This window comes from Trichosurus vulpecula, chromosome 2 (genome assembly GCF_011100635.1).
Source record: "Trichosurus vulpecula isolate mTriVul1 chromosome 2, mTriVul1.pri, whole genome shotgun sequence".
NCBI classification, from domain to species: domain Eukaryota; kingdom Metazoa; phylum Chordata; class Mammalia; order Diprotodontia; family Phalangeridae; genus Trichosurus; species Trichosurus vulpecula.
In genome coordinates, this window is record NC_050574.1 from 32,832,453 (window position 1) to 32,973,270 (window position 140,818).

At 45.1% G+C, this 140,818-nt stretch overlaps 6 protein-coding genes and 2 pseudogenes across 10 annotated transcripts in view; 7 read left to right on the plus strand and 1 right to left on the minus strand.

Moving 5' to 3' along the window:
- Nucleotides 1-1,003: 1,003 nt before the first annotated feature.
- Nucleotides 1,004-8,272, plus strand: MRPL20 (mitochondrial ribosomal protein L20). Its single transcript, XM_036745551.1, has 4 exons — nucleotides 1,004-1,160; nucleotides 4,215-4,325; nucleotides 4,919-4,996; nucleotides 7,771-8,272. Exons 1-4 carry the CDS (start codon nucleotides 1,074-1,076, stop codon nucleotides 7,942-7,944), a joined length of 450 nt encoding a protein of 149 aa, XP_036601446.1. The 5' UTR covers nucleotides 1,004-1,073; the 3' UTR covers nucleotides 7,945-8,272.
- A 4,934-nt stretch (nucleotides 8,273-13,206) lies between these two features.
- Nucleotides 13,207-24,092, plus strand: CCNL2 (cyclin L2). Of its 3 annotated transcripts, XM_036743399.1 has the most exons (11): nucleotides 13,207-13,564; nucleotides 15,247-15,321; nucleotides 15,634-15,743; nucleotides 16,494-16,614; nucleotides 17,530-17,594; nucleotides 20,294-20,393; nucleotides 20,740-20,844; nucleotides 20,953-21,094; nucleotides 22,244-22,361; nucleotides 22,447-22,539; nucleotides 22,694-24,092. In XM_036743399.1, exons 1-11 carry the CDS (start codon nucleotides 13,226-13,228, stop codon nucleotides 23,046-23,048), a joined length of 1,623 nt encoding a protein of 540 aa, XP_036599294.1. In that variant the 5' UTR covers nucleotides 13,207-13,225; the 3' UTR covers nucleotides 23,049-24,092. The 3 variants fall into 3 exon arrangements, with proteins under 3 accessions (XP_036599294.1, XP_036599296.1, XP_036599295.1); XM_036743400.1 differs by lacking the exons at nucleotides 13,207-13,564; nucleotides 15,247-15,321; nucleotides 15,634-15,743; nucleotides 16,494-16,614; nucleotides 17,530-17,594 and adding an exon at nucleotides 18,314-18,414 and having other exon boundaries at nucleotides 19,581-20,393; XM_036743401.1 differs by lacking the exons at nucleotides 20,740-20,844; nucleotides 20,953-21,094; nucleotides 22,244-22,361; nucleotides 22,447-22,539; nucleotides 22,694-24,092 and having other exon boundaries at nucleotides 18,292-20,352.
- A 17,755-nt stretch (nucleotides 24,093-41,847) lies between these two features.
- On the plus strand, nucleotides 41,848-42,503 carry LOC118836314 (annotated as a pseudogene).
- An 8,188-nt stretch (nucleotides 42,504-50,691) lies between these two features.
- Nucleotides 50,692-52,526, plus strand: LOC118836315 (serine-aspartate repeat-containing protein F-like). Its single transcript, XM_036743643.1, has 2 exons — nucleotides 50,692-50,727; nucleotides 50,835-52,526. The coding sequence occupies exons 1-2, from the start codon at nucleotides 50,692-50,694 to the stop codon at nucleotides 52,524-52,526; spliced, it is 1,728 nt and encodes a 575-aa protein (XP_036599538.1).
- A 33,579-nt stretch (nucleotides 52,527-86,105) lies between these two features.
- Nucleotides 86,106-109,702, plus strand: LOC118835387 (C-factor-like). The gene is made up of 6 exons (XM_036742577.1): nucleotides 86,106-86,246; nucleotides 95,767-95,818; nucleotides 96,170-96,357; nucleotides 98,434-98,589; nucleotides 105,687-105,797; nucleotides 109,589-109,702. Exons 1-6 carry the CDS (start codon nucleotides 86,106-86,108, stop codon nucleotides 109,700-109,702), a joined length of 762 nt encoding a protein of 253 aa, XP_036598472.1.
- On the minus strand, nucleotides 86,466-86,813 carry LOC118835388 (annotated as a pseudogene).
- Nucleotides 109,703-111,913: 2,211 nt separating the features above from the next.
- Nucleotides 111,914-115,020, plus strand: AURKAIP1 (aurora kinase A interacting protein 1). 2 transcript variants are annotated; one of them, XM_036745937.1, is made up of 4 exons: nucleotides 111,914-111,975; nucleotides 113,332-113,423; nucleotides 113,972-114,435; nucleotides 114,865-115,020. In XM_036745937.1, exons 2-4 carry the CDS (start codon nucleotides 113,372-113,374, stop codon nucleotides 114,964-114,966), a joined length of 618 nt encoding a protein of 205 aa, XP_036601832.1. In that variant the 5' UTR covers nucleotides 111,914-111,975; nucleotides 113,332-113,371; the 3' UTR covers nucleotides 114,967-115,020. The 2 variants fall into 2 exon arrangements, with proteins under 2 accessions (XP_036601832.1, XP_036601833.1); XM_036745938.1 differs by having other exon boundaries at nucleotides 111,960-112,000.
- Nucleotides 115,021-136,778: 21,758 nt separating this feature from the next.
- Nucleotides 136,779-140,818, plus strand: part of MXRA8 (matrix remodeling associated 8) — a 10,711-nt gene continuing 6,671 nt past the window's right edge. For both annotated transcript variants that reach the window (XM_036742691.1, XM_036742692.1), the window contains exons 1-5: nucleotides 136,779-137,007; nucleotides 138,434-138,457; nucleotides 139,404-139,703; nucleotides 139,900-140,001; nucleotides 140,675-140,818. The exon at nucleotides 140,675-140,818 is cut by the window's right edge and continues 345 nt beyond it. In XM_036742691.1, the coding sequence (XP_036598586.1) occupies nucleotides 136,956-137,007; nucleotides 138,434-138,457; nucleotides 139,404-139,703; nucleotides 139,900-140,001; nucleotides 140,675-140,818 (622 nt within the window). In that variant the 5' untranslated portion in view covers nucleotides 136,779-136,955. The remainder of the gene's footprint in view (nucleotides 137,008-138,433; nucleotides 138,458-139,403; nucleotides 139,704-139,899; nucleotides 140,002-140,674) is intronic.

The window sequence follows — 140,818 nt, forward strand, 5'->3', positions numbered from 1 at the left end:
CCAAAGAATGGATGGATCCCTCGGACCAAAGAGCTGAGTACATTCTAGTAAAGGGCCAACTAAGAGAGGGCTGAAGAAAGGCTTTGTTTGGGGAGGTGGTGCGTGAACCAGGCCTCCAAGGGAGCAAGGGATTCAGAGACAGGCTGTCCAGAGAGACAGAAAGGAAGGGGCATGAATGGGAAGTGTGTAAAGGGGATCATCTGAAGGGTGTCTGGAGTGGGGGTTTTCAATGCCAGCTGAAGGGCTTGTATTTTATCCTTAAAGGCCTCAGGGAGGCATTGAAGGGAATCTGGAACTCTGAGGAGCCCAGTTTAAATCTCAGCCTTGTCATTTGCTGTGGCCATGGGGAAGCCTCTCTCAGTCTTGGCCTCTTAGTGTGTCAAAGGTAAAAGGGTCTAAGGTTCATCCAGCTTGAAAGCTAAGATCCTCTTTACACAGACAGACTTGTGCCTTAGCAAGATGATTTTGGCAGCTGCGCTGTTGAGGTTTAGGGGTACCATATGTTGAGGTTTGGGGTTTAGGGGTGCTCAGATCCCCAAAATACCAACACACCAGGTACTGCTTGAGCTCTGGAGCTTCCTGGGCAGCGGGATGACCGGTCCGAGCCCGGCTGTGGCTCTCCTTGGGAGGGTGGGCCGGAGAGGCCAAGAGTTTCGAGCACAAGGGTGTCCAGGGGGTTAAGAGAAGGAGGTCCAGGCGGCCTCCCTATCCTGGACAAGGGCACGGCGGCTGGTTCACATTTCCGCAGCGCCCACGGGGCAGTGTGCCCATTTTACAGATGTGGCCGCCCAGGTCCCGGGCTCGTTCCCACTGAGGACGCTTGGAGTTCCTCTCATTGCTTCATTACACAGACAGGGAGACAAGCAACCCCAGGGTTCCTTCCCCAGCTCGGAGGGGGAAGGGAGGGAAACGTGGGAGGAGGAGCCGAGCTGCCGGCTCCGCCCCGCGCCCCGGAAGTACCCGCGGCCGAGGCGGAGCCTCCCCCGGAAGTGCTCGAGGCACAGCCGCTTCCGGCGTCCTGCATATGGCTGCCGCCACCTGGGGCTCGCGCCGCCCAGAATAGCCAGGGAGCCATGGTGCTGCTCACGGCGCCGCTGAGGGTGCGCGCCCGCCTCACCGACCGCTACTGGCGGGTCCAGGACGTGCTGAAATACGCCCGGGTGAGCGTCCCGGGCCCCGGGGTCCCCTCCTGCCTCCCCGCCTCCCCTCCCCCACCCCAGCCCCCAAGGCCCCTCCCCTCTTCCCCCAGCTCCTCCCTCTCCGTCTCCTCAGGCCCCTCCCTCTCCTCGTCTCCATGGCTCCTCCCCCTCCGACCCCCGAGCTTCTTCCCCTCCCCCTCTCCCTCTTTCTCCTCCTTGGCTCTTCTCTCTCCTCTGGAGACCCCTCCCCTTCTCCTTGGTTCCTCCCCTCCCCCTTCACCCTCTGAGGCCCCTTCCCCTCCTTCTCCAGAGCTCCTTCCGTCCCCTTCCCATTCTCCATGGCCCCTCCCCCCTCAGCTCCTTCCTCTCCATCCCCTGAGGCAAGGCTTGGTGTTCAGACTCCCCCTGCCCCCGTTGGGGGTTTTCTTGGCAGAGACACTGGAGCGGTTTGCCATTTCCTTCTCCTCCAGCTCGTTTTACAGATGAAGAAACTGAGGCAAACAGGGTGAAGTGGCTTGTCCAGGGTCACCCAGCTAGTGGTTTGCCATTTCCTTTTCCAGACCATTTTACAGGTGAGGAAACTGAGACAAACAGGGTGAAGTGGCTTGCTCAGGGTCACTCAGCTAGGAGGCGTCTGAGGCTGGATTTGAACTCAGGAAGAGACTTCCTCATTTGAAGCCTAGTACTCTTAGTGGCTCCTGAACACATCGCTGAAACAACAAAAAGCCCCACTGTTTGCCTCAGTTTCCCCAGCTGTAAAAGGGGGATCATTAGAGCTCTCTCAGCTTTGTCGTGAGGATTAAATGCGATAATATTGGTAAAAACAAAAAAAAGCACTTAGCATGGTGCCTGGCACGTAGTAGGTGCTCAATAAATGCTTGTACCCATTTATTTGAGCTTCTTAATCTTTTCTGGGTCGTGGATTCAGTTGGCAGTTCGATGAAGTCTGTGGAGATAGATAATGATGGTTTTAAGTCGTAAATTAAAATGATTACAAAGGAAACTGAATCTGTTTAAATACAGTTATAAAAATATTTTTTTAAAAAGTTAAGATACTCCAGGTTAAGAACTCATGTACTAACAGTACTAGCTGTATGACCCTGGGCAAGTCACTTCACCTGCCTGCCTCAGTTTCCCTATCTGTAAAATGGGGGTAATAATAGTCCCTCCCTCCTAGGGTTATTGTGAGGACCCAATGAGAAAATAATTGTAGAGTACTTACTTAGAACATTGCTTGGCACATAGTAAGAGCTCTGTACGTGTTAGCTGTTATTATTAGGTTTGGGGCACTGAGTGAAGCCTGAGGATGCAAAGAAAGAAACAGATAGTCCCCTTCTAGAGCTTCCATTCTGATGGGGTGGACAGTACCTAACTAAATGCAAAATATGGAGTGCAGGCAAGGTTCCACCCCTACCCCAGAGAAGGACTCCTGTAACCAAGCCCATATGATGAAGGCACTTACATCTAATATTATCAGTGCAGAGTAGATGGGGGGTCATCTGAGAGGCGAGCCCCAGGAGGCCATGGGGTGGGGCCTGGCTGGGGAAGGGTCTTGAAAGGTAAATAGAGCATTTTATATTTGGTCCTGGAAATAAAGGGAGCCCCTGGAGCTTCCATGCCCCAGGCCCAGTTAATAAGCTCATCTGATAATCACGGCAGCCTTGGGGTTTTTAATCCCCGTTTTTATAATTGAAGAAACTGAGTCAGACAGGGGTGAAGTGACTTGGCCAGGGTCACACAGCATCTGAACGGCAGGATTTGAACTCAGATCTTCCTTACTCCAGCGCCACCTCACTCCCATGGGTGACATGGTCAGTCCTACCCCTTTAGAAAAATACTTTGGCAGCTCTTTCAGGAGGATGGACCAGAGTGGGGAGAAACTGAGGAAGAGAAACCCTTTAGCAGGCTAAGAAGAGGTCTGGATGGAGGGGGGGGAGGGGAGAGGAGGAGCCCCTGGCAAGATGTGCTCCAAGGGTAAAAAGGGTGAGATCTGGCTCCTTCTTCCAGTCCTCTTTCCATTCCTGCTCCCCTCTTTCCCTCTAAGGGCCTTCTCTGGGCCCCTTTCCCATCCCCCTTTCCCTGTTCTTGCCCCCCCCCCCCATCTCCCTTGATTCCACCCCTCTGTCCCCACCTTCTGGATCAGATCTGCTAGCCTTTCCCTCCCCCTTTATCTCTTCAGCTCCTATCATCTGCTTGGCTCGTCCACTACCACTACCCTTCTCTGTCATGTGTCCCCGTCTTTCAGCCCCAGCTTGGTTCTCCTCTATTCCGTGGTCGGACTCTCTGCTCCCTGCGAGCCTTGCTTCAGCTTTGTAATTCTGCTCCCTCCCCCATGTCACCCTGCTCAGCCACATGATTCTCCTCCCCATCCTCCTGCTCATGCTGAGAGCCCCTCTCTCCACTGGGCATTTGGGGTGGGGTGTGTTCCAGAGTCCCTTTGAACTCTCTCAAAGACTGGCTCTGGTAAAGGCCCCCACCCAAGATGATGGTTCAGAATGATAATAAAATCCCTCCCCCTCCCCCCCCATTCCTCCTCCCCCCCTCTTCTTCTCCCCCCCTAGAAGAGAGGCTGGGTGCTACCAGGCCTGACTGCTCTGCCCAGACTGCCCAAATCTTTATTTTTGTGTTGTGGGTGGGTATAGTTTGCTGACAGGGGATGGAGAAAAGGAAAGGGTGTATCTAGAAATGACTATTATGTGAAAACAAAAGGTGTCAGTAGTAACTTCTTTTAAATCAATGTCAGTACATAGTTACAGACAGGCTCCTGACTGAGTCTGAAAGTGTGGGAACAATGTGGCTAGACCTTCCCAGTCTCCTGGGCTTGTGTACCCATCCCCCCACCCCCACCCCTGCAGCTGTTGCATCATCGCTCTCATCATCAGTGTCTGAGCCACCTACAGCAGAGAGGGCAGCGTCCTCCCAGCCTGACTGCAGGGTCCTTCGAGCACTGGGTTTTCTGTGCCCATGGGGCTCCCTTCCAGCCCCTGCTCAGCAGCTGGGAAGGTTGCTGCCTCTTGAATGTGGGCATCGCCGGTCTTTGCCAGCCATGATCGATGTGTCCTCTTTGTAACTTAGCACTTTCGGGGAAGGAAGAATCGGTGTTACAGTTTGGCTGTCAGGGCTGTGCATAGAGCCTTTGTGAAATGTACCAATGCCAGGAGACTGAAGAAGAGGAACATGAGAACGGTGAGTGCATCTGGGGGGATGTCAAGGGAGCAGAGATGGGCCCACCCCCTCTTTTATCCTCTTCACATTTTGTCTGGACTAGACCTGGTGACAAACCTCCTCAGTTGTCTGGGCAGGGCTAAAGGGACTTGCCCTGAGATCCCGAAGTTTTCTCTCTTCTGTCCTAGGTGGGACTTGAACTAAGGTCTTCATGATTCCTAGACCCTGTTAGTCTGATGCTTCTCAGTGCCGGTACTGACTGTAGTGAGATGGTTAGGTGGCATTTGTTTTTGTTTAGACTGTTTAAACCTCCCCTACACCTTTTGCTTGAGACAGACCTTGGGATTCAGAAATGCTCAGATGGATACAGCTGCACAGATAAGATAACCCTGTGGAAACGACAGCTGAACGAGAGGGGATGAGCCGACTCTGTTCTGTCCGAGGCCTTTGGCCCAGTGAAGCCAGGGATTCTTATCTCCTCAAGTGTTTTTGGAGACAGATGATGTTGGTTGAGGAGAAGACAGGAGCCAAAGCAGCCCATCCACCAGGACCAGAGTGATCATCTCTTTCTATTCAATCTGGAGTGAACTCATTTCTGTGTGTTCTGATTTCAGCTTTGGATTAATCGAATTACAGCTGCTTCCCAAGAACATGGCCTGAAGTATCCATCATTTATTAGCAATTTGATCAAGGTATGTTTCAGTGCTTGCCGTGATAAGGTAGAAGCATTACCGTACAGAGCTGCCAGCGTCTCTAGGGCACTCACCGTTCACAGTAATTCCACATCAGCAGCTCACATGCCACCATTGCAATCCATTTTCTGTTTCTGAATGTTAGAATTCATTTGGCTGTGGTGGGGGTTTGAGGGACAGAGACATCTTTGTTCCTTTCTCCAAAATCCCCAAAGGAGCATCTCAGAAATGGAAAACGTGGTACATGGTGTGGTGGGGTGGGCCCTGCCTAGTCCGCTATTAAGAGGAAAGGTCAGATTGTCATTATTCTTGGCTTTAAAAAATAGTAGTTTCAGGAGGAAACGGTTTAATTGGGGGAGTGGGGGAGGAATTCAGTAAGATGTGTACATTGAAAGAGCTAAGATTGTTCCCTCCCAGGCTTGTGCCTCCAAGAATGAGGTCAATGCTCAGCTCAGTTGGCCTCCCCCAGAAAGGACCTCTTGGGTACTTGGAGGCGCTTTCTGAAAAATACAGCAGGTCTGGGTGAGATCAAACTTCATGGTTTTCCTTGGCAGGAAGCTGAAGCCTCGGTCTCCCAGCTGCTAGACTGGGGGAATAGGCACACATGGGTTTTGTTCCTGGCTTTTCCATCAGCGGGGGCGCTGGGCACCTCGTGTCCCTTCTCTGCCTCATGGTCTATATAAAAATCTGACCTGTGCACCCGGCAGCCCCCTAAGTATTATTTGAGTGCTCATATTTTCCCAGAGTGCTCTCTATGGACTCTCCTTCACTGCCCCACGTGGTGCTTTGTGTCAGTCACATCCATCCACATGGGGCTGGGTCCCCTGGTGGGAGACAGTCAGCTGGTCCGTGGAAGGACTCAGTGTTCAGTTCAGAGCTTCAGGCTGCCAAAGGGGCAGTGATGCATAAATGGGACACAGTTCTGTTGAACAAGGCCAAGCATTCACGAGGTGCCTTGGGCCTGGGTGCTCCATGTACATTGAGCTCAGCCGATGGGGTGGCTTAAGGACTGGACTGAAAGACCTGAGGTTCAAATCCTGCTTCTGACCCTGGAGCAGCTCTGTGCGTATAGGCAAGCCAGCCAGCTCCCCCTTCAGTAAGTAAGGCTACTACTAACCATTGTACCAACTCCCAGGATAGTTGTGAGGGTCAAACGAGGTCAATGTGTATACAGTGCTCTGCAGACCTTAAAGCTGTGTATACGCGCTCTCGACTGTCAATAAAAATACTAATGATCAAGCCCTCCACAGGCTTCAGGGAGCCATCTGAATGTCAGTTATTAATCCTCATCACACTGCCTGCAGCCAGAGGAGCTAGGAAGATGAGGCACGATGCCGGCTGCGCCTTCCTGAGGGCGTTCTTGGTAGAGAAGTCCCTGGGACAAAGCTTGGGGTGGGGGTGGGGGGGTCCCTTTCTTTTTTCTTTTTTAATTTTAAGATTTTTTGTTTTTAGTTTACCACACTAAGTGCCACAGGTTTCTGAGTTCCAAATTTTCTTCCCCTCCCTCCCCTCCCCCTTGCCCCAAGACAGCATGGAATCTGATATATGTTCTACATATACCTTCACATTAAACTTATTTATACAATAGTCAAGTTGTAAAGAAGAATTATGACCAATGGAATGAATCGTGAGAAAGACGAAACAAAGCCAAAAAAAGAGAGAAAAAGAGAGAGCAAATAGTTTGCCTCCATCTGCATTCAGACTCCGTAGTTCTTTCTCTGGATGTAGCCAGCTCTTTCCATCATGATTCCTTTGGAGCTATCTTTGAGCCTTGTAGTGCTGAGAAGAGCCAAGTCTATCAAAGTTAGTCATCACAGAAGCAATATGTCTGTGGTTGTGTACAGTGTTCTCCTGGCTCTGTTCCTTTCACTCAGCATCATGTCATGTAGGTCTTTCCAGGTTATTATGAAGTCTGTATCTTCCCCATTTCATATAGCACACTAATATTCCAATATACCACGACTTGTTCAGCCATTCCCCAATTGATGGGCATCCCCTTGATTTCCAATCCTTTGCTACCACAAAAAGTGCTGCTATAAATATTTTTGTACGTAGGGGCTTGGGGGTCTTTCTTAAAGAGGCCTTTCCTTGCAGTGCCTCTGGGAGGGATCTCCCAACTAAAACCTGGAGCTCCCCATGGGAATTCCAGCAAAGAGGCCCCTTGCACCTTACACGTGGACCCTTGCTGAATGGGTGTGAGTCACCTCCGGTCAAAGTGTGTCAGCTTGTGTAGGCCTTCAGCTCCGTGTGTTCCTTGTGGCCCAGCTCAAACAGAATAAAGACAAGGGAGATGTGCTAGTCCTTCTGGGCCCTGCTGGCATAGTGTTCCCTTCAGGAAGGGCATTGACCACCAGGACTGGATCCGGCACAAGATGGTGGGGGCGGTCAGGGAATTGGAGACCATGGACTGTGGGGATTTGAGGATTGCTTGAAGCAACTTGGGACGTTTTGGATCTGGAGGGAAAAGACATTTAATCGGAAAAGGGAAAATGTTGATTTGTTTCTCTTGGCACCAGAAACTAGAATAATAGGTACCGTCAATCAATGTTTATTAAGCACCCTCTATGTTCCACTGAGCTGGAAAAGCTCCAGAGAGCCGCCTTGTGTTTAGTACTCACAAGTGGAGTGGTCCAGGAGTGAAAGGGGCCTCCCCGTGAGGTGGCAGTGCGTATCCCCTTCACTTGTGGCCTTCCACCGAGTGCTGCAAGCTGTTCAGCTCTGAGAGCCTCTGCTTTCGTGGGGTCATTGTGTGACGTCACTTCTTTTTTCCCCAGTGTCAGGTGGAGCTCAACAGGAAAGTCCTTGCTGACTTGGCTATTTATGAACCCAAGACTTTTAAGTCTTTGGCTGCTTTGGCCAAGAGGAGGAGAGAAGAAGGCCTCGTAGCCGCTCTGGGGGACGAGAAGGAGCCGGCGGGGATCTTTTCCAGGGTGGTGCATTATCAATGAAGGTGATGGAGCCGTGGCTACCACTGCCACCGCTGTGGCGCTTTGCCCAAAGAAGGACTGGGGGTAACTCAGCTACACCAATAACAAAGATAGGCAGTGTATGAACTTCCCCAGGCTGTTCACCTTCTTTGGTAATCATGTCTTTTCACATTTCAGGAGCGAGACAAGAGGAGGGGTAGCTGGGCTTTTACCAGGTGGGAGGCTGGGGGAGCCCTTTTCACACTGGAAACCCTGAAGGATTCATTCAGCATATGTTCTTTTAAACCAGGGGCAGACTTCAAAATGTATTCAGAAAGAGATTGTAAAATAAAGCTTTTGTAACCAAGAATCAGTCATCATTGTGGATTGCTTCCCTGGCATTCCAGTCATTTATTTGGTATTAAGGTATTTTAGGGCAGGTCCAAATATAAGGAATCGACAACCATCAGTAATCAACAGGAAAGTGGATGTCAGAAGGCTGGTTTCTAGGCCCTGCTCTGCCCTCAGTGTATCACCTGGAGCGAGCCCCAGATTCCTCATCTATACAGCAAGGGGTTAGACTGGGGGATGTCTGAAGGTCCTTCCAGCTCTAACCTACATTTCTGGGGTGTTAAAAAGCCAGGCAAGAAGCTTTTATTATGTGCTTAAGATGAGTCAGGCAGGTGTGGTAAACTGCTAGAGATAAAGGCCAAAAAAAAAATGGAGACAACATAAAAAACCAGGTACATAAAAGAGAGAGAGATGGAGGTAACAGAGAGGAACATCCTGGGGGGGTGGGGCAGGGAGCAGGGGACACCTCACAAGTTGGGATTTGAGCTCTGGGGTCATTTCGTTCACTACTCATTTTACAAATGGGGAAACCAAGGCCCACATAGAGAAGTGAGTTGCCCAATATTACATATCAGGTGAGTAGCTGGGATTTGAACCCTGTTCCTCTTGATTCTAGATTCAGTGCCATCTTTTTACACTGACTGCCTCAGCGCCTCACCAAGGAGCTTGTACACAGAATTACATAATTGGAAAGGAATTTCAGTACATTGTTTGGGACGTATCAGGGTCAGATAGAAAAGCACCCATAAGCTTGGGCTTTGAGGGGGCCTTGATCTGGGACGTTAGGAAAGGTCTGAGCTCAAAGTAAAGGAAACTGTGAGGTGGGAGTGCTCCTTACACAATCTGTTTGGGGTGGGGGGTGTTTTCTGTGCTATTTCTTTGTCTCTAGGGGCCTAGGACAACATGCTATAGTCTAGAAGACTTCATCCATCTTTGTGGTCCCAGGTTCTTGAGCATAGGCTGGTTGGAGCCTGAGCTCTTTCTGGTCCTCCCTAACCAGGAAGGTTGGAGTCTCATAGGCTGAGGGATGGACTTCACATATGTGTCTCTTAGCTGACATACCACATCAGCCTGGCTGAGTTCAAGAGCCTGTTACTGGCAGTACATTCTGGGGGTGCTTAAAAACCACAAATCATGAAGGCCCCCTCCCAACCCCTTCTTACAGGAATCCAAATTGCAAGCACCTGGAAGGGCACCCTGCCTGTGACCATATTTTAAAATATAAAAATAAAAACAAAACTTGGCAAGCAGGGAGATGAAAAAAAGAGCTGAAAGGAATTCAAGAATAAAATTATTCAATTATTCAATTCACATATATTCAGTGCCAACTCTATGGCAGCCACTGTATGCACACAACCCAAGAAATAAGACAAAACTCCCTGCCCTCAGAGTACTTACCTTCTTGAGCCATTGAAGTATCTGATAGACTATTTTTTCCTCTTAGATTCTAAGTAAGTTGGAGTTTATAGATGTAATGTATGATTGTATTCCCTACAGAGTCATTGCCTCTTAAGAGGGATGGACTCCAACAGACCTCTGGACCCAGCAGAACTCTGGGTTCGAATCCTGACTTGACTTACCGTGTGATCATGGAAAAGTCACGACCTCTGGGTTTCAGTTTCCTCATCTGTAAAATGAGGAAGATGATGAGTTATCACTTGTTAGTCCCTATCAGGGGTGTTGTGAGGCTCAGATCTAAGTCACCTCACCATCCTTACAATGCTGTAGAAATGCTGCTGACACCTATTGGACATTGGGTTTTCTGTTTCTAAATGTAGTTCATGGTAATTTTCCAAATAGGCGGATCACCTTAGGCAAATCACTTCTATCCAAGCCTCGGTTTCCTCATTTGTAAAGTAAGGGGTTTAGCCTTAGATGGCCTCTGAGATCCAGCTGTGGATGTCAGCTCCCCCAGCTTCATGTATTCGATTCAGCAGGTATTTATTGAGTGTTTACTGTGTGCAGTCAAGACAAGCATTAATTATTCATTTGTAACATATTTTATTTTTATTTAAAAACACGATTTTGAGAAGGAGGGATCCGCAGACATCCCCAGACGAGGTCCATGACAAACAAAAGTTAAGATGGGACAGGCCCTTAGGTTTCAAATTGATAAATTTCATTTAGACTAAATTCATTTAGAATAAATTCACTATTAGAGCCCATCTCCCCCACTCCCAGCCAAGAAAAAGCAAACCAGACAACCCACTCAGACAGTGAAACAACCTAGAGGTGTCTGTCTACATCCCTGCAATCTCATACTGGTGGCTTGCACTTTGTCAAAGGAAAAGAACAATGTGTTTTCCCTCTAAATGATCATTTAGTACCAGCACACTCCATGATCAGTGACTGAAGCACTGTTGCCCTCGATGGAGCTGTAGGCAAGGCATGTGTGACCCTTTTAGCTCCGTCTGTCCATGAGCCTCCATTCAAGTCCGCTCATCTACCCATTTCTTAAAGATTCTTGGAGATGTAGATGCAGATTCCAAACCTTTTCTGTTTCTCTAAAAATAAGAAGATTTCTCTGGTCTGTATACTCTTTCCAGACTTGTTTCTAGGATGTACTGGACTTTCTTTAACCTTGATGAGCCTCTGTCCCCATCTGCAAAAGAGAGAGAATAATAGTGCCAGCACCTCCCCCCCCTGCCCCACACACAGTGGTTGTGAGGTTCAAATGTAAAGCTTGTCTATATAAAGGTGAATATTTTTAAAAAATTTTTAAATGTTTTTAAAAATTTCCCCCAGTTACATGTAAAAACAACTTTTAACATTCTTTTTTAGAACTTTTGAGTTCCAAATTCTCTTCCTTTCTCCCTCTCCACCCCGAGTCATTGAGAAGGCAAGCAGATTGATATCGGTTATCCATGAGTAGTCATGCAGAACAGGGAAGGTGAATCTTTAAGGTAATGTATGTTCACCCTGGAAGCTTGCTCCACCCCGACAGAAATGACCCTCTGCTCCTTTGGCCTCTCCCTCTGACTGGCTGCTTCCCCAAAGCCTCTATGTATCTCATGAATAGAACCAAGGGAACATTTTTCTTTTTTGCTTCAATGTTTTCAAATCCAGCCCTGGACACTTTTAATCTGTGTGGCTCTGGGCAAGTCACTTAACCTCAGTTCCCTCATCTATAAGATGGGGATAATAATAGCACCTACCTTCTAGAGTTATTGTGAGGATCGAATGAGATATTTGGAAAGCGCTTAACACAGTGCCTGGCTTTTAAATAAGTTTGTAACTTTATATATAAATAAATGTACACAAATCCCTACAAAGGAGGAGGTGAGGTCCTTCCAGTATGATTGTGATATAAAAACAAAAGGCATTAATTAGCATATTTTTAAAAGTGCAGCGCTGATCATTTTTGTCTGTATCCCCGTAATTTCTAGTCCTAACGGTGGGATAAGGGCTATGAGCAATTTAGGGACTTGTTCATTTCCTGATGTTTCTCACAGCGGAGCGGAGGGAGCACCTCGTACATCCCCGCACCCATTTACTCACATCCCCTGGGGAAATGAGTTTTCCCATCTTTGGCAATTACACTTAGTTTTGGGCAGGGCATGGAGTCACTACCCCTTTGCGGATTTTTCGCTGTAGATACCAATATCTCACATTTACATATAGTATCTCCTCGGAATTTCACGCACAGAGCACTGACAGGGCTTTGGAAATAGGGCTTTAAGGCAGCTGTGTGGAGGACAGACCGGAGAGGGGAGGGACTGGAAGCGGGGAGACAGTGCCCAGAGGGGAACCCACAGGAGACTGGCCAACTGTGGGGCGATAGCGGGGACAGAGCCCAGGAAGAGCCTGGGTGACTGGAAGGGTCGAACTGGAAGAAGTCTGAAGCTCTGGACGCTTTTGGTGGTCTGGCCATGTCTGCGGATCCCCCCTTCTCAGAATTGTGTTTTTAAATTAAAACAAAACAAAACATAGAGGTTACAAAGGAAGCCAATTATATTGAAACAGTTACCAAAATGTAAAAAAAGCAACCCACAGACCTCAGGGTTAAGAACTCCTGATCTAGCTCCACCCCTTCATTGCGGATGGTGGCACCCTCGAGTGCCAGGTACTTTCTTGTAGGTGAAGCCCTGGATCCAGAGTCGGGAAGGTCTGAGTTCAAATCACCACTCTGCTAGCTGTGTGAGTCTGAGCAACTCACTCAACCCCTTTCTGCTTCAGTGTTCTCAACTGTACAATGGGGCTGATAGGAGCACCGCCCTCCTAGGGTCGCGGTGGGGATGTTCTGGTCTGTGCTTAGTTTTCTTTGGACTGTGGGCTCCCTGAGGGGGGTGGGGGGACTGCCATTCTTTGTACTTCTAGCCTTAGCATGGCGATTGGCGCAGGGTGGGTGTTTAACGAGTGCTTCAGATTGGCTAAAGTGGTTTGCAAACCCCAAAGCGCTATATAAATGCTGTCGTTAGGCAGTGCGTGTCGATTTTCATAAGCCCGCGGAGGCAGGGGCTATTGTCACGCCCAGTTTGCAGGTGAGGAAATTGAGGCTCAGAGGGTGTGATCAGCACTGGGTGCCAAGGCTGCCTTCAGAGCAGCACTTGTAAATCCGGCACTCCAGGCGGTGTGACCGGTCATGCCTCTGATCTCATCCCTGCCGGGGAGAGGACGAAGACGTCGATACGAGGATTTCTCCAGCTCTGGGAGCGCCGTGAGAATGAAGCACGGGGACCTTGATAGACAAGCTACCGTAGGGAAGCATTCTGGGAGACGGGAGGGGGAGGAAGGAGAGCCGTAGGCGGAGGCGTCGCAATGCGCGCTGGGTAACGTGCCCCCCCTTGCCCCGCCCGCGCCGAATTCCCGGCCCGTGAGTCAGAGAGAGCGGTCCGAGTGACGCGCGCCGCAGCCAATCGCGGCGCATAGCGGCGGCGGGGGCCGAGCCGCGGCGGCCAATGGAGTCCTCGGAGGCGGGCGGGCGCAGGGAGGCTCCGCCGGGCGGGGGCCAGAAGCACGAAGAAGACTCAAGATGGCGGCGGCGGCGGGAGCTGCGGGAGCCCCGGCTGTGGCGGCGGCCGCGGCAGGTTCGGGGACCGGCGGAGCGGCGTCGGCGGCCGGCTCGGGCTCGGGCGGCGGGGCCGGCGGAGCGGCGGCGGCGGGCTCGGGCGGCTCGGGCCCAGGAGTGCTGATCGGGGACCGGCTGTACTCTGGCGTGCTCATCACGCTGGAGAACTGCCTGCTGCCCGACGACAAGCTGCGCTTTACGCCGTCCATGTCGAGCGGTCTGGACCCCGACACCGAGACTGGCCTGCGCGTCGTGGGCTGCGAGCTCATCCAGGCGGCCGGCATCCTGCTGCGACTGCCGCAGGTCCGTACGGGGCCAGGCCGGCCCGGGGTGGGGGGAGGGGAAGGGGGCGAGAGAGCGGGAGGGGAGGAGACGGGAGGGGGGAGGCCGCGAGGCTGAGGTAACCGCCGCCGCGCCCAGCCGCTAGTGCGCAGGCGCGAGCCCAGCGCTGGTGGGGGAGGGGAGGGAGGCGGCCCGGCCGGTTCCTTTGTTCCCGGAGCCGCTCGGGACAAAGCCGGGCGTGGGGCTGGGGAGGCAGCTTCCCCCGAGCGCCCTGCTGGGGCTTATTCGGGAAAGTCCCGGCCTAGTTCCAAACGACCGTTCCAAGCAGGGCGGTGGCTTCTTTATGCGAGGATGGGGGCGTACAGAGGGCCCTGATCTCCCGGGCCTCAGTTTCCCCCTTTGCGAAATTAGTATTTGGCTCCAGACTGGGTTTAGGTGGCCTAACCCTTTTTGAGACTCAGTTTCATATTGTATAAAGCGAATGGTTGGGCTTCGATGGATTTGGAGGCCCCTTTTTATGTTCCTTCATCCTGTATGATCTAAAAATTACCTGCCTCAGTTTCCCCTTGTGTAAAAATGGAAGCTCGCTTTCCATGGTTTCGTCGGAGGTCCCTTCCAGGACAGAAGTCTATGTTCTTATGACCTAAGTCATCTAATATTTCCGAGCTTGTTTCCTCGAGCCTAGAATCCCAGAAACAGCTCCCCTCCCCCCACTGTAGAGGGACCCACTTAATGAAGGCAACAAGGAACTGGACAGCAGACCCTAAGAAAAAAGGAGTTGAAAGGGAGGGTTTTTTCAGCAGGGTTCCAAAAAAAAACCCCCAAAACAAAAGACAGCTAATGAGGGGAAACTGGGGGCTGGCTGTGATTTCTCCTAAGCAGAGAGAGGCTTTTTAAATAAAGGCTTCTCCGTGATACTGACTAAAGGGTCTGGTAGTCTACTGGCTGGTTTTTTTTAAGACCTGGAGAAAATCTTTCCATTAGAAAGCAATCACAACAAACACACCGTCTTACTGTGGTTAGATTGGGATTCTGAGAACTCTTGGTAGAGGGAGGGCTCTTTTCTGAGAAGGATGTTGCCTGTTTAGATGGCTTCCCCGGGCAGTATGGGGCTTGCCAGGCCACATACTCTGGAGATAGGAAAGCAAAACTAAAAACAGTCCCTGTTCGAGAATAATGATGGGTTTTCCCCAGCTATCCTCTGCTGCCGGGTATTGTGCAAGGACCCAGTGAGGATTGCTCAAGTGTCTTCCTCCTTTGCCACCTCCCCCCTCCCAACTTGTTGCTCTCTTTTCCTTACTCACCCCAGCTCCTATGTTGCTGGATTTAATTGGCAGGGCCTGTTACTCTTGGGCCCTTGGAAATATGGCTTAGCATGTAGGAAGTACGTGAGGCATCTCCAGCCAATTCTACTTAACGTCTAAGAAGTATGTCCGTGGCGGAGTGGAGGATTGTTTCTTTGTCTATATGTTTTGAGAGGAACGGATTTTTCTTAGGTTTTAAGGGAGCTGTTTTCTGATGTTGGGAAATATAGGTGGATCACTAACCATGGGTGGGAAAAGCTTTAGGTATTGTTTGTTTTTTGACCTCTTGAATACAATGAGACCCAGTGTCATTTTTTAAAAAAACTAACTGAGATTAATTTTGGCAAATCCTGAGCAGTAATTTTAAAAACATAATGTTGAATTCTTTTCCCTTTCTAGGTGGCCATGGCTACAGGGCAGGTGTTGTTTCAGCGATTCTTTTATACCAAATCCTTTGTGAAGCATTCCATGGAGGTTAGTAGGACTTTTTCCCCTTTCTTCATTTTTTTTTCAAGCTAAATACGTAAGATTTTAACATGAAGCTTAACCAGCAAATTTGCTTTTTGTCCTAATTACAAAAACAAGGTATCCTCAGTATATTAAATATTTTTGCTTCATTATGTTTGATAAGCCATGTAAGTTGTAAAGCGCTGCTTATCTTACAGGTTGTTCTGTTACTTGTATTTACCTGCCATTTTCTCTTATTAGCCCTCCTTAAGCTGATGGAGGCGATCACAGTTCCAGATTTGAACAAAACATCAGTATGTTGCAATACTTATATTTCAGCATGTATCAATGGCCTGTGTTCATCTGGCCTCCAAAATAGAAGAGGCTCCAAGACGAATAAGGGACGTAATTAATGTGTTTCATCGACTTCGGCATTTGAGGGAGAAAAAGTAAGTATTGGTATTTTTTGAATATACTCCAAAAAACCCTGGTTTTATTAGGATCATAGGAACTTTGAGAGGTCTTCTGTCCCAATGTGCTTATTTTTTACTGATGCAGAAATGCAGGCCCATGGAGATTAAGAGCTTGTACAAGGTCACACTAGTCATGCATGATAGTGCAGAGATTTGAAACCATATAGGACACATTGACTCTGCTGAGCAACAGGTAGTGAGTCGGGTTGTTATTGTTAAACTAAACTATACCTCTTGGTTATCATTTCCGATGGCTTTCAGTGAACTATCTCTTTTGACTAGTTGAGAATATAATCTGATGTCCTTAGCTAAGTACTTTGTAATGTCTAGGTGGATGAATGCCCTTTTCAGAATGTAATAATTTCATTTATTTGATGTAGATTACTGGGCTTCCTTTCACTGCACATTTCAGAAGTTCTTATGCCATTAAGTTATTAGTGACAGAAGTTAAATCAGCTGGCATTTCTCAGTGCCCGTGTGCCCAAACTATTGAAATTAGAACCTGAGTTGTTGGTATATGAGAGGAAGAGGAAAAACCAATGAGAATCAGTTAGTGGTTAGGTTAAAGATAAGAGATAAGGAGAGTTGTTCATGTTCTTGGGGGAAAGAGGTTAATTTGATGTGTCCTAGGTATGACATTTGCAATGTACATATGAAATGCCATCTATTAAAGATATATACAATGGTGGTTTTAATCTTTCCATCTGACTGGGGAATTTATTGTAGGAAACCTGTACCTTTACTCTTGGATCAGGATTATGTTAATTTGAAGAACCAAATTATAAAGGCTGAGAGAAGAGTTTTGAAGGAGTTGGGGTTCTGTGTCCACGTAAAGCACCCTCATAAGGTTGGTATATTTACTTATAACACAAGTGGTTCCTGAATACGTTCTCCCATTAGACTCAACTTGCATCAGCATTCATGGTCCAGTTTGTGCTATTTTAGCTAAGAAATAAAGAGTCACATTTGCCCATCTAATGGGTGAATACAGACACACCAGAGGTGGTTTGATTTGGTTTTCCAGTTTCTATCAATAGCACAGTAATCTAGATTTCTAAACATTGCCAAATAGATGGCTCTGCTGTAAAAATGTACACCAGCTTCTATGGGTTAGAAGCATTTTTGTTTAGCTCCATTTGTTGTCACTGCTGCTTGTCACTGTCACCTTGAATTGTCAGAGTTCCAAGAGCCCTTTTCTCTCATAGGGAAGTAAAGCTGATTGTGCCAACTACAGGAGCATGGCTCAAGCACTTGAGTATTCTACTACCCCCAGCAATGAGAGGACTTTTTTCCTGGACTGTGATTAAACACGGCTCACATTAGAAATTTAGTGTTGATAATTGTTGTGTTTCTCACCTAGATTTGCCAGCTTTAGATTTTTTTTAAAAATGCCTTTTGGCTTTTGCTGGGAATAGGCCTTGCTTTTACTGAGCAAAATAGCAGTCGAGGTCTATAGAACAAGGTAATTTTCCAGTGGAAATGGAGATTAGATTAGAACTGCCTGGTGTGGAGTTGAGGCGTGCTTAGTTGGGTACAGCTACAGCCCAGCTGAGCATTCTGGTGCATTGCAAATCAGGGAATGTGTATCATTGATCAAATGCTCAGCACCCAACAGTTCTGTCTGTCTGGATATACCATCATGAGGCAGGCCTCTGCTTCCAAATCTAGCATGATGATCTCATTTGCTGCATGGTTACCCCCATAAATTAAATTCTTGGATCTAAAGATTCTTGGTAATAACCGAATGACCCATATCTTCCAGATAATCGTTATGTACCTTCAGGTGTTAGAATGTGAGCGTAATCAACACCTGGTCCAGACCTCATGGTAAGTTGATTTTTTTTGTTTTAAGAGACCAGCAAGGGCAGTGGCAGAAATATGTTGGTTTGAGGCACTTTGGGCAGTGGGTAGTCTATCCCATGACTTTGGTTGTGGGCTCCTCAGTTGTCTGAAGTGCCCCAGTCTGCTGTATAGATTTCGATCAGCTTCTTAAAATTTCAGGCACTGTCTTAATGGTAAGGTAGTGTATATCCTCCTCCCCTGTTTCCTCCCTATCTTCCATTGCTTTCCCTTCCTCTGAAGTGAAAGGTCTTTCCCTTGGGCAAAGTACATGAGAAAGTGCTTAGTAACCTCCCCTTTGCTAGAAACCCCTCTCACCCATTGACTTGGAGCATGGGACAGAGTACAGGGATATCAGACACACTAAAGTAGGCCTAGGGCAGGGGCTTAACATCTGTTGCAAAACCTTGTCTATCTGCTTCTCTATTAAATCCCTGTGGGAGGAAGGAGAGGGACAGGAGAAATTCCCAAAATCTCAGGTGCTGATTTTAGCAATGTGTATGCTTGAAGCAAATTTGGATTTGCCAGTTTAGTGTGTGTGGGTTTTTTGTGTTTTGTGTTTTTTTTTTTCATGGAGTTAAATCTATTAAGGGTCATATTTCTGCTGACTGAACTGTCTGGTGCTGTTACTTGTTTGATGGAGAACCTGTTTTGACTTTTCTTTTCTGTACTCTTTTAATCAAAGGGTAGCCTCTGAGGGTAAGTGACTAAGACTTCTCCTCTGCTGTCCAAGCGCTTTGGTGCAGGGATAGCTGCCGTCTTCAGTCAATCCAATGCAGGCTCTCCAGACAAGGCTGGCTCTAGACAGGTGGTATATACGATAGTATAGTAACTGGCCGACTGCTTCTTGTGGTTATCTTTGACTTTTTTTTCTTGTTCATTTTTTGTTGTGCTTTGACAATTGTATTTATTAGATTTTATAACTGTCTTAACTTAAATTTTGTCACTTTAAAGCTGCTGTACCTGTGTATTAAAGGTGTTTACCTTTTTCTTTGCCAAAACTGTAAGGGGTGGGAGGGGGTGGGGTTCAAAACTGTGACAGACTGGTTAAATGGGATCCAGATTGATGGTAGTAGCCTGTGGTCCAGTTTGTCTTGGCTCAGACATACATTGCTAAAAATTCCTTAGTTCCACTTTTTCAGCAACAGCTGTATTCTAGTAAAAGGTATACACCTTTAAACTTTGATATAGTTAATTAAACATTGTAAATTTCAAGTACAGCAATAAGTACAAGTATTCTTTTTAAGTGTTCTTAATTGTTTTGTATTTTAGGACTTTTATTATAAGGAAAGTGAATTGGGCATGTTTATTGTTTGTGGCTGTTTTGATTAAAGAAGAAAATCACTATAGCTAAAATGTTTAAAATCATCTGTTTACTGGCAAAAAAAAAAAAAAGTAGTAGCTCCTACTGATCGACAAATGTACAGTTACCTTGTGTGGGATTTTCCAGAGTCTAATGGTGACTTAATTTTGATGTTTCGGTAGCCAGATAGAGTGCCTTTCTCATTTACAGTTTAGTGTAATTCTTAGAAACTTGTGGGTGGGCAGTATGTGCTTTATGCTGCCCTGGGGTTCAGGGAGAGATGATAGGGTAGAGATCACAGTATGATGATCTGGCCCATTACTGATGCTTGAACACAAGGGAATCCATGGCTATGCTATGAAAACTCTTTGGAGTTGTAAATCATAACTTAAAAAAAAGTTTTTGTTCTCATGGGGTCAATCCTCATCTTTCACCATACTTGATCTACAGCCAGATGCCCAAGTTCTGATTTTAGTATATTAAATTTTAAGTGCCTTTTTTGAAGGAATATGTTGCAAATGTAGTGAATTAATATTTTACATTCTGTTTAGATAAAAACCTTTTGTACTTTAATAACTTTTAAATTGCAATGTAGTTTTAAAATGTGCTTACTGACTGAAACTTCCAGTGTTTTATTGCCATTGTCTGATTCTGTGAATGTTCATTTTAAGACTCCTTGTTGAAATGGGACAGTTTGGAAACGATTCTTTGATAAACCTGCGAAGAGGATTTCACTTTGGGTATTGAGCCTTCCTCTGCATGATGTTCCCATATATCCGAATTACGCACAAGGGCGTTTTTCCCATCAAAATGGATTCTGTTCCGGATGCTGTGAATCAGTCCGTCATGGGACATGGACAGGTTGAAAAACAAACCAAAAAAAACCAAACATTTTTCTGATGCAAAGGAACTGCAGGGAAGAGGATGGCTAATCTCAGAAGAACTCCAGAAGGGACCAGTGCTCAGCTGATGGCTTGAGTTTGCATGCTTCTCTGCACTACGGAGATTGAGCATAAATTCCTTTAATTGAATATTTTTAACCACTATGGTAGATGTTGTATTTCCAAAGCGTTGTGCTTTTGCATGAGAGCAGGCCAGTAGTCTTAGCAGGAAAAAGTAAAGTTAAAATTGGTTCTCTTTCATAACAGTATTATCTGACAAAGTCAGCTTTAAAAAAATTTTTTTTTACTGTCCCTCCCCTCCTTCCTTCCCTGTGTCCAGAAGAAGCTATTCTAATGTTCTTCCAATAACTCTTGAGATTTACAGGACTGTGTAGCCCTCAGATTTAGAGGTAGAATGCTTAGAAATGGAGTGATTTATAGTGAATGCAGACATGTTCAGCAATGCCTTGGGGAGTTGCAATTCTTTTGTGTTTGATTTTTAGGAACTATATGAATGATAGCCTTCGAACAGATGTCTTTGTAAGGTTCCAGCCAGAGAGCATTGCCTGTGCATGCATTTATCTTGCAGCTAGGACGTTAGAGGTCAGTATTTGACTTACTGGTGTAAAATGGGTGGTTGAAATGATGGGGCTTCCCAGAAGAGGGGCTTGTTTTTGTATGACACATTTTATTCAGTTGGGCAAATTAAAATAATTTGGTTAGCTGCCTTTCCTGGCTGGCCTTTTTTGAACTTGTGAGTTTGGAGACCGGTGGACGCCAATCAACTGTATTTAAGCTCCTCATGGGATTTCTAAAAATAAAAAAAGAAATACCATTACTAGGGTAATGCTGGGTTTTGGTAAAATACCAACCTTCAATGTCTTCATCTGTTTTATAGTGCTTGGCACTATAAGAGTGTGAATATTTATGGTGGTGGTCCTTTTTCTAGATTCCTCTTCCTAATCGTCCCCATTGGTTTCTGTTGTTTGGAGCATCTGAGGAAGAGATCCAAGAAATCTGCTTAAAAATTTTGTTACTCTATACTCGGAAAAAGGTTTATTTTATTTTTCTATTTTTGCTTTGATGTTTTCCCCCTTAATTATGTTGGACCATTGTACTTTAATTTCTTGCCTCTTTCTTCGGCCTGGTGCTGTTTTTGTAGGTTGATCTGACATATTTAGAAAGTGAAGTTGAAAAGAAAAAACATGCCATTGAAGAGGCAAAAGCTCAAGCTAAAGGTCTGCTTGCTGATGGAACTCCCATTTTAGACAACACGTCGGGTTTTTCCCCTGTTCCTAAAATAGGTGAGTCTTTGGCCACGTTTGCTCTTGTGGCTCCCTGGTGTATTGGTGAGATGGCACACATCCCTTTATAGGGAGCGCTCTTCTGTGGGGTGGTGCACTCAGATTTTCTGATACTGTGGTACTTCAGTGTTTTTGGTTCCCTTTTGTAATCCTGAGTATTTTATGCATCTAAAAACATTTCTGAGAAGGGGTCTGTGGCTCCCAAAAGTTTTAGAGCCTTTCTGGTCTGTCTCCTCCTCTTCCTTCTAGATAGTGCTGCTTGCTGCTGGTTTTCCTCCTCTCTGTTCCTGGTACATTGAAATTGTAGTGATCTATCCAAATGGCTCTTTGATTACAAGAGGTCGATTGATCAGCCAGAATTTAGTAATAAGCACTTCTGAGTCCCAAGCATTAGGTTGTGGAGAGAAAAATGAACAGTTTCTGCCCTCGGGACACTTAAAGTCTATCCATGCACGGTGGGCCAGCAGCAGAAAAATGTCTCATGTAGGACATGATACTTGAACTGATTTTTGAAAGGAACAGTTGTGTATCTAGTTGTTGGAGGAGGGGTCATTTCAGGCTGGGGGACAGGAAGTGCCATAACTCCTGTTACAAGCAGCAAGGCAGCCTTGTATATAACCAGCCCAGAAAGGTGGATCAGAGCATGCTTATGAAGAGCTTTTAATGTCACACAGATTTGTCTTTGATCCTTGAGGTTAGAGGGACCCCTTGGTCAGAAGTCAGCTTCAGGAATCCTGTGGAGAGCTGTGTGAAAGACAAATGGAGAAGTCAGTTACCAAGTCCAGGGGAGATGAAGGCCTGGAGGAGAGGCACTCAGTTCTTTTCATAGAATCACCTTTCAGAGACTTTGCCATGTGGTGGAGACACAGGATTAACCAAGTGATGTTTGCAGTTGAGGGCCATGTGCCATGTTTTCTATTTGGGTCTTGGAGTGCCAGTGTTCATTCCTCCCTTTTGTCTCCAAGGTTTGCCCCTCAGCTCTTATGTGCTCCCTTTGACATTGGGAAGAACAGCTCCATTCACAGGCATGATTGCCTCAGTGTGGGTTAGGGAAGGAAGTATAATGGAGTTTCAGCTTGTATATTATAAGTTCTCTCTGAATCCTTTAACATTGGCATTTCATGGAATTTCTTATATTTGTTTTGTTAGAATCCCCCAAAGAAAGCAAAGGGAATAAACCTTCTCCACTTTCTGTGCAAGCAATGAAGAACGCCAAAAGAAAAATGGAGGGTGCCAAGAGGGCCAAATCCAACAGTCCAGTGAATGGGTGAGGCCTTCTGCCGGGGCAGGGCATTTTAACCCCTTGAGTGGCTGATACTTCAGTCTGCCTAATGAAACCTTTCCCTTGGCAGCTTGCCAAAAGGCCGGGAGAGTCGAAGTCGAAGCGGAAGCCGAGATCAGAGCTACTCTCGGTCACAGTCCAGATCCGCATCTCCTAAGAGGAGGTAAGTAGAGCTTGTTTCTTCTATTGGCACCTCCCCTTGGGTCCCTGTCAGGTGGTTCATCTAGTGTGGAGCCAGGAGGTTGGGTGAGCTTTGGGTCCCTCGAGGGAAGTAGGTTTCATAGTATAGATGTTTCATCAGGCCTGTTTTTCTTTAGAAAAAGTGAAAGCTGTTCAACATCGAGTGGTTCAAAGTCCCAGAGCCGCTCTCGGAGTCGCAGTGATTCTCCTCCAAGACAGGCCAACCATGGTGGTTCTTACAAGGGCTCCAAGATGAGGACCTACAAAAAATCAAAGGACTATAAGTATGCAGCTCAGAAACCCCGTAAGTCTCGAAGCCGGAGCTCATCCCGTTCTAGAAGCCGATCCAGGGAACGCTCAGATAATTCTGGGAAATACAAGAAGAAGAGTCATTACTACAGGGATCAGAGGCGGGAACGTTCTCGGTCTTATGAGCGAACTGGCCATCGCTATGAGCGAGAACACCCTGGACACAGCAGACACAGGAGATGAGGCCTGGAGGCCATGGGCAGGTGTGCTTCCTTCTCCCTTTGGATGCAGACAGGGCCTCAGCTCCCTTCTTTCCCATAGCCTGGGCGAGTTGGTGTCTGGACTGAATCGACCATCGTCTCTGCTTTATTTGTTCCTCAACTTGTTAAGCATGAATTTAAAGGGAAATGGCCATTTAATGGACATGGTAAGGAGACTGAAGATAGAATCAGGTAGACAGCTTGGTTCTCCCAACAACTGTCTAGTTGGGCGTCTGGGCCTGTCCTTGGAAGTTGGCACTGGGTCCATCCCTGTAACAAGTGTTAGTCCTAGAACGGATGGATGGGCGGCCGCAGCCTCCTCTGTGAGATTGAGAGTGGACCTCTTCCTTGTTCCACTCTGACTCTGAATGGCCCTTCTGGATAGAGCTGGAAGAAAGCTCAACTGTTTATTTAATTAAACTGTTGGTGTAGCTTGGTGCTAACTACAAGCTGTCTTTTTTCCCCCATACTGAAACTCAATTACGTTAAACCAAGAAAAGTGATTTTTAGAACTTCTGCCTATATTAGGTTGTACTTGTGTATATATATTTTGCAGTGTTTAACAGTACAATATGGTAATATGGCCTTACTAGGTACCCTTACACTTTATCCACATTGTAAATAAATGTGTTTAATACAAGTTGAAAGCTATTATACTGAAAATTCAGAACTTGAATTCTGTCAACTTAAAACTTGTGTAGAGAATTCTGATTTAAAAATGTGAAGTATTTAGATCTGTGTATTGAAAGTAGTATATTTTTATCTGTGCAATGCTGAGTGCAGGACACCAGCTCATGAATAGAGAAGTTTCATATATATGCATTTTATGTGGTTTAAAAAAAACACAACTCTCTACTCAGGATATTTGAAACTTTGAAGAATTCGTAGTTTGTCATTCTGCTTGCTTGTTAAAACAGAAGATGTGAGAAGGATGAGTACACAGCCAGCAGTATCAGTTTTAGTGGTATATCTGAGCTGTTTCTTTCCCTGCCCCCTAATTTCATTAAAGTATTTGATTTTGTATTTAGTTCCTGTGTGTGCACGTCCTTCTGGGGAAGCAGGCAGACGTGGGGCAGACAGGAGAGGAAGTGGGTTTCTGAGTGGATTTGAATAGTTCTCTGGGGGGGACCCACCATAGACTTTGCTGGTACTTAAAAGTATGAGCTCCCACCAGGAAGGAGGTCACCTACCTACTGCACAAAGTCACCAGTACTTGGGAAAACGGGGGAGGGGGTATTCTTTGGGGCAGCCTAGAGTAACAGGCCTCTGAGGAAAGGCAAACACCTGAGGTCACTAGATTTGGGGCAACCAGGAAGATTGACAATAGCATGGGATTTATAGCCTATAGGTCCTTGCCAGGTCTCTCAGGGAGTGTAGGGGTGTTGCAGACTGGTGGTTGGAAATAACTGGCTGATACTACCTTTCTCTGGTGGACCCCCCACTCCCATCCCCTCCCCCAGTGCCTGGAATGCTTTCCCTCCTCTCCACTCCCTCCCTGGCTACTGGCTGCCTTCAGGGCTCCACTCCAATCCCACCTTGTGCAAGAGGCTGGTCTCTAGTGTCCTATTGCTGGATCATATTTGTATGAATTTCCTTGTTTGCATGTTGTCACCTTCAGGATGTGAGGTGCTTGAGGGCAGGGACTTAGTGTCCTCATTGCTTAACTTTGTAAGGTTCGAAGGAGTCCTAACAGGCATGAAGAAAATCTCCATGTTCCAGCTGGCAGAAAAGAGTCCTCAAACCATTCTATCCGTGCCAGTGGCTGCAGAGTCTGACAGCAGAGACTGGCTATCTACAGGCTCTGTCTGGCAGGATGTCATCCTGGCGCCCTTGACCGAGCTAGTCAACACCGGGGCCAGCCTGAAATCTGGTAAAACAAAGGCAGTCTTCCTCAGGCTGTCCCAGCAAGGCCCTGCCTTTTCCAGTCCTAACTTATTGGAATAAAGGCCATGGAGAGGAGAGATGAGCATTTGGGGCAAACCTCATTTTGGTTCTTACTATAGAGGAAGGCATGATTCCTGATTGGCTGAAGGAGGAGGGGATGCAGCTGAGAGGCCTCCTGTCTAACTTACCCAAATCTCCATTGCCTGTGTCTACATGCCTTCGGCTCTACTTTTCTCTCTCCAGAGGGTCTGAAACCAAATTAAGCCCCATACACCCTTCTGCAGGATACTCTAAGGAATCCCTGCAAAACCACTCCAGGCCTGGGTGATAATTTGACTAGAGGCTTTGTTTAGGACTCATCTTTCTACACCTTGGCTGAGGGTATTAGTGGATTCAGGTTTTAAAGTGGCTGCTACTAAATATTCTACCCACCCAGTTCACTTCTGGTGTGGCCTAGCTAATAGATGAATTACTTCTTTGCAAGGGTTGGTTGGGGTTGAGTTGGGCAGATTGCCCTTCAGAGCTGAAAATTGGGGTTTGGCACATTTCAGGAAGTAGGCTACCCGGTACCCTGGCTACAGGCATCGAGGAATTGTTTAACCAAGATTAAACTCTGCTCTGGTTCCTGTCTGCTCCTGGAAATTACTATAGAGGGACTGTAGTCATTAGGTCATTTCCTTTTAATTAATTCATTATCACGGAGCTCATTTTTATGACTCCTAGTATGACCTACAACTAGGAGAGAGGCCTGGTAAGAAATTGAGTAAGGAAAGGTGGCAGTCCTCCAGGGGCAGTGGGAGATGTGCAGGGAGGTGCCAAAGGGGCAGTAGGCATTTTCCTTATTCAGAAGTGTGGTACTCTGTAAAGTTCCAAAAGAAAAATCTCCCTGTTGGCAGTGGCCAACTGAGTGTAAAGAGGAATTGCCAAGAAACAAACAGAACTAGCTAGGTTCACGTTTGTGTTTTCACTCTTGGTGTTGGGCTTTGAATCTTATCATGAATCTTTTTTTCACCCAATATAGTTTTATTTCATTAAATATTTCCCAATTACGTGTGAAATTTTTTAACATTTATTTTTGTAATTAAAATTTATTATTTATTTTATCATTTTATAAAAATATCTTGACTTCCAGATTCTCTTTCCCACCCCACTTCCACTCACTGAGAAGACAATATATCAATTATTCATGTGAAATATGCAAAACAACCATATTGTTTTTAAAAGCAAGAAAAATAAAGTGAGAAAATTCAATCTGCACTCACTCAGTTCGTCAGTTCTCTCTCTGGAGGTGGCTAGCATTTTTCATCATGCGTCCTTTTGATTGATCAGAGTAGCCAAGTCATCAGCTGATCATCGTTACAACATGGCTATAACTGTGCACAGTGATCTGGTTCTTCTCACTTCACTTTGCATTAGTTCAGAGGTCTTGCCATTTAATGTTCATTTTTAAAAATATAAAAAATTTAAAATTTAAAAATTAAACAATTCCCTCCTCACCCCTCCCCTCTCCTGAGAAGGCAAGCAATTTGATATAGATATAATTCGATACGATGTGAAGTTACAGAAAACATCACTTCTCTCTACGTGACTCAAAGTCTGTGTACCCAGCCCTCCTCTCTCTCCTGATTAGACATGTTAAGTCATTAGCATTAGTCTTTAAGGCCTCTAACTGAAACTTGGTGCCTGTTGGTAGCTCTGGCTATCAATTTAAGAAGATTTCCCATTTACAGTCCTTTTTAATCTTTGACCAATGAGATTGAATGGTGTTCTTTAAAATGCGATTTCTGTTTTTCAGTTGTTTTCAGTCATGTCTGACTTTTTTGACTCCATTTGGGATTTTCTTGACAAAGACTAGAGTGATTTGCCATTTCCTTCTAGCTCATTTTACAGATGAGGAAACAGGCAAACAGTATCAGGTGACTTGCCCAGGGTCACACTCTCCATTGTGCCCCCTCCCCGCCCCCAAAGCGATATATTTTATTTAAAGGATCCTTCTAGAAACTGTTCAGCAGGATTGTTCCCAGCATGCCAATTCCAACTGTCTAAAAATTTGCAGGGACAGTGAAGTGGCCCAGTGGACAGAGTGCTGGACCTGGACTCGGGAAGACCTCAGGTCAAATCTGACTTTACTAACTGTGTGACCTTGGGCAAGTCACTTGACCCTGTTTGCCTCAGTTTCCTCATCTGTAAAATGAACTAGAGAAGGAAATGGCAAACTGCTCCAGTATTTTTGTCAAGAAAACCCCAAATGGGGTCGCAGAATCTGAAAATGGCTGAACAAAAAGAATTTGTAAGTCTTATACCTGTATGTAGTGGGTATGCATGAAAAATGCTGAGGTCCTGCTTTCAGGAACAGAAGTATCTCTATCTTTAGAGATCTTATTCCTCCTCCCGGAGGGTCTTCAAAACTTCCAGTTGGACACTCCTCTTAGTAAAGGGGAGTCTCACCTTAAAAAATAAAATTCGCCATTGAACAGGAGCTTAATCAAAGCCTCACCTACTTGGGTTGTTGTTTGTCCTTCGTTCTCAAAGAGGACCATGACATCGGGAAGATGATGCCATGACTTGCAAGTGAATTGGATTTAAGTGAGGCAGGGCTGTGCAAAGTCACCAGCCTCACTCTCTCCTCTGCAACCATCTGGGGCCACTAGGCAGATATAGATCTGGATGACTGGAGATGGTCCCCACCCACGTGCAAAACTGGCTTCTGACCACAAGGGAGGATTGAAAGAAGTCTTGCTTCAGGTCGAGCCTGCCGTTAAGCTACTGGATTTTCTGCCTAGACCATCTTAGGTCTACTGCCAACCTTTCTATCTAAACATAGAACAAGTCCGCAAACAAAACAAGCCACCAACAGAAAATGTCAGATGTGCAACATTATGTCAGTTCCTGTTTAGAGACTTACAATACATGGAAATTCCCAAAGGGGCGGGAATAGCAAAATTCTGACTCACACATCCCAGGCTTTGTCTGTCGCGCAAATGCAAAAGACAAAGGTAAGAAAAATGTCCCTACTACCACCTATTCATGGAGGAGTTAGGTCAATTTCTCTTGCTCTTGGAACACATTAGGGCCTTTCCCTAATGGATTGCAAATGGGCCAGTGGCTGAAATGGATTTAGCCCCCAAATGGGTAGGTAACTTATGGCATTATAGGAAAGGCTTATACTGAGGCTGCTTAGGACATAGATGGAAATGGATGGATGGATGCATGGATGGATGGATGGACAGATGATAGATGAATGGATGGATAGATTATAGATGAACAGAAAGATGACTGATGGATGGATGGATAGATGAATGGATTGATAAATGGATGGTTAGATAGATGACAGATGTACAGATAGATATGGAGATGGATAGATGGATAGATAGATAAAGTGTTTTTAATTGCTTACTATATGGCAGGCACTGTGCAAAGTACTGAGGATACAAAAACAAAGAAGCAAGACAGTTCCTGTCCTCAAGGAGCTTATATTCTTTTTTAAAAAAATAATTTTTAATTCATGGAATAAAACAAGTGTTTTCATAATAGTACAATAAAAAGAAGATTGTATATGAAACTGCAAATCTACTATGTACAACTTGCTATTCCTTTCAAATATACAAAATTATCATGTAAATTTTTTTTCTTCCCTTCCTCCTCCTCCTCCCCTAGAGATGGCTGCCATTAGACACTAGTGGGTGCACATTTTATATATATATTTATATATGTGTGCATATATACACGCATGTATATATACACGTATATGTGTGCATATATACATGTATGTATATACATGTATATATGTGTGTATATACACACATGTATATGGGGATATGTACACATGTTTATATGTATATATACACACACATACACACATAAACACATGCATACATATACATGTATATATAATGTATAATTATTCTATTTATTTTTCAGTTTTTTCTCTGGATGCAGATAGTGTCTTTCTTCATATGTCCTTTATAGTTAATTTGAGTATTTACAATAGCAAAAATAACTTATTCACTCAAAGTCATTCTTAAAACACTGTTGCTGTTACTATATATAGTGTTCTCTTGGTCCGCTCATTTAGCTCTTCATTATTTTGTGCAAGTCTTTCCGTGGTTTTCTAAAGTCATTGAGCTCATCGTTTCTTAAAGCACAGTGGTATTTCATCACAATCGTATACCACAACTTTTCTGGTAATTCCCCATTATGATTCGGCATCCTAGCAATTTCCAATTCTTTGCTGCCACAAAGAGAACTGATATAATTATCTGATAAAAATGGGTCATGAAAGGAAGAATAAATATATAGGAAAACAGGTGGGGGTGGAGAACTGGTAATGTTGGAACCTCACTCTCATCTAGGTTGAAGAGGAAACTGTACATCTGAAGAGATTTAGAAGTTTTCTGAACTTCTAGAGAGGTGAGAAAAGTGGAGAATATGGTGGGGAGGGACTTTTAAAAGAGTGTATAGAGTAAGATTAGCAGAGTGGGGGGAAGAAAATAAAGGAAGGAATTTTAGAGGGGTGGATAAAATAAGGAAATAGAGGGTAAGGGGAAAAGGTAAGGTAACAGGGATAGGGTAAAAAGAGAGGTTAAGAAGGAAAATAGTGAATAAAAATAAGACGGACGGAGGGAAATTCACAAAGAGTAATTAGAACTTTGTCAAGTCTAAGAACACGAGTCATTCCCCAGTTGATAAATGGTCAAAGGAAATGAACAGGCCACTTTCCAATGAAGAAATCTAAAGAATTTATAGTCATATAAAAATGCTCTAAATCATTATAGATCAGAGAAATGCAGATTAAAACAACTTTGAGACATCTGCTAGATGATGGAAGGGGAAAGTGACAAATGTTGCAGAGGATGTAGAAAAATTGGGACACTAATTCATTGTGGAATTGTAAAATGATCCAACCATTTTGGAAAACAATCTGGAATTATGCCCAAAAGAGTTATTAAACTACCTATATACCCTTTGACCCAGCAATACTATTACTTGGTCTATTTCCAAAAAAGTGCTGGGCTCTCCGGTGAGGCAGGAGTGGAGGATGGGGTCTTAGCAGGTGAGAGAACCACAGAAACTTCCTGCTTTGTCAGGAATAGGGCGCTAGACCTGGGGTCCAGTCCTACGTCTCCTATCTGCTACTTACTTTGGATAGGTCACCTTTCCTCCTCAGCTTCCTCATTGGTCTAAATGACAGGGCTGGGCTTCATGGTCTGCAAGGTCCTTCCAAATCAAGGTCTGCAAGGTGCTGCCAAATTCTATGGCATCTGTGCCACAGAAAGTGGGTGAAAATAATAATAGGAGGGGAAAAGCATTAATATAGCACCTACTATGTGCCAGACACTGTACTAAGGGCTTTACAAAGATCTCATTTGAGAATACAGTTTCCCTGCCCAGAAGTCAACTAGCATCTATGAAGCACCTACTATGTGCCAGGTACTGTGCTAAGCAACGGGGATACAAAGAATGGAAAAAATTGGCTGAGGAGTATGCTGGGGATGATTTTATTCCTGCCAACATGTGGCTGGTTGTAACATGAGGACTTGGGCATACATAATTAGCTTCATGCTTCTGTCCTTTGCAGGAATAAAGCACGTGCGCACGCATGCGCATGTGTGTGTGCATACCTCTCTCCCCCTCCCTTATTTTTTTAATACTGCAGGTCACCCGGCCTTCAGCAGCCCCATAATTTTGCCTCTTTCGTCCTGGGGCCTGGTTTCGCATGCACCAAGGTACAACTGTGAAGCGTTAATCTCCATCCAGGCCTGACAAGCATGTGTTTTTCTTTAGCGAGGCGCTATCTGGAACAGCTCCTTCCTAGGTAATTGAGGATTAGGGTTCAGCCAGATCGGAGGTGGGCTGGGCTGGGTTTTATTACCCATTTGTTTCCAGGGGAGCTGGGGTTTTTGCAGCTGCCCCCAGAGCATTGACTGAACGCTGGCTGGCTGGCTGCCCACATAGTCACTGAGCTCGCTCCTGGGGAGAAGACTTAAGATTCAGCCTCGCCCCAGGGCAGGGGAATCTCGTTTAGCTCCTAGCTTGGCCGACCAGTTATAAGCAAACTTCCTGCTGTCCCTGCCTTGCCCTTGCCTCATTTTCCCTGTTCCCAAGATAGGGGTCATAGGCCTTCCTCTTTGCAAAGGGCCTTGGAGATCTGTGAATGATTAAGATAGGACTGGGTGCTGCAGCTCTTTTTAGAATGTTGCTTTCCTATCAATCAATCAATGAACATTTCGTCTACACACACCATGTGCCAGTAGGCAACTAGGAGATGGAGTGAGTAGAGCCTGGAGTCAGGAAGACTCATCTTCCTGAGTTCAAATCTGGCATCAGACACTTCCTAGCTGTGTGACCCTGGGCAAGTCACTTCACTCTGTTTGCCTCAGTTTCCTCACCTGTAAGATGTATATAACAATGCAGAGACTAGGTGATCTCTCATGGTTTCTTTCAGCTCCAGGTCTATGGTGCATTGTGCCCCGTGAGTCTCTAATGCCTGAGATTTTATTTCTCATATAACCAGTCAGACCACATCTTGTGTTTGGTTATGGGCACTACATTTTGGAAAGACAATAACAAGTCTCCAGAAGGAGGGCCTCAGGTCTATGCCATGTAAGGATCTGAAGGAACTGGGGGTGGTCAAAGAGCCATAGATGTAGAGTGAGAAGAGACCTTTTTGATTTTGTTCTCGTTCAGTGTTTTCAGTCGCGTCCGACTCTCCATGACCCCATCTGGGGTTACCTTGGCAAAGATATTGGAGTGGTTGGCCACTTCCTCCTCCAGCTCATTTTACAGATGAGGCAACTGAGGCAAACAGGGTCAGGTGACGTGCCCAGGGTCACACAGCTACTAAGTGTCTGAGGCTGGATTTGAACTCAGGAAGAGACGTCTTCCTGACTGTACAGTATACATGTATGTATGTTCCTGATAGTGTGTATGTGACACATGAAGGTTTGCATGTTGTCTCATCGATCCTCACAGCAACCCCGGGAAAGAGGGGCTGTTATTGTTTCCACTTTATGGATGAGTAAATTGAGGCGAGGGGAGGAGTGGGTGGTTTGCCCAGGGTCACGCAGCCAGAAAGTGCCTGAGCCCAAGTCCAGCATTCTCTCCTCTCGACCATGATCTCTCTCGTGTTTAGCCTGGAAAAGAGAAAGCTCGGGAGAGATGGAATAGTTGCCTTCAAGTGTTTGAAAGAATTTTGGCTTGGCATCAGAAAATTATTTTTTAAAAAACTCAAACTGTCTAAAAGTACCTCTGGAGGTAGTATGTTCCCTCTTATTGGGGATCTCAAAAGTGAAAGATGGTGGACTCAGCATCTGGAATGTTGGAGTGGGCATTCTTTTGGAGGTCTGAGCTCAGTTTGGTCTTCATGACTCTAAGGTCTCTGCTAAGTCTAAAATTCTGTGAAGCTGGCAGATGGGGTGGGATCCATCTCTATTTTATTTTTTTTTTTAATTTTTATTTTTTGCAGGGGGGAAGGCAGGGCAATTGGGGTTAAGTGACTTGCCCAAGGTCACACAGCTAGTAAATGTGTCCAGTGTCTGAGGTTGGATTTGAACTCAGGTCCTCCTGACTCCAGGGCCAGTGCTCTACTCACTGTGCCACCTAGCTGACCCCACCTCTATTTTATTAAATAACTGAGGCTGAGAGTTGGTGATTAGCCCAGGCCATGAACAAAGACCTTACCAGGTCAATGGAGACTACCACCCCAAGGTTTAAGTTTTTTTTTTCCCCTTTTTAAATTTATTTATTCATTTTTAGTTTCCAACATTTGCTTCCACAAGATTTTGAGTTCCAAATTTTCTCCCCATCTCTTCCCTTCCCCCACCCCAATACTGCCTCCATTACCCCTTCCCCCAATCTGCTCTCCCTTCTATTCCTCTTATCCCCTCCCCCTTCTATTTTCCTGTAGGGTAAGACAGATTTCTATATCCCATTGCCTGTGTATCTTATTTTCCAGTTGGATGTAAAAACTATTTTTAATGTCTGTTTTTAAAACTCTGAGTCCCAAACTCTCTCCCTTCCTTCCTCCCCACTTACCCTCATTGAGAAGGCAAGCAATTCGATATAGGTTATACATGCATAGCCATGCAAAACGCTTCCATGATAGTCATATTATGAAAGACTAACTACATTTCACTCCATCCTATCCCACCCCATTTATTCTATTCTCTTATTTGACCCTGTCCCTCCTCAACAGTGCTTGCTTCTGATTACTCCCTTCCCCAATCTGCCTTCCCTTCTATCACACTCCCCCTCTTATCCCTTTCCCCCCTACTTTCCTGTACGGTAAAATACCCAACTGAGTGTGTATGTTATTCCCTCCTTAAGCCAAATCTGATGAAGGTAAGGTTCCCTCATTCCCTCTCATCTCCTTCCTCTTCCCCTCCAATGTAAAAGTTTTTTCTTGACTCTTTAATGTGAAATAATTTACCCCATTCTACCTTTTCCTTTCTCCTTGTCCCAGTACATTCCTCTCTCACCCTTTAATTTTATTTTTTAGATATCATGCCTTCATTTTCAACTCATACCTAGGTCTTCTGTCTCTGTCTCTGTCTCTGTCTCTGTCTCTGTCTCTCTCTCTCTCTCTCCTATATATATATACATACACACACACACACACACACACACACACACACACACACACACACATATATCCTCCAACTATCCTTATAATGAGAAAGGTCTCATGAGTTACAAATATCATCTTTCCATGTAGGAATGTAAATAGATCAACTTTAATAAGTCCCTTATGATTTCTCTTTCCTGTTTACCTTTTCATGCTTTTCTTGATTCTTGTATTTGAAAGTCAGATTTTCTATTCAGCTCTGGTCTTTTCATCGAGAAAGATTGAAAGTCCTTTATTTTATTGAAAATCTGTATTTTGCCTTGGAGTATTATACTCAGTTTTTTCTGGGTAGGTGATTCTTGGCTTTAATTCAAGCTTCTTTGACCTCCAGAATATCACATTCCAAGCCCTTTTATCCTTTAATGTAGAAGCTGCTAGATCTTGTGTTATCCTGATTGTGCTTCCACAATACTCAAATTGTTTCTTTCTGGCTGCTTGCAATATTTTTTCCTTGACCAGGGAACTCTGGAATTTGGCTACAATATTCCTAGAGTTTTCTTTTTGGGATGTTTTTCAAGACGCAACTGGTGGATTCTTTCAATTTCTATTTTACCCTCAGGTTCTAGAATATCAGGGTGGTTTTCCTTGATAATTTCTTGAAAGATTATGTCTAGGCTCTTTTTTGATCATGGCTTTCAGGTAGTCCAATAATTTTTAAATTATCTCTCCTGGATTTATTTTCCAGGTCAGTTGTTTTTCATTTTCATTTCAAGACACTTCACATTGTCTTCTATTTTTTCATTCTTTTGGTTATATGTTATAATTTCTTTATTTCTCATAAAATCATTAGCTTCCATTTGCTCCATTCTAATGTTTAAGAAATTATTTTCTTCAGTGAGCTTTTGGACCTCCTTTTCAATTTGGCCAGTTCTGCTTTTTAAGGCATTCTTCTCCTCATTGGCTTTTTGGACCTCTTTTGCCATTTGGGTTAGTCTATTTTTTTTTCCAATTTATTAATTTATTTATTTTTAATTTTCAATATTCACTTCCATAAGTTTTAAATTTCTCTTCCTCTCTCCCAACTCCCTCCTCAAGACAGCATGCAATCTGATATAGGCTTTACACATATATTCCTATTAAATGCATCTTCACATTAGTCATGTTGCATAGAAGAATTATAACAAATAGGAAAAACCATGAGAAAGACAAAACAAAACAAAACACAAAAAAATAGTCTGCTTTGGTCTGCATTCTGATTACATAGTTCTTTCTCTGGATGTGGGTGGCATTTTCCATCATGAGTCCTTTGGAATTATTTTAGGTCCTTGCATTGCTGAGAAGGGCTAAGTCTCTCCAAGTCAGTCATTGCACACTATGGCTGTTGCTGTGTACAATGTTCTCCTGGTTCTGCTCACTTCATTCAGCATCAGTTTATATAAGTCTTTCCAGGTTTTTCTGAAATCGACCTGCTCATCATTTCTTATAGCATAATAGTATTCCATTATATTCATATACCACACCTTGTTCAGCCGTTCCCCCATTGATGGACATCCCTTTGATTTCCAATTCTTTGCTACTACAAAAAGAGCTGCTATAAATATTTTTGTACATATGGGTCTTTTTGCCACTTGTGTGATCTATTTGGGATACAGCCCTAGAAGTGGTATTGCTGGGTTAAAGGGTATGCACATTTTTATAACCCTTTGGGCATAGTTCCAAATTTTTCTTCAGAATGGTTGGATCAGCTCACAGCTCTACCAACAGTGAATTAGTGTTCCAACTTTCCCACATCTTCTCCAACATTTATCACTTTCTTGTTTGGTCATGTTAGCCAATCTGACAAGTCTGATGTAGTGCCTCAGATTTGTTTTGATTTGTATCTCTCTAATCAACAATGATTTAGAGCATTTTTTCATATGACTATAAATAGCTTTAATTTCTTCCTCTGAAAACGGTCTGTTCACATCCTTTGACCGTTTCTCAATTGGGGAATGACTTGTATCTTTGTAAATTTGACTCAGTTCTCTATATATTTTATAAATGAGGCCTTTATGAGAGACACTAGTTGTAAAAATTCTTTCCCAGTTTTCTGCTTCCTTCCTAATCTTGGTTGCATTGGCTTTGTTTGTGCAAAAACTTTTCAATTTAATGTAATCAAAATTATCCATTTTGCATTTCATAATGTTCTTTATCTCTTGTTTGGTCATAAATTCCTCCATTCTCCATAAATCTGACAGATAAACTATTCCTTGCTCCCCTAATTTGTTTATAGTATTGGCCTTTATACCTAAATAGTGTACCCATTTGGACTTTATTTTGGTATACGGTGTCAGACATTGGTCTATGCCTAGTTTCTGCCATACTATTTTCCAGTTTTCCCAGCAGTTTTTGTCAAATAGTGAGTTCTTATCCCAGAAGCTGGGGTCTTTGGGGTTGTCAAACAGCAGATTGCTATAAATATTGTGTACCTAACCTATTCCACTGATCTATCCCTCTATTTCTTAGGCAGTACAAAGTGGTTTTGATGATTGCTGCTTTATAATACAATTTAAGATCTGGCATGTCTAGGACACCTTCCCTAGTATTTCTTTTCATTAATTCCCTTGATATTCTGGAATTTTGGTTCTTCCAGATAAATTTTGACATTATTTTTTCTAGTTTTATAAAATAATTTTTGGTAGTTTGATTGGTATGACACTGAATAAGTAAAGTAATTTAGGTAGAATTGTAATTTTTATTATATTAGCTCGGCCTACCCATGAGTAACTGATATGTTTCCAATTACTTAGATTTGACTTTATTTGTGTGAAAAGTGTTTGTAATTGTATTCATAGAGTTCCTGGGCTTGTCTTGGCAGGCAGACTCCCAAATATTTTATATTGTCTACAGTATGTTTAAATGGAATTTCTCTTTCTATCTCTTGCTGTTGGGCTTTGTTAGTAATGTATAGGAATGCCAAGGATTTATGTGGGTTTATTTTATATCCTGCAACTTTTCTAAAGTTGTTTATTATTTCAAGTAGTTTTTTTTTTACTTGATTCTCTAGGATTCTCTAAGTATATCATTCAGAGATATAAAACTTCACACAAGAACTGCTTTTGCTGCATCCCACAGGGTTAATCTATTTTTTAAGTTGTTATTTTCTTCAGTATTTTTTTGGGGGTCTCCTTTAGAAAGCTGTTGACTCGTTTTTCACAATTTTCTTGCATCACTCTCATTTCTCTTCCCAGTTTTTCCTTTACTTCTCTTATTTGATTTTCAAAATCCTTTTTGAGCTCTCCCATTGCCTGAGACCAATTTGTATTTTTCTTGGAGGCCTGATGTAGGAGCTTTGACTTTGTTGTCTTCTTCTGAGTATATGTTTGGATCTTCCTTGTTACCAAAGTAAGTTTCTATAGTCTGAGTTTTTTCCCGTTGTTTCTTCATTTCTCCAATTATTTGACTTATAAGTCTTTGTTAAAGTAGGGTCTACTTCCAGGGTGAAGGGTGCAGCCTCCCAAGCTTCAGGGGTTTTGTGCAACTGTTTTCAGAGATACTTCTAGGGACCTGTAAGTTTTCAGTTCTTTCAAGGTGGTATGATCAAAGGAGAGGTGTTTACTCCTCTCCTGGCCTGTGCTCTGATCTGTGAGTGACCACAAGCACTGTTTTCTGCCTTGGAAGTGTGAAGAGGATTCCCTTTCCACCACCACCACAAGCTCTGTCATGCCAGTGCTCCTCCTCGCCCCAGGACCACCACCCAGAACTGTCACCCAGATCCAAGTATGTGCAAAGCAACAGAGGCCTACCTTAGTGCCAGCAAAGAGACCCCGTAACCTCCTTCTGACCGGCTTCTGGATCTCTTTACTGTGTGTGGGCCAAGAACTCTGGAAGCAGCCACTGCTGCTGCCCCCGCTGTTGCCCTGGGGCTGGGGGCAGACTGTGCTCCTCTCTCACCCAGCTCCAACAGGCTTTTCCTAATGACCTTCTAAGTTGTCTTTGGTGTTTGTGGGTTGAGAAGTTTGGAAATGACCACAGCTGCCTGCAATTAAGTCCTCTGAGGCTTGCCCCGGATTTGCTAGGGCACAGTCTGCTGGCGTGGCTTCTGCTGGACTGCATTCCTTTCCCAGCCCCGCACAACAGACCTTTTGTGTCAATCATCCAGGTTGTCTTGGGCTAGAAATTTGTTTCCCTCTGTCTTTTTGTGGGTTCTGCTGCCCTAGAATTTGTTTGGAGTTATTTTTTTACAGGTATTTGGAGGGGCTTGGAGGAGAGCTCAAGCAAGTCCTTGCCTTTACTCTGCCATCTCCTAGGTTAAACTTTTGATTTGGGGTTTCAGGGGCCACGGAGCTAGGGAACCTGAAACCACTGGCCCTCCAATATCAGACAAGAAGAGCTGATGGGTTTGTCCTTGGAGCCCTAGTGTTTGAAGAGCTATATTTTGCCTCTTTCTGCATTCCCAATGATTAACACCAGGTCTGGCACATAGTAGGTGCTTAATCAAAGTTTATTGGTTTATGATGATGTGGTATTAGTAATGGTGGTCTTATGTAGGCTGGGGTGGTTTCCCTTTTTGTGCAAGAAAATGCTATCCTCTGTGCTTTGGGCACAAGCCAGGCAGTCAGTCAATAAACATTTATTAAATGCCTACTGTATGTCAAGCCCAGTACTAAGTGCTGAGGATACAAAGTGTCTAGCGTCAAGGGCCTCCCAATCTAACAGGGGTGACAGCATGTAAGCAGATATGTATAAATAAGCTACATATAAGATAAATGGGAAATATTCAACAGAGGGAAGACCCTAGAATTAAGGGGGATTGGGAAAGGCTTCCTATAGAAGGTGGGATTTTAGCTGTGGCTTGAAGGAAGCCAGGGAAGTCAGGAGGTGGAGATGGGGAGGGAGAGCATTCCAGGCGTGGGGCACAGCCAGAGAAAGTGCATGGAGTCGGGAAATGGTGTGTCTTGTTCCAACAGCAAACAGAAGAAGGCCAGTGTCACTGGAATGTAGAGTGTATGAAAGGGTGTAAGAAGACTGGAAATGTAGGGGGAGGCCAGGGTATGAAAGACTTTGAACACCAGAAGATTTTAGATTTGCTCCTAAAGGCAATGGGCAGCCCTAGAGAAACACTTTAAAAAATTAATTTAGATTATTCTAATCTTTTCTTTTTTCTCACTGGGTCTCCCTTTCTTTCCTAGGCTGGAAGTGAAGTGGTCACTCATCAGCCTGATCTCATTGCCAGTTGGCGTGGGAATCTGTTTCCAGCCTAGTCAGTTTGCCTCTACTTGTGCAGCCTGGTGGTCCCTGGTGTTGCAAGGGTGTCCCTCATCTAGGTGGCATGGGGGCATCATTGTGTGATTTTAAAGGAGAGGGAATAGATATAATCTCTCTTCCCTTCTCTCCCCACCCTTTATTTCCTGCCAGGTGGGGAAGCAGGAGGTTGGGACCAGAAGCTTGGTTACTCTGCTCTCCTCAGAGAGAGAGGGGGTCCCAGGGCACAATTATATCTATCTGTTTCCTTAAGTATTATTAGTCTAGGAGATGTAGTTATAGGTTCAGTCTAACTTCTGATCGCTGCCTCTTAATGGGGGAAGCAGGATCCCAGGCTTTATATCCAAGGTTTGATTCCCTTTCCACCAAATACCAATTCCATAATGAATCCACATAGGATTTAAAAAAGAAGCCCATTTATCCAATTCCATAACAAACAGAAATCAGAGAAGGTCTGCATAAGAGAATATATGTCAACAAATAGAGAGTGAGGGAGTTCTCTTATTGAGAGGGAGGGAACTCAGCTCAGCCAAAAGAGTCCTAGATCTTACCCAAGGGAAAGTTCCCCAAAGTCTCTGATGTAGCGATGTAGGCAGAGGAACATGCTGGAGACTATTTGCTCGTCTCGTATCAGCTTCTTCCTATAGTCTCTTCCTTTAGCAGCCTAAAATGGGGTTGGCACCTTCCATCCTCTCTCCTGAGGGCTAGAAGCAAGAAATGTCTGAAACACCTGCACAGCTTGGAGAGACCCAAAGACAGGATCTGTCCTCACTCCCACTCTCACCAGCTCTTCCCCCACCTCCTTATGAAGGAGGAAGACATTGGTCTTCATCAATAAGGAGAGAATCCCATACTCAGGTTACACTGGTACTGACCTTAGTTCAGAAAGGCTCAGCCCACCGCATCACAGAACTCCTGAGCTTAAGCTATCCACCAGCCTTAGCCGCAGCCCCCTCCAGTAGCAGGAATCATAGGTGTGTGCTTCCACACTTAGATTATTCTAGTACCGGCATTTTCTCTCTAGACGGAGCAAGAAAGAGTGAAAGATAGGAAGAGATACTCCATGACTCTGAAAATCTTCCTGTGACCCTGGTCATTTTTACATTCCAGTTGCAGCCTTTCTGAATAAGAGAACAGATTCTATGATGAAAAAAGCCATAGGGACAGTGCTCAAGGGAAAGCTCAGTTCACATTTTGCTTCATCAGATAGAACCATAGTCACTTAACTCTTGGCACGTACTTGGAGAATTATCGTCCTGAAACCATTCCATCTGTCTTTGGCCACTCCCTCTAAGGATTTGCCTTTCCAGCTAGTCAAAGGTGAACTCATAAGCTGCTTCCATTAACCAAAGTAATCAGAGACTTTTGTCCTTTTGATCGCCAGCACCCTGATATGGTCAATATGGGTCGGTTAGGGGCCCCTTGACCATGTCCGATCACTGCCCTAGTTAGTGCCAGGAGGAGCCCTTTCTGAGCCAACAGGGAAAAAGAAGCTCAAGACGTTATATTGGAATTGATAGTTGAAGAAACATTATTATTATATTACATATCATATTATATGAAGAAAGATCTTCAAACTAGGATAATTTAAAGATGCTTTTTTAATGCTTCCAAAAGAGGGAGCAAGAGCTCAGGGTAAATCTTCTTCCATATTCTCTTCTAATCTGTGGCAGGATACATTAATCTTTGTTCAGTCCAACTCTTCATGACCCCATTTGGGATTTTCTTGGCAAAGATACTAGAGTGGTTTGCCATTTCCTTCTCCAGCTTATTTTACAGATGAGAAAACTGAGGCAAATAGGGTCACACAGCTAGTAAGTGTCTGAGGTGGGATTTGAACCCATGAAGATGAGTCTTCCTGACTCTAGGCCCAGTGCTCTATTCACTTCTCCACCTAGCTGCTCATATACTAATCACGTTGGTTCCAAATATGGAGATATCTGTATTTTGCCTTACTATATCAGATGCAGTAAAACAATACATTCTAACGTTCTTACCCAAGGGAAATTTCCCTAAAGTCTCTGATGTAGTAAACTAGGGAGAGAAACATGCTGGAGGGTGCCAAGTGCCATAATGGGGTTGAGGGCATTGTCTTGAATTGGGGCATGTTCTATTGGGTTCAATCCAAGAAAGCTCTGTAGTGAGTGGGGCAGAGTCCAGTGTTCAAACATAGCTCAAATCTCTAGCCCTTTAATTTCCTGAACAGTCCCTGGGAGGCTATGTGCATTAGCAAAGCTGAATGGTGAATCAAGGTGGTCTAATGGAAAGGAAATTGGAACCTAAAAGTCATATTATTCTGCCAGTCAGCTGGCCAGCATCTGATTCCCTTAGCCATAGCTGCTACAAAATGATATTCTGAATCCATATGCAGATTCTTCTAATATAGCTATTACTTTCATCTTGAGAGGTTAACTCTCATTCTTTGTTCAACTCAATAAATCTTTTCGTCCTCACCTCTCACTTTGTGTGCACTCTAACTAGATGGCTGTAAAGATCAGGAAGTCCACTAACTCCCTATTCCATACCAAATGTGTGGCAGCAGAGACTGGGGGCTGGGTCCATTATTAACCTGGACATGGGGGAGATGATGGTATAGTGACTGTAAGATCCCTTTAACTAGACAATGCAGTTCCGTCCACTCAATGTTGCCTTTTGTGCCCATCACAGCATCTGTTTTTGAAAGACCAATGTACCATGTTCCCATGTAGTTCTCAATCTGCTTCTGATTGGTAAATTGGTTATATTGGCTCTCTTGACCAGTCTCAGGGCAAGAGGCTTGTGTACTCACTGCAGTTGATACTTATTCAGGACATGGAATTTCAGTGCTGGTTAAGAGACTATGCTTATGGGATGACAGCTCCTGAACCCCAGCAGTAGCCTCAATTTGTTATTAGAAAAGGCATTTACAGAAGGTGGGGCTGGGGTGGAGGAACCTGGAAAGAATAGCAAGCTAGGAGGCACTGTACCCACTTCTGGTAATTTCCAGGTGCTGCCAGGTGGCTGAGGCTGGGGCTGGGACCATGCATGAGCCTGCTGTGGCAAAATCCAAGACTAGATGGCCAAGTGGGGCAAGGATGACTCAAGCTAGATCATGGAGGGTGCTTCAAACTGGTTCACCAATAAACTGAAATTTCTGCTTCTGGGAATCCAGGCGCAAAGTGAAGAGGGCAACTACAAGCGAGATCAATGGAGAGGCATCAATTGACAATTGCAAAGGCAAGCTCATCTTTTTCTATGAGTGGACCATCAAACTGAACTGGATAGGTATTTCTAAGTCAGGAGTGAAATACAAAAGACCTATGGAGACTGCCAACTTGTCAGATGAAAACAATGGTGATGGAGTGGAGAATTTAGCCAAAGATGAGTCTCACACAACCCCATTGGCCTTAATGAAGCAAGAAGGTGTGAGAAAGATCCAACATGCAGTAGAAATTTTACATAAGGACTCAAAACAATGAATGTTTTGAGTCCTCAATTCATGCAGGGCACAATCTTACTCTGAATGATAAGACAGTAGATCGAGTCCTGTAGCTGCCAGCCAAAGTGGAAGAGTCCAAAGTCAAACCTGGTACAAAACAGACTAAATCTGTTGGTGTCAAAATCCCTACTTGCAAGATCATTCCGAAGGACACTTTCATAACATCACCAGAGGAGCTTTCTGGGGTATTTGTCACCCAAGACATGTTTCAGGCCTCTGCCCATAGGTCTGCTGTATGAGAAACAGAGAGGAGTGACAAGTTCACTTAGACCTGGCTCCCTCCTGATGACATAGCTTTCTTCGCCATCATATCCACTACCGGTTGTACTTTTACTCATACCCCCTGACTCACAGAGTCACAGAGTCACAGAGGTGGAGTTAGATACATACTCACTTTACTACCACCACCACTAGGTAACCTCTTCTGTTTTGAGATTTATACTCTCTAAATTTGTCACCCATTCAAGATCCTGGTAGCCATTAGCTATCAACCCCCAGGACATTCTCCCTACTTCTTGAATGAGTTTAGAGTCTTCCTCTCTACTCCAAGATGGGATAGACCAAAAGCAAACAGGGGGAAAGGAAGCAGGAAATGCTGGCCAGCGTGGCCCATGGATGGTGATATCAGCTAAGATCTGGTATCTATTCAGATACAAGAGGTCTATGACCTCTTAGTTATCTTAATACAGTTGACCCCAACTTATGATGGTGGTGGACATTTAATTAACTGTTATGTGTACCTGATATTCATGGTACAATCGTCTTGGTTGTCATGGTTGTGTTTTTAATATCAGGAAACCTACTCTGAGCTCCCCTGGTGTTACCCCTCCTGTATGAATTGTATTTTTTAAAACATCGATTGTATTGTTGTATGCCTGTATTGCTTATATTAAGCTTGCTCTTCAACACTAAAGAGCAATACTGCTTAGCTAGGATTGTTTCTGATGAGATAGAGTGAAGGCCAGTCACAAGATGGCATTGGTTTACTGTGAGAATTGAGAAAACCAATTGGATTCTATTTTATGAATACCGACTACATCTTATGCTGCCACATATATTATCCTCCATCTTGTTATTTTTCTCCAAATTATCCATGGGGACCTAGATGGTATAAGTTGTTTCCTAAATGCAAGTGGTTAATTAGCATCTCTCAATTCTGGGAAAGACCTCTAAATCTACTCACCCCACTCCCAACTTGACCAAAATTTGCTCATCCCTTTCCTAACTCAAAAGGTCCCTCATCTTTCCTCCAATTAGGAATCAGATTACCTAATCTTGTATTTTGGTTTTTATCCTGTTAACTGTCTTCTTTTAATTAATTGGTCTTACTTGATTAACAAATAAATAATAAAAAAATCTGTCTCTCCCTGTATTCAGGGTTTAGTGCTAAACTGAGGAGGCCTGGTCCCAATTGTTATGCAATTGGCATGCATTGCTTAATAAATCAGTATGTTTGAAATCTTGAACCTTTGTTTCCTCAGTTATCTCAGACTTAATCTGTCACATTTCTATGATTATTTAGAGGTAGAAGTTCTCCTAAAATATTTTTGGGCCCTTTCCACTAAAGGGTGGAATGTGGTAGGAGCGGCATATATGTTTCATATAGTTTAGGCTGGTGTCTTTGGGTGGGGAGGTTATTCTCTGGATCATCATTGATTTGGCCTCCTTACCACCTGATGCATAAAAGGCCCAGCAAATAGAAAGTTGGCATTAGAGGTTTTAAAGGAATTCCCACTCCCCCGTGGGAATGCTTTTTTTGACCTAACATGGCTTGTTCTTATGCTGAATATGGAGGCCAATGGGAGTAAGGTTTAATCTGAGTTAGTATACTTTTTAATTCTAAGAATTATATCCTCTTTAATCATTCTAAGTAACATTGTTTTATTGACTTTAGTAGTCCATACATGCTTCATTGCATTTTAAAATATGTTTTTCAATCAGCAAAAATCCACCTTCTCATCCTCTCCTCTTCTCCCCATCAAGAACTTAAGAAAAAGAAACCCTGTTAACAAATATGAATAGTCAATCAAAATAAAATTTGACATCGACCACATCCAAAAAATCCCAACATTTGTCTCATTTTTTGAGTCCTTTACCTCTCTATCTAGAGGAGGGTAAGGGTAGCATGTTGTAGTTGGTTATTACACCGATCAGTTTCTAATTCTTTCAAAATTATTTGATTGTTGTTATTGTATAAATTTTTTCTCCTGGTTCTGTTCCCATTACTTGGCATCAGGTCATAAAAGTCTTCCCAGATACCATCCCCTTCATCATTTTTTTAGAGGCAATTTGGTTAAGTAACATAGCTAGTAAGTGTCTAAGGTCAGATTTGAACTCGGGTCCTTCTGACTCCCAGCCTAGTGCTCCAGCCACTGTCCCACCTAGCTGCCCCCCTTTGTTATTTCTTACAGCATAGTAGTATTCCATCACATGTATACACCATAATTTTGTTCATCTATTGCCCAATTTATGAACACCTACTCAGATTCCCATTCTTTGCCATCTCAAAAAGAGCTATAAATATTTTTGTACATTTTTAATGTTTATTTTGCTTATGACTAATCCCTCTCTTAACCTATCCTCCCTCTAATTCTCACTTTCTTCTTTTCCCCTTTTCCCCTATTTGTCTGTTGAATGAAATGTATTTCTCTGCACTACTGTGTGTGTGTGTGTGTGTGTGTATGTGTGTGTGTATATTCTTCCTTCCTTTAACTAGTTTAGATGAGAGTGAGATTGAAACATTGGCTTTTCCCCCATGTCTCTTCCTCCTTGTTTTTATAGATGTGTATCTTCACATCCTAATTATGCAAAATATTTTTTCCTAACCTTCTTTTCCCCTCCTCTCCCTGCTCTCTCTTATTCCACCACCAGCGTACTCATTTTCCTTTCTCTTTCTTTCTACTCCCAGGACTATTCTATTATCCTCTTTCCCCCTCAGAGGGGACACATGTATCATCTTCCTGCGTTATACTGCATGCAGTTTAACTTTGTTTAGCCAATTATCTTTGTTGATTCATGTTTACATTTTCATGTTTCTCTTAACTCCTGCATTTTAACTTCAAAACAGTTCTCTTTCTTATTTAATATTTTTAGTTTTCAACATTGATTTCCACAAGATTTTGAGTTACAAATTTTCTCCCCATTTCTACCCTCCCCCCCACTTCAAGATGGCATATATTCTGATTGTCCCCTTCCCCAGTCTGCCCTCCTTTCTGTCACCCCACTTCCCCCCCCATCCCTTTTCCCCTTACTTAATTATAGGGCAAGATAGATTTCTATACCCCATTGTTTGTATATCTTATTTCCCAGTTGCATGTAAAAAGAACTTCTTTTTTTGAACATCTGTTTTTAGAACTTTGAGTTCCAAATTCTCTCCCTTCTTCCCTCCCCGCCCACCCTCCTTGAGAAGGCAAGCAATTCAACATAGGCTACACATGTATCATTATGCAAAATACTTCCATAATAGTCATGTTGTGAAAGACTAACTATATTTCCCTCCATCCTAGCCTGTCCCCCTTTATTCAATTTTCTCCCTTCTCCCTTTTTCAAAAGTGTTTGCTTTTCATTACTTCCTCCCCCAATCTGCCCTCCCTTCTATCATTCCCCTCTCTTATCCCCTTCCCCCTATTTTCCTGTAGGGTAAGATACCCAATTGAGTGTGTATGTTATTCCCTCCTTAAGTCAAGTCTGATGAGAGCAAGATTCACTCATTCCCTTCCACCTGCCTGCCCTCTCTTCCCTTCCGTTAGAACTGCTTTTTCTTGCCACTTTTATGTGAGATAATTAACCCCATTCTATCTCTCCCTTTCTCCTACTTCCAATATATTCCTCCCTTACCCTTTAATTTTATTTTATTTTTTAGATATTGTGCCTTCATATTCAACTCGCCCTGTGCCCTCTGTCTATATATATGTATATTCCCTTCATCTACCCTAATACTTAGAAAGGTCTCATGAGTTACAAATATCATCTTTCCATGTAGGAATGTAAATAGTTCAACTTTCATAAGTCCCTTATGATTTCTCTTTCCTGTTAACCTTTTCATGCTTCTCTTGATTCTTGTATTGAAAGTCAAATTTTCTGTTCAGCTGAGGTCTTTTCATTGAGAAAGCTTGCAAGTCCTCTATTTTATTGAAAATCCATATTTTTCCCTGGAGTATTATACTCAGTTTTGTTGGGTAGGTGATTCTTGGTTTTAATCCTAGCTCCTTTGACCTCTGGAATATCATATTCCAAGCCCTTTGATCCCTTAATGTAGAAGCTGCTGGATCTTGTATTGTCCTGATTGTGTTTTCATAATACTTGAATTGTTTCTTTCTGGCTGCTTGTGATATTTTCTCCTTGACCTGGGAACTCTGGAATTTGGCTACAATATTCCTAAAGTTTTCTTTTTGGGATGTTTTTCAAGAGGCGATTGGTGGATTCTTTCAATTTCTATTTTATCCTTTGGTTCTAGAATATCAGGGCAGTTTTCCTTGATAATTTCTTGAAAGATGATGTCTAGGCTCTTTTTTTTGGTCATGGCTTTCAGGTAGTCCAATAGTTTTTAAGTTATCTCTCCTGGATTTATTCTCCAGGTAGTGGTTTTTCTAATGAGATATTTCACATTGTCTTCCATTTTTTCATTCTTTTGGTTCTGTTTTATAATTTCTTGATTTCTCATAAAGTCACTAGCTTCTACTTGCTCTATTCTAATTTTTAAGGTGGTATTTCAGTAGTCTTTTGGACCTCTTTTTCCATTTGGCTAATTCTGCCTTTTAAGGCATTCTTCTCCTCATTGGCCTTTTGGAGCTCTTTTGCCATTTGGGTTAGTCTATTTTTTAAGTTATTTTCTTCAGTATTTTTTGGGTCTCCTTTAGCAAGTCATTGACTTGTTTTTCATGATTTTCTTGCCTCATTCTCATTTCTCTTCCCAATTTTCCCTCTACTTCTCTTACTTGATTTTCAAAATCCTTTTTGAGTTCTTCCATGGCCTGAGACCAATTCACATTTTTCTTGGAGGCTTTTGGTGAAGGCTCTTTGACTTTGTTGACTTCTTCTGGCTATATGTTTTGATCTTCTTTGTCACCAAAAAAAGATTTTATAGTCTGGGTTTGAGTCCTTTTACATTGCCTGCTCATGTTCCCAGCCAACTACTTGACCCTTGAGCTTTTTGTCAGTGTATGACTGCTTTTAGAGTGGAGAGTGCTTTGTCCCAAGCTTCAGGAGCCTCGTGCTGCTGTTTTCATAGCTACTTCTACTCCACAGTCACTGCAAGCTCTGCCACACCAGTGTTCCTCCTCTCCCAAGAACCACCAAGCAGGACCATGACCTAGATCCGAGCAGGGCAAAGCAAGAGAACCCTGCCTCTGTGCCAGCAAAGAGCTCCCTGCACTCCTGCTCTGATCCACTTGATTCCTCCCATCATGTGGGCCAGAGACTCCAGAAGCTACTGCTACTGGAGCTCTGGAAGCAGCCACTAGAGCTCTGGAAGCAGCTGCTGAAGCTTTCTGCCACTGCTGCCCACTGTCCCTGGGGCTGGGGCCAGACTGCACACTTCTCTCACCCAGATACAGTGGTTTTCCCACTGACCTGTTCCGTTGTCTTTTGTTTGTGGGTTCAGATGTCTGTTAACTGCCACAGCTCAGTGATTCATGGCCCTGAGGGAGTCCTGCTCCATCTGATCCACTCCAGCCTGGTTTGTCCTGGTGCAGGGCTGCACTCCGCTCCCAGTATGGTGTGATAGACCCTTCCCAGTAACCATCCAGGCCTCCCTGGGCTGGAGACCTGCTTCCCTCTGTTATTTTGTGGGTTCTGTAACTCTAGAATTTGTTCAGAGCCATTTTTACAGGTGTTTGGAGGGATTTGGGGGAGAGCTTAAGCAAGTCCCTATTTTCCAGCTGCCATCTTGGCTCTGCCTCCCAAAACAGTTCTCTTTTCATCAGGAATGCTTGGAAGTCCTCTATTTCACTAAAATACATTTTTTCTCCCATAGTATTGTATTCAATTTTGCTGGGTTCTTGCCTGTAAGTCTATATTCTTTGCCTTCTGAAATATCATATTCCAACCTCCCTGTTTCTTTATGGTGGTACCTGCTAAATCATGTGTGATCCTGACCAGCTCATTAGTACTTGAATTCTTTCTTTCTGTCTGTCTGCTTCAAGTATATTTTCTTTAACCTGGAAGCTCTGGATTTTGACTACAATGTTCCTCATTTTGGGGTTTCTTTCAGGAGGTAACTGGTGGATTCTTTCTTCTTCCACTTTGTTCTCTGGTTCTAAGATATCAGAGCAGTTTTTTTTTTAAGATTTCTTGAAATATGATGTGTAGGCTCTTCTTTTTTGGTCATAGTGTTTAGATAGTCCAGTGATCCTTAAATTTTTTTCTCATTGATCTATTTTGCAGGCAAGTTGTTTTTGTCATGATAGCTTATATTTTCTTCTATTTTTAGTCTTTTGCTTTTTAAAAAAAATCTCATTATCTCATGGAGTCATTAGCTTCTATTTGGTCCATTCTAATTTTTAGGGAATATGTTGCTTGGGCAAAATTTTATACCTCTTTTGCCCAACTGCTAATTCCCTTTCTAATTCATTCTTCCATAGCTCTCATTTCTTATTCGATTTTTACTCAAGTGCTCTCATTTCATTCATAAAAACATTTTAAAAATCTTGCTCCTCCAGGAATTCTAGTTGAGTTTGTGTTTTGGATGTAATGCTTGTAGATGTTTGGAGTAATTTTCATCTTTTCAGCTTGCATCTTGAGCATCCCGGTCACTATAATAGCTCAAATGGTGGGGCATTGTTTTGTTTTTGTTGTTTGCCTGTTCTTCCAGCCTACTTTCTGATTTTGTTCTCGGTGTTAGGGCTGGGCCCTGACTCACTTCTGGAGGGAAGGTGCTGGAACTCAGGCCCTTCTCCGCTTTTGAGGTCTGAGTCAAACCACTGCTACTGTTGGCTTCCTGGCTTCCTGGCTTACACTGCCCAGGGCCTTCCTACCTGAGAATGCCAATATCATACAAAAGTCTCCTTCTCACTTAGCGGTGGACCTGTTCCCTAGAACTGGGTATTGGATGACAAAGTTGCCAGTTGACACCTGTCCCTTTTGCAGTGTCCATGTGGGTCTAGGACGTTCTCTTGCCTTGATGGACCACCTTTCCCTGGGTGCTGCAATGCTTTGCATACCAGAGTGCTCCTGCCTTGACCCTGCTGCCAGTGTGAGCAGACCTCTCCAGCTGATCTGGACAGGACAAAGGCCTTCATGAGGCTTTTCTCAATTTCCCCATCAGGATTTGGTTTGGTGCATTTTCTAGGTCAGTTTGAAGGAATTTTTGGAGGAGAATTCACTGCTTCCTGCTACTCCTGCATTTTGGCTCCACCTTTATACCGTCTCGTTGTGTGCTAGCCCTAACCCTGTGTCACCAGATTGTCCTGAGTTTGGCCTGGGCCCGAATACCTACTAATATGGATTTCCCAATATTATCAGCACCTCCTTCCGCTCTCACAGGCCTTGCTACAGGTCCATTCTTTCTCTCAACAGTGGGAGGATTCCCAGGATTGAAGACAATCCTATCCCCAGGGCAGGAATTAGGCCTGATTTGAGAGCACAGGACTTGATAGAATGTTGGAAAGCCCAAGTGTTCAGAGATCATTGACTCCTGCTCTTGATGTTACAGAGTGATTTCTCTGGAGTTGTGGTTGCATATCAGCATTCTCCAGGTGACCTTTGGTTCTTTCACGCCCCAAGAATGGGCCAGCTGAGAAGTCCGTGAAAATCACCCCAAACTGAGCTGGGGCTTCATTCCTGGAAAGGGAGATGACGAGGTCCATGGTCCAAAACAGGAAAAAGTCATTCCTTCCCTTAGGCTTTGCAGAAGGTATGATGAGTGGACCTGATCATGGTGGTTCTGATACTTATTAGCCATATGACTTTGGGCAAATTCATTTATTACCTGAGTTTCAGTTTCCTCATCTGCAAAATGGCTTTAATAATATTTATACCTGGAAACTTGCAAGTATTAGAGGAATGTGAATTACCTTAGTTTGCCAATGGCTTGGAAGGAGGGTCAGGAAGGAGAAGGGTAGTGTTTAAATATGGTGGAGCCAGAGGGGTGAGCATGTGAGAAGGGTGTCTCCCTTAGTGCACTGGCTAAGGAGCCACGGTGATCCATAGGTGCTGATGGACCAACCACCTAGGTCCAAAGAGGCAAGGAGGTCAGCCTGGTCTAGAAAGAGGTGATGTGAGCAGTCAGGGAAGGCTGGGGGAGGAGGGGAGGGGCAGTGAGTGGGATCCAGAGTCAATTCAACAAACACTAAGTACTTAGCTTGAGAGAATCAGGAAGACCTGAGTTCAAATCAGACACTTCCCAGCTGTCAGATACTGGCATCAGCCTCAGTTTCCTCATCTACAAAATGGGGATAATAATAGCCCCTTCCTCCCAGGTCACTGTGAGGATCAAATGGGAAACACATGAAGTGCTAGATGACTGCTGGCTATTATTACTGCGTACCAGGCTTTGTACCGGTCACAAAATTAGGTCATCCCTGCTCTCAGGGAGCTCATCATTTAAGTAACAGAATGAGGCGTGAATGTTAACTGTCACGCTGGAAGTCACAGAATTGTAGAACTTCAGAGACCGAAGGATCCAAAGCCCCAAAGGAACCCCCACCTCGATAAGCCCCCAAAAGCAATCACTGCATCTCTCTTCCAAATTGTCTAATAACAGTGATAGTAATAGAGGCAGTGACAGTGACAGTGACAGTGATAGTAACAGTGACAGTGATAGTAACAGTGACAGTGATAGTAATAGTGACAGTGACAGTGATAGTAATAGTGACAGTGACAGTAACAGTGACAGTGATAGTGACAGTGACAGTGATAGTAATAGTGACAGTGACAATAATAGTGACAGTGACAGTGATAGTAATAGTAACAGTGACAGTGATAGTAACAGTGACAGTGATAGTGATAGTAGCAGTGACAGTAACAGTAACAGTGACAGTGACAGTGATAGTAACAGTGACAGTAACAGTAACAGTGACAGTGACAGTAACAGTGACAGTGACAGTGATAGTAACAGTGACAGTGACAGTGATAGTAACAGTGACAGTGATAGTAATAGTAACAGTGACAGTGATAGTAATAGTGACAGTGATAGTAACAGTGACAGTGATAGTGATAGTAATAGTGATAGTAACAGTAACAGTGACAGTGACAGTGATAGTAATAGTGACAGTGACAGTGATAGTAACAGTGACAGTGACAGTGATAGTGACAGTGACAGTGATAGTAACAGTGACAGTAATAATAACAGTGACAGTAATACTAACAGTGACAGTGACAGTGATAGTAACAGTGACAGTGACAGTGATAGTAACAGTGACAGTGATAGTAATAGTAACAGTGACAGTGATAGTAACAGTGACAGTGATAGTGATAGTAATAGTGATAGTAACAGTAACAGTGACAGTGACAGTGACAGTGATAGTAATAGGGACAGTGACAATAATAGTGACAGTGACAGTGATAGTAACAGTGACAGTGATAGTGATAGTAGCAGTGACAGTAACAGTAACAGTGACAGTGATAGTAACAGTGACAGTGATAGTAATAGTAACAGTGACAGCAATAGTAACAGTGACAGTGATAGTAATAGTGACAGTGACAGTAATAGTAACAGTGACAGCGATAGTAATAGTGACAGTGACAGTAATAGTAACAGTGACAGCGATAGTAATAGTGACAGTGACAGTAATAGTAACAGTGACAGCGATAGTAACAGTGACAGTGACAGTAATAGTAACAGTGACAGCGATAGTAACAGTGACAGTAATAGTAACAGTGACAGTGACAGTGACAGTGACAGCGATAGTAACAGTGACAGTGATAGTAACAGTGACAGCGATAGTAACAGTGACAGTAATAGTAACAGTGACAGTGACAGTGACAGTGACAGCGATAGTAACAGTGACAGTGATAGTAACAGTGACAGCGATAGTAACAGTGACAGTGATAGTAACAGTGACAGTGACAGTGACAGTGACAGCGATAGTAACAGTGACAGTGACAGTGACAGCGATAGTAACAGTGACAGTGATAGTAACAGTGACAGCAATAGTAACAGTGACAGTGATAGTAATAGTGACAGTTACAGTGATAGTAACAGTGATAGTAACAGTAACAGTGACAGTGACAGTAATAGTAACAGTAACAGTGACAGTAATACTAACAGTGACAGTAATAGTAACAGTGACAGCGATAGTAACAGTGACAGTGATAGTAACAGTGACAGTGACAGTAATAGTGATAGTATCTAGTCCTGTTATCCCCCAAAGCCTCCAGCCCAGTTCACTTTGGGCCAGCTCTCATTGAGAAGTCCACTCCCCGACATTGAGCGGTAACTAGCATCTCAGAACCTTCCCCTCAGTTCTGTTTCTGCTCTCTGAGCCAGCTCGAACAAATCCAATCTGTCTTCTACAACAAAGGTGTCAAACACACTGCCCTCCCCAGACTAAAACGGTTCCTATTTGATTTTTAATGTATTGGTGTATGAATAAAAAAGGAAAGATATAAATACGTGGCTTTCTAAGGCAGTAGGTGGTGCGATGGATAAAGTACCAAGCCTGAAATCAGGAATACTCATCTTCCCCAGCTCAAATCTGGCCTCAGACACTCACTAGCTGTGTGACTCTGGGCAAGTCACTTAACCATGCTTGCCTTAGTTTCCTCATCTTCACAATGAGTTGGAGAAGGAAATGGAAAGGAAAGGAAAACCACTCCAATGTCTATCTCTGCCAAGACAACCCCAGAAGGGGTCATAAAGAGATGGACAGGACAGGAAAAAAAAGCAACTTAACAACAACAACACCCTGAGGGGCCCACACTGGGCTCAGAAGGGAAAAGGGTGGGAGCTCTCACGAGTATGGGAGGCTGAGGAGCAGGGGGGTGTTGGGTTGTAAAAAATGACAGGTGGGCTTAGTTGTGTTAGACTTAAGCCCCATGATTATCTATGTCAGAGAGGGTGGGATGTGACCCATCTTCTCACCCTCTGGTTGAGCACACACCTCTTGGGAGTCATACTGGCCTCTACTTTGGAGAACACTGATTTATCCCACATCTCTCCATACTGTTTGCAAGAGCTAGCAAGCAGGACCCCTGGGAACAGAGTGAGTGAGTCCAAATCTGGTTCAGTCTATTGCATAGGAGGGAAATGGGGAGTGGGATGGGCTTGGTAGGTCAGAGGCCAAATGCTTCCCCTGGTTGGAGATGAAGATACTGAGAAGCTTCATGTAGAACTATCCACCCGGAAGCCTGGATTGAGTGGAGTTCTAAGAATCTGACCCCCATGGCTGCTCTAGGCTATGCCTTCCCCTTTCATCCACTTTGTATGTATCTTGTGTGTGTGTGTACAGCCCCGTTATTTACATGTTGTCTTCCCCATTAGAATATGTGCTCCTGGAGGGCAGAATCTACTTTTTTTTCTTTCTTTGTATCCCTAGCTCTTAGCCTGGCATACAGTAAGTACTTATGAAATGTTTATTGAATGACTGACTGTTTCCCCAGGGCCCAGATGGACTGTCACTCTGTGTCTGTCAGTAGAGAAGGAGATATATGACTTCTTCCTCTCCTCTTCCTTGCTCATATCTGGGCCCCAGCATTCTTCTATCCTGTCCTTAGACAATGTGTGAAGGGAAATGAATTGCTTCTCCACACTGGCCTCCACATTGGAGAGGGTTTCCCAAGGCTTTGGGGGCTGAGGGGAGCCTCTGAAAGAGTTTCCTGCAGATACTGGAGAGGAAGAGGGCTGGGGGGGCTGAATGGTGCAGGGTCTTTGAATAATCCCCTTCCCAGGACTCGGAGCCCAGGGTTACAAAGTCTGAGGAAGTGGGAGGCCTGGATTGGGGCTGCCTGGAGAAAGCCCCTTTCCTGATTCCAGGGGCTTACCATTCCAGAGCCTCCCCCCTCATCCCCCCTGCCTGAGTAGGACTAAGCTAAGCTGGGCTTTGGGGAGTAGCAGCTGCTGCTAGTGCTGAGGGAGCCTCAGTAGGATTTGGGGGCCAGGAATGGGGCTGTTTTAATAGCCTGTGCCTCCTGCAAGCCATAAATAGGGGCCTGGTGGAAGCCCAGGCCAGGCTTTTTTATGGGCTGTCCGGCACTGAGCCAGCTCCTCCACGGAGCCCTCCGCTTGTGGGGGGAAGGAGGAAGGGCCAGAAGGGCTTTCTTCTTTGTTCGAACACAAAAGGGACAACTTTTCCAGTCCTCCCTTGGTCCCAGCCCCCCATTTCTCAGAGCCTAGCTGAAGAACAAAGAAAGGGGTAGAAGGAAGGACCAGAAATGGGGCGGGGAGACTTCTGAGGAGCCTCTCCACAGGCTCAGAGACCCCAACTTCTCTCCTTGAGTCCACTGCCTATTACAAGAGGCAGAGTATGGAGAAGAGAACAGGGGTTAGGGGCCAGGGGGCATGGGTTCAAATCCTGCCTTTGAAATTGTGACCCTGGTCAAGTCATTTAACGTCTCTTTCAGCCTCACTTTGGTCACAGGAACAACAACAGAAGTAGGAGAAGTAGCAGTTTCCTGCCAGGGTGGTGAGTGTGAGGAACATATGAGATGAGGTATGAAAAGCGTTCTGTAAATGCATCTACATGGTACAGTAGATAGAGCATTAGGCTTGGAGTCACCAAGACCTAAGTTCAAACCCCGGACAAGTCACTTCATTTTTGCCATGCCTTAGTTTCCGCATCTGTAAAAATGAGGATGATAATAGCAGCTACTTCCCAGAGTTACTATGAGGATCGAATGAGATAATATTTGTAAAGCGCTTCCCAAAACTTGAATTACTAGATAAATGTTAGCTATGCTTCTATCACTGTCATCGTAACTGTTATTTCCAGGCACTCATCACACTTCTATCTCTTCTCTCCTTCACTTGAGATGCCTTGGGTTGGTCAAGCAGGAAGTCTTCCCTGGTATCTGATCTCAATCACTGTCATTCAGGACCACCCGTGTTTAAATTTCAGAAAAAGAGGCAGCTAGGTGGCACAGTGGATAGAGCACCAGCTGTGTAGACAGGAAGACCTGAGTTCAAATCCGGACTCAGACACTCGACACTTACTAGCTGTGTGACCCTGATTGCATCACACACACACACAGACACCCAAAATTCAGAAAAGGCAATCTGACAGCTGTTAGCTACCTGGTTGTGGCAGGTGGTAGGGGTAAGGGAGCAATGAGCACAGGTGACTCTCTTTCTCTCTTCCTAATATCTAAGTAGGCTTTATCTCTGCAAAGTTGGGGTCTCCCTGGGCTGGGTAGGCTGACTCCCATTCCTATCCTTTTTTAAGTTGATAGTACAGGTAGCAAGTGTCATCTTCCACAAGCACTTTCTTTTCATTAATTTTCTCATTTAGAGAATGGATAAAATATTCTCTTCTATTTCATAGCTAAGAAAGCTAGGGCCGTTGGTAACATAGGAGCACCCTGTGTGTCACAGGGATTACCCCAACCATGTGTAATAGGGGTTTTGTGGTACCTGTGTAAGGATGTTGATTGAATAAAAAAGCTTATTCCACTTAATGAAAGTCATCGTGCCTCACTTCAAGGAGGTGGTTAGATGCCCTGATACTTTAATAAGAGGAGAGCAAAGCTCAATTAATCATCCAATCTCAATCATAGGTTTTAGTTTCAATCAATAACGTTTTTTTTAGAGTGAAGCTTCCTTCATTTTTAAATAATATTTTCTTTTTTCACCCAATTATATGTTAGAACAATTGTAACATTTTTTTTTTTTACGTTTTGAGTTCCAAATTCTATCCCTCCGTCTCTCCCTTCTCCCCTCCCTGAGATGGTAAGCAATCCAATATTGGTTATACATGTTCAAGTATGTAAAACATTTCCATATTAGTCATTTTCTATAAGAAGACTTGAAGAAGAAAAAAAAGGAAGAAAGAAAAAGGAGGGAAGGAGGTAAGGAAGGGAAAAAGAAAGAAAGGAAAAAGGGGAAGGGAGAAAAGAAGGAAGGAAAGAAAGAAACAAGGAAAGAAAGGAAGAAAGAAAGAAGGAAAGAAAGAAAAAAGAAGGAAGAAAGAAAGAAAGGAAGGAAGGAAGGAAGAAAGAAAGAAGGAAGGAAGGAAAGAAAGAAAGAAAGAAAGAAAGAAAGAAAGAAAGAAAGAAAGAAAGAAAGAAAGAAAGAAAAAGAAAGAAATAAAAGAAAGAGCTCGGGACAACAATAGGCTGGGTGAAATGTGGAACCCAGGGGCACACAATTAAGACAGTGCAAAAAGACACTCCTACCGCCATCACAATACTTGCTACTTGACTAGGGAAAAATCTCTGATTCTGGCCACGTTCCCACATTTTCTCTAATTATCAACCTGGCTGGTTAAAAATACTAGGGCATGGGGTACTACCAGGTCGGCAGGCTCCTGAGGTTATTCAGCCACTTCCCCACCTGGTAGCTGCCTCCATAGCAGGTCCTGGAAGGGGTGACCCCGCTGCTCAGACTGCTTCTGTTCCCTATCACTTAAGTAGTGACATTGCCAAACAAAGGTTGACACACTCATTTACTTTCTGTTTCTATGGGATAGACCATAGCAAGATGGAAGTCCAGATGTCTGGAAGCAGGAAGAGCTGACTAGCCAATTTCATCAAAAATGGTTTCAGTAACTGTAATATGCTTCTGTCCGCAGGAACAGGGGTGGGTTCCCTGGTTCAGGTTGTGTCTTTCCCCTCCTCTTAGAAGGGAAGAAAGCCAAGTTTTGCAGGGTTTGGGGCTGGAGAGCTGTTTGGTTACAACGAGGCAGGAGAAAAGGTCAGAAGAGAGGGTGTAACCAATCACTATTCAGTCCATTGTGGTCTGCCAGGATGGCCACAGCCCCATCTGAAGCAAATGGTGTCTTTAATGTGCCTCCAAACAGCATAGTCTTTGTAGAACAAGAAAAGGGAAAATAGAGGTCCAACTGTAGCACCTGCATCACATTGAGAATGGAAAATGACCTGGATGGTTGGTCGTTCTTGTGACTTGGTGTCATCTCTTTTTCTTTTCCCCCAAATCCTTTGTCAAAAATCCCAGGGGGTCCCTCTACCCTCAAGTTCAGGACCTCAGTGACCCATGAGATCCTGGGAAATCATTTGCATCTTCAGTTATTTTGTTGCAAGATCAGATTCTGATGCAGTCATCTATTGCTTTACACTTTCTTTTATAGCTCTACATTTGGAGTCAGAAGACCTGGGTTCATATCCTCAATGTGTTACTGAGACCAAGTCATTTTCCCTTTGGGTTTTTCAGTTTCCTCATCTGTAAGATGTGGAGGTTCAGCTAGGTGACCTTCTTTCCATTTCTAAATACTGGTTATTGCATGTAACTCCTCCCTTTTTGCTTCAGGACCTGGATGCAGCAAAAGTAAATCCATATCATAATTTAGAGAATAATGAAGTATGAAAAACAGCACCAGCATATGCATAAGGCAAGGCAAGAAGCACTTATTAAGTGCTTACTGTATACTTGGTACTTGTGCAAAATGAACAAAGTCATACCAAGTTAACCTAATGTAGCTGTGATAGGGTGTAGGGTGATGCTAGACCCCCAAGGGAACTAAATACGAACAAGAAAGCAATCAAACAGAAGTATACTCAAAACAAGCAGTAATTAACAAACACGGGAAAGGTGCACATTCATCACACAAGAAAACATTAGCATTGTCATCAGGCATGCCATGGGAATAATTTTTCCCATTTTAGGCTGGTCATTAGTCAGACAGATCTGGCTCTCCAAGGATCTGCTGACCTCTCTGCTCCTTCCCATACCTGAGCTGGTTGATGGTATAGGCTGGCCATAATGCTAATCAGAACTAGAGCCTTGCATTCTAATATTCAATCAATCAATTGATTAATAAACATTTATTAATTATGTACTATGTGCCAGACACTATGCTAAGCATTTTATAGATAATTTCATTTGATCATCATAACGACCCTAGCAGGTAGGCGCTATTATAATCTCCATTTTAAAAAGGTTAAGTGACTTGCCCAGAGTCACATGCCTTGGAAGTGTCTGAGGTGGGATTTGAATGGGGGTTGTGGCTGGGTGGTAGGAGTTTTCTAGCTATTCTTTCAACTCAGATATCTACAATGTGGCGAGTGACCAAAGTCTCTCTATCCTAAGAGACTCCAAAGCTCAAGTCAATAGGTAGATGTGGCTTATGCCCAAACATTAGCAGGGAGGGTGTAAAGCTGGTGGCATTATTCCTGGTGGGGTCATATGAGTGTGCTAGAGGCCATCTCTAGTCATCCAGATCTATATCTGGTCACTGGACCCAGATGGCTTGATCAGTAAGGCAATAAACCCAACATCAGCAATAATTGTGAATATTCCTATGTATTTCTGTATCACAAAGTATGACAGACTCTCCATATAGAAGATAGAAGAAGTAAAACACTTATTCAGACACCATCTCCTACAGCCAGTGAGCCCACTGTATCATAACAACAAGGAACTTAAAACACAGTATCACAGCATGGAGCCTTTCCATCCCAAAACCTCTCTGACCCCCTGCTGGGGCCTTCCCAAAAACTCACAGTACAGCTATCACAGGTTGACTCTCTTTCCCTCGGCTCTAATGGTCATTAACAGCCATAATGACTCTCTCAGCATTTCCTGTGATGCAACTTCGTTTTCCTCTCAGGAAGCTCCTCCCACCACATGTGACAGGTTTCTTGTGATATAAGCAGGTCACATGGCCTATTAATGGGTGGGAAAGATCTTCAAATCTAAATTGCTATTACATGGCTCCAGAGGAGAAAATGAGGCTGGTGATGTAGCACAACCCTTCCTCACTTAAATTGAATTCACTTGCAAGTCATACCATCCTCCACTGATGTCATGGTCCTCTTCAAGAATGAAGGACAAACAACAATACGTGTGTGCTAGGAATGCCATGTGTTGATTCCACTGAGATTTTTTTTCTGATCTTAGTGTCCCTCAAATATTCAGTAGGATGGCATTGAAATGCCAGGCTGTGGGTCACCTTGAGGGTGGCAAGTGCAGTGTTAGACCTCTTGCCATTAGCTAAAGCTGATACCTCCTTGAACAGCATGCTTTCAACGTCTCTGCTGTGATTTAGATGGATCCTGGCAGGTAGTCTCTGCATTAAGAAATGCTTCTCCCATGACACTTTAGCAACTGTGGAAGCTTTCTTCCAGGTTAGATATGCCCATGCATGTCGTGAGAAATGCAGCTGGGTGGTGCAGTGGATAGAACAAGAGACCTGGAGTCAGGAAGACCTGAGTTCAAATGTGAGTTCAAGTCAGACACTCACTAGCTGTGTAAAACTGGGTAAGTCACTTAACACTGTGTGCCTCAGTTTCCTCATCTGTAAAATGAACTGGAGAAGGAAATGACAAACTACTCCAGTATCTTTGCCAGGAAAACTCCAAATGAAGTCGCAAAGTGTAAGACACAGCTGAACAACCACATCATGAGAAATGGTCAGTTGTCATGTTCTTACTGTCTCCTTCTAAAGTTACAAAGTCAATGCAGACAATTTCCAAAGGCTTGTAAGTACTTATATTCTCTAATATGCAGCATGAGTTACTGATTCAATGAGCATGAACTTCACACTTCCTGGTGACATTCGCAGCCATTTTGGGCCAGTAGAATCTGTCTCTCACCAGCATCAGGGTCCAATCTTGACCCTGTCCAAAGTCCAAAATCATTTTTTTTTACTTAATAATTAATTTTTTTTTGTTTTAAACATTCACTTCCATGAGATTTTGAGTTTTGAATTTTCTCCCCCATCCTCTCCTCCCCCTCCCCAAGATGGCATGCAATATGATATAGGTTCTACTTATACGTTCATATTAAACATATTTTGTCCAAAGTCATCTTGAAAAATTTTCTTGTAGTACCACCTATGGGACCAGTAACAGCCCAATATCTCACTCCATTTTACAGCTCCAATCTCTCCCCCTAAAGGTCTCCACAGCAGAATGCCTCTGAGGGGACAGAACCCAAGTCCTTTGGAATCATAGACTCACCTTTGGGTTTGTATCACTTCTTGAAGACTTTCATCCATCATCTGCTCTCACTACTGGTCATCCAGGACAGCGGAGACAAAGAAGGTTGATTCAATGAAGCAGAGTCCACAGATATTGCTGGCATGCTGTGCATGTACCACCATTTGCACTCTGGACTTCAGATTTAGCACTCATTCCTTTTTTTAAAAATAGTTTTATTTATTTATTTTGCACTTAATATATTTTATTTTTTCCTATTACATGTAAAGATAGTCTTCAACATTCACTTTTATAAGATTTTGAGCTCCAAATTTTTTCTCCCTCCCTCCCCACAAGACAGCAAGCAATTTGATATAGGCTAGACATGTACAATCATATTAAACATATTTCCACATGTTGTGAAAGAAGTCATGTTGTGAAAGAAGAATCAGAACAAAAGGGATTTTCAATGCCACTCTACTGAATATTTGAGGGACACTAAGATCAGAAAACAAAAATCTCAATGGAATCAACACATGGCATTCCTAGCACACACGTATTGTTTGTCCTTCATTCTTGAAGAGGACCATGACATCAGTGGAGGATGCTATGACTTGCAAGTGAATGAGAAAGAAAAAATAGAGAGAAAGTAGTATGCTTTGATGTGCATTCAGACTCCATAGTTCTTTCTCTGGATGTGGATTGCATTTTCCATCTTGGAATTGGAGTCTTGGAATTGTCTTAGATCATTGTATTGCTGAGAAGAGCTAACTCTATCAAAGTTCATCATCTCACAATGTTGTTATTGTGCACAATGTTCTCCTGGTTCTGCTTACTTCACTCAACATCAGTTCATGTAAGTTTTTCCAGGTTTTTCTGAAATTCATCTACCCATCATTTCTTATAGCACAATAGTATTCCATTACATTTATACACCGCAACTAATTCGACTATTCCCCCAATTGATGGGCATCCCCTCAATTTCCTATTCTTTGCCACCACAAAAGAGCTACTATAAATATTTTTGTACATATGGGTCCTTTTCCCTTTTCTATGATCTCTTTGGGATACACAGACCTAGTAGTGGTATTGCTGGATCAAAGGGTATACAGTTTTATAGCCCTTTGGGCATAGTTCCAAGTTGCTCTCAGAATGATTGTTGGATCATTTCACAACTCCAGCAATAATGCATTAGTGTTCTAATTTTTCCACATCTTCTCCAATATTTATCATTTTCTTTTTTTGTCATATTAGCCAATCTAACATGTGTGACTGTGGAATCTGAGAGTTGTTTTAATTTGCATTTCTCTAATCAATAGTGATTTGGAGCATTTGTTCATTTATTTTAAAATTTATTTAGTATTTTATTTTTCTCCAATTACATGTAAAAACATTTTTAACATTCGTTTTTAAAACTTGAAGTTCCAAATTCTCTCCCTTCCTCCCTCTCCATTGGCCTCACTGAGAAGACAAGCAATTTGATATAGTTTTTACATGTGTAGTAATGCAAAACATATTTCCATATTAGTCATGTTGTAAAAGAAAACATATACCAAAAAAGAAAAAAACTCAAGAAAAATAAAGTTTAAAAAAGTATGCTTTATTCTGTATTCAGATACCATCAGTTCTTTGTCTGGGGAATGGATGGAATTTTTCATTGTAAGTACTTCAGAGTTGTCTTGGAATCACTGTATTGCTAAGAATAGCTAAGTCACTCACAGCTGATCATCTTACAGTATTGCTATTACTTTCTACATAGTACATTTCACTTTGCATCAGTTCATGTAAATCTTCCCAGGTTTTTCTGAGAGCACCCTGCTCATTATTTCTTATAGCACAATAGTATTCCATCACAATCACATAGCACAATTTGTTCAGTCATTCCCTAATTGATGGGCACCCTCCCGATTTCCAACTCCCTGCCACCAGAAGAGTTGTTATAAATATTTTTGCACTCGTAGGTGTTTTTTTTTTATCTCTTTTGGATACAGGCCTAACAGTGGCACTGTTGGGTCAAAGTAGCCCTTTGAACATAGTTCCAAATCGCTCTAAAGAATGTTGAATCAGTTCACAACTCTACCAACAATGCATAAATGTCTCGTTCCCACATATCCCCTCCAACACTTGTTACTTTCTTTTTTCTGTCCTATTAGGCAATCTAATAGGTATGTGGTAGTACCTCAGAATTTTTTCAATTTGCGTTCCTCCAATCAACAGAGATTTAGAGCACCTTCCCATATGGTTATATATAACTTTGATTACTTCATCTCAAAACTGTTCGTATCTTTTGATCGTTATCGATTGAGGAATGGCTCCTATTTTTATAAATTTGATTCAGTTCTCTATGTATTTGAGAAATGAGGCTTTTATCAGAGAAATTTGTTTCAAAACTTTTTTCATAGTTACTATTGCTAAAGGTATTTCCCTCGATCCTATTCTACCCCCTGCCATTTCTTCTGTTCTCTCTCCTTTTGTCCTGTCCCTCCTCAAGTGTATTGCTTCTGACCACTCCCTCCCCAATCTGCTCTCCCTTCTATCACCTCCACCTTTTCTCTTTTCCCTTTCCTCCCCTATTTTCCTGTAGGGTAAAATAGATTTCTATACCCAAGTGAGTCACCGTGTTATTCTCTCTTTGAGCCAATTCTGATGAGAATAAGGTTCACTCACTCCTCTTTACCTCCTCCATCTTCTCCTCCCCTGTAAAAACTTTTTCTTGACTCTTTTATGTGAGATAATTTATCCCATTCTGCCTCTCCCCTTTCCTTTCTCCCAGAATATTCCTCTTTCTCACCTCTTAATTTTTTTTATATAACATCCCTTCATTTTCAACTCATACCTATGTCCTCTGTCTATATATACTCTAAACTGCCTTAATAATGAGAAAGTTCTTATGAGTTACAAGTATCACCTTCCCATGTAGGAATGTAAACAGTTTAATCTTATTAAATACCTCATGATTTCTCTTTCCTGTTTACCTTTTTATGCTTCTCTTGAGTCTTGCATTTGGAAGTCAAATTTTCTATTCAGCTCTGGTCTTTTAATCAAGAATGCTTGAAAGCCTTCTATTTCATTGAATGTCCACCCCCCCCCCCCCAAGGATTATACTCAGTTTTGTTGGGTAGGGGATTCTTGGTTGTAATCCTAACTCCTTTGCCTTTTGGAATATCATACTCCAAGTCCTCTGATTCTTTAATGTAGAAGCTGCTAAATCTTGTGTTATCCTGGCTGTGGCTCCACAAAACTTGAATTGTTTCTTTCTGTCTGCTTGTAATATTCTCTTCTTGATCTGGGACCTCTGAAATTTGACCACAATGTTCCTGGGAGTTTTCATTTTGGGATCTCTTTCAGGAGGTGATCTGTGGATTCTTTCAATTTCTATTTTACCTTTGGGTTCTAGAATATCAGGGCAGTTTTCCTTAATAGTTTCTTGAAAGATGATGTCTAGGCTCTTTTTTTGATTGTGGCTTTCAGGTAGTCTAATAATTTTAAAATTATCTCTCTTGGATCTATTTTCCAGGTCAGTTGCTTTTCCACTGAGATATTTCATGTTGTCTTCTATTTTTTTTTTATTCTTTTGGTTTTGTTTTATTTTTTCTTGATTTCTCATAAAATCTTTATCTTCCATTTGCTCCATTCTAATTTTTGATGATTTTTTTCCTTCAGTGAATTTTTGTGTCTCCTTTTCCATTTGACCAATTCTGCTTTTTAAGGAACTCTTTTCCCCTTTGACTTTTTGTACTTCTTTTACCATTTGGCCTGTTCTGTTTTTAAAGGTGTTATTTTCTTCAGCATTTTTTGTGTATGTCTCCTTTACCAAGCTGTTGACTCTTTTTTTGTTTCATAATTTTCTTGTAACATTCTCATTTTTCTTCCCAATTTTTCTTCTACCTCTCTTACTGGATTTTAAAAATCCTTTTTGAGCCCTTCCATGGCCTGAGACCAATTCATATAGTTCTTTGACTTTGTTGTCTTCTTCTGAGTGTATGTTTTTATCTTCCTTGTCACCCTAATAACTTCCTATGGTCAGAATTTTTTTCTGTTGTTTGCTCATTTTTCCAATCTATTTCTTGGCTTTTAAAGTAAGGCTCTGCTTCCAGGGTGGAGGACACATTGTTTCATGCTTCAAGGATTTTATGCAGATATTTTCAGAGATACTTCTAGGGACCTGTAAGCTTTCAGTTTTTCAGTGGTATGATCTAATGAGAGGTGTTTACTACTCTCCTGGCCTATGATCTGGTCTGTGAGTGACCACAAGCACTCTTTTCCCCAGCTCTTGTGTGCTAGTGCTTCTCCTCACCCAGGGTCTGCCAACCAGGACTGCAACCTGAGCAAAGCAACAGAACCCTGCCCCCAGTGCCAGCAAAGAGACCCCTATAATCTCCTTCTGATTACTTGTTTGACCCCCTTACTGTCTGGAGGTTAAGAGCTCTGGAAACAGCCACTGTTGCTGCTGATTCAGTGGTTCCCAAGGTCTGCTCCTGGTTTGCTGGGACCAGTCTGTGATGCTATGGCTTTCATTGGACTGCACTCCACTCTCACCCAGGTGCATCAGAGCTTTCCTGCTAACCTTCCAAATGGTCTTTGCCTGGAAAATTATTTCACCCCATCCTTTTGTGGGTTCTGTCACTTCAGGAATTGTTTTATGGCATTTTAAACATGTGTATGGAGGGATTTTGGGGAGAGCTCAGGTGAGTTTCTGCCTTTTCTCCATCATCTTGGCTCCACCTCCTTCATTCCTTCTTTAAATAACTGTATAGTGGGCAGCTAGGTGGTGCAGTGAGTAGAGCACTGGCCATGAAGTCAGGAGGACCTGACACACTTACTAGCTGTGTAACCTTGGGCAAGTCACTTAACCCCAATTGCCCTCCCTTCCTCCAAATTTTTTTTTTTAAAATAACTCCATAGCTTTATTGTTAGATGGCATTCAGGTTAGGGCATCTGCATACAGATGGTTGGCAGTGAACGCAGAATTTGTCACTGACCACAACTGCTCCCTGTCTCTGGCAAGCAATAGCTACCTTGGCCCTGATAGAAACACGTTCATGGACATATCCATATCCATGGAACATATCCATATCAGTTCATACTTGCAACTTGGCTCTCTACTCTCAGTCTTTGACCTCAATGACAGCTTACTTACGTGTCATAGCCTTCAGCTAGTGTACAAGATAACAACATTTGATGTTGTTGCTCAAGTCCTTGCTAGGAAATGTCACTGGTTTCTGGCAACCATCACTCCTTTGGGCCAGGACAGCTACCAAGCCCTACCAAGGCTGTCATCTATATGCAGGATAAAAGACTTGCTTGAGTCTGCATGGGCCAACATGGAGGCAGCTGACCAAGTCTATTAGTCAGGAGGCTATAGTAGCAATTTAGATTTGAAGATCTTTCCCACCCATTAATAGGCCTATGTGACCTGCTTACATCACAGGATGCCTAAGTCACATGTGGTGGGAGGAGCTTCCTGACAGTAAAAGGAAGTTATGTCACAGGAAATGCAAAGAGAGAGAGAGAGAGAGAGAGCGCACACACGCTTGAGCGAGCAGTTATGGCTGCTAATGGCTGCTAATGGCCGCCATCATGATAATTAGAACCGTACAGGCTGACTTAGTTGTTTTTGGGAAGACCCCAGCAGGGGGTTGGAGAGGTTTCGGGATTGCAAGGCTCCATGTTGTGATTTTGAGTATTGAATATTTTACTGCTCTGATAGATTGGCTAAATGGCTTATGAGATATAGTTCTCTGGTGTCTGAATAAATGGTTTGCTCCTTCTACCTTCTGTGTGGAGAGGCTCGTATACTTTGTGATACAGAGCCACATTGGCATTTTGACAATTACTATCTATATTGTTATTGCCTTGTTGATACAGTGGCAACCACTGATTAAACATCTACTATGTGCCAGGCACTATGCTAAGTGCTGAGGATACAAAGAAAGGCAAAACACAGCCCCTGCCTGCCCTCAAGGAGCTCCCAGTCTAATGATGGAGACACTACATGATAGCTATGTATAAACAAGGTAGATGAAAGCTTGTTCATATTTGTCAACCTTTATCAATCATTTCTTGCCATTCATTCTATTCCTGGGTCCCTTCAATCATACAGACATGAATGAGATCAGTACTTAGGACAGTAACATCATCCTTTCCTTCCCTCCCCCCTCCAATTACAAATAATACTAATTTTTAACATTAGTTTTTAAAAATTTTGAGTTCTAGATCCTTTCCCATTCTTCTTCTCCTCCCCACTCATGAAGAAGGTAAACAATTAAACATAGCAATATAACTTCCCCCCACTTAATAGTATTTTATTTTTTCCAATTATGTATAAAAATAGTTTTTAGCATTCATTTTTATAAGATTTTGAGGTCCAACTTTTTTTCTCCCTCACTCTCTCCCAAGACAGCATGCAATTGGTTATACATGTATCAAACATATCTCCACATTAGTCATGTTGTGAAAGAAGAATTAGAACCAAAGGGAAAAACCACAAGAAAGAAAATAAAGAGAAAAAATATCATGCTTTGACCTGCCTCCAGACTCCATAGGTCTTTCTCTGGATGTGGATAGCATTTTCCTTCATGAGTCTTTTAGAATTGTCTTTGATCTTTGTATTGCTGAGAAGATCTAAGTCTATCAAAGCTGGTCATCGTACCAAGCAACATAATTCCTTTTTTTCTCCTGCTCTTTTATATTTAATTTATTTTCACTTTTAACATTCATTTCCATAAGTTTTTGAATTTTCTCCCCCTCCCTGTCCCCGACCTCCCCAAGACAGCATGCAACCCAATATAGGCTCTACACATGCATTCCTATTAAACACATTTTCATATTAGTCATGTAAGCAACTGTGTTGGCAACCAAAAATGGGCTCCTTAGCACTTAGTCAACAAGTGCCCTTGACTAGTTTGGCTTTTTCCCCTGTACTGAATGCTGTTTGTATGTTGGACTGGAGTAAGCTTGTCGGCCCCTTCACCTTGCTTCCCTTGCTTAAGCTGATGGAAAGAACCTGTGCTTTCCTGGTCAACCCCTTCACCTTGCTTAAGCAGATTGAAAGAACCTGTGCTTTCCCCGGCGTACCTTATACCCCCACAGAAGCCGGATGGTTAAAAACAGCTTCTGTTGGAGCCAGAGGCTGCTATAGCTACAGCCACAGCCGAAGCTGAAGCAGGAGCTGCCAGTAGCAGAGCTGACCTACGGGAGGAAGCTGAACAAGGACTTGAAGCCAGTGGGTAATCTTTTTACCATAGAGGGGGAAGCATGATTTTGTTTTACACCATCATGCTTCTCTGTAGCCTCCTGGTTACTCTTGTAAGGTGTACTTATTGGGCCTGGAAGCTTTTGATCAATATGTCAAAATGGGGATGCTGGTTCATGGGTTGGTTACTGTGGAGCCTAAATATATGCTGTGATTCTTCTGCCTCCTACTTTGAGAGTTTCTTATATCCGGTGGTTCCGAACCTTTCAGACACATATATGATCCTCTTTGAGATTATAAACTCTGCCCTCCTAATACAGCAACATCATTCTTAAGGAGTTTTTTTCTTTTTAAAAAAATTTAGTATTTTATTTTCCCCTACTTACATGTAAAAACAAATTTTAACATTTGTTTTTAAAACTTTGAGTTCCAAATTCTCTCCCCACCCCCCTCATTGAGAAGGCAAGCAGTTCAATATAGGTTATACATGTATAGTCATGCAAAACACATTTCCACATTAGTTGTGTTGTAAAAGAAAACATAGAGCCCACCAAAAAAAAAACCTCAGGAAAAATAAAGGAAGTAAAAAAAGTATGCTTCAATCTATTCAGACATCAACAATTCCTTCTCTGAGGATGAATAACATGTTTCATCATAAGTCCTTCAGAGAGGATTTTTTGATAATAATCGAAAAACCTAGAAAAGTCCTTGATCTTAAAGGTTCTAGTTGCTGTTGTTCAATTGTGTCTGACTCTCCATAACCTCATTTGGGGTTTTCTTGGAAGAGATACTGGAGTAGTTTGCCATTTCTTTCTCCAGCTCATTTTACAGATGAGGAAACTGAGGCAAACAGGGTGAAGTGACTTGCCCAGGGTCACACAGTTAGTGTCTGAGGCAAGATTTGAACTCAGGTCATCTTGACTGTAGGCCTGGTGCTCTATCCACTGCACTACCTAACTTCCCCTTATGCAGGTATCTTGAAGTTGGTGCTGCCACCTTCACCCTCTAGGGATGGGATATCTTGTACTCTATCCACTGTGACACCAAGCTGCCCCTTGAAGTTTCTATAGGTATGGTCAAATAAGGGGCATTCCTTTCTTCTTGGGTCAATGATCACCCCTTGTTGTCACTCACATACTTACCAGAAACTTTGTAATACAGGCACTTGTCAATTGACAGCTTCAGGCCCCTTTCTTCAGGTCAATGGGAGACTTTCATCACTCTTTCCTCATGTTCTTCCAGGGTCTTCCCAAAGACAATGATGACACCAAGCTATATGAACACATATAGGAAGTGTAGGTCTCCCACTACTTTCTCAATCCATCTTCCAAAAATGGCAACTGCCTTCAAGATGCCTTTGGACCTACACTCATCCTGATCAGATGAAAGCAGGCTTCCTCTTGTCTTCTTCTACCACAGGAATCTGATGGTAGCTGCTACCCAAGTCCAATGCTGAGGACCACTTTTTGCCTAACAGATAGCCCAAGGCTGGTTTGACTCTTGGTATGGTGTCCTGGCCCACTTTCAGGCTCTCAGACTTCAAAGTTTGATATTCCCTCCCCCTCTCCCCCACCCAGCCCCTTTCCTTCTTCCTCAGTACTATTGCTACAAGTGACACATACAGGTGGCTGGACTCTGGAATGACATCATCTCCAATCTTTGAAGCCATCAGATCTTTGAAATAGTCTCTGAGGTCATCCATCGCAGACGAAGGGAAGTTCCCAGAAGGACTGGGAGCCATTGAGCTGGATCCTGTAGGTTGCTTCTGGGGTAGATCCTGTATATCCCACTCAGGCAGTGAGAACGTGCCTGTCCTCACACTGGTCAACTGCTCATTCCATTGTTCTGGTCCTGAGGAGTCACCAAAGTTGAACCTCTTGGGATCAGCTTCTGAGACTGAGGAAGCTGTGCTTTTGGGGTGGTCACTGATGCCATTTGCCTTGATTCTTCCATAAGCCTTTGTCCACAAAGGCTGCCTATGGAGTTCAGGGTATAGGTATTAGGTCCCAGCTTTGCTTGGCAGTACCCTCTTACTTGAGCAATATGGAATTGGTTCCAATTAGTGATAGTGCTCCATGGACAGATGGTAGATCTGGACGCTGCTCTGTTGATGCCAGCCAGAGCATTTTGTATTTGCTCCTAGAGGCAGGAGGGAGTCACTGGAGTTTACTGGGGTGGGGGGGAGTTGGCGGGATTGGATTTGTGCTTTGGGAAGATTGCTTTGTTGTTGTTTAGCCTTTGTTTTTGAAGAGGACCATTGATATCAGAGGAGATGTCCTGATTTGCGCATTAATTGGACTTAAGTGAGGCAGAGTTGCACAAATTAGCCTTACTCTCTCTTCCTGAGTCATCAAAGTGCAATGGCACGACAGAAGTCAGGATGACTGGTGATGGCCTAGGATGACCTTGGCATCTTCAGTGTCTGACCAAGCTCTAAGAGCTCAACAGAGTCTGCTTCAGCTGCCTTCATGGCTGTTGGAACAAACTGTTCTCGTCCACCCATTCTGCCAGATAAAGTCTTCACATGCTTGGGGTAGATACCCCACCAACTCACCGACAGGTTTTAGGCCTGTTGGTTACCCTCAACCTGGTTTAACTTGTTTTCAGAGATGGTTTTACTGGGGTATAGCTGCTGTGAGTGCTACAGCTTCTTGGAGCCATGAGTGAGAGTTGGGTGAAGGTGGACGCCAAAGGTGGATGAGCAGCCCTGAAAAGGGGTCAGCAAACCGTCCCACCAGAGGTGCTGGTCCTCCTTGAACACCCAACTTCAGTGGATGAATTAAGGATGGATTGGGGCGGGGAGAGACTTGAGACAGGAAGATTCCTGCTCCCCAGCAGCTATTGCAGTAATCCAGGTGTGAGGTGATGAGGGTCTGCACCAGAATGGGGGCAGTGTCAGAAGAGGGGAAGGGGGTTATTGGAGAGATGCTGCAAAGGTGAACTAGACAGGCCTTGGCCACAGCTTGGATATGGCTGATGAGACATCCAGGATGACTCATTCTTAGGTTGTGAGCCTTGAGGTCTGGGAGGATGGTGTTGCCCTCTATAGGAATAAGGAAGATAAGAGAAAGGCAGGTTTAAGGGGAAAGATACTAAGTTCTGTTTCAGGCTGAACTTGAATGTTGAATTTAAGATGTCTACTAGACATCCAGTTCAAGATATCTAAAAGACAGTTGGAGATCAGCAGAGAGATCAAGGTAGGATAGGTAGATCTGAGAACCATCAGTATGTTGTCGTTGTTAACTGGTTAACTCTTTGTGGCCCCATGGACCATGCCACACCAAACTGTCCATGGGGTTTTCTTGGCAAAGATATTGGAGTGGTTTGCCATTTTTTTCTGTAATAGATTAAAGCAAACAGGGTTAAGTGACTTGCCCAAGGTCACATAGCTAGTAAGTGTTTGAGGATGGATTTGAACTCAGGTCTTCCTGACTCTAGGCCCAGACATTTAAGCCCACCTCTAACTATCAGCATAGAGGTGGTAATTACATCCATGTGAGCTGATGAGATAACCAAGTGAAGTAGTCTAGAGGGAGGAGAGCTCCCAGGACAAAACTCTGAGGGACGCCTATGGCCAGAGAAGGATCCAACAAAGGAGACAGAGAAAGAATTGGCAGAGAGGTAGGAGGAGAAACCGAAGAGGGAGGGGAGACAGAGTGATGAATAGTATTGAAGACTGCAGAGAGGTCTGCAGAGAGACTTGGGCATGTTGTAGGCAGTAAAGAATGAGTCAGTAGAGAGAGAGAGATTGAAGATAAGTGAAGGAGTGGGGATAATAGAGGGGTCAGTGCATTGGAGGGGATGGGATGGAATGGGATCACTTGAAGAAGCAGAGGGGTCAGCTTCAGTGCATCAGGTCTTGGGCTAAGCATTTTATAAATATTAACCTCATTTTATCTTCACAACAACCCTGCCAGGCAGGTGCTATTATTATCCATTTTATGTTTGTGGAAGTGTATTTTTTTAAACTTTTAGTTTCTCTAAAAATATTAGGAAATACCATTTCTTCAAACTAAAACTTTTTCCAGACTTTCCTCTTTCCCCTTCCAGTGGGAAGAACAAAGGTCAGAGCCTTCCTTTGAAACAAAATTTACCTCTTTTCTGGATGGGATGATTGTTCGGGGATTGTGCATTCTCTTGGGAAATTCAGGGTTAAAAATATTGGTTAGCGGAAAGAACACTTAAGGAGAGGAGATCAGGGAAGGTACCAAGTGATGACTATTCTAATGTTAACCCCAAATTGTTTTTTTTTTAACATATTACAATCTTTTCTTTGTTCAAGACTCCTATAAATGGTATCTGAAATCTTGGGGGTAGAGAGTCATGTTGAAGGCCATGTTCAACATCTCCCTCTCTCCATCCCTGCCCCACTCCCTTCTCTCTCTGTCTCTGTCTCTGTGTCTCTATGTCTCTGTCTCTCTTAACTAGAAATGGCTTGGATATAGGTTAATGTTAAATTCAATTAAATTGTTTCTGGTAGACTTGAGCCTAAATTACAGAGTACATTATTGATATTAATTTTTTTTCTTCTCTGCAAGCTTGAATTGGATGATGGGAGCCATCCCATGGAGCTTGCCCAGAGTTGACATTCCTGATTCCAGATGACCCATTGACTGAGAAGCCAGAAGAACTGATGAGTTAGAGGATGTAAAAAAGGAGCAAGAGCCCTTCAGATTTGCTCTTTCCCTCAAACTGTGAATTTTGTCAGGACTATTTTGAGGTGCTTCCTAACCCCCACAATAGTCTCCACAAAAATGTGTCTATAGCTCACATCTTACATAAGCAAACCTGGACCTGGGTTTGAGCTGCATCTTTGAATTATTCTTTCCTGATATGAAGTGAACAAGTATCTATCCCGAGATGGCTGTGTTCAGGCTTGGAGGTGATTTTGTAATTTCAAGAAGTCTGGAAGTCCTGGGTGCTATCAACTGGGAGTTAAATGGCAGCAAAGGAGGACTCCGTGGCAACTACCCCAGTTCTCTTGGAGTGAATGGTCACCAACAAGAGGATAGACCTAAGCCTGAACATTTCACCAGCAGACATGTACTGAAAGTTGTTTGGATAGTGCAGAGCAGAGGTGAAATATAAAATGCCTAGCCATCAGTCCTACAAACTGTTTTATATTCTGATAAGGTTTAAGAATCAGTTTCTCAGGGAGTTATAACAGTGTTGTAAATTGTTACTAAATCTTGCTGGGAGTTCTTTTGGTCTTTTTTGGCAAGCCAATCTGGGTTAAGTGATTCATGCAGGATCACACAGCTACTAAGTGTCAAATGTGTGAGGCTGGATTTGAACCCAGGTCTCACTGACTCCAGGGACTGTGCTCTATCCACTGTGCCGACCTAGCAGCCCTGTTGTAACAATAATGTTGCTGCAGCTGATGTGGGGGGTGTGAGACCAATACACCATCAACAGTAGGGCTAGCATAGGTTCTTTGATCTACTTTTCTAAAGAAAGCAAACGTTAAAGGTCAACAATCTTACTTTAATCAACATGATATCTAGATATATACATATATATATATCTTTCTGGGACGAGTCGCAACCCTGAACGTCAGAGCAAATAAAAAAAAGAAATTACAAGCAGAAATTATTAAACAGAGCAAATAACACAAATCAACAGACAGGGCTTTAAGTTACCAGGTGAAGGGACTTACAATATTGCTTATGGCTGAAATAATTTTATGAGACTCTTTATTGTGAATATTATGATTAATACCTGGAATAGTATATGTTGAAATTACATGTTGAGCCAACTTAGTCTCAACAGACTTCACTTTTAAAGACTTACTTTAGGGATTAATATATAATGCTCTTAGCGATGGCTATCTGTTAGTCTGAAAATTTACACTAAGTAGCCAGTGTTTTTCTGGGTTTTGAGTGAACTATTACATATTCACTATCTATATGGAATTCCAGAATGTGACTATTTTCTTAATTTCTAATGACTGATTTTTACACCAGGATGAGTTTAAATTTGAGAAGAGAAAGAATAAAAGGATGATGAGTGAATTTGTTTTTGAAAGGCCTGGTAAACTTTTTATTGTTAACTGTTATAGTAACGACATGAGAGAAATAATAACTGGATGTAATACTAAGCTGTGATCAGTGAAACTTGCTATTTGAGGTAAAATCTCTTGGGCCTGTAATTTGATGATTTAATGTAATGAGTTTTGAATTGAGGTATAACTGTCTGAATGATCATTTAAGTCAGTAATCTGCCATTCAAGGTAGAGTTCACAAGCTGCTCAAAGGGACTGTGATCTAAGAACTGCTACAGGGAGATGTCTGTGACTGGGAAAGTTGAGGAGATGACCTTGCATAGGCAAAGGTAAGAGCCTGTTCACTCTCTTTCCCCATTGTGTTATTTTCCTTTTTGAACAGAAATGTTTCCCACCTGGTTAATCCTTAGCCTGCCTGTGATACCCTATGAATAATGTGGAACTTTGCTTTATGATTGGCTGTTGCAAAAAGTTCACTATGACTCTCACAGAAATCAAACAGAGCTAAGGATGCTTTATCCTATCATACCTATGATAAGTCATTCTGTGCCTTTAGGCTTAGGCATGGAGGAACAGTCCTGATGTTGTTACTACCGTGTCCCTTCTTCTTCCCTTCATAATAAATGTAAAACTGTTTTTTTTTAATGTAATGAATCTTGTTACTGCAATACCCCAGTATCTCTGAATTGCTATAATGGGATGCCAGCATAAGGTACCTTACTGAGTAGCTTACTTTGATGTTCTTCCTATCGCTCTGTTATTCATAAGACTAGCTCCATGAAGTCTGAACTGTTTTTCACCATGTAAACTAATTATTGGAAGGCTAATCAGATTAAATTTTATTGGGTTTTCCTAAATTATACTAAGTCCTATCTCTAGTAGTCTTTAGAAGCATTACCTAGACCTAGAGAATCTCTACAAGTGACCTGGAATCTAGGGTTAGTCAAGGAAATACCTCCACAAACATGCCCTGATCCTCGCACAGATATTGGAGAAATGCTTGCCAGGCTCCTGAAAACCGTGGACCGCCAAAGGACTTGATACCCTAAAGCCAAAGCTGTATTGGATTTCTTTATTCACCCCGCTGAGGTGAATTTCACTTATTTTATTAGTTCTGTGTATTATGGGCCTGCCATCTGTTCTGTAAGCTGCTTATCATTTTAGCTTGGACTGATACTGAGACTGATAAATTATTTTGTGAGACTATCCCTAAGGGGGGACTGTAGGGTACTGCCACCTTTGAATTTTTGCAAGGTCTCCTCCAAGCTTGGCCATAGCTATCTGGGGATAGACAATTGTTCACCCAAGATCAGGAAAGGAAACACAACAGAGGAGGTATCCAAGGTCTAAGTACAAACTTTAGCTTCCACTTGGACAGAGTTGCCATGACTCTGGGGTATAAAAAGACTAGCTTTTCCCCAATTATATCTGGAAATCTCAGAGTTGTAAGATGACATCTGGTGGGTCGAAGGAAGAGAACCTCTCCTTTGAATGAATGTAGCACTCTGTCCCCTGCTGCTGTCATAGGGTAGGGGAAGGAGCAGGGAACTACTCAGGACTTACCAAAGTCCTTTCAGTGTTTGTTCAATACAAGAACAGAGGCAGCTGGGAAGTTACCCGCTGATGCACCCATAGGCTGAGCCTCCATGTTGTCTATTGGGAGCAGACAAGGAGTATCTGTCTGTGCCGTGTAAAGCCCACAGGACACTCTTAATTAGAGTTACATGGTCAGATCTGCTGATTGCTCCTTTTATAGCTAATGTACTTTCAGGATGGGGCAGCAGATGAACCGCAGTGGTTTTGAAATGTTGTTTGTGCTGTATTTGTATTTGCCAATGACCACTATCGGTCCCTTCGCTGACTTACCATCAACAGAGTGAGTATATTCTCACAAAATATTTTGGAGGGATTTGTGTTCCAGTGGGATGTAAACTCCTTGAAAGCAGGTTCTATTTTTCTATCTGTCTTCCCTAGGTGCAAGCCCACTGCCTTGAAATTCAATTCCCTGAAACAACCACACAATAAAGACCATAGCTACCATTTGTATAGATTTTTAAGATTTGCAAAGAGCTTTACATATGTTAACTCATTTGATCCTTACGAGGAGGGGGGCAGGGGTATTACATGCATTATTGCCTCCATTTTACAAGTAAGGAAACTTGGCTTCAGAAAAGCTAAAGTGACTTCTGGATGTACATGTAAGTGTCCATGGTTGGTAATTGTCAGAGGTGGGATTTGAACTCAGGTCTTTTCTGACATTGGGGCAGGTAGGTGGCACAGTGGATAGTGTGGCAGGCCTGAAGTCAGGAAGACTCATCCTTGTAAGTTCAAACCTGACCTTAGACATTTACTAGCCATGTGACCCTGGGGAAGTCACTTAACCCTCTTTGCCTCAGTTTCCTCATCTGTAAAATGAGCTGGAGAAGGAAATGGCAAACCATTCCAGTATCTTGCCAAAAAAAACCCAAATGGGGTATGGAGAATAGGACATGACTGAAAATAACTGAATAAGAACTTTTCTGACCTGAGGTCAGGCATTCTAGTACTCACATTAAGTGTACAAATGCACAAATACAAAGACATACATATGCAGCTGGCTCTATGAAGGTTGGCTTTTTACAAGAAGACTTTGGACACGGATAGGAAAAAGTGGTGAGAATGGGTCCCTCACATGTGCAGCACTGGTGGTCCACATATTCTGAGAGGGAGAGACTTGGACCAAGAGGCTGAGAGACACAAAGAGAGGTCAGAGACAGATGAAGAGAAAAAGCCAGAGACTAAAAATGAGCCTGAGAGATATTCAAACATAAAGAGACTGAGACAGAAAGCCAAAAGCAGAGTGAGACTGGGAGATGGAGAGGTGGAGAAACTGAGGGTCAGGGAAACCAAGGCAATGCCGTGATATAGATAGAGCTCCAGATTTGAGGTCAAAGGACCTGGGGTTGAATCCCATCTCTACAATTTGCACTGTTGTGATCTTAGGCAAGCAAATGGCTTCCTCTCCCGGGTTCTTAACTTCTTTATCTGTAAAAATAAAGAAGTTGGACAAGATGAGTTCTAAGGGTCCTTCCATTTATCTCTAAATCTTATGTTCTTCTCAGACGTGAGGAGAGACTTGTTCTCTGTCTCTTTCTCTCTGTTCCTCTGAACCCCCAGCTGTGACTTACAAGGCCTCAGTTTTGGACTGATTTCAGCTGAGAAGTTACGAGCTCATTAACATGAAGCTCTCCAGAGCCCCAGTTCCAGGGAAAACCCCCTGAGACTGGCGGCTTACTCAGAACAGCAGCTGATTTGTGTGTGTGCGTGTGTGTGTGTATTTATGAGAGCTGTATATATGGGGATGGAGGTGTGTGTGGACAGCTTGTTCTCCCAATGTACATAGACTCCTGGGGACTGAGCCGGAGTAAGGGGAGGAGGAGAGGGAAGGCCAGAGGTCAGAGGGGAACTTATATCATCTTCATCATCACTTTACTGAAGCTTCCTGTGAGCCCAGTCCTTGGCACTGATGAAGATACCAGCAAAGCTGAGCAGCTTCAAGGTCCAGGGGAAAAGAAGCCCCCTCTTCTACTCTATAACCCAATGGTTCCCCATGGACAGCCCTGTCATGAATCAATCAATCAATCACTGACAAGCACTTATTAAGCTCTTGCCATGTTCCAGGCACTAAGCTCTAAGACTCCTCCTTTTATTACCTCCTCCCCTCTTCCCTGCAATGTCCTGCACCACAGGGATGGAGCATCCCAAGTTTTTCCAGGCATGAGTCACTGCTGAAAAGTTTGCAACTCTTCTCAGTTTGTCCCTGATGCAATGCCAGCCCTTCTCCACCCCTAGCCAAAAGCAGAATTAACTTGTGGGTTTAAGGTACAGCCAAAGCTATACCTGCTCCCAGAAAAATCTGCTTCCCGGAATATGCTTATGTTGGAACTGTTCTGGAGGTTGGAGGCTGCACTTCTTTAGCTGTCTGAGGAACCCAGGGAGACCTCACAACAGCCCCCTCACATGGGGGCTCAAGTATATAGGGAAATGCCAAAGAGGTTGCTGTTGGTAATGGATCAGCCCTGACCCATCTACTCTGCTGCCCCGGGCAGCAAGTCCTGAGTGAAGTTGGCTTTGGGGAAAAGTCTGGGATAGGCTGTATTTCCCTAATCTTAGCTATTCTTATTCCCCCAAAAGACCCTGTACAGCTGCTTATGAGGAATTGGTCTTCCTCTGCTCAAGGAGGACCCTTCTACCCTCCCTACTGGGGAGCTCTCAGATCAGATCAGATCCTGTGTCTCAGAGCAAGGTCTTAGTAACTTTTCTGGATCCAGATGTTTGAAGAGAGAAGGGCAATTACTCCAAGCAACTTTACTGATGGAAATCCCCCATTTAAGATCCAGGGAGTGTGAGGCAGAATTAACTTGCATGTGGAAGGTGGAAAATGGGGCCCAGCTCATAGTAGCATTTAATAAACGTTTATTGACTGACTGAAATGGAAGAAAATATAAAGCTGACTCATAACTTTAAATATGACTAAATCAAAGAGTCCGATAAAATGAAAAAGTGACAGACTAGATAAGAAAACAAATCCCCATAATCTGTGGCTTACAAGAAATATGTTTTAAAAACAAAAATATGTGCAGAATAAAAATGAGGAGCTGGGAAAATATTTACTGTGCAGTGAGTGCCTCCAAAAAAGCAGACGTTGTGGTCATGCTATCAGACAGAGCAAAAACAAACATTCAAAACATAAAAAAGGGATAAACAAGGAAATGACATTATGCTGAAAGGAACCATAGACAACAAACTGATTACAGTTATATGCTCCAAATGTCTTAGCAACCAAATTCATAAAGCAAACATCGAATGACCTACAAGGATGCGTAGACAATAACATAATAGTGGTGGGAGATTTTAATTTCCCTTTCTCAGCTTTGGATAAATCTAACAGAAAAATTGTGGTTTGTGGTTTGTCCTTAATTCTTGCAGAGGATCATGATATCAGGGAGATGATGACATGACTTGCAATTGACTTTGATTTGAGTGAGGGAGGGCTATGCAAACTCACTAGCCTCACTTTCTCCTGTGGAACCATCTGGGTCTAGTGGCTAGATATTGATCAGGACCACTGAAGATGGCCCAGGATGCGGTGGGAGACCTTGGCCCTTTTAAGCTAAGGTCTTCTCACGTTCTCACCGAGTAAGGCAACACCCATTCAGTGAATAGACCTCTTTAAGGTGAGTCAAGGGATGGCCCCTTTAATAAAAAAAAAAATAAAACAACACACTGGGAGGGGAAGATCCTCAGAGTTGTTAGCCAAAAGAGAAACAGTTACTATTTGCATTCACTCTGATCCAGGAGGGCCCAAAAAGTAACCATTAAATGGTACTTGGGTAGGGACCTATTGTTGTCCAATCTACGAGATCCAGAGTGAATTGAGTTTAAGGTCTTTGAGAAAGAAATCTAGTTAGTAAACCCCAAGGTAGCTAGGGAGCTTTCAGTCATCAAAATTTACCTTCCTTTGGATAGAACACCCTCAGGTTAGGGGAGAGGAGAGGAGGTAAATTTTCTTTTGTTCTGCCCAAGCACAGAAATATAAGCAAAAAGGAAAATACAGAACTGAACAAATTGCTGCAGAAAACTAGAGCTAGAAGACTCATAGCATCTTCTAAACAGACCTACAAAAGAATATTTGTATTTCTCAGTATTATGTAGGACTTTCACAGAAATTGACCATGTATTAGAGCACAGAGATATTGCAAACAAATGTAAAAAAGGGAGAAATAGTAAATATGTCCTTTACAAATCACAGTGGAATAAAAATAGTTAGCAGTCCAGGGATCGCACACAAAATGGAGACTTAACAATGAAATCCTAAATAATGAGGTCAAAGAACAAATCAAAGAAGCAATAATTATGTAAAAGAAAATGATAATGATGAAACAACATACCAAAATTTCTGGGATGCAGCTCAAAGGAAAACTATCATATCCTAAGAACATATATTAACAAAATAGAAAAAGAATTAATGCATTAAATATGAATTTGAAAATGGAGAAAACCAATCAACGAATAAACCTAAAATAAACACAATAGAGAAAATTCAAAAATTAGAGGACGAACAGATAAACTGGAAACAAAAAATCCTCATAGTGTTGATGTGAGAAATAATCATCTTAGCAAAAACTCTACATGGCCGTCAGTGAATTAAAGAGACTGTGGGTGGCTCATAAGGAGACACACCCTTTCAGACAATTACAAAGCCCTTTATGTCTTGTCTGGATTTTCATTTCCCTCCCCTGTTCCCTGTTGGTGGGATACAACTTTCTGAATCACCTATTCCATGTTCTTCTTCTAGATGTATTCTCCCTCCCTTATCATGCAATGCATGTGCGTATAAATTAGCTAGCTCCACCCTGGGGGTGCGTTGGTTAATATTAAACAGCTTGTTAAGCATGAGTACAGGCTTCTCACCTTTTACTTGATCAGAAGCCTGATTCTGCTAGGTCATAGCTCTGGTTAGAACCAGTCACCTCTGACTTACTGTTGTCATTCCTGTGGAAACAGAACTCCTCCATCTGTTTCTCACAGTTGAGGTCTAGGGGTGCTGGGACCCCAAAATTCAAGGGCAAGCGACACAGGTCCTGCCTCAAATGAATTAGGCCCAAGTCTTCTTTCAGCCAAAGGCAAGGTCATTTTTAAGAATCTGCACTACTGTGACACTTGTATTGACAAGCAGGCCTGACTGAATCTGAGCCTTGGCCAGACTCTTAAGGAATTTGAGCAATTTAATGGGGGGCAAGATGGACCTTATATACAGAAAGACTGTGGGAAGGATCTAGGAGTGGCCAAATAGTCTGGGATGACTGGGAGATAACAGAAAAGGGCCGGGTTTCCCATGCAAAAGCCAGGGACCTGGGCCATGTGGGAGAAAGTCCAGGGGCTTTTCTTTTTTGGGGTCCAGATCCCAAAGACATGGTCATTTCCTCTTAGGGGTTCAGATTCCATCCCCATCAATAGAAAGATAAATAAAATTAAAAACTGATTCTTCGAAAAGACTAAGAAAATTTATAAATCTTTAGCTAATCTGATTAAAAAGAAGAGAGCAAAAAGTCAAACCAACAAATAGCAAATGAGGAGAGTGAAATCACAACAGAATCAGAAGAAATAAAAATAATAATTAGAATCAGTTTTATATGGTTATATGCTAAGGAAACTAATGCAAAAGAAATAGTGAAATTTTATTTATTAATTAATTTATTTTTAGTTTCCAACATTCACTTCCACAAGCTTTTAAGTTTTAAATTTTTTCCACCTCCCTTCCTTCCCCTTTTTCCCTCTCCCCAAGACAGCATGCAATCTGATACAGGGTCTACATATACAGTCTTATTAAACATATATTCACATTAGTCATGTTGTAAAGAAGAATTAGAACAAATGGGAGGAACCACGAGAAAGAAAAAACAAAACAACAAAAAAAAGAGAGAGCAAATAGTATGCTTCAATCTGCATTCTGCATGGCTCCATAGTTCTTCCTCTGCATGTGGATAGCATTTTCCATGATGAGTCTTTTGGAGTTGTCTTAGATCCTTGCATTGCTGAGAAGAGCTGAGTCTGTCAAAGTTAGTCATCCCACCATGTGGCTGTTACTGTGTACAGTGTTCTCCTGGTTCTGCACACTTCACTCAGCATCAGTTCATATAAGTCTTTCCATGTTTTTCTGAACCTGCTCATCAAAATATTTTTAAAAATACAAATACTCAAACTAACAAAAGAGACCCAATAAAGATCTTAAATAACTCAATCTCAGAAAAGGAAATACAACTAGCTTTAAAGGAACTAACAAAGAATAAAAACTCCTGGTTCTGGTGGGTTCACAGATGAATTCTATCGAACTTCTAAAGGATAATTAGTATCCATACTGCATAAATTCTTCTCAAAAATTGAGAAAGAAAGCACTCTACCAGAATTCTTTTATGAGACAAACATAATCCTAATACCTAAACCAAGGAAGGATTAATGAATGCATAAATTATCTAGGGAATCAAGCTACAAAACTTCACAAAAGACTTGTTTAGACTGTATGGAGTAGGTTGTAAAGTGCTCCTTAAAGACATAAACAAAAACTTAAATGGCTGGAAGAACATCCAGTGCTCATGTCTAGGCTGCGCCAATATAATAAAAGTAACAACACTACCAAAGTTAATTTAAACTTTTAATGCTACACCAATAAAATCATGAAAGGGATGCTTTATAGACTTTGATAAAATAATAACAAAATTCATTTGGAAAAACAAAATATCTAGAACATGAAGGGCAATGATGAAAAGAAGTAGAGATGAAAAGGGAATAGCACTTCCAGGCCTCAAACTATATTACTGTAGTTTCAAATACACCAAAGTTTTCAGACTGTATTATACTAGTTTCAAAAATACATAAAAATATTTGTAGCAGTTTTGATTCCAGTTGGGAGAGCTGGTTCACGTATGAAAGAATTCACTTAGACGATTTTCTGTTAGCCATTCATTGGGAGCTTTATTACGTGAAGCACACGGACCTGAGATTTAGCAAGGAGCTAAACAAAGGTTTACAGAATACAGGAAAAAACCCATACTTATATAGACAGAAATCTATACAAACTTGTAGGATGGTGATGTAATTTTAGGGTTTCTTATGGGGGTTGGAGATTTAGGGGCAGGATAAGGACAAACAAGGTGAGGAAGGTTGTTGCTTTCAAGATAAGGAAAAATTGTCATGACACAAGATGAGGAAGATAAATGACAGGATAGGGAACACAGGATATGGGGGACAAAAGCAATTCTTTTGGTACAAACTGTACAGTATTTCAAGATAAGGGGGAACGGGCATTCAGATACCCTTAAGTTACAGGATCTCAAATTATAGGATGGGCTACAGAATGAACCTCAAACCCCCTCAGTGACCCTTACTATTTCTTTTAAACCTTAGGGTACTGTTTGTATCCACATCAGCAGCATTGCTTTTTGTGATGGCAAACAATTGGAAACAAAGTAGATTCTCATTGATTGGGGAATGGCTAAATAAATTGTGGAACATAAATATAATGGAATATTACTGTGCTGTAAGAAATCATATGTGTGGTGAATGCAGAAAAGTATGGAAAGGTCTGTATCAACTGATGCAAACTGAAGTAAGCAGAGTCAAGAAAACAATATATACAGCAACTACTTCCAATATATATATGCAAGCAACTTCCAATATATATTGAAAGAATGACACACCAGAAAACCAAAAGTGAATGTTGCAAAATTATAAAGAACAAGTATGACTCAAAAGAAAAGACAGGAGAGGATGATACCAACCCACCCATTTGCAGAGGGGGGAGGTCCACAAGTGTTGCACATTACATATGTTTGGGGACTTTTTCAGTATATTAATTGGTTGGGCTGATTTTTTCCCCTTTTTTCTGTCTTCTTTTTTTGTGTTTAAAAATATTAATGATTAATATGGGATGGTTCTCTAGAATGGGGAGGGAGAAGAATGCTGGGGAAAACTATGATGATGTAAAAAACAAAAGACATCAATAAAAACTTATTTTAAAAATATACATCTTTTATAGATGGAATTTCTCTTTTTCTTCTTCCTGGATTTTGTTGGTAGTATACAGAAAGGCTGATGATTTTATGGGTTTATTTTTTTTGTCCTGACATTTTGCTAAGATAATTAATTATTTCAATTAATTTATAGTTGGATATTTTAGGTTCTCTAAGTGGACCATCATGTCATCGACAAAAATGATGATTTTTTTTCCTCTTTGCAAGATTTCATCAGTTTTTCCCCTTATCTTGTTACTATAGCTAGTACCAAAAATAGACATTCTTATTTTACCCCTGATCTTAATGGAAAGGCTTTAAGTATGTTTCCATTACATACAATGCAGGCTCTGAGTTTGAAATAGATTCTATTTATCATATTAAGGGAAGATTCATTTATTCTGATGCTTTTTAATGTCTTTTCGGGGGGAGCAGGCAAGGCATTTGGGGTTAAGTGACTTGCCCAGTCACAAAGTTAGTGTCAAGTGTCTGAGGCTGGATTTGAACCCAGTTCCTCCTAACTCCAGGGCCAGTACTCTATTCACTATTCCACCTCGCTGCCCCATTTTTTTTTAAACAGAAATGATTATTGTATTTTGTCAAAAGTCTTTTTCTAAACATGTGATTATATCAATAGATCTGCTTCCACTTGACAGCCCTCTCTTTCTTCTCTTTCTCTGGCCTAGACCCAAACACTTTCTCTCTCCCTTTTTAACCCTCCCCCCTTTTATGATCCATCCTCTGAAGTTGAAATTTGTTTTCCTTATGATTATTCCCTCTTTAAGTCTCTCTCTTTCCTTATCCTTTCTCCTTTACTCCTATCCTCTCCAGGGACCTCTTCCATCACCTCCTTGCCAACTGCCTCCCTATTTTTGGATAGCCCCAGCCACGCTTTACTTCACACCTCCCCCCTCCTCCCCAGGTCACTTCTGCTACAATATTTTAGCCAATTCCTTCAATGCTATGTATGTACTCTTTCCTCTTTCCCTTCTCTCCTTCCCCTCAACCCCAGTTCTGGAACTGAATCACAATCAAACCAACTATGCCAAAGGTCCATTCACCATGCTTGTAAACTTCTGGACTAAAGTGTTTCTTCCCGGTCATAATTCCACTAAGGGTGGGACTTAATACTTTTCCATTCATTCATGCATTTCCATCTATTTATCTGTTAAATGTATTCCTACAAAAAACTGACCATGTGTTCAGCCCTCCTTTGTCTGGTTCAGATATCAATGATTTTTATGGGATGTCCCCTCCCCCTATCTCTTCCACCATCTTTGTATACTCTTCTTCAGATCTACCCCATCATGAGAAATAGAAAATTCTACTCTCTTCTTCCTCATTCCTTTCCTAGTGTTTTCTTCCCCTTCCTCCTTTTATTTTCTCTCTTGAGATCATCGACACAGAACAAAATTATCCCCAGTTCCTCTTTTATTTAATTACCTCTAGCGGCCATTAGATGGCGCCATAGTGCATAGAGTGCCAGGCCTGGAGTCAGGAAGACTGATCTTCCTGAGTACAAATGTGACCTCAGAATTACTTATTGACTAGCTGTGTGACCTTGAGTAAGTCACTTAACCCCATTTGCTTCAGTGTCCTCATCTGTAAAGTAAGTTGGAGAAGGAAGTGGCTAAACCACTTCAGCATCTTTGCCAAGAAAATCCCCAAAGGAATCATGAAGAGTTGGACATACAAGGGAACAACAAAACCTTCTAGGGTTGTTGTGAAGGAGATAATATTGATAAAGTGCTTTGCAAACCTAAACCACTACATAAATGCTATGATGAGGATGAGGATGATGTCTACGGTCAGAGAGCTATGGTCTTTAGGGTTCTCTGGAGCATCTCAAGTCAGTGTGACTGACTATAGGTTTCCAATTCCCTCCAGAACTTCTCTCTCTGAAAACTCTGGGTTTGCAGCTCCCCAGGAAAGGTAGCTACTGGCTTCAGATGCTTCTGGAGTGTCTCTGGTTAGAGGGTCGGCAGGTTTCTGGCTTAATGATTTGCTCTTAGATTGGTTTCCCTTCTCCAAGGCATCTGGTCTTTGTGTGGGATCCTAGGCTGAATGGGGAAAAAAAAAAACAAACAAACCACCTTACTTAGATACTTTATTCAACCCAATCCAATTTAACAAACATTTATTAAGTGACTACTATGTGCCAGGCACTTGGCTAGGTGCCAGAGATATAAAGCCAAAAATAAAATTGTATCTGCTCTCCTGGAGTTTACATCTCTTGGGGTAGGGGGAGGGGAAGGAGACATGTTTGTAGATAAGTTGCAAATTATATCCACATAATTTCCAGAAGACAGCCCTGACAATTGCGGAAATCAGAGACAGCTTCCCATCGAAGTTGGCAGGAATGTGGAGGAAGTTTGGGATGCTGAGAGGCAAAAGCAAGGAAGGAGTAAGTTCCTGAAGTGGAGGAAATGCCCTGTGGAAGTAGGGGAGCAGCCCTCATAGCAAGTGGAGAGCCTAGATTTTTCTGGGCCCATTCTAGAACCTCAAGTCTGTGTCCTGAGCCAGAGGACCCCAGGTGCGTAGCAGCTCAGCCCTTCCTGGTACCTGGACACTCTCACAGGACTGGCTACAGAACTAAGATCAATTCTCCTTTCCCTGGTGGGGCAGAGATAAGGGTTGTGATGTGTGGAGTTTTGGGGTAGAGGTAGAGGGAAGTAGGGGCAGAGGTAAGGGGAGAGTCTGTCCTGTCTTGGCCCTCAGCAGGGAGACACATGAAAGGCTGTGTGGAAATTCTTTCTCCAGTCCGCCAAATGCCTCCCCTGGGGCTTAGACCCATGGTGCTTCTTTCTCTCCCTGGGTCTCAGTTCCTCCCCCTCCCCCCCAGATACAACCAGTTGGGAGTCAGTGGCTCTTTGGCTGTACCTGATGCCAGCTCTAGTGACAGAAGTCACTTGTCGCAGATCTCTCTTGACTCCCGACTGATCTTCTGGGGGGTTTGTAGAAGGATTGCAAGATGGGGCCAGGACATTCCTGGGGTGGTAGTGTAGATGGGTGGAGGAGGGTCTGCCGCTCGGGGTCGGGGAGGGGCTTGGAGAGAGGCGGATCCTGAGGCGGGGCTTAGCCCCCTTTATCTTTCCCGCTCCGGACAGCCCCAAGCAGCTGTTTGCACCTTGGCGAGCTCAGATCCTGTATCGCTTGGGCCATGGCACTTGGGACATGCCGAGCGGTTCTCATCACCGGCTGCAACCGCGGCATCGGCCTGGGCCTAGTGCGAGGGTTCCTGGCTCGGAGCCCCTCTCCGGACCTGGTCATCGCCACCTGCCGCCACCCGGATCAAGCGCAGGTAGGAAGTCGGGACTCTTGGGTACCGGGCTCAGTCTGAAGGGGGCGGATAAACAGCGTCTGTGCGCTGGGGCCCCAGCCAGAGAAGCTACAGCAGGACGGATGCAGGTCAGACTTCGGGAGGGACTTTCCATCCCAGGGTGGTCATTTTTTTTTAAGATAGACCAACCATTTTATTTTCTTCTGATCGGTTCAGGAATGTTGATAGGCAGATAGCTCTTTACATGGGCTTTCGAGGGGATCTGTGGGCAGCACCTGCAGGTCTGAATCGGGGCGGGGGCGTCCGATCCTTCTGAGCCTCACGGGAGCGGTTCCTCACTACCTAGCGGTGGATCGCGCAGCTCACACAGTAATATAGTTTCACATGCAGTTTGGGCAGCACATAGGAGTCGAAGACGCTGGCCTCGGAGACGTCCCTGACAGCCGCGTCTTCCACGATGTTGCGGATAACAAATTTCTTGATGGCTTTGTCCTTGGGCACTCGGCGGGCGCAGTTGGTGCAGCCGATGGGCTGCACGTGGCCGCGACCCTTCTTGGCGCGCCAGTTGTTCCTCCTCTTCTTGGTCATCTTAGAAGCAGGGGCGGTCACTTTCACCCTTGCCCTGGGATCCACCTTGTGAGAGACTGGAGTGTGGACAATATGACTCCAAAAGCTCCCTCCCAGTCCCTGCGCTCGCTCAATTCGATTCAGCCAGTTTTTACTGAGCACCTCCTAGGCGGCCAGCACTTTTGGCGTTGGGCACCCCAAACCAAAACGAAATAGCCAGAATCAGGCTATTTGGGCTGGGCACTCGGGCGCCTGAGTTGAGGACCACTGGGCAGGGAGGCAGCCTGGGAAGTGACAAGTATGGGGGCGGGGGCAATGACATTTTAGCTACCCCTTTCTCTCCCTGTCTCTCCTCCTTTCTAAGTCCAATCTCCCTCCCTCCCAGCCCCACTGCTACTGCCCTTCCTAACCTGCCCCCTACCCCCCAACCTCTTCCCCATCCCCAGGCTGTGTGTAGTCTTGGCCAAATGGTAATGAATGACCACCTCGCAGGACTTCTATTCACTGTTCTGACTTTATCTCCTGCGTCCTTTTTAGAAGACACAGCTAACTCCCAGTAGAGTCCTGCCCTGCAGCCCCCAGTCCCGGACGTGGTGATTGTCTTTCCAAATTCTTAAGGCATCGGGGTCAGGGGAGGCAGTAACAGAGTCTGAACACCTGGGGTGGGCAGGGCTGGTGCGGGCAACGCGGACGCGGAGAGGCGCACAAAAGTCTCTTCAGGTGTCCAGTACTGCTATGTGGGGTCCTTTTTCAGTGGCTTCTGAAGCATTTAATTTCATGACAAGCCAACGTTTTCTTCTTCTTTTGCCTGATTTAAAACTGATGCAGTTTATTTGATGAATAATTGTTTAGGGGGCAGAGATACCCACGCATCCCTCCGTCCCTCCCCCCCCCCCCCAGGCCAGCGGAGGAAATCTCAGAAGTAGAAACAGGCAGGGTGTCCCAAAAGTCTTAGTGCCTTTGAGCTCCTGTACTGTTAAAGCTATTAAAAGTTCAAAGGTGCAGCAAGACTTTTGGGGTGCCCTGTATTTGCATAACAGAGTTAAAGCCCCTTTTTCAGACAGCAGGAGGCACAGCCTTAGTGTCTTGGAGAACTTTCCAGAAGAATGAACACGATACTGGACCTAGTAGTAGATAGCTGGATGGGACTGTTAGAAGCCGAGCAAAAGCTCAGGATATGATATATGATATGATATGACATGACACGACACGACAACACGACACGGCAACACAACACAACACGACACGACACGACACGATATGATATGATATGATCTCAGCAGTAATTCCCAGCACATGACTTGAGGGGTGGTCCTTTTCCCTTGTTTCAGCCAACATTTCTTAAGTGTGGACTATTTAAGTCACCCTTTTGTTCTGTGAGTCACACTGACTGGCCACTCAAACCCCTGAACCTCTGTTCTCGGGAGAGCTGACCCCACTCTCAGCCCCCGCCACGGGTCCTTGGCTCGACTGTCTCCTTCATTCCGCAGAGGGAGACAAAGACCACCTTGCATTTGAATCCTGTTTCTGATACTACCTGTATGCTCTTGAGCAAGTCACTTAACCTGTTTTTTGCCTCAGTTTCTTTATCTGTAAAGTGAGGGGATTGGACTAGATGAGCTCAGAGGTCCCTTCCAGCTCTCTGTCTATGAACAGCAGGGGCCTGAGGCAGTGAGGGGGGGTCAGCATCTGGCCTCATCCAAAGGATTCTTTTAGCCACAAATTCTTCTCGGAACCCTGGGCTGTATTTTAATGCAGGGAGCTGGGGCGGGGAGAGACAAAGGGAAAGATGAATGTCCAAGAAAAAGGGAGAGGGATGGAGAGGAGGAAAAGAATAGCTGGGGAGGGATAGGGGAAGAAATGGTGGTAGGGAATAAATGAAGAAAGAAGCGAATAATGAAAAGAAAGAAGAAAGAGACATACAAAACAGCTGGGTGATTGAGTGGGTAGTTTGCTGGGTTCAAATCTACCTCCAACCTTTATTAACAGAGACACTGATTAAGTCACTTAGCTTCAGTTTCCTCTTCCATTAAGTGGGAATAATACCATCATCTCCCTCCCCGAGTTGTGTAGATCAAATAAGATAATAGGTATAAAGCATTTTGCAAGTTTTAAAGTGCAGTGCACATATTCATTATTACTGGTTTTTTGCCTCTTAATCACTAGTCGCCTCTACACTGTCTCTTACCCAGCAAAAATCTAAACCTGGATCTTGCCTTGGGGGTGGGAAAGAGTTTGCTATAATGAAAAGATCACTGGATTGGGAAAGAACTGGAAGACCTGGGCTCTGGTCCAAGTTACACCAATAGCTGCTAACCAGTGCCCAGAAAAGGAAAGACAGAGGCGGAAGGCAACCAGGAATTGGGAAATGCAGAAACTACTGCCTCAGGTTCACCTGCACAAGCACATACCTTCCACTGTAATGTGTTGCTGCAAGTCACCATGGCCACTGGGGGTGGGGTGTAATGGGGAATTCCTCAACCCAACCATTCTAAGATCCTCCTGGGCAGTAATTCCTCCCACCTCAGTCCTTTTGACTGGAGGTCAAATAAATCAGTAGGCTAGACTGGAAGATTAAAAAAAAAAAAGTCTTAATCACCACCAGCTGGTGGGCTGCTGCCATGTGGAAGGGAGATACGTGCATATTAGGGTTTTACACAACCAATCACACGGCAAAATGGACATAAGGAGAATGCATTATGCACTGGGATCTAAGGAGTTGCCAAAGATCAGGTTTGTTCCTGTGGGATAATATTTTCTCAGTGGATAATCTTATCAGAGGGGCAGCTAGGTGGTGCAGTAGATAAAGCCTTAGCTCTGGAGTCAGGAGGACCTGAGTTCAAATTTGGCCTCAGATACTTACTAGCTGTGTGAACCTGAGCAAGTCACTTAACCTTGTTTGCCTCAGTTTCCCTATCTATAAAATGACCTGGAAAAGGAAATGGCATACCATTCCAGTATCTTTGCCAAGAAAACTCCAAATGGGGTAATGGAGAGTTTGACACAATTAAAACAACTCAACAACAACAAAAAGTCTTATCAGAATATAACATTCAGGCAAGAAATCTCTAAGGTAGTGAGGCCTCTGCCAAGATAGCATCTGTTAGATTCAGCTTGTTCTTACCAATCTGAGGGTCTTGATTTACACAACACTATAGCCCTGTTTCTTTTGCCTCTATAATTTCTTTTTTCTAGGGAGATGTTTCCCCCAGACTCATGGTGCACAGATTTATCTGCCTCCTCCACATTCCCCAAGTTGATACTTGCTAGAAAGTATTAGCAAATCTGTAGTTGGACGCCTAGTCTGAAGAGAATTAGGGAAGTGATGAAACAAAAAAATACATGGAGTACAAATCATACAAAATCCGGAACATTCTCTTCAAGAGTACTGTGATAAACTGAGAAGGAATTTTAAAAGCAGCTTCAACAAAACCTCTTAGCAAGAATGGAGGATCCTAATCATTTCCTCAACTCAGTTCTTTGGAGCTACTGTTTTGAATAGTAAGATCTATTTAGCAAAATTATCCACACATAAAGGTGGGGACAGAGACCGTAAGAACAGCATCTTTCTGTGTTACGTTATTACCAATAACATATACAATAACATATGTATTACCAATACATATACAATAACAAGAGCTGGAACATAGAGGGCCGGGGTTCAACCTTCTAGTTTTTATTTTAAATCTGGCACCAGGGTCTTAACCTTCCAAAAGGGTTAGGTTGCTCTAAGAAACAATAGACAACAAACATAAGTCTATGATTAAGAGTGTGTAAGAAATGAAAGAGTAATAATAATGAGAGAGTAATTAAAGGAAGAGGAATGCATCTTAATGTCCATTTAGATAATAGGCATCTTGCTCCATCTTGGGTTGAACTTTCTACTTCATGAAGTTATCTGCTTCGGGAAGCATTTTCCCTCGGAAATTCTGTATGAAGAGGGGTCTGTCCCAGACTGTTGTCCCTAAATTTTCCCACTTGGCCTGCTTACATTGAGATGGAACTCCCCACCTTGTTTCTAGGGAAGTAGTCATGCATTTCCACTTGTGAAGGTTCCCTAGGTAATGTTGCTCAGAACAGCTAGTGATAAGACAGGATAATTTAGTAGGGCCTGACAAAATCCAACTACGCTGGACTTCTAGTCCATGTGGTAAAAGCCAGTGCAAAACTTATGGAGTTAACATCACAAGCATCAGGGCCATAGGAAGAAGGTAAGACTAGGTGATCTGCAACTCATCTGGAAGTTTGGAGAATTTCAATATTCACATGCTATTTTTGCTTTCTACCTTTTCCAAACCCTGTAGGTGATATGGACAATGTAGTTTATGAGTTGGAGGAAGAATCTTAAAAGGATGATTGGTGACCTGACTGGTAAAATGAGTCCTTTATCTTGGTTTGAGAGAGAGAGAGAGAGAGACAGAGACAGAGACAGAGAAGAAGAAGAAGAAGAAGAAGAAGAAGAAGAAGAAGAAGAAGAAGAAGAAGAAGAAGAAGAAGAAGAAGAAGAAGAAGAGGAGGAGGAGGAGGAGGAGGAGGAGGAGGAGGAGGAGGAGGAGGAGGAGGAGGAGGAGGAGGAGGAGGAGGAGGAGGAGAAGGAGGAGGAGGAAGAAGAGAGAAAGAGATCTCAAGCAAGAAAAACATAATTTAAAAGTTTCTTTGACAACTATTAAAACAATTTTATACATGGAAGCCTCAATCCAACCTGAGAATTTATAGACAATTACTAAAACATATCCAAAGTTTGGGTATTTAAGCATTTGTATGAATACGCATCTGTGGATATTCAAATGGACCTTCTGGAGGGGGTTAGGCACCTTGTTTTAATTGTTTCAATCTTGTTCTCTATTATCTCCAGGATAAAATTTAAAAATATAATTTAAAATTATCATCTTTACTTGACCTTTTATCATTTTTTTAACTCACACAATAGCAGATGTTCTAAGGCTACCAATGCAGTTTCAGCTATAGTGAGTCCTTTAAATCTATTCTTTACCAATTGGAAAACATTTAGAAGCCAACCACATATATCCTAGCCCCCCAAAAGTAAGAGTCTGATCTTGCTGCCTTTCTCAAAGTAAGATTTACTACTTGATTAAGAATTAGAACTTTTTTGCATCTTTATAGTTTCCCCCTTTGAGGATATATTTTATCCTCCTATCAGGGGAGGCAGAAGGCTTATTTAGAAAGAAAGAACATGAGACTAAAAAGACATAATCTTATACATGACCATTTATCAATTAAGGAATGACTTGTATTCTTATAGATTTGACTCAGTTCTTTATATACTTGAGAAATGAGGCCTTTATCAGAGACACTTGCTATAAAAATTGTTTTCCAGCTCTCTGCTTTCCTTCTAATCTTGGCTGCATTGGTTTTGTTTGTGCAAATCCTTTTTAATTTAATATAAACAAAATTATTCATTTTACATTGTGTAATGTTCTCAATCTCTTGTTTGGTATAAATTCTTCCTTTTCCATAGATCTGACAGGTAAACTATTCCTTGCTCTCTTAATTTGCTCATGGTCATGATTATATATGAATATATTACTATATATGAATATATAACTATAAAACTAATGAGCAAAGAAATGGTAAGTTTAAAGAACTGTTCTGTCTTAGTCACCTACATCAGGAGATTGAAACAAACAGTGACCACAAATTCAGAAGAGTAGAAAATACCAGTAGCAGGGTCTTTTGTCCCTGCATCTTCATCATAGTAGGCTTTGCGATGCCTGGCAATCTTCATAGTAAGACTCATTATAAAATATTTCTAGTTCTTCTACCATGGTCAGAAAAATTTGCCATGAAAGGAAGAGAGGGAACATGGTTGTAACTATATCAAAACTGTTCCATCTGGCCTGAGCTTAAAGGCACGAACTGACCTTTCATGGGTATAAGAGGACAAAACTCCCCCAGCTCAGTCTGATTTCAGGCAAAAGCCATGCAAAAGGATTCCACATAATTCAAAGGTTCTCCTAGTCAGGCTTATGCTCTAATGGGCGGGAATCTTCCCTGTTTAGAAAGCAAAGAGCACAATGGGGAAATCAAGTCAGGAGGATCCTGCCATTATCTTTTAGAGAATCAAATGTTGCTTTTTTTAAACTTTTCTACTTTTTAAAGCACTTTTAGATACTTCTCTAATTGAGTTTCCTATCCACATTGTGTCACTGTAAACAGTCACTAGCTTCTTCTGATTTGCTTTTCCTTCCTCCCCTTGGACTCGGACTGAAACCCTGCAAACTATAGACTGCACCTCTGCACACACTGACTAAAGCTGAAGTAGATAAGTACCAATGATCAGATTATCCTTTAAACAGTTTAACTATCCCTAATAGATGCATGCCTCTCATAGTGTAAAAAAAAATTGAGGGAAATTAATCTTACCATCCTTGAGAACATCAGAGACAATCAGGAGTTGGGTTCCAGGAGGGTGGTGTGGGTAAGAAATCTTACCTGGTTTATCCACACAATATAAATTGTAATGCTTGAAAATTATGTAATTTCTCCCACCTCAGTCTTATTAACTGCAGGTCAATAAATCAGGAGGCAGGACTGGAAGAGTGAAAAAAAAGAAGACTTTAATATCACCTACTTTTGGGCTACTGCCAGATAGACAGCAACAGCCCTGGACTAAAGGGACACACACACACACACACTTTCTTGAGTTCAAATTTGGTCTCAGACATTTACTAACTGTGTGACTCTGGGCAAGTTACTGAACCCTGTTTGCCTCAACTTCCTGATCTGTAAAATGAATTGGAGAAGGAAATGGCAAATTACTCCAGTATCTTTGCCAAGAAAACCCTACATGTAATTATGAGGAGCTGGATACGACTGAAAAATAATCCAACAACATAAATGTGTATGTATATGCACACCTTAATACCTGTGTGTGTGTGTGTGTGTGTGTGTGTGTGTGTGTGTGTGTGTGTGAATAAACTGTTTTGCAAAGCCAATTAATGGTATTCAGCAGCAGAATGGAAATACGGACAATGTGTTAGCCTTGGGATCTGATGGAATTACCAAAGATAAGTTTGTTCTTGTGGGATAACACTTTTCTGTGTTTAAGCTTATTGGAATATCCTATTTAAGCAAGAAATGTCCAAGGTAATGGAGACCTCCTTCAAGCCAGAATCAGTTAGGCTCATCCTGTTCTTGCCATCCTGAGTGTCCTTATAACTCTGTTTCTTTGTCCTCGAAGGCTATTTTTTTCTCGAGAGGACATTTTCCTCTCATAGTGCATGATTTTATCTACCTCCTTTGTAAGTGAAATCCCCACCTACCTCTTGTACTGGAAGACTCAAGGAAGAGAAAGCCTGTTACAAAGAAGAAATATCCAAAAGAAGAGACATTTTCACAGCTTGTTTTGATAGGCCATAGAGGGGGGAGGTTGCTTCTATACACGTCTGTATCCCCACCTCCCTCAGCACTAGAATCTCCATCCCTAATCATCTTTGGGCCAGGAAAACCAGAGTTCAAATCTGGCTTCAACTGTGTAACCTTAGGCAAATCATTTAACCTCTGCCTGCCTTAGTGTGGATAATGTAGATAAAATATGGATAATTATGGTACCTGCTTCCTAGGACTGTTGTGCAGAATTAATAAGATTATATTTATAAAGTACTTAGCATAGTGCCTGGTGCATAGTAGGTATAAATGCTAGCTATTATTATTAATATTATTTATAATTGAAATAATTTGCTATTAGCATATAAATGCTAGCTATTATTAATTATTTATAATTAATATAATTATAGTTTGTTATTAGGGTATAAATGCTGGCTATTATTATTATTAAATCAAGAGTCTATTCTGTCATCTCAGCAAAAGGGCCAAGGCACTTGTCGAACTCTTTGGGAAGAGCTCCAATTGATAGCGGTCCACACTTTTGTGTTTGTCCTTCGTTCTCAAAGAGGACCATGACGTCAGGGAGATGATGACATGACTTGCAGTTGACATTGATTTGAGGGAGGGAGGGTTGTGCAAGGTCACCAGCCTCACTTTCTCCGTCAGAGCCATCTGGGTCCAGCGACCTGATATTCACCGGGACAACTGGAGATGGCCCATGATGCATTGCAAGACCTTGACCCTTTCAAGTTAAGGTCTTTTCAGGTTCTCACTTTGAGTGAGGTAATGCCCATTCGGTGAACAGAGTCCATATTCTATAATCTCACTAAGTGGTTGGGAGAGAAGAGTGAAATTCTGTCAAAATAGCCCAGTTTCCACATCAACCCTCACTATCTTTGAGCTCCATTGTGGGGAAAGGCAGCCCCTGCCTACACTACCCAGGCTATTATTTACTTTATTTGAGTTTCATCTGCTAATGCAACCCCCTGATTTTACAGATGAGAAAAGCAAGGTCTGGCCCAGAGAGAAGGGATTTGCTCTAGGTCATGTAGCTTGTGTTGGTTCTCAGGGCAGGAGTGGAGTCATGCTGTGTACCACTGGGTTCCACTGCAAAGATTTCCATGATTTGGGACTTCAGTGTGGTTAGTCATCTCATGCAGACCCCAGCCTCTGGGCATTGCTTATGCCTCAGACCTCTTCTATATGGTTAGTCACAAAAGCAGATGAAACCCTACGCTCTATTTCCCTTTCTCCCCTTTTCTCTCCCCTAAGAAGCTAGGTGGTGAAGTGGGTAGAATTCTAGGCCTAGAGTCAGGAAGACCTGAGTTCAAATCCTGCCTCAGATACTTACTAGCTGTGTGACCCTGGGCAAGTCATTTAACCCTGTTTGCCTAGGAGGCAGCTAGATGGCTCAGTGGGTAGAACACTGGGCTTAGAGTCAGGAAGACCTGAGTTCAAATCCTGCCTCAGTGTGACCCTGGGCAAGTCACTAAACCTGTTTCCTCAAATGTAAGATGGGGATAATCAAAGCCCCTGCCTCCCAGGGTTGTTGTGAGGATCAAATGTAATCATTGTAAAATGCTCAGCATAGGTCCTGGTGTCTAATAAATGCTTATTCTCTCCCCAGGAACTCCAGCATCTGAAAGAGCAGCATCGGAATCTTCGAGTCCTACAGTTGGGTGAGTGTGTGGGTTGGGAATGGGGAGCAAAAATAGCCCCCCATGGTTGGGCTCCCTGGCTTGAGGCCCAGGAAATGACCACAGTCGTCCCAACACAGACACCCGTGTTTGACTTCCTTTACGTGCCCCCGTCTGCAATCCTAGGGCTTTGCCGCTGTCCACGGCAAGGATTCCCCCAGGCCCACTCCCTGGCTTCACTTCCTCTGTCTGGGCTGTTTTAATCTCCATTCCCTGGATTTCTCTAGCTCCCGGACAATTTCCTTTGGTCAATTGCCCTATAGCTCAATGAACAGTGCCTTCCCCTGAATGGCCCCCTCCATCCTTCTTCCTCTGCTCCCCTCTCCACTCTAGATGTCTTGTGTGAAAACAGCATCAAGAAGGCGGTTCAGGAAACGGAGACCCTGGTGGGGGAACAAGGCCTTAACTGTCTCATCAACAATGCCGGCATCAACAGGATTGCCACCCTGGACAGCGTCACAGCCCAGGACATGCGGACCGTCTATGAGACCAACACCGTAGCCCAACTCATGGTCAGCAAGGTAAGGAAGACCAGGCCCCTGAGTCAGGCAGAGCAGCCCCCCCCCCCCCCAAAGCTTGGCAGAGAGTTAGGCAGCTATCACTTCATTTACTCATTCATTCAGCTAGCATTTGTTAAGTTATAAAAACAAAAGTGAATGGGTCCCCTGCCTTCAAAGAGTTTACATTCTATGGGGGGTGGGGGGGGGTGGGAACAGATCACATAGATAAATAAATACAAAATATACACAAAGAGGTTTCCAAGGAGGTCGTGGTGCTTGAGATGAACCTTGAAGTAAGAGGCAGAGGTGAGGAGGGATGGCATTCTGGGCATGGCATAAGCCTATGCAAAGTCTTAGAGGTGGGAAATGGAATGCTGTGGGTGAGGAACAGGAAGTGGGCCAGTTTTGCTGGAACACAGAGTGCCTGGGGTAGAGTAAGGCTCAATAAACCTAGAAAAGGTGGCCAGAGCCACATTGTGAAGGGCTTTAAATGCTGATCAGGGGTTCTTACTTCGTCTTAGAGGCAGTCAGGAGCAATGGATGCTTCTTGAGCTGGGGGGTGCTCAAGGGAGGGCAAGTTGCATCATCTGTGTCTACCTCAGTTTCTTCAGCTCTAAAATAGGGATAATAATAGCACTTCCCTTCCAGGGTGATTATGAAGGTCAAATGAGACAATATTTGTAAAATGTTTATAGTAGGCACTTAATAAATGCTTATTTCCATCCTTCCTACAACCTTTATGGGCCAGTGTGGCATACTAGCTAGAACCCCTGGCCTTAGAGTCCTTAGAATAAGTTACTCTAAGGCATTCTCAGGCAAGCTAGGCCTTAGAATAAGTTTCTTTTTAGGAAGAAATTTCTGTAAGCCTCAGTTTCCTCTTCTCAAAAATGAGAGTGGCATGAGACTAGACGGCCTTTGGGGTCCTTTGAGCTCTAAATCTATAGTCGTTTGCTTTCTAGGTTGTTGTTCAGCCATTTTTCAGTCGTATCAGACTCTCCACAACCACCACATTTAGGGTTTTCTTGGCAGAGACACTGGAGTGGTTTGTCATTTCCTTCTCCAGTTCATTTTACAGATAAGGAAACTGAGGCAAACGGAGTTAAGAGACTTGCCCAGGGTCATACAGCTAGTTCTAACTAACTCAGGTCTTCCTGACTCCAGGCCCAGCGTTTTATCCATTGTACCACCTAGCTGCCCCTGTGATCTCTAAGACCAGGTTCAAATCTGGCCTGAGACACTTAGCTCCTAGACCAAAGGTTCTTAACTCCAGGTCTGTGGACAAATTTCAGGCAGTTCATGAATTAGGATGGGGAAAAACCAATCATAACCTTATTTGCACTAACTGTATTTTTTAAAATATACTTAAAAACATGGTTCTGAGCAGAGTTCCATACTGACTGCCCAGGGGGCCCAGGGCACAAAAGATGGTTAAGATCAAAACCTTGCCTTAGGGACTACTCATCCCAGCCCCTTCATTTGGGAGATGAGGAAATCCAGACTGGGAATAGTGACTGATCCAAGGTCACATAGGCAGTAACTGGCCAGAATTTGAACTCAAGGTCTCCCTCCCAGGGTGCTTGTGAGATATTTGTAAAGTATTTTGTAAACCTCAAAGAACGACTAACCTATTCCCTACGATTATTAATGGAATCTGTGATCCTATACCCTATTCTTCCTGAGCTGGGTGATTAGCCCCAACTACTACCGTCAGAGGAAGGAGCTGTGTCTGAGCGGCTCATAGGAGCATGGAACTGACCTTGAGAGATTGTTGGAGTCCAATCTGTGGGCCTCAATTTTCTCATTTTTAAAAACTGAAGCCACCAAGGAATAAGAAGCAGGTCCACTCAGGAAGACCTGAGTTCAAATCCGTCCTCAGACACTTACTAGTTGTGTGACCCTGGGCAAGTCACGTCACCCTGTTTGCCTCAGTTTCCTCATCTGTAAAATGAACTGGAGAAGGAAATGACAAACCGCTCCAGTGTCTCTGCCAAGAAAACCCTGAGTGGCTCATGAGGAATAGGACACGACTGAAATAGACTGAACCACAACAGGTGTCCAACCAGATGTTGAGTGTTCCCTCCTTTCTACCTTCCCAAGGAGTTTCTCCCGCTCCTGAGGAAGGCTGCGTGCCAAGACACCATCATGGGCATTCACCGGGCCGCCATCATCAACATGTCATCCTGCACCGCTTCTATGCAGCAGTTCCGTCAGTTCAGGAAATCCGAGTTAGTGTACCCTTACAGGATAGCCAAGGTAAGGGGGCTGCGGTAAGCACAGAGGGGCGGCGGGGTCCAGGACGCCAGGAGCAAAGCGCTCTGACCACGCAGCCGGGCGATCCCCGCTGGCTCAGCCGCCACAGCGGAGGTTCTGCCGAAGCTGGCCGAGACCGCCGTAGCCTAGCGCTGGCTGTCCATCGTGGCTGGGGAGATCCTCCTCCTCATCACTTCTCTTCCTCTCAATTGTCTCGAGCTCCCTTCAAAGCCCACTTTCTCAGCGCCCTCCCCCCCTCCCCCAACTCCCCCTCTTAAGATGACTTTGTACACACTTTGCATTTTCTTATATACTTGTATGCCCCCTGGAGAGTGTAAACACCTCGGGGTCAGGGACCGAGACAGACTAGCTGAGAGCAAAAGTTTATTGAATCGAATGGGATTTGGAGTCGGGAAGACCTGAGTTCAAATCTCCACTTCGACACTTACCGTGTTAAAGCCTAGCTCTGACATTAGAGGACCTAGGTTCGACAGACCTTGGGCAAATCTCCTCACCTTCGGTGCCTCAGAAGTCTCGGCGCACCTACCTCCTAAAGCTGTCGTGAGATTCAACCGAGACCGGCGCTTTTCAAACCTTAAATCACCGTATAAATGTAAGAGAGTCCTGGATTTAGAGCTCCAGAAATGGAAAGCCCTACTATGTGCCAGGAACTGTGCTAAGCACGTCACAAATGTTATCTCACTTGATTCTCACAACAATCCTGCCTGTTACACCCATCTTACAGTTGAGGCAGAGAGCCGTGAAGCAGCTTGCTCAAAGTTACGCAGCCAGGAGTGTCTGACGCTGTATTGGAACTAAAATCTTTCTAACTCCAGACACGGTGCTCTTATTCACTGTATCACCTGGCTAACCTCACAGGCTATTGAGTCCAGCTTCTTCATTTTACTGGTGAGGAGACTGAGGTCCAGGAAGGTTAGGTGATTTACCCAAGGTTCCGTAAGCCCTAAACCTCAGCAGTGGGATTTGAACCCAGAGCTAAGGGGTTTGATTCCAGAGTTAAGACTTTTCACCATACCACACTAACACTCATTCCTAATTCATTCTTCCTTTACGGTTTAAAAACTGTAATATGAATGTGTATGTATAGCCTACATCAGATTGCACGCCATCTTGGAGAAGGGGGATGGGAGGGAGGGGGAGAAATTTTAGAACTCAAAATCTTTTGGAAGTGAATGTTGAAAACAAAATAAATAAACGAATAAATCAATTTTTAAAAAAGCAAAAAAAAAAACCCCAACCAAACTCCCAAAACTGATCAACCACCTTCAGATGGGATCCAGATTATTCTTCTTTTCTATGTCAGCTATTTCTACATATTTCTGTTTACTTTATTTTTTTTTTTAAATGCAATTTATTTATTTAACATATTTGGTTTTCAGCATTGATTTTCACAACATTTTGAATTACAAATTTTCTCCCCATTTCTACCCTCCCCCCCACTCCAAGATGGCTTATATTCTGGTTGCCCTGTTCCCCAGTCAGCCCTCCCCTCTATCACCCCCCTCCCCTCTCATCCCCTTTTCCCTTCCTTTCTTGTAGGGCAAGATAAATTTCTACGCCCCATTGCCTGTGTATCTTATTTTTTAGTTGCATACAAAAACTTTTTTTGTTTTTGAACATCTGATTTTAAAACTTTGAGTTCCAAATTCTCTTCCCTCTTCCCTTCCCACCCACCCTCCCTAAGAAGTTGAGCAATTCAACCTAGGCCACACATGTATTATTATGTATAACCCTTCCACAATACTCATGTTGTGAAAGGCTAACTACATTTTGCTCCTTCCCAACCCATCCCGCTTTATTGAATTTTCTCCCTTGACCCTGTCCCCTTTCCAAAGTGTTTGTTTTGATTACCTCCACCCCCATCTGCCCTCCCCTCCATCATCCCCCCGCCTTTTATTTTTTTTTTATCTTCCTCCCTTTTCTTTCCTGTGGGGTAAGATACCCAACTGAGTATGTATGGTATTCCCCCTCAGGCCAAATCTGATGAGAGCAAGGTTCACTCATTCCCCCCTCACCTGCCCTCTCCCCTCCTCCCACAGAACTGCTTCCTCTTGCCACCTCTATGCGAGATAATCCACCCCATTCTATCTCTCCCTATCTCCCTCTCTCAGTATGTTACTCTCTCATCCTACTTAATTTCTTTTTATTTCTTTTAGATATCTTCCCTTCATCTTCAACTCACCCTGTGTCTGCTCTCTCTCTTTTACATATATATATATATATATATATACATAAACACACATATATATATATACACATACATACATATACACATAGATATATACATACATACACATTCACTTATATATATACATAAACATATATATACACATATACATATATATGGATATTCCCTTCAACTACCCTAATACTGAGGTCTCATGAATCATACTCATCATCTTTCCATGTAGGAATGTAAACAAAACAGTTCAACTTTAGTAAGTCCCTTGCAATTTCCGTTTCTTGATTACCTTTTCATGCTTCTCTTGATTCTTGTGTTTGAAAGTCAAATTTTCTATTCAGTTCTGGTCTTTTCACTGAGAAAGCTTGAAAGTCCTCTATTTTATTGAAACTCCATATTTTGCCTTGGAACATGATACTCAGTTTTGCTGGGTAGGTGATTCTAGGTTTTAATCCTAGCTCCATTGACCTCAGGAATATCGCATTCCAAGCCCTTCGATCTCTTAATGTAGAAGCTGCCAGATCTTGGGTTATTCTGATTGGGTTTCCACAATACTCAAATTGTTTCTTTCTGGCTGCTTGCAGTATTTTCTCCTTGATCTGGGAGCTCTGGAATTTGGCAACAATATTCCTAGGAGATTTCTTTTTGGGATCTATTTGAGGAGGCGATCGATGGATTCTTTCAATTTCTATTTTGCCCTGTGGCTCTAGAATATCAGGGCAGTTCTCCTTGATAATTTCCTGAAAGATGGTATCTAGGCTCTTTTTTTGATCATGGCTTTCAGGTAGTCCAATAATTTTTAAATTATCTCTCCTGGATCTATTTTCCAGGTCAGTGGTTTTTCCAAGGAGATATTTCACATTGTCTTCCATTTTTTCATTCCTCTGGTTCTGTTTTATAATATCCTGATTTCTCATAAAGTCACTAGCTTCCACTTGCTCCAATCTAATTTTTAAAGTAGTATTTTCTTCAGTGGTCTTTTGGACCTCCTTTTCCATTTGGCTAATTCTGCCTTTCAAGGCATTCTTCTCCTCATTGGCTTTTTGGAGCTCTTTTGCCATTTGAGTTAGTCTGTTTTTTAAGGTGTTGTTTTCTTCAGTGTATTTTTCAGTATTTTTTTGGGTCTCCTTTAGCAAGTCATTGACTTGTTTTTCATGGTTTTCTCGCATCCTTCTCATTTCTCTTCCCAATTTTTCCTCTACTTCTCTAACTTGCTTTTCCAACTCCTTTTTGAGTTCTTCTATGGCCTGGGGCCAGTTCATGTTTTTCTTGGAGGCTTTTGTTGTAGGCTCTATGACTTTGTTGTCTTCTTTAGGCTGTATGTTTTGGTCTTCTTTGTCACCAAAGAAAGAATCCAAAGTCTGAGACTGAATCTGGGCATGTTTTCGCTGCCTGGCCATCTTCCCAACCAACTAACTTGACCCTTGAGTTTTTCAGTGGGGTATGACTGCTTGTAGACTAACGAGTTCTATGTTCTACGTTTGGTGGGGAGGTGCCAGCTCTGTCAGAGCCGCACTCCTCCTTCCCCAAGGACCCCCAGTCCAGACTGGGCTTAGATCTTCAGCAGGCTGTTGCACTCCTGCTCTGATCCGCCGCTTAATTCCTCCCACCAGGTGGGCCTGGAGCCGGAGGTAACAACAGCTGTAGCTGCCCCACCTCCGCTGCCCCCGGGGCTGGAAGCCGAACCGGGAACTCCTTCCACTCCCGCAGCTTTTCCCACCAACCTTCTCCGCAGTCTTTGGTGTTTGTGGGTCGAGGGGGTCTGGTAACTGCCACAGCTCACATATTCAGGGCGCTAGGGCCCCCTCCGCCCGGCCTCTGGTCTGGATCGTCCACGCCGCTCAGGCTGGGCTCTGCTCCACTCCGTTCCCAGCTCCTAGCTCCGTGTGGAATAGACCTCACCCAGAGACCATCCAGGCTGTCCTGGGCTGGAGACCTGCTTCCCTCTGCTGTTCTGTGGGTTCTGCCGCTCTAGAATTGGTTCAGAGCCATTTTTTATAGATTTTTGGAGGGACTCGGGTATGGAGCTCACTCTAGTCCGTGCTTACCAGCTGCCATCTTGGCTCCGCCCCCCTTCTGTTTACTTTAATAACAAGTAAATTTCATCAAGCATCCCAGTGAATTAAAAAGGACAGCTTTCAATGTGTATTATACACATCCTACAATTTTGGCAGATGCCTATGGAAAAAAAAAATCTACGGGCATGCTCTAAATCTCTTCAGGTGCTTTATTTTAGCCCTAATGTACTGTATTTCTAACTAGTGCTCCTTTTGCCCCAAATGTTGAGTTTATTTTATTATGTGTGTACATTTTGTCATAGGTGCTTCAGAAAGCAAATTAATTACTTATCTCAGATTGCTAACGTGAGAGTAAGAAAGCCCATATTAGATAAAACATAGCAAAATATTGTGCTCCATTCATCAGAAACTTAAAATTTAAGGGAGACAATGAAATTCAAAGGATAGGGAAATTGGCTTTCTTTTGAAACAAATTCCTATATTTAAAAGATCATGAGACTATTAAGGGTCCTAAAAATTAATTATATAACTTGTTCTCTTCTTATTCTGATTCCTTAAAGTGTGCATTTGTTGAAATTCACAATACAAACTCCCAAGACCCAAGTTGCCTTTATGGTCAGAAGATTATAAGATGGTAAAGATGACCACCAGGGCTTTTCGTTTTTTCTCAAGTTATCCGCGTTAAAGTAGAGGCCGCTAGGGGGCGACATAGATACGGCGCCAGAGTGGGAGTCAGGAAGCGTCAGTATAAATTCTGCCTCTGACACTTTACTAATTATGTGACCTTAGCCAAGTCACCTAACCGCAGTTTCATCCCCGTCTGTGAAATGCGGATAATCGCAGCACCCACCTCCCGGGGAAGCGAGGACCTTAAAGTTTTATATAAATGCTAGGCCTTCTACTCAGTACTATAAAAAAAAGCTGCGTTATTCTTTAAACTGCCACAATGATCCTGGCATGAAAGTGGATTCTTTCACTGTGAAAGATCTCAAGATTAGAGAGAAATAAAGCTGTCTCTAAGTCAAAAATCTGCCAATTCTCAAGAAGGGACTGTTCTTTTAAAGCTTTCCTAGGTTTCACCGGCAAAAATTAGTTCCTTTTTCTATGTAATTAATTTGTTTTTAAAATATGACACATGGAGAAGGAGGTCTAACTAGTTTGATAGCTGTAACTGATTTAATAGAAATATTTTTGCTTCAAAATGATAATTCATTTTTCTCACCTTTATGAAAAATATTAGACCATACGGCATCATTGAATAGATTGAACAATGATGGCCTCTAGCCATTATGTTTTAGGAGTATATGACTAACTCCAGCAATCAGTAAACATTTATTAAGAACCTACTATGTGCCAGGCACTGTGCTAAGCACTGGGGATACAAAAAGAGACAAAAGACAGTCCCTGTCCTCAAGGAGCTTACAGTCTAATGGGAGAGACAACACGCAAACATATATACAAAGCAAGCTATAGATGGGATAAATAGGAAATATTGCCCAGAAGGAGGGCATTGGAATTAAGAGATGCTGAGAAGACTTCCTGTAGAAGGTGGGATCATAGCTGTGACTTACAGGAAGCCAGGAAAGCCATTAGGTGAAGAAGGGAGGGCTCTCCAGGCATGGGGGACAGCCAGAGAAAATGCCCAGAGCTGAGAAATGGAGCGTCTGGTTCTTGGAACAACCAGGAGACCAATGTCACTGGATCCAAGGGTGTGGAGAGGGGTAAGGTGTAAGAAGACTGGAAAGGCAGGAGGGGACTAGGTTGTCCAGGGCTTTGGATGCCAAACACAGAGGATTTTGTACGTGTTCCTGCAGTTTATTGAGTAGGGGAGTGACTTGTCATTCCTGCATTTTGGCCGAATGAGTATGGATTGAAGTAGGGAAGAAGCCTGAGGCAGGCAAGCCCACCCTCAGTCATTGCAATAATCCAGGTGTGAGGTGGCCAGGGCCTGTACCAGGGTGGGGGCAGTGTCAGAGAAGAGAAGGCGGCAGATTTGAGAGATGCTGCAAAGGTGATATTGACAGACCTTGGTAACAGCTTGGATGTGGGGGATGAGAGAGAGGGAGGTACAAATAAGACCCTGCCCCTGTCCTTGTGGAGCTTTCCATCTAGGATGGGGATTCAAAGCTTTCTTCTGTCCTGAAGTCTTTGGCAGTCCCGTGAGGCCTATGGACTCCTTCAAATTTTATTTTGTTGCCTATATTCACAACGGGAGGAAATGGTAAATTTCAGTGAGACGTCTTTCTTTTTTTCCTCATTCAAATTCATGGACCCCTGGGCATCTATGGTTTGTAGACTCAGGTTAAGAGCCCCTGGTTGTTCCTAGGATCTTGCATTAAATTTGCATTCAAGGTTCTTGTGTGTAGTCATTTTCAGTCATGTCTGACTTTTCATGACCCCATTTGGGGTTTTCTTAGGGACATACTGGAGCAGTTCGCCATTCCTTCTCCAGATCATTTTTCAGATGAGGAAACTGAGGCAAACAGGGTTCAGTGATTTGTCTAGGGTCACACAGCTAGGAAGTGTCTGAGGCTGGATTTGAACTTAGAGAGATGAGTCTTCCTGACGTCGGGCCCAGCGCTCTATCCACTGCACCTGTTAGCTGCCCACTTCACACATAGTAAGCATTAATGGAAATTAGGTGGCTTAGCACTAGGCAGGTCAGGAAGACCAGAGTGGTTAGGGTTAGGGTTAGGGAATTATGGGAATTTCCTTCCATTTAGAGCTGTCTCAGAGTGGCGTGGGATACCTGGGGAAGGAGTGGGTGGATGCCCTCTTTTCTGGAGTGTATTAGAGGGCCTTCCCAGGGAGGGGTGGTTTGGCTCCTGAGGCTCCTCCCAGCTCCCAGTCTCTGAGTGTCAGTAATTCTCTTCTCCCAGACGGCCCTCAATATGATCACCTGCTGCCTAGCTGCCGATCTGATATCTGATGGGATCCTCTGCATCTCCATGAATCCAGGCTGGGTCAAGACGGACATGGGGGGGAGCAAGGTGAGTGGCCACCACATCTCACATCCAGTTGATTTAGGCAGGAAGAGCTCAGTCCTGACATTTCCCCCCATTCTATCTACCCAGGGGCTCTGACAGCCAGTGCCGCTGTTTGTCACCAATTACCCGGTCCAAAGGTCTGTCCCTTTGGGTTTTGCTTTGTTAAGTTTAACAGAAAGGGCCAGGAATCCCCTAGGGAATGTAGCCTCTCCAGTGGCATTTGCTCCTGGCAGCTCCCTCCTCCCAGGCTCCACCCTGGGAGCCTCTCTTTTCTCCACATGGCCTGGCTTGGTCTGCTCTCTCTCTTTCTGCCCAATGCATTTGCAGCTGGTGGTTGTCGAGTCTTAGATGGAGAGAGTTGGGGCAGGGGGAGGAGGGCAGTGGTAAGAAGTATAGAGGTTTAAAGAGGTATCACTTCACCCTGTGAGGATGATTTGGGTAAATTTTCTACTGTAGATTGGCTAGAGAGATGAGGATGAGGAGTTAGGGACTAGGAAGCGGAGGGTGGAAGGAGCAGGAGACACGGAAGGTGAGAGGACCAGAGATTTGACTTTGGCCCTGCCGTTGTTAAATGCTTTGCATGGAGGCATAAATCATACCCATGTCACGCTCACAGATGACATGAGATCATAGCATCCCAAGAGGGGAGTTGGAAAGCTCTGAAAAGGCCCTCTGATCCAACCTTTTCATTTTACTGATGGGGAAACCGAGACCAAAAAAGAGGATGAAACTGAGTATTTTAGCTAATATGTTGGAGGAGGGAGTCTGGATCCCAAAATAACTCAACAAGCTAGAAGGATGGGTCAAATCTAACAAGATCCCATTTTGTAGAGATTCAAAAGGAGTCCTGTATTGGGATTAGAAAAAAAATAATCTGCTGTCCAAGTACAAGACAGAGAGGCTAGAGTCCAAGGGTGGGGAACCTGCGGCTTTGAGGCCACATGTGGCCCTCTAGGTCCTCAAGTGCAGCCCCAGGCACAGGTTCCCCACCCCTGGAGGCTGGACGATAGTTCATGTGAAAAAGAATGAGGGTAGGAGGGAGGCATTGAACTACTCTAAGACTGTGAGCTGCAGAAGAGTCATTGATTTGAGCTGATAAATCAGGAGATAACTTCTTCTCGTCATGGACCCCTTGCACAGTCTGGTGAAGCCTTCCCAGAACTATGTTTTAAAATGCATAGAATTAAATACATGGGGTTACAAAGGGAGGTTATACTAAAATGGACTGTAGGTAAAGAAGGCATTTCCTCACCTGGGAGTTCCGGACTCTGATGAAATCACAGGTCTGGGCACACACTCCCAGACTCAATGTGAGTCAACGGTGCAGTATGGAACCCAAGGAAACTGATAGGATTTTAATAACGGCAGTGTGACCAGAATGAGGCAGGGAAGGAGAATCTTTCCACCCTTTGTCCTGCTTAGACCACATCCAAAATCTAGTGGCCAATTTGGGGAACCACATTTCAGTGAGGCCACTGACAATCTTGCTCCATGGATGGCCTCCTCTGATGTCTTATTGGGCACCGTGTCCCCATGGAGGTGACTCCATGGTCTCCAATTTTTCACCAGTGCATTAGAAGCTCCAGTGGGTCCTACCTGGCTAGAAATCTTTGGGTGTGGCCCCTGTGACAGATTGGGTCTGCTGTCTGAGCACCAGCCTGGCTATGTGGGGAGAAGCGCATCATCACATGAATAGACTGATCACTAGGTGCTGAGTTCTATGGCCGTAACAACCCATGAACCTAAGAAAAATGCAAAAAGCCCCTCCATCCTGGGTGGCCTCCCTCTTCTGCATGCACAATTGTGAAGCAAAGGGGACTGAGGGATTCTTCTATAAACCTTTAATTACTGAGGTTCTAAACATAAGACCTTTTTACAACAACCAAGAAGATGTACTTTTGTTGTTCAGTTGTTTCAGTCATGTCTGACTCTTCATGAGCCCATGTGGGGTTTTCTTGGCAGAGATACTGGAGTGGTTTGACATTTCCTTCAAATCTGGCCTCAGATGCTTACTAGCAGTGTGATCCTGGGCAAGTCACTTAACCCTGATTGCCTCCAAAAAAAAAAAGAACTTCTGGTGTAGACCAGCATCTCATAGCATATACCAAAAAAGGGTCCACATGGATACATACATACCTGTCACATAAAAGGTGACAGCATAAGGGGTCTTGGGGTTTGTCTCATCAACTCAAGGCCTGGTAGCTATGTTCTTCCCTGCCCCCCATTTCCATTTAATGTGGCCTTTCTTTCATGAAAGGATGTTCACTTCACAGATGTAGCAAGAAGGAGGCCTATTCTTCCTGGTCCTAACTGGGTCTCTAAGGGGAGAAGCAGCCTTCTAGCTTGGATCAGCTTCTACATATGGTTGGTACCCCTCAGACGAGGTGTGACAGCCTGCTGGGTTCTCATGTCTGCTTTTGCTGACCTGGGTCCAGAAAGGCACTCCCCAAGGTCACCCCTTGCTCCTTGGGGCATGGGCATGGGGCAGACTGGGCTGGCCTCAAAAACCCATCAATATCTAAGCCTTCAGGACTTCGTCCCCTCGGAGGCCGTGGAGCTCTAAGAAATGGGCCTCTTCTTTCTTCTTTCCTGTTTTTGGTGAAGGGAGTGGAATCTCTGGCCTTGTGACTTTTGAAAGGTCAGGAGAGTCACAAGCCACGAGAACAACAGAATACTATCTTCCGTATATAATCAGAATTTCAAGGGGCCCAAAGGACAATGGAGGGCTGAATGGGGGGCGGTGGATAAAGTACTGCACTTGGGGTTGGGAAGATCTGAGTTCAAATTCTGCCTCAGGCACTAACTAGCTGGGTGAAATCCATTTAACAGCACCATCCTCTTAGGATTATTGTGAGGACCAAATAAGATACCATGGAAAGGGCTTTGCAAACCTCAAAGTGCCATAGAAATTCGGTTATTCTCATTTACCATTTATTGTTAATGAGTACAAGCAGGTTGTGGACTCTGACCAGCAGTGACTTGTGTGCAGAGTGGTATGAAGGGGCCCATTCAGGAGAAGCTGATCAGACGGTGAGAAAGAGGGCATCACAGATGGGCAGCCCAGGGGCTATCCTGGTGCCCCGAAGATGTTAAAAGGAGAAAGGAGGAGGCGCCCAAGGATGGACAGGCTGATTGGGAAGCAGGGAGGAAGAGTCAGATTTTTACCTTCATTGGGGTTAAGATTTAAGGACCTTTGGTGGTGGGAGCTTTGTGGCCGTGCAATGGGTCTTGGTGGCCCTGCAATAATCAGGCTCTGAGGAGAGTCCACCCACAGACAGTGGGTTTACACACTTATCCCTAACTTGTGTTATGACCTGGATCCTCCGCTCTAGTTTGAAATGGACCAGGTTCAATCTTAGAGCCTTCTCCTAAATCATTTTTTCTTTGATGACTCGTGCCCTGACTCTGGATTTTTCCTGATTATATCAGAATTTGGCACCTCTTGCTTCTACCCAGAGACTCCCTTTGAAGCAATAGAATATTGATCATGCACTTAACCCCAATTGCCCTGCCTTCCCCCCTCTAAAAATAAAGAAAAAGAAAAAAGAATATAGCTCGTGCCTACGTAAAAGGTCCATCTTTGTGAGTTCAAATCCAGCTTCAGACACTTGCTAGCTGTGTGACCCTGGGCAAGTCACTTACCCTTGTTGGCCTTGGTTTCCTTATCTGTCAAATGAGCTGGAGAAGGCAATGGGAAACCACTCCAGTATCTAGAAAACCCCAAACAGGGTCATGAAGAGTCAGACGTGACGTAACAACGTTTTTCATTGTTATTTCATTCTGTCTCTTCCCAGGCTCCCCTGCAATTAAAAGAGTCCATCCCAGGGATTCTCAATGTCTTGGCCAATCTCAGAGATAAGGACCATGGGACCTTCCTGGACTGGAGAGGAGAGGTGCTCCCCTGGTAGTCCTGGCTGCCCCCACCCTGGGCAGGGGGCCCATTATTCCTTCAGCCCCACCCACCCCCTTAGCCACTGAATCCCACAATTCCATGGAGCCATTCACTCCCCAGAGCCTTCCAATCCCTGGCTCCATCTTTACCTTAGCTCCCTCACTCACTGTCTCTCTCACCCCACCCAGGCCTTAGTGTCCCCCAGTCCTCGTTACTTCTGGTATCCCATCAACCTCTGGGTTTATGGTACTTGAGAGATCCTTATTAAATTTTGTTTTAAAAGGAAATGTGTTATTGGTTTTTCCTGGTACAAATTGGAACTCTGAGTCAGTTCTTTCAATATTTAAAGTTTCAGGAATGTTAATAAAAGGTAATCTCCTGAGGTGGGGGTGGGCCTAGCCTGGTGCTGCCTCTTTTGCCCCGTACAAGTCAGGTGGAGATAATGCCAGACTTGGTGTCAGGAAGAACTGAGTTCAAGTCTTGCCTTAAGCACTTTACTAACTGTGTGACTCTGGGCAGGTTCTGTCTTAGTTTACTGATTTATAAAAAGGGGATAATAGTAGTACCTGCCTGACAGAATTATTGTGAAGCACATGTGAAGCTATATTTTGACATGGTCCAAGTAATCACTGGAAGGGGGTGGGGTTTGGGTCTGGGGGCTTTGCCCTGGACTGAGGTTATTTTCTAGCCCCCTTCCCTTAATACTGGATTTCCTTAGGAGTACAGACCCACACTGAGTGGTTGCTGGACTGGGCTTGGCTTGCCTCCCAGGACCAGACTGGCTAAGCCTGTGACCCTCTCCCAGATCCAAAGGCAAGACTGCTCCCTCCCTCACACCCCAAAAAGTCCCAGGAGGGGAGATGGAGTAGCTTGTTCCTCTAACACAGAGGAGGAAACTGAAGTACATCCAGAAAGTTAGTGGTGGGGCCAAGACTCAGGACTTGTGGTTTCCAGACCATGGCTTTCTCCTCCATACCAGGGGCTCCAAGCTTACACTAGTCATGGTGGGCTTTGGGCCCTGCCTCTAAGGCCTGGTTAGTAACAATTTATTAATCCCCTACATGTGTGAGGACGGCGTCCAAACTGGTCCTTCCTCTCCTTCCAGACCATCGTTACTCAGAGGTTGCCCCTTGTCCCTGTATACCTCCTCAGGTCCTTGCTCTAGCCTCAGAGTGAGCCCAAGCTGGACCCTAGCACTGGGACCATCCTCGAGCTCAGTCCCCATGTGAGCCCTGACCCTGGACCCTGAGCCTCCATCCTTGTCCCATACTGGGTCATGAACCTCAACCTGGTCTCCAGACTAGACCCCAGCCCCGGTACTTGATGTTGGCCCCAGGCCCAGCCTAACTAAGCCACAACCTTGGCATAATCCCTGATACAGCCACAGACAGACATCCTTAGCCCCGGTCCTGGTCTGAACCATGACTCTGACCCCACACTGAACCCTGCTGCCATCTTAAGACTGAGTTGCCACCTTGGCTGACCCTGTGCCCTGACCCCAGACCCTGTGTGAGATTTTCTTGTGGTCACAGGCTGAGTTCTGGCCCTGGCACTGTCCCCCAAGCTGACCCCAACCTGAACCTTGACCTCAGTCCCCAACAGAGCCTATAACCCCAGCCCTAGACTAGCCCTGACCTTGGCCCTAGATTGATTTAGCACTGAGAAGTGATCCTGACTGTGGCCATCAACTGAGCACACCTAGCCCCTGATTTCAGGTTGACACTTAACTCTGGGCACACCCCTACACTCAGCCCTGACCTTGGCAGGCTATGGGGCCAGGGAGCGGAGCTCTGGGCAGCACGTGCTGCGTGTCTCCAGGCCCGGCCGCGTGGGGGCGCTGTGCATCCCCGAGCCCTCGCCGGTCTCAGGCCCGGCCGCGTGGGGCGCTGTGCTAGGTCTCCAGTGAGAGCTCCGCATGGTGTTTCTCCAGGCCCGGCCGCGCGGGGGCGCTGTGCATCCCCGAGCCCTTGCCGGTCTCAGGCCCGGCCGCGTGGGGCGCTGTGCTGGGTCTCCAGTGAGAGCTCCGCATGGTGTTTCTCCAGGCCCGGCCGCGCGGGGGCGCTGTGCTGGGTCTCCAGTGAGAGCTCCGCATGGTGTTTCTCCAGGCCCGGCCGCGCGGGGGCGCTGTGCATTTTCTAGCCCTTGCCGCTCTCAGGCCCGGCCGCGGGGGGCGCTGCGCCATCGGTGCGGTTCATGAGAACCTTCGCGCCGCGGAACCTTTGCGCCGCAGCTTCGGCCGGCCTGTTTCCCCGAGGAACCCGGAAGTGCCTTGGAAGAGGTGGTAGGATGGTCAGTTTGCCGAGTGTGTTCCGTGGTCCGAGCCCAGTGGGGTTGTTGGGAGGGGGGCACAACCGCGAGGCGGGGGCTGGAGGTGGGAGGGACGGATTTAAGAAAGACCGAGGGGCAACCTGCGGTCGGGGTGGGGCGGTTTAGGGGCGGGGTGCCGTCGCTTTGGAGGGGTCCCCTTCCCCGCCTCCCTCTCCCTTCCTCTTCTCCCTCTTTCTCAGCTTGCCCGGATAGGGGCGGGGGGGTGGCAGAAGAAAAAGGGTGAGGGGTACCCCTGCCATCCGGGCAGACTTCCTGGAGGAGGTGGCTTTATACCCCCCTCCCCCAAACAAAAGGAAAGCCGGGGGATCAGCACCGGAAAGACGCTTGGAGATCTGGGCTGAGGCAGGCACGAAGTTTAGACCCCGGCCTCTTGTTGGGGGGAGAGGGGGAAGGGACTGACCCAAGAAGCGCCCCCCCTCCCTCCCCCCAGCCTAGACTAGGGGAAGATCTTCATCCTCCTCCTCCTCCTCCTCCTCCTCCTCCTTGTTGTTATTCATGTCTGAAGGGGTAGAGGGAGCTGGGCAGATCATGAGAATTACAAGAATCCCAATAATCGCTCCCACTTATGTAGCGCCTGCTGTGTGCCGGGCACTGTGCTAAGCGCTTTGCCATCGTTATATGAGGCCCACCCAGATGGAGTGACTTGGCCAAGGTCACACGGCTAGGTCTGGCGCCGGATTTGAACTCAAGTCTGTTCCCGAATGGAATTGGAGGGTCTGGGGATGTTTCACGGGTGGGGGGGGGGGGAGATGGGCCCCTGGCAGGAGCTGAGATCCCCTGGGGAGTGGGTTGGATGCAGGGCCAGGTCCCTTCCAACTCTAAAATTCCCCGATTTGACCGGAGGTGGCCCTTTTGCTCCAGGAAGACTGGTCCTGGCAGTCACCCCTGAGGAGGTGGCTCCTGACCTTGGGGGTCATCTAGCCCGACCTCTCCCCCCACCGAGGCTCCAAGACATTAACCGAGGCGGGTACAAGGCCGTCTAGAGAATAAGAGTTGGGCTGGACTTGAACCCAGGCCCTCTGGCTCCACCTGCATCTGCTTTCTTGGTCAGTGAGGAGCTGCCTCAGTAGCACCTGGTCCCTTCCCAGAACTCCTAGAGTCTATGGATAGGATGAGATAATGTCTGTAAAGCACCCTAAGGGGCAGGTAGGTGGGGGCTCCCCATGTTTGTGTGGTGTCCCCCCAGGATCCCAGAGGTCTTTGTGATTAGGTTCTGAGTCTTATCTGTTTAACCTCCCCCTCCCCTCAGTGCTCTGTGCAGTCACCCCAGGGTACCTTAATAAAGGTTTGATGAATGAATTAAGCCTTGTTTTGCAGCCATCCTGAGCCTCGCCCTAGAAGGACAGACCCAGATACCATGTTTCTCGCTCGAGTGACCTCTCAGTTAACTAGGGCTGTGCCCTGGGCAGGTAAGAACCTGTTTTGTGGGTGGGCTCAGGCTGCCCCTGGGCTGGCTCAGGGAATGGTACCGTAGGTGATGCCCCATGCCTCCCAAGGCTGTGCATTGGGTCTGCCCCTTCCTAGCCAACGTGAGACCCTCTGGTCGGCTTAGATGACCCGTGGGTGGAGGGAGGCAGGAGAGGGCTGCTGTTTTCTGATGCATGTTTCTGTGGCTTGGCCTTGGGGACCATCTATGTGGAAGGCTCCACACTGCATGGTGTGCTCAAGGAAGATGAACTCATGGGAGGGCCAGTAGTCTGCCAGCCCCTCCCTCCCACCCCTGAAGTGATCTCTCATTTCCAGCCTGGGCCTGGAGGCTTGGGACCGATCTGCCTCTTGGGCTACATGTAAGGTCACCCAGCAGTGGGGAGACCGCCAGTCAGTCAGTCCGTAGAATGTGCCCCTGGCTGGGTAGATGCTGAGCCCATGAAAGCCTTTTGTAAGTAGCCCTTGATCCGCAGTTGCTGCTCAGGCCTGGCCTTCCCTTCCATTGTCATCAGGCTCTCCTTCCTTGCAGGCCGGTGTTTGTCAAGGCCAGGCCCTGTGGTGCCCCCTCCAGTCTCTGTAGCCAAATGTTGCTGTTACAACACCTGGCCGGCGGGCAGAAATGGGCCGGCCCCCCAGCCCCAGGCACGGAGAGATCCGGATCTAGAGGAGATGCTTGTGCCCAGGAAGATGTCCATCAGCCCCCTGGAGACCTGGCTCACTGTTCGATACTTGTTCCCCAAGCCTGAGGCCACCATCCCTCGCCCCAGACCTGGAACGGTGAGCCTAGCCTTGCTCTATGACTGTCCCCCAAGTGAGGCCAAGGATGGAGAGGAGCTGGGGGAAGGAGGCTCCCGGGGGGCCCCCATGATGCACTGCAAGAATGTGCTGAAGATCCGCCGGCGGAAGATGAACCACCACAAGTATCGTAAGCTGGTGAAGAGGACCCGGTTCTTGCGGCGGAAGGTCCGAGAAGGGAGAATGAAGCGGAAGCAGGTAAGCCCGCAGCCCCCCAGGCCTCATCCTCTGGGATTGAATTGAAACGTGCCTGGAGCCCAGGTGAAAAAGCCTGGTTTTAGTGTCCCCAGACTTGAGTTCAGTGCTGAGCGTGGCCTTGGCCAAGCGGCTGGGCCTCACTTTCCCCATGATCTCTGAGGCCCTTTACAGGATTCCTTTCTGCCTCAATTGCCCTGCCTGCCTCTCCTTGTGATTTCCCTGGAGATTGGGCCTGGCCACTCCGGGACTAGTGTCCCAGCCACCAGTAATGGCCCTGACACAGTCCAAGGGCACCTGTCTGCAGCCGCCTGTTCGTTTGGTCTGGGATGCGATTCTGGGGTTTGGGGGCAGCAGGAGATTTTGTGTGGGTTTGATGGGGATGGGCTGCAGCTTTGCCCTCGGTCACCCTTCTCTTGCTGCCCCTCACAGATCAGGTTTGAGAAGGACTTGAAGCGTTTATGGAAGAAAGCAGGCTTGAAGCAGGCCCCTGAGGGCTGGCAGCCCCCCAAGATCTATGTGAAGAGCACCTGAGCCCCTCCTGAGTGTGTCTGCTGCAGCATTTTAATAAATCTTATAGAAACATCACCCACGCCTCCCCCCAGTGCCTACCTCCTTCTTTCCTGGGGCAGCAAGGGGAGGAGGGTGGGCTAGGGATTGTGAAGAGACCCCAGGATTCTGGGGAGCCCGGCTGGTTCACAGGGCTCAGTGGTCAGCCCCTGCTATGTCCCCAGAGGGCAGGAGGGGCAGCCCTTCCCCAGCTACCCCTGGCTGGGGTCTTAGGGAGGAGGGGATGGAGTGGTTGTAGCAGTGGGGTGACAGCCATTCACACAGTCACTTTTATAAAACATTGTCCTCACCCTGCCCCCCCATGTTCCCCGTTGTGGCAGAGGTAGTGTAAGGACTCAGAGGGATGGTACGGTTCTGTTCAGTCCTGCGGCAACTCCAGATATGAAAGTGCTCTTCACGGTGCAGATTGCCTTCTCATTGGTAACTGAAATCTTCCTTTCCCTTCCCCCCATTAGAAGGTGAGAAATATAACACCCATTACACAAACACACACACATGCATGCACACATACGCACACATGCACGCACACACATGTGCAGTCATGCCAAACACATTTTCATGGGGAACTTAAAATCTCAGAGAGCTGTCTGGGTCACTAAGTGGGGCCTATCAAGGTTTTGCTACTGCCCCATACATAAAGATTCCTGAGGGCTGCATAGTGGCTTAGTTTGCAAATCCAATATTATCTATGTTTTCTTGCATTTCTGTTTATTTTATTAACTATTTCCCATTTACATTTGAATCTGGATCGGCCCCCCTCTGGAAAGTTGTGAGCTAGGACTTTTATTGGTAAGCTCGGACTCATAAAATCAGAGGGTTTGAGGACTGACCGGAATCTGTAGCCATCAGTCCAGTCTGTACGCAAGGGTGTCTTTACTGTGACCCACCCGTCAAGCGGGCCTCCTTCATGGCCTTCGAGGAGGAAGTCCCAAGACCGCCGTTCCGCTTTTGGATACTTGTTCAAAATTAGGAGCTTTTTTTCCTTAAATTTCAATTTCCTTCCTATCTCCCAAGTCTTTTCCAAGCTAAACGTCATTTCATTTCCTTCAACTACACCTCTTCTGACATCAGCTCAAGGTCCTTTGTCGTCCTCTGGACACTCAGGCTCGTCGGTGCCCTTAGATTCTCTTCTAATAATTCTAGTGATAAACTCCTAACCCCTAGGACTGGATGGTTTTTTTCACCAACGAACTACAGAGCTGCCCTCCAACCAGGATGCAGTCATAGCGGCAGGTAAGCGCTGTTTCCCATATTCCTCAGCGTCCTCGGCCTGTTTGGGAGACTTGGAGGCTGGAGTTGTAACGATTGACTGGGAAATGCTGGTTTGATAGAAGGTTTCACCCCTTACCTCTGACTGTGGATTCCTAGTGGTTTTCTGATGAGCAAGGAAGACCACCACCTGAACCTCAGTCCCCTAACTTGACCCCTGTCATAGCATGGTAGGGCAGCCAGGTGGCACAGTGGATAGAGCACCGGACCTGAAGTCAGAAAGACTCATCTTCCTGAGTTCAAATCTGGCCTTAGAGTCATACTAGCTGTGTGGCCCTGGGCAAGTTACTTTACCCTGTTTGCCTTGGTTTCCTCATGTGTAAAATGAGCTGGAGAAGGAAATGGCAAACCATTCAAGTTTCTCAGCCAAGAAAATCCCAGATGGGGTCACGAGGTGTCACACACAGCTGTGTAACAGTTGATAGCGTGAGCAGGTGCCCAGGTGTCTCCTGTGGACAGTTTGGTGATGAGTATATGGCATTGAACATAAGTAATCGCCTCCAGTGTTGCAAAATAAGAGCCTTGTACTGTGCCTTCAACCCCGATCAGTCAATTAGCCATCAGTCAACTCATATTTATTAAGCACCTTCCAGGCACAAAGAGTCCTTGATCTCAAGAACTTGCCAGTCTAATGGATGACCCTTTGACAACCCTAGAATTTAAGAGTAAACCCTTAGAAAGGCCAAAATCTGCCCTTCTCTTGCAATATTGGGAGCACTGGGGGCTTAAGTCATCTGTCTAAGACAGGAGATGATGGAGAAACAGTTGATAAGAGTTGGATCTTTCTTCCTGGGGGCTCATGAGGTCTTCCCTATTGAGTTGGTGGCTTTTGTTAGATACAGAGACCCAGCAAAGGATGTCTGGTGTTGATGTGCTGAGGAGTAGAAGTCGGGGGGGGGGGGGGGGTGGAGATGGCGGTTCTACTGACTTCTTAAACTAAATATGGGCATTAGGAATATACCTTCCATTCCCTGGCTCCCATGATCTCTGGAGAATCATACCAGGCTCTCAAGACCAATGTGAAGTGACCTCCCTGGTCAGCTAGCACATCAGAGGCAAGACCAGAACTCAGGTTACCTGGTGCCTGGGTCTCTGCCATTTGGTCCCTCAGTCTGAGCAGGGAGGTTCTTCCTGCCCAATGGGACAGAAAGAACCAGCACATTGGTCATATCCAACAGCTTCAATGAGCTGTCTCATGATGCGGCGCACGCTCAGTCACTCTCCCATGTCCACGGTGGCTGCTCTTGGGGCTGGGAATTTTCTGAGAGTGGGAAGGCTGCAGGTTTAGGACCAGGGGACTGAGGAGAGGAAGGCTTTTGACTTCATGGGTTGTTTCCTCATGGACGTCACAAGGTGGCAGTAGACCAGCATCCTTCATCCATCTGGACCCTACCAAGAAGACCCGGCAGTGGGTGGGAATGCCAGCAGAGGCAGAGTAATCTTCCAAGGCCATCGCACCAGGGTCTGGGGCCCCAATCAGACTCCCCCAACTTGAAGAGAGTGCATCAGTGACTCAGGTGCTGCACAGAGTGTCAGAGGTTGGTGAAACATTCACTTAGAGGCAAACCCACCATGGCATTGTGGGGCACACGTCAGCTGTTCTCAAGTATTCTGTGCAGAAGAGGGACGATCCTGGAGCTGCTTGGCCCATGGGCAGAACCAGGAACAATGGGAGGAGTGGCAAAGGGGCAAATTGAAGCTTCCTAATATTGAGGCTTTCCAAGAGGGGGGGTGGGCTTGAAGACTGGAGCCTGGACTCCTCTTGTCCTGGATATTCAGAGTAGATTTCCTTTTAGATATAGTTTCACCAGGCCTCTGAGCTCCCACCAGCTCTGAGATCCTTTGGACCTTGGAGAAGAGAGTGGGAAGGACCCTGGAGCACATCAAGTTCCCAGCAAGGGAATGAGGATTCCCCACAGCGTCCCATGACAGAGCTGTGGTTCTCTAGTACTGCTACTCTCTTTAAGTCCCAGAAGAGTTTTATGTTGGTATCTGCCCTTGGGGCACACGCTGCTTAAAGGGGCTCCATGTTGAATCCTTCTAATTCATAGGATCTCTATTAAGATTTCCACCAAAAAAGCTACAGAAACATGGCCCATGTGAATGCAGCATAGTCACCCCCCCATGTGACCTGGTGCCCGTCCTTTTAAAGTCACTTCAAATCTTTATTGTGGTTGTTTGTCCATCATTCTTGAAGAGGACCCTGACATCGGGGAGGTGACCCCATGACATGCAAGTGAATTGGATTACAGTGAGGCAGGGCTGTGCAAAGTCACCAGCCTCACTCACTCTCTCCTCCGGAGCCATCTGGGTCCAGTGGTGAGATACAGGTCAGGATATCAAATCTTTGGTGGAATAAATGAATGTGTAAGTGTGTGAATGAGTAGGGAGCATGTTAAAGCACTTACTATGTGCTTCTGGCTAGGCATAATAATAGGCCAGGCCCTCAAGAAGCTCACATTCTAATGGGTCTGTGGTTTTGGGTGTGTCTCACCAAAAATGAGGGGGCAGCCTATGAGTCAGAAAGACCTGAGTTCAAGTTCTATCTTGGTCGATTTCAGTGATCCAGGGAGCCCCATTACCTTTAAGGTATAGAGGAGACAAAGGTTCATCTACATTGGTAGAGGGAGCCTCCTCACTTGGATTTCTCTAACCAGTGAAATCACAGGACTAAACCAGGAGAAAAAAAAACTACCACCACCATGTTTAAAAACAAAAATATCTATTCTTACCCATTTTAACTTGAAGTATATATTCATAGGACCCTTTCTCTCTCTCTCTTTTTTTTTTTTTGGGCAAGGCAGTTGGGATGAAGTGACTTGCCCAGGGTCACACAGCTAGTAGTGTTCTATCCACTGCCCCCACCTAGCTGCCCCTACCCCTTCTCATTTTACAGATGAAGAACCTGAGGGCTAGGGAGGTTCACTAATACAGGATCGCATAGTTAAATGTCAGTGATAGGTCCTCAGATTCTGGAGGCAGTGGTCTTGGGGGCAGCTAGGGGGCACAGTGGATAGAGCATGGGGCGTAGAGTCAGGAAGACCCGAATTCAAATTCTACCTCTGACACATATAGCTGTGTAACTCTGGCAAAACATTTAACCTCTGTATGCCTCAGTTTCCTCAACTGTAAAATTAGGATAATAATATTACCTACCTCCCAGGCTTGCTGTAAGATCAAATAAAGTGCTTAGCACAGTACGGGGCACATAGTAAGTACTTCATAAATGTTAGCTATTAATGTCACCATCATTACCTTAAGCCAGCGCTGGATTCAAAGTCAGAAGATCCGATTTAGTTCCATAAGCATTTGTGAAGCCTCTGGTCTATACAAGCCACTCCACCAAGTGCCGAGGAAACAGAAAAATGGCCCAAAACCTTGCCATCAAGGACCTTAAATTCCACTTGGAAGGGGGTATATGAAAACTACACATATAACTACAGAGAATAATGAACAGGGACAAAGAATAAATAGGGAAATGTTGGGAGAGAGAAAATATTCAGTGCAAGTATGAGGGCAGGCGTTTTGGAAGAGGTGGCACTGAAGAAAAAGGCCTTGAAGAAAGAGGAGGATTCAGAAAGGCTCTTAGGTTTACATTCAGAGCTGGGAGGGGCCTTAGGGTCCATCAAACACAGCCCTCTCACTTTATAGATGAGGAACCTGAGACCGGTACTGGAGATGGGACTTGCCAAGGTCACACAGCTAGTAAGTATCTCAGTTAGGATTTGAACTCAGGGCTTCCTAAGTCCAGTGCCCTATCCACCATGCCATACTTCCCTTCACAATTGAGAGGAAAGACGATGTGGGGGACAGCCAGTGTAAGGGTCTGGTGATGGGAGATGTAGTAACTTTTGTGATGAACTTCAAGTAAGCCCAGTTTGTAGATATAATTGGGGGCTGGGAAAGTAACATGTAAGAAATCTGGAAAAGCAGGAAGGAGGGAGATTGGGAGGAACTTTAAGTGTCAAATCAAATATTTTATATTTGATCCTGGAAGTGACAGAGAGTCGCAGGAACTTACTGAGTTAAGGGTGTGACACTGTCAGACCTGTGCTTGAGGAAGGTGACTTTGAAATCCAAGCAGAGGATGGACTGCAGTAGGGAAAGACTTGGGGTGGGGGGACTCACCAGCAGGCTACTGAAATAGCGCATTCATGAGGTAAGGAGGGAGAACAGTTTCTTTAATAACAAGGTTATAAGGACAAACGTCTGAAAGACGAATACAATGGCCAACCACAATCTTGAGGAATTGCGATGAAACACGCCACGCACATCCTGATAAAGAAGTGATGAGCTCAGAGTGCAGATGGAGGAATTTTTTTGAAATGGCCAATATGAGAATATGTTTTACTTGAAAAAAATATATATATATCAGAGGTGTAACAGGGTTGGTTTTTTCTCTCAGTGAGGGGTGGGAAGGAGAGAATGCAAACCTGAAAATAAGATAAAACTTAATTTTTCAAAAATTGTTTTAAGTGGTGATGAGGCCCTGGACTGGACGGGAGAATGTTGTGGAGGTAGAAGTAATTGTCAGAAGTAGAAAAGTTCTGAAGAGAAGAGATTTGGGGCAGGGGGAAGATTTTGAGTTCTATTTTGGAAATACTGAGTTTAAGGTGTCTATGGACCATCCTGTCAAAATGTCCAAAAGGTAGTCGTTGATGAAGAATTGGTGCTCAGGAGGGAGATGAGGGCTGGGTATGTAGATCTGGAAACCATCAGCATAGCGATTATTGAACTCAGCGATAAGGTCACTGCGAGGAAGGGTGTGGAGACAGAAGAGACTAGGACCCAGAATGGAGCCTCAGGAGACACCCATGGTTAGGCTTGAAATGGATGAAAATCCATCAAAGGAGAGAAGGTCAGACAGGTAGGGGGAGAACAAGGAGAGAGAAAGTCAGTGTCACAAAAATCTGAAGAGGGAGAAGGTGACCCACAGAGCCAAAGGCTGCAGAGAAGTCAGGAAAAATGAGGAACAGGGGAAAAAGCCGTTGGATTTGGCAATCAAGAGATCGTTGGTAACTTTGAAGAGAACAATTTCACTTGAATAGTGAGGTCTGAAGCCAGATGGCAGAGGGTTAGAAGAATGAGAAAGGAGGGTGTGGAGATGCAGACAGCTGTTACAAATTTATGTGAGAAGGGGAGATATATAGGACAACAGTGGCATGTGAGGAATTAGGGTTTTTTGAGGACAGGAAAGACTATGTCTGGAGTCAGCAGATAGGGAAATATTGGATTGGAGAGCGGGGGGCGGAGTGACAGGAGGGGCATTCTGATGAAGAAGACAGGAGGGGATTGCATCAAGGGGATGTGTAGGGGGCTGGCATTGGCATCTCTTCACCAGATGCTGGAGTGAAGGAAGAACGAGTGGGAGTGATATTAGAGTAATGGGAGATGGAGAGAAGGGGAGAAAAGGAAATTCGTTTGCCTCTTTTTATTTTATTTTATTTTATTCTTTAGTGAAGTAGAAAGAATTGAGAAGATGGGATATTTAAGGGAACACTGACATGTATGAACTCGTTTGGCATGATGGTAGAAGTTGGCGTGAAGGAAGACTGTGAGCCAGACATCAAACCTCTCTGAGGAAGAAAGGACAACATTGTGGGAGCCTGTAGATGACGGCCACCAGGATCTGGATTGAGTGATAAATGTGAAGAGTGTGGACCTCATAGGAAGAGAGGCTTCTTCCCAGTGGAGGGAGAGTCTGGGAGTGACAATGAGGAGTGATTTGTCTTCTGACTGTCACCTCAATCACTAAGTCAGGAGTATGATAGAAAGTGTAGCTAGTGCTAGAGAGGGTGGCCAGGATGCGATGTTATGGGGGGAGCCAGGGCACTGTGAGAGCAAGGAGAATGGCAGGTGAGAAGAAATTTGTTAATTATGGAATAAGTATTCTAGAGGGTGTGGTGGAAGGGGCCAGCGGATCTGGGTTAGAACCTGGGATGGGGAGGGAGAATGAGTAGGTGGGGATGAGGAAGCAGATTCCTGGCCTTATAGAGGGGTGGTTTATTCTTCAGTCGTCTGGGGCTCAGTATTAATGGAAAGGGCAGCTAGGTGGCTCAGTGCATAGAATGCTGGGCTCAAGAGTCAGGAAGACCTGAGTTCACATCTGGCCTCAGACACTTACTAGCTACGTGACTCTGGGCAAGTCATTTAACCCTGTTTGCCTCAGTTTCCTCATCCGTAAAATGAGCTGGAAAAGGAAATGACAAACCAGTACAGCATCTGCCAAGAAATGGGGTCATAAAAAGTTGGACGTGACTAAAACAACAAAGTTAATGTGGAAAGTGTAAGGGGTTGGGACTATGGCAACCACTGGAGAAAGAATCCAAGTAGATTATCAGTGGATAGGAGTGAGGGGAGAAATGACAGGTGATCAGAAGTCTCAATGGCATCCTTCCAGGTCCCAGACTGGCAGATCTTCAGAAACCCGGAGCCTGGGAAGCAAGAGTATGTCTGGGAGCCTAGTCAGGAGGCAAGAGAAGGGGGTGGGAGGGAGGTCAAGGGCTTGCCTCCAGGCAGACAAGTGGACCTTGGCCATTTTGGAAGGGGAGGACTCCAGAAAAGGCCAGGAAATGGACTTTGTAGTGTCCTAAAAGAAGATGTCTCCCAGCTATGGAGTCTGTAATTATGGCTTAAATCAAACTTTGGGGTCCTGGCCTTGCACACACACCCCCAAAGGACATTTAGTGTGCGTGTACTGGAGAAGCACAGAGCTGGAATGTGTGACCTCTGTCTATTCCTGTAAAGAACAGGTTGGTAAGCCAACCCCCCGGGGAAGGAACTGGCGGGATTCAGGGTGAGCACACTGAGATACTTTTCAGCCTTGTGGTACTAGAAGGGGGAGCCCAGATCTGACCTCCCAGAAATGGATCCAAAAATGCCTCCAGCCAGTGTTCTGTCCTGTGTAATTTCTTGAACCAATTGGGATCTTTGAGTAAGGGAAGGGAAGAGCCCCTACCAGAGGGTGACCAAGGATGAAGGCGGAGGGGCCAGCCAGGGAAGATGAGGACGTTGGCAGCATGGTCCTAGAAGGCAGACTATGTCCTAGGACCCTCCCTGGACCCATGAAAAAGCAGAGCAGACATGGCCTCTCTCTGCTGTCTTGGGGCAGCTAGGTGGCACCATAGTGCACAGAGCACTGGGCCAGGAATCAGGAAGACGTGAGTTCAAATCTGCCCTCAGATATTTCCTAGTTGTGTGGCCCTGTTTGCCTCAGTATCCTCATCTGTAAAATGAGCTGGAGAAGGAAATGGCAAACTACTGCAGTATCTCTACCAAGAAAACCCCAAATGGATGCATGAAGAGTCAGACACGACTGAAAAATGACTGAATTAACAACTCTGCTGTCTACATGGGAACCTACAGATAGAACCCAGCCAGCAGATGGATATAGCCTAGCATCATTTCCACTCTGGCCTTGTCTGCCTTTTCTTACCTCAGGTGGTGCCGGCTACTCTAAAGTGGACTCCCTCCTTTGGGCAATGCCAAGGGGATTGGGCGTGGGTAGCTGGGCTGCTGTCGATAATCCACAAAGCAGAGAATAAGGAGCCATGTGGCCTCAGGCCAGCTCCTCCCTGTGGTCAGGGCCCCACACCACCAGCTGCTAAGGAGCCCCCAGCCTGACCAAGCATAGTCTTATGGGGACAGGCCACTAATTGCACGATAGCCGTGGGGCGGCAACATATCCCGTGCTTTGTAGTTATAGGGTGGGGCGGGCCTGGGGGTTATGTGTGTACCTCAAATTTGCTGGAGTGGGGTGGGGAAGAGTGGGAACTCTAAGGTCTCAGGGTGGCCCAAGTGGATGAGAAAGGATCTTCCTTTGGGTTTCTTCATAAAGCATAAGAAATGGGTGAGTTTGGCCCAGCTTTGTGCAGAGGAGGCCTTTGTATGGAAGGGGCCCAAGGCTCCTGTTTTCCTTTTTCATACTGGGGCAACTTCCCCAGATATTTCCATGTCCCAACAGTCTGGGCCACAGCAGTAGCTTGCTCCCCCGGGGGTGGGTGAAGCAATTGGATGTTCAGTGCATTTCCCCAGACCGGAGATATCCGGCGGTGAGGACAAGCTGATGGATGCTTCTGCTTGGGACTTGGCTGAGGATGAGCCCGAGGAAGTCAGGACAGACTCAGCCAGATGCAGCGTGTGCCCATCGAGACAGACACACAGTGGCATGTGTGTCCAGACTGAGACGCAAACACACAGCTTGACGTTGTCAGGGGGACCCAGACGCCCAAAATGTTATGGACAAACACAGACACAGACAGAAAAACGCTGCACCCCTGCACCGAATGGCCTTGACGACCCCGGCTCCTCAGATCCCACCCTGCTGCCCTCAGCCCTCTTCCCCAATCCCAGACTGAGGAGACAGAGGCCACTTCTTAGTGCTGGGGCTACACAGCTCACAGACAGCCCTCCCCACCCCCTCTCTCTATCCAGGTGAGTCACAGGAGAGGATGGGCCTGGCCAAGGAGTGTAGCTCCTTCTCTCTCCAGAGTCCGAAAGAGCTCATCTCCCCCAGCTCCTTGGGTGAAGCAGGACCCTCCAATGGTACTTGGAATTTTTTTTAATGAACAGAAATATTTTTCCTTCCCTTTTTACCCACCCTCCCCTAAATGAAAAATAGGAAAACAAAACCCTTGTAATAAATACGCGTGATCAGACAAAACAAATTCCGTCATTGGCCATGTCCCAAAAAAGTGAGTCATTCTGCATCTTGGGTCCATCATTTCCTTGTCAGGAGGTAGGTAGCATGTTTCACCATCAGTCCTCCAGAAGTGATTTTAGCCATTCCAGCTTCCACCCATTCCCCACTGCCCCAGCTGCCAATGCCCCCCTCTCCCCCAGATGACTAAGTCTCTATTTGGTATTTAGATTGTTTGGGGATGTTTTTCTCCCTAGTACTCTACTGTCTTGTTTTTGTCTCTGGGGTCTTAGTACTTGGCACAGTGTCTGATACATAGTAGGCACCTTGTAAGTGGGAACTGAATTGAATTTCTCCACCTCCCCCCCCCACCTGCCCCTCATTATGAGGAGCCCTTCCTTGTCTAGTCCAAACACGAGTGTAGATGGCCAACGAGACTTGATTATAGACCCATAGGGCTGTGTCTATGGCTGATATCTATGCCTCCCTCACTCAGGAGGCCCTTGGGCCCTCAGGACCCCCTGATCTGAGGGGAAAACACATGGTTCCTTGCCTTTGGAAAGTCTTTGTTTGAAGGGGAGCCACAATCCTCAAAGAATCACCTAGTCTGAGAGGGGTACATGACTCTGCCCTATCTTTAGGGAAGTTCCCCCTCCGATCTGAGGGGAGGGCTTGACGTTGGCCATCAGGAGACCTCCCCCGTGTGAGGGGAGGGCTTAGCATTGGCCATCAGAAGACCCCCACCTGTGTGAGGGGAGGGCTTGGTGTTGGCCATTAGGAGCCCCTGTGTGAGAAGAGGCCTTAGTGTTGGCCATCAGGAGACCTCCCCCCGTGTGAGGGGAGGGCTTAGCATTGGCCATCAGAAGCAACCCCTGCCCCGTGTGAGGGGAGGGCTTGGTGTTGGCCATCAGGAGCACCCCAACTCGCTGTGAGGGGAAGACTTAGCACTGGCCATCAGGAAACCCCCCCAACTCCGTATGAGGGGAGGCTTTGGTGTTGTCTATCAGGACCCCGTGTGAGGGGAGGGATTGGTGTTTGTTATTTGGGAGCCTCCCGTGTGAGGGGGCTTCCTTAGGGTCTGGGTTTGCCTGTTGAGAAGGGCCAGGATGGGAGATGTTCATTACTTGCTTCTCCCCCTCAACCCCTCAGTTATAGGCCACCCACAGGACCATACTTCCACAGATCCCCCTCCCAGCCCTGGTGCAGCCCTGAGCCACTAAATTTGTCTAAGATTATAGGTGGCAGCAGTGGTGAAGCAAGAAGCAGGGACAGGGGCTGTTTGAAGCTGAGAATGATGGGGTTGGGATTCTTGAAAGCAATTAGGACGCTGAGAAGGGATTGCTTACCCTATTTTTATCTCTAAGGGGCCCCACTACGGCCACAGTAAATTATCTCCTCCCTTTGTGCCTCTGATCTTTACCCCTCTCTACCTGTCTCTTATCTCTGCGTCTCTGCCTCCAATCTCTCTCTCTCTGCCTTTTCTTTGCATCTCCCTGTTTCTGTCTCTCTATGTTTTGGATCTCTCTCTGTCTCTGATTTCTGTCTCAGGCTTTTCCTGAGATCTTTTTGTCGTTCTCTGTCTGTTTTCTCTTTGCCTGTTCCTATTTCTATCTCTCCCTGTCTCTGCTCTTACTGTGTGTGTCTTACTGTGGCTTTTTTTTCAGATCTCTTTGGGCAGCCCTGCTTGGTAGGGGCTGTGATTATCATTGATTGAGAAAGGGCTAGAGGCGGCAGGTTGGGGGCAACCTCCTTCAAAAATCATTACCAATGGAGTTCTGGGAATTGTTGCTGTTAGGTTGTTTTTGCCATGTCTGACTCTTCATGACCCCGTGTGAGATTTTCTTGGCAAAGATACTGGAGTGCTTTGTCATTTCCTTCTCCAATTTATTTTACAGATGAGGAAACTGAGGCAAACTGGGTTAAGTGACTTGCCCAGGGTTACACAGCTAGGAAATGCCTGAGACTGGATTTGAACTCAGGTCTTCCTGACTCCAGGCCCAGCCCTCTATCCACTGTGCCACCAAGCTGCCCATTCCATCTTTAAGATCCATCTTCTGCCAGGAAGGGTTGGAAGTCAGAGGTCAGTAGGGCCTTCCAAGTTCCTGGGCAGAACTGGAGCCCTTCAGGGGGGCTTTGGGTGTGTGTCATGATTGGACAGGAGTCCAATAGAGGACTCTTTCCTGAGGGTACAAGGAACAGCTTCCAAAGAAACTCTGGGTGGCTAGGGAGGAGTTAGGCCAGCCCACTTTTACTGGGGTCTGGGTCTCAGTGAGGGCCACTGGACATTCTGAGCCCTCAGTGAACCTGAACAGATCTAATCTAACCCCCCAAGCCTCACGCGCCTTAGTTCTACCATCTGTGAAATGGGCCATGGTGGGAGGGGCTAGTGAAGTTCAAAGTCATGGGCTTGGAGGGAGGGCAGAAGATCCCAAGAGGTCCTGTGGCCCATGTTTTCCCTCTGCCTCTTCCTCCTAGTCCTCAGATCTAGAGTGCTTCCAGAAGAGGCTTCACAGAATTCAAAAGTCTCGGAAGCGAAAGGGACATCAGGGGCCATGTGAAAACAGTAACCCAACAAATGGTCCTCCAGCCTCTGTTTGAAGACCTCCCATGACAGGTAGCTCACTACCACCAGAGGCATCCTATTCCATGTTGGCATAGCTCTCCTTAGGAAGACTTTTCTGATGTCAAGCCTCAATCAACTTCTCTCCCTCTCCCACTTGTTGCTGCTGGTGCTTCCTGCTGGGGCCAAACAGAGTCTCTCATCCTTGTGACAGCCATTCGAATACTTCCTACTTCCTCCATAGGGCTTCTCTTCCCCCAAGCCATTCGACCCGTCCTGTGGCACCTTCTCCAGGTCTCTTCTTGTCCCGATTTCCTTCTTCTGGACGTGCTCTAGCTGTAAAAATGGTAGCCCCAGAATAGAACTCAGTGGGTGAACAGTGAGCACGGAGGGATCCTCCATCTATTTCAAAGGAAATTGAGTAGAGTCACAGTCATTCAGGGAACTAATGAAGGTGACCCTCCTTTATTCTGGGACGCTATGCCTTTAGGATGGCATCAGCTTTGGAGGGTGTCTGGTCATGCCGTCGGCTCACATGGAGCTTCAGGTCCCTCAGCATAACCAGGCAGTTTTCAGAGGACCTCAGCCATCCACCAGGAAACCAAGCCTTGCCTGATGGGAGAGACCTACCATCTGTCCTGCTAATGAACCCTCTCCCCCTCTGCCCCTGACTCCAGCCCTTTCCTCTTGTTCTGGGAATGATCATCAAATCAGTGCTAGCCTAAATGAGTGTGGTGGGAAGGTTGTGAGCAGGGTGACTGGCAACCAGGAAAGGCCTTCTGCAGAATGTGGAACTGAGTCTAGGAGGAAGCTGGAGAAGTGGAGGTGAATGCAGAGAGAGCACTCCAGGTATAGGGGACAGTCCCTAGTGAAAAGACACTGAACTGGGTGAGGGATGTCATACTCAAGGAACAATGAAGGAGGCCAGTGTCACTGGATTGTGGCATGCAGGGAGGGGAGTAAGGTGTAACAAGACTGGAAAGGGGTGTGTGTGTGTGTGTGTGTGTGTGTGTGAGAGAGAGAGAGAGAGAGAGAGAGAGAGAGAGAGATGGGGGTTATGAGGGGCTTCAAATGTCAAACAGAGGGTATCCTGGAGATAGTAGGTAGGTAGCCACAGGAGTTTCTTGAGTGACATGGTTGGATCTGTGCTTTAGAAAATCACTTTGGCAGTGGAGTGGGATGGACTGGAAAGGGGGAGACCGACCAGCAGGCTCGTGCAATAGTCCAGGTTTGAGGAGATGAGAAGCTTGCATGTCTTTAAATTTACTATATTTGCACTTAAATAAATGAAGTCACTGCTTTCTTGTGTGACCTTGGAGAAGCCATTAACCCCACTGGTCCTGAAGTTCCTCATCCATGGAGGGTTTGGACTGGTCTGCCTCTAAGGCCCCCTTCAGATCTAACATTCTATTATCTAAGGACAGTTTCACTGAACAACTTTTCATCTCTCCCTCTACATCTGTACAAGGCAAATGCTCCCATGAAGGTCAGAAGAAGCAGTACAAGGACACTCTCATGGTCTCTCTGAAGAACTTTGGCATCCATTGTGAGACGTGGGAGACACTGGCACAGGTATGGCATGTCCATATTAAAGAAGGAGCTGTGCTCTATGAGTGAAGTAGAATTGTAGTAGCTCAAAAGAAACATAAGCTATGCCAGTTTAGAGCCATCTCCACTCCAAATGTTAATGTGGACCATTTGTGCCCAACCTGCGGTAGACCCTTCTGAGCTCATATTGGTCTGATCAGCCACAGTCAGACATACTGTACCTTGACCCCCACATAGTGATGTCATTTTGGTCCTCTTCCAGCACAAAGGACAACAACCAACCAACCAACTAATCAACCAGCCAACTATATCTCCATCAAATTTTAACCCCTCATCTCCCCCATTCACTTTTCTTATGTAATTGAACTTGGTGTATATGCTTGGGTTTTTGCTCTTTTCCGCTTTGCCCTGTTTCAGAGATTTCTCTGTAGACCTCCTACTTACCAGTCTTAATTGCATTATGGCATCCCGTTCCATTCATGGACGATGATTTATCTATCCCCTTCCTATTGAAAATGGAGATAATTCCAAAATCTTTGAATCAATAGCTTAAAAAAAATCCATCCATACATTTTATTTCAGCACAATGGACACTTCTCAAGTACACACCCCACAGAATCCCTGCACAGGACAGTCCCAGATTCCTTGCTTGTTCCTAGGGAGGACGACCTCCTATAACTGGGCCAGTAAGTACCATGCCAAATTGGCTGGAGTTTTGACTCATCCCCGTGTTGATTCTATTTACATTGTTGTCAGTCATGTTGATAGACACAGAATCTCCTCGATCTAGAGCTCAGAAGCAAGGGTGTGCTGCACCCAACATGAACTGGTTCACGAGATCCAATCGTTAAATTTTCAATGTGAACATTTATGCCTCAAAAGACAACAAATGCTCTAAATCTAGGCTTGATTTATTGTTTTATTGGTTGTCTTGACTTAAGATAGTGATAGAGAAAATATTATCGATGCAAATTAAATTTAAAAGTGTGTTTTGTCTACCCCTTCGTGTAGGTGAGAGGTCTATGGGGTTACACATTGCGTATTTTTGCATATTTTTTTCAATCAATTGTGCTGATTTTTTTCCTCTCTAAAAAAATACTATCTGTCATATAGGAATGACTCTGAGGAGAGAGAGGGAGAGGGATACAGGGGTACTATGATAATGTAAGAAACAGAAAGCATCAATAAAAATTATTTTTTTCTAAGAAAGTGTGTTGACATGACTAATATGGAAATATGTTTTTTATGATTGCATATGTATTACCTATATCAAATTTCTTGCCATCTTAGGGATGGGTGAGGGGAGGGAGGGAGAGAATTTGGACCTCAAAATTTTAAAAATGTTAAAAATTGTTTTTGCATGTAATTGGAAAAAAATAAAATATTATACAAGTAAAAAAATGTAAAAAAGATTTATACCCAAGAGCTGGTTGTTAAATATTTAGTTCACCTCCCTCCTTTCGTGGATAAGCAAACTGAGGCCCAGAAAAACTGATCTATCTTTTACAGCGCTAGGCCTCTCTTGTTCACACAAGCCTTCCTGTGATCCTCTGAATTCTTCACTTTCATCATTCCTTATAATGCAGAAATGTTTAATTGTATTCATGCATAATAATTTGTTTAATCACTCTTCCAATGATCTGGCGTGAATTTTTTCCAGATTTTTGTTGGATAGCTTAGTTTGTTATTATGCTTTATGATGCTTCCTGAAATATTCCCAACAATGGAATTATTGGGTCAAAGGTCATGATTGTTCTTGGAACTTCTACCAAGTACTGCCAGAATAGTGATAAGGGTAGGGCCCGGGCCTGTGACTTTTGGTGTAGGGAATTCTCCTATGAGGAAGCTCTCTCTGCCAGACCAGGTGGCACCTTCTTTGAAGCTGATGGTCTTAGAGAATTGCCTGGAACTTTGAGATGTTCAGTGACTTGCCCACGGTCATATATAACAGAGGGAGCATTTGAACTCAGGTCTTCCTGGCTCCAAGACCAGCTTTCTATGCACTCTGCTGCGCTGATATCACTGCCAGATTGTGCTTCATAAAGTTTCCATAAACATAAATTTGCAATTACGCCAACAATGAATATGTGTCCACCAGAGGCCTCCTTCTAAGGTAATGTGGACTCATTAATGACTTCCCTCTGACTGTAGTCTTTCAGCTAGTCCCAAATCCACCTAACTGCCTAACTCCTATAGAGACACACTCATTCACATGCTCATATTCACTGATACACCTCATAGAGATATATGCTAGTTTCCTTAAATAGGTGTTCCTTTGTGGGAGTGTCTGTATGGAAATGTGTCTGAGTGTGTGTATGCTACATGTATGTTCTTACCTAAAGGTAAGAAGCCTGGCCCCTCTCGTGTGTGTGTGTGTGTGTGTGTGTGTGTGTGTGTGTGTGTGTGTATCTGTGAATGAGTCTTTGTGATTGTGAATGAGTGTGTCTCTGTGGGATTTGTGTATGTGTCTATGAGTGTGAGCGGAGTAAATGTGTCTGTGAGTAAGGTTGTCTTTGTGAGTGTCCCAGTGTGAATGTGTTTTTCTGTATGTGACAAACCCCTGTTCGTTTGGTTGACCTGTCTTCGGCTGGACTATCTGAGACTCCTAGACTGAGGGCCAGAATTCCATTTCTCAAACTTGGAGGAGGGGGCTGAGACTTCTGTACAGCGCTTGCCTCCCTTTCTGGCCCCCCCCCGGGGTATGAGGAATTAGAGCCTCTGACCTGAGGGGCTGCTTTTAGGGGGTCCTGGGCCTGAGGAGGGCCTTACCTCAGGGAGCCCATAGTCTGAAGGGGAGACACAGTCCCTGCCCTCCGAGGGCCCCCAGCTTAAGGCGGGAGGCAGCCTCTGCCCTTTAGGAGCCCTTGTGTTTAGAGGAGACATGGGCCTGCCACCCCAGAGCTTCTGCTCTCAGCAGCACCCACAGTCCTAGCTTTGGGGAGCCCCAGTCACAGTGAAGGCACCCCTGGATAGAGGGTGGAATGAAGCTAGAGGTGCATCTTGAAGGAGGTGTGTCAGGAACACAACCTAGAAGTAGAAAGCGCAAGCAGCCTCATCTGCCCATCATCTGTCTGCCCTCTTTCCATCCCTCCTTCCCTCCCTTCCTCTATTCCTCTCTCCTTCCCGCCCCTGTGACCGCTGCTGTCATCTGCCGGCTATTTCCTGCTGGAGGGAGCAGAGCCTGGCCACAGCCTAGGAAGGGAGGGAGGGAGGGAGATAGGGAGGGAGAGAAGGAGGCAGAGCCCGGAGGGGGCGTGCGGGAGGCGAGCCCCCCAGCCACGTCCCTCTGTGGGCCTGGAAGGATGCCCTTCTCCAAGATATCTGCTCATTGTCCCTGAAGGGCAACCAGGCAGGGAACAGACCGTTAGGTTCCATCCCCACCAGGCAGTGGGAGGGAAAAAGCCAAGTTGGCTTTTCAGCTGGAGGCCTTTCAAGCGGGCATTTGGGAGACACCAAGCCGTATTAGCTAGGAATGGAGGTCCTTAGACCTCAGGATACAGGAGCCTGTGGGCAGGTCCTTTCCAACCCCAGATCTGCTGAGCCTGCCCCCTGCCCAGCCCCTCAGTGGCTTCCATCCAGACCTTCAATCTCCTTTCCCCTCCCACACGATCTACCTCCCCCTTGCTGGCCACCGAAGGACCAGGACAGGTCCTCCTTGTGCACCTGAGGATGCCTGGCTTTCCCACCCTTGGCCTATTGTTGACAGCTTGGCACCCAGGGTCTAGAGGAAACAGCTTCTAATTCCTGTTTAAGAACATTTCCTGGGCCTGAGATCGGCTCCTCAGCTGCTCCAGGTCATTCTCTCCTCCCCTCTTCTGGCCCATGTCCCAGCCCAAATCTGGAATTCATCTTTCCTTTCAAAACACACAAAGAGGGAAGGAGGCGGGAGACATGGAGAGAGACACACAGAGACACAGAGAAGGAAACAGAGGTAGAGACAGAGAGATGGAGAGAGATACAGAGGCTAAGAGATAGACAGAGATGTGGAGAGAGACACACAGATACAGAGGTACAGACAGAGAGATGGAGAGAGATACGGAGGCCAAGAGATAGACAGAGACACAGAGAAAGAAACAGAGGGAGAGACAAAGAGATGGAGAGAGATACAGGGGCCAAGAGATAGACAGAGACATGGAGAGACAGGGACACCAAGAGAAACAGAGACAGAGATGGAGAGAGTCACAAGCAGATAGAGAGCTCACTGAGGTTTTGAGAGAGAGAGAGACAGGGAGAGGGATAGAGAAATGGGTAGAAGAATGGAAAGACAGACAAAGAAAAAGATGACACTTGATGAGAGTCATGGTTATGGACAGAGGGTGACAAACGTGGAGAGACAAAAATGATGGAAAGAATTGGATAGAGAGGGAGAAAGTTACCAACAAAGGGAAAGAGAAAGCTAGACAGAGGGTTCTTTCCTCCCCACTCCCTCCTCAGTGAGGGAGAGAAGGGGGAGACAGACAGAGGGAGGGAGACACACAGAAAGAGAAACCACTGTGAATGTAACCAGCTATAAAAACAAGAAGCCATCCAGGAAGGGGGGGTGGGATCGCAACTCGGACTCAGGCTTGTTTTTCTGAGAATGAAAAGGGGAAGAAGAAGGGAAAGAAAGCTGGGGGGTGTGATGGGGGGGAGAATGGAGTCACTGAGTTCACAGCCCATTTTGGGTGAAGGGGCTCTTTGCCTGACCTCTTCAAATCCTGCCAGCCTGTCCACTGTGGACAATCAGTCCCCAGAGTCATTGGAAAGCAAGCAGGATTTGTCATCAAAAGATTTGAATCACAAAACTACCCTAGGCCTCAATTTCCTCCCATGAAAAATGAAAAGGTTCGTCCCAGCTAACCGCTAAGGTCCATTCTAACTCTTAATCTCATGACCCTAATGTGTCTGGCAGAGCCATCGGAGAAAGCCAGGCAGAGTAAGAAGAATTTTGGAAGCAGGAGTAGGGCATCTTCCTTGCCCATGGCAGTTGGGAAGTTCCTTCTCCAATCTGCCCTAAATCACTCCTGCTATAGCTAAATGAGCCAGAACTTAAGGAGGAAGCCCAAACAGCTGCTCCCCTCACTTCCCCATTTCCAGTCCCAGGACAGATCTACTATGGTGATGGGGTTGTGGGGTGGGCCAGGACTGGCCATTCAGGACATGGGATACCACCCATCCCTAGTGGGCTTGGGCCATCCGCTGCTATGGGCGTCTCAGAGTTAATTCAACCCAAATGGGCAACCTAAAAAATGCATCGAGGATTTTTTGTGGTTGTTTGGGGGGTGGGGATTTTTTTTGAGGTTTAGTTTAACTAGAAGGGAACCAGCTGGGCTCTATGATTTCCCATTTGTTTACACAGCCCTTGGTAAAGTTTCCCAGAGCTTCAAATGCGTGTGTCCTGCCTTTCCCCTCAAACCTGGGGCTCCAAGAAGGCTGGGGCCATGTTTCACCCTTAGACTGGGGGGGTCCTTGAGGGCAAGGAACACCTTTCAGAATGAGGGTTCCCAAAGGGCAAAGCTGTCTCCCCACCTCAGGTGGGAGTTCCCTGAGGGCAAGGGGGTTCCCCAAGGTCAGGGACTATGTCTCCCCTTAAACTGGGAGTTCTTGGAGGTCATGGACTATGTCTCCCCTTAAAGTGGGGTTTCCCTGAGGCCAGGTACTATGTCTCCCCCTAAACTGGGGGCCCCATGGGAACAGAAGCTGACTCTCATTTCAGAATGGAAGTTCCTCCAGGATAAGACTGTGTCTTCTTCCCGGTTTGGGGTTCCCTGAGGGCAGGAAAGAGAAAGCTAGAAAGGGGGTTCTCTCCTCTCCACTCCCTCCTCAGTGAGGGAGACAAGGGGGAGACAGACAGAGGGAGGGAGACACACAGAAAAAGAAATAACTGTGAATGTAACCAGCTATAAAAACAAGAAGCCATCCAGGAAGGGGGGGTGGGATGGCAACTCAGACTCAAGCTTGTTTTTCTGAGAATGAAAAGGGGAATAGCAAGGGAAAGAAGGCTGGGGGGTGTGATGGGGGGGAGAATGGAGTCACTGAGTTCACAGCCCATTTTGGGTGAAGGGGCTCTTTGCCTGACCTCTTCAAATCCTGCCAGCCTGTCCACTGTGGGCAATCAGTCCCCAGAGTCTTTGGAAAGCAAGCAGGATTTGTCATCAAAAGATTTGAATCACAAAACTACCCTAGGCCTCAGTTTCCTCCCATGAAAAACGAAAAGGTTTGTCCCAGCTAACCGCTAAGGTCCATTCCAACTCTTCATCTCGTGACCCTAATGTGTCTGGCAGAGCCATCGGGCAGGTGTTTACTGAGAGCTGTCTCTTCCTTAAACTTAAGGTTTCTTGAGGGAACAGCTATAATCTCTCAGGCTAGGAGATCCCTAAGGGCAAGGCTATGCTGAGACCAGGGGCTCCCTGGAGTTCCCTTTTTTCTCTGTCTTTCCCTACAGACCTCTCCACTCCAGAATTGGGGTTGGGAGTCAAGGAATAATTAGCTTTGAATTTTCTGGCTCTTTTCCTCAAGGTCCAAGTCAGAGAAAAATCTCCTGGCCCAGTCAGGGGCTGGGAGCAAGGAGCCTCATCCAATCCCTTTCGGTTGGAGAACAGATGTAGAGCTAGTTCCCAGCTGACCAGCCCCTCGCTCATTTCCCTCTGGTTGGCACTTCCTCCAGTGACCCCTCGCCTCTCATAGGGAGGGGTGTCCACGGAGAGGGTTGGGAAGCTCAGGCGCTCACTTGGGAATGCATGGGCAGCCGTCCTCTACCTTCATTGAGAGAGTGGCATCAGGAGGGATTATGGTTAAGGAAAGACCACCCCCAGCCTGAGAGTTGTGGGGTGCTGGGGAAGGAAGCATTTGCTCTGACCAGGTTGGGGAGAGGCCCGCTCAATGCCGAGGCTCTGATTCTGGCTCCTGAACTAGAGGAGAGGGCTGAACTGCAGGGGAGGCGTATGTGGGTGGGTGTTTGGTGGGGAGGGGGTCATGATCTCTTCCCAAACTTTGAAGGAGCCCTCCTTAGAGACATGGGTTTGGAAACAGATCCATGAGGGGAGAGGAGAGTATTGGTTCCCCAGATCTCGGGTGTCAGGGCCATATTCCCTAGACATAGATAACAGTTTGAGTCTGAGTGAGTAAAGAAGGCGCTATTACTCAGAGATCAGAGTTGGCATCCTCTTGGGTGGAAAGGCTGGCTGGCACTCAGAGATTCGAGCTAAGATTCCCTGGCATGGAGAGGCCACCATTTGGAAGTCAGAGTTTAGGATCCTTTCTGATGGAGAGCCTATGGCCGGGCCTCCTCTGATGGAGGGGTCAGTGCTTAGAGGTCAGAGTTGGGGTCCCCTTGGATGGAGGGACTGGTGCTTAAAAATCAGAATCCTCTCATGGAAGAAGTGGTTTATAAAGGGCAGAGCTGGGTCCCCTTCAGTGGGGCCTCTGGGTTCTCTCCCGGGGGAAATGGGAGGGAGAAGACAGGGAGGCTTTTTCCTCCAGGCTGGGCTGGGTGTGGAGTAAGGATCCTACTGGACCTTGCCTGGGTTCCCTGTCTTCCAGCAGCTGAAGTAGGAGGAGGAGGAGGAGGAGCTGGGCTGAGGGGAGAGGGAGGAGCTGGGGGGAAATCTCCGAGCCCCCGCCCGCTCCCACCTCCTCCCCCTTGTGAATTGGGAGGGGGAGACTGAGGAGCCCAGCAGCCCCAGGGAGAGGGGGAGCCAGGAGTTGGAGGAGGAGCAGGCCAGGGCCAGGTCTGTCTGTCCGACCCAGGGCCCAGCTCCAGTCGGGCTTAATGATGTCATAGCCAGGCCAGGGGTGGGAGCAGAGAACAACTCTGTCTTAACTTGTTTTTCAAGGGGAGAGAGACAAAGAGACGGAGAGACACAGAGAGAAGGAGAAACGGAGAGAGACCAAGAGACGGGGAGATCGGAAGAGCCAGAGATAGGGCGCCAGGACAAGACAGGCAGGGGCTGCGGCGACATGGAACAGTTACCCAGAAAAGTCCTCCTCTGGCATCTCCTGCTTCTGCAGAGTAAGTGCTGGCCATCCAAGCCAAGACTGGGATGCTGGGGGAGGGGGCAAAGGAGGATGGTGCTGAGCTCTGTGTGTCCTTGTGTGACCCTGATAGGGTCTCTTTGGAGGAAGGGGGTCCAGGTTTTCTGAGGGCTAGGGATCAGGGAGAAGGCTGGGGAGGAGGCTCCCTCTCCTTCTCTCTTCCCCCCAGCCCCTAGAGACAGGCAATGACCTTATCTGTTCCCCTCCCAGAACTGGCTGGGAGCTGGAGTCCATAGGTATCTGGAACCTAGTGGAATGTGAAGTGTGCATGTCAGAATACAAAAATTTACTTAGCAAGGATTTCTCTGTCACTGGAGGGGCTGTGGATGGGGGTGGGTGGGGTGAGAGACTGTGCAGCCTCCTTTTCTTTGCCCCCCCCCCCACCTTCCTGGGCTGTAGTTATAGAAGGTGATGTCAGGAATGGCCCCTCTGAGCTGTCCCAAACATCAAGAGGAGATCCTAACACTCCCACTGCCCAATTCCCCTTCGGTGTATGTATCTGGAGGGAGTCAGACTCATCCTTCTCAAGGACCAGGACTGGAATGGGGGTGGGGGAGTACGGGATGGGGGAGTGGGGACATAATAGGGAGTTTGGGAGAACCTGGGCATATTTTGAGGGCAAAGGGGAAAGTTTGGGGGAAGGCTAGGTTTGGGGGGCTGGGCAAGGTTTGGTGGGGAACAGAGGTCTTGGGGAAGTATGCAAGTTTTGGGGAGGGATAGATTTGGAGGATGAGGTAGATTTGGGAGAAAGATGAATTTGGGAGATAGAAAAGAGGAAAATTTGGGGCATGGGACGGATCTGGCAGAGGAGCAGTTTGGAGGAGGGGTGCCTTGGAGAGAAGCCATGGCTTTGGGGATGGATGGATGTGGGGTAGGCAGGTTTAGGAGTGGGGAGCAGGTCTGGGGGAAGGGGGTGGGAAGGAGTGGTAGATTTGGGGGGAAAGGAGATTTAGGGGTTGAGGCAGGTTTTGGGAGAGGGGAGGGTTTTGAAAAAAGGATGCAGGTTTAGGGGGTGGAGTAGGTTTGAGGGATGGAATAGATTTGGGGGAAGGAAAGGGGTTGATGAGACAGATTTGGGTAATGGGACAAGTTTGGGGGAGAGGGTAATTTTGGAGGGGAAAGAGGTAATTTGGTCAGAGGCTGGATTCCATCCTGGGGCAAATTTGGGGGAAAGGGAGCCCAGGATGGTTCGCCTCTAGAATGGGAAAGAAAGTCTGGCCAATAGCTCCATTATATCCTGCTGATTTGGCACATTTTTCTCCTCCTCTGGCCTGGGTCTGAGGCCACTTAAGGAAGAGAATGTGGGACCCTGTGACCCCAGAGGCTCCCAGATGAGGAGAGGGGGGTGTTCAGCCTTACCACTGCCCTCCCCTCATGCCATGATTTTCTTTCCTTCCCTCTAGGCTGCAGCGTCCACTTGTTCTCAGGTGAGTGAGCCTCCCCCCCAGGCACACAGGTTTCTGCCCCCAGACATCCCCGGAGCTTCCTTGGCTACCATAGTCCTGCTTGGATGTATCCTGTCGATATTTATGGGGGACTGAAACTTCCCACCAGCCTCCTGCCCCCGGGGCCCCTTGGCCTTCTCTCCAGATACCCTCTGAGACCACTGCACCCTCTCATGATCCCTTGGTTTCTCAGTGTGTGGGGTGAAAGACCCTCACCAATGGAATTTATAACAAGGAGCCATCTCAGGGTGGGAACAGAAATGAATTTTATTCAGTTCTCAGGAATTGGGCATCCTGTGCTAGCACAGAGCAGAACCAGCAAAGGAGGCGCTTTACAATGGGCAAAGCACCCATAATTATACCTAGCACAAGAGAATTCCCGCCCACCTCTGACCCTTCTCACCATTGGCTGGGAGGCGGGCTTACAATCTGAGCACGAAAGCTAGACAACGAACCAGGAAACTGAGGCACAGAAACTCCAATTCCCATTCCCTTAGTTAATGATTACAACTGAGGTGACATCTATAAATCTAAGAAGGAGAATAGGGTAAGGGGAGGGGGGGACCCTCTCCATTCTCTTACAGTACTTTTACAGTAAAGGAAAGCAGGTCACAGTGACCCCATCGTTACTGAGCAAATCTTTAAACCAGAACCAGAAGAAAGAACAAAAACTTTCAGGGTAAACTTTCCCAGAGGCTGAGCCATCAGAGTCTCACGGCCTTAGAATTTTTTTTTCACTTCCCTATTTCTTGATTTTTAAACATTTCTTAGTATATATATACACACATACATATATATATATATATATACACACACACATATATATATTTATACTTATCTTCCCTGTGAAGTCTTCGCATTTTATTTACCTCACACATCAGTATATGACCCTGCCTCAGCCCCACTGACTCTCTCCCTGCCCCCACAGCCGCACCCCCAGGGTCAGGGGCCAGCACGGTAGTGTCAGAAGCCACCCTCAACCAGCCTGCGGGGGCCCGAGCTCTGCTTCGCTGCCAAAGCCCACGCATGGTGTGGACTCAGGATCGGCTACACGACCGGCAGCGAGTGGTCCACTGGGACCTGAGTGGCGGCCCCAGTGGCCCTGCACGCCGACTCCTAGACATGTATTCTGCAGGGGGGCAGCGCATCTACGAGGCCAGGGATGAGGGCCGCCTCCTCCTGGCTCCCACAGCCTTCCAGGATGGCAATTTCTCTCTGATCATCCACTGTAAGAAAGAGATGGAGTGTGGGAAGCACTAGGAAATGGACCCTGGCTGGGGGTGGGAAGGGAAGGGCCCTCATCTGGGAGAAGGGGCCAGGGTCCTGTGGGGCTGGGGGGGGGCGGGATGTGGAAGAGAAAATTCTGCTTGGGTCTCTGTCCCTTGTCTCTTGTCTTTTATCTCCTGTCTTTTGTTTCTGGATAGCTGTGGAGGAGCAGGATGAAGGCTTGTACACCTGTAACCTTCACCATCATTACTGCCACCTCTACGAGACTCTTGCCATTCGCCTGGAGGTCACTGATGACCGTGAGTACCCTCCCCTCCCAGAAAACGTGCTTGTTGCTCCTCTCCTAACAGCTGCCCCACTGCTGTGCCCAGCCCCTGGCCTCCTGATCGTAGCCAGAAAGTGTGTGTGATCTCAATAACCTAGCTTACCAGAGTGACCCCTATGGCCCCTATGACCCCCATGGCTTCCATGATTCCAATGACCCCCATGGCCTCCATGATCCCAATGACCTCAGTGATCCCCATGGACTCCATGATCCCAATGACCCCCATGGATCCATGATCTCAAGGCCCTTATGGATCCATGATCCCAATGGCCCCCATGGCTTTCATGATCCCAATGACCTCAATGACCCCTATGGCTTCCATGATCTCACTGATCCCCATGCCCTCCATGGTCCAAATAACCCCACATGATCACATGACCTCCATAATCGCAATGACCCCCATGGCCTCCATGATCCCAGTGACCTCAATAACCCCCATGGACTCCATGATCCTAATGACCCCTATGACCTCCATGATCCCAGTGACCCCCATGGCCTTCATGATCCCAATGACCTCGGTGACCCCTGTGACCTCCATGATCTCAATGACCCCCATGACCTCCATGGTTCAAATAATCCCACATGACCTACATGACCCACATGACCTCTGGCACTGACCCTATTTATCCTCTTCTGCAACCCCTCAGCCTTAGCAGCTGGTGCTCACTGGGATGGTGAGAAGGAGGTCTTGGTGGTAGAGAGGGGCTCCCCAGCACTGCTGACCTGTGTGAACAGAGCCCAGGTATGGACTGAACGACACCTGGAGGAGGAGCAGCAAGTGGTGCACTGGG

What these genes read in the sequence shown, in the direction of transcription:
- MRPL20 (XM_036745551.1), top strand. Translation starts at nt 1,074, where the DNA reads ATGGTGCTGCTCACGGCGCCGCTGAGGGTGCGCGCCCGCCTCACCGAC. An exon ending in AGAAGAGGAACATGAGAACG is followed by an intron (nt 4,326 to 4,918) that starts GTGAGTGCATCT and finishes TTCTGATTTCAG; the next exon opens with CTTTGGATTAATCGAATTAC. An exon ending in TTATTAGCAATTTGATCAAG is followed by an intron (nt 4,997 to 7,770) that starts GTATGTTTCAGT and finishes TTTTTTCCCCAG; the next exon opens with TGTCAGGTGGAGCTCAACAG.
- CCNL2 (XM_036743399.1), top strand. Translation starts at nt 13,226, where the DNA reads ATGGCGGCGGCGGCGGGAGCTGCGGGAGCCCCGGCTGTGGCGGCGGCC. An exon ending in ACGTAAAGCACCCTCATAAG is followed by an intron (nt 16,615 to 17,529) that starts GTTGGTATATTT and finishes CATATCTTCCAG; the next exon opens with ATAATCGTTATGTACCTTCA. An exon ending in CACCTGGTCCAGACCTCATG is followed by an intron (nt 17,595 to 20,293) that starts GTAAGTTGATTT and finishes TTTGATTTTTAG; the next exon opens with GAACTATATGAATGATAGCC.
- LOC118836315 (XM_036743643.1), top strand. Translation starts at nt 50,692, where the DNA reads ATGACTGCTGGCTATTATTACTGCGTACCAGGCTTT. An exon ending in ATTACTGCGTACCAGGCTTT is followed by an intron (nt 50,728 to 50,834) that starts GTACCGGTCACA and finishes ACAGAATTGTAG; the next exon opens with AACTTCAGAGACCGAAGGAT.
- LOC118835387 (XM_036742577.1), top strand. Translation starts at nt 86,106, where the DNA reads ATGGCACTTGGGACATGCCGAGCGGTTCTCATCACCGGCTGCAACCGC. An exon ending in CCCAACTCATGGTCAGCAAG is followed by an intron (nt 96,358 to 98,433) that starts GTAAGGAAGACC and finishes TACCTTCCCAAG; the next exon opens with GAGTTTCTCCCGCTCCTGAG. An exon ending in ACCCTTACAGGATAGCCAAG is followed by an intron (nt 98,590 to 105,686) that starts GTAAGGGGGCTG and finishes CTCTTCTCCCAG; the next exon opens with ACGGCCCTCAATATGATCAC.
- AURKAIP1 (XM_036745937.1), top strand. Translation starts at nt 113,372, where the DNA reads ATGTTTCTCGCTCGAGTGACCTCTCAGTTAACTAGGGCTGTGCCCTGG. An exon ending in TAGGGCTGTGCCCTGGGCAG is followed by an intron (nt 113,424 to 113,971) that starts GTAAGAACCTGT and finishes CCTTCCTTGCAG; the next exon opens with GCCGGTGTTTGTCAAGGCCA. An exon ending in GGAGAATGAAGCGGAAGCAG is followed by an intron (nt 114,436 to 114,864) that starts GTAAGCCCGCAG and finishes TGCCCCTCACAG; the next exon opens with ATCAGGTTTGAGAAGGACTT.